We start from the raw sequence: 115111 nt of genomic DNA, 5'->3' as shown, positions 1-115111 counted from the left end.
ACAGGTCCTTCTAAAAAAATTTGCATATTGTGATAAAGTTCATTATTTTCCATAATGTAATGAAAAAAAATTAAACTTCCATATATTAGATTCATTGCACACCAACTGAAATATTTCAGGTCTTTTATTGTTTTAATACTGATGATTTTGGCATACAGCTCATGAAAACCCAAAATTCCTATCTCAAAAAATTTGCATATCATAAAAAGGTTCTCCATACGAGCTATTAACCTAATCATCTGAATCAACTAATTAACTCTAAACACCTGCAAAAGATTCCTGAGGCTTTTAAAAACTCCCAGCCTGGTTCATTACTCAAAACCGCAATCATGGGTAAGACTGCTGTCCAGAAGGCCATCATTGACACCCTCAAGCAAGAGGGTAAGACACAGAAAGAAATTTCTGAACGAATAGGCTGTTCCCAGAGTGCTGTATCAAGGCACCTCAGTGGGAAGTCTGTGGGAAGGAAAAAGTGTGGCAAAAAAAGCTGCACAACGAGAAGAGGTGACCGGACCCTGAGGAAGATTGTGGAGAAGGACCGATTCCAGACCTTGGGGGACCTCCGGAAGCAGTTGACTGAGTCTGGAGTAGAAACATCCAGAGCCACCGTGCACAGGCGTGTGCAGGAAATGGGCTACAGAGAAGCAGCACTGGACTGTTGCTCCATGGTCCAAAGTACTTTTTTCGGATGAAAGCAAATTTTGCATGTCATTCGGAAATCAAGGTGCCAGAGTCTGGAGGAAGACTGGGGAGAAGGAAATGCCAAAATGCCTGAAGTCCAGTGTCAAGTACCCACAGTCAGTAATGGTCTGGGGTGCCATGTCAGCTGCTGGTGTTGGTCCACTGTGTTTTATCAAGGGCAGGGTCAATGCAGCTAGCTATCAGGAGATTTCGGAGCACTTCATGCTTCCATCTGCTGAAAAGCTTTATGGAGATGAAGATTTCATTTTTCAGCACGACCTGGCACCTGCTAACAGTGCCAAAACCACTGGTAAATGGTTTACTGACCATGGTATTACTGTGCTCAATTGGCCTGCCAACTCTCCTGACCTGAACCCCATGACCTGAAGAGAAAGTTGAGAGATGCAAAACCCAACACTCTGGATGAGCTAAAGGCCGCTATCGAAGCATCCTGGGCCTCCATAATACCTCAGCAGTGCCACAGGCTGATTGCCTCCATGCCACGCCGCATTGAAGCAGTCATTTCTGCAAAAGGATTCACGACCAAGTATTGAGTAGATAACTGGTCGGATGAAATGCTAATTTTTTGAGATAGGAATTTTGGGTTTTCATGAGCTGTATGCCAAAATCATTAGTATTAAAACAATAAAAGACCTGAAATATTTCAGTTGGTGTGCAATGAATCTAAAATATATGAAAGTTTAATTTTTATCATTACATTATGGAAAATAATTAACTTTATCACAATATGCTAATTGTTTGAGAAGGACCTGTATGTTGTATGAATTAAAACATAGAAAAGCTTCAAGTGCTTCGAATATTATCTGCAAATTTAAAATAGACAAGTAATCTGCACCATTTTTTTTTTTTTAAACGTTTTCTTTATTTCCTCTGGCTGTTTTTGATAACTTTTTTTGGAATGTATAATTTTCATTATTGGTTCTGTGTACTGATGTCATTTACATTCAATGTTGTATTTCTTTCATTTGAAAGAGAACCCAGTAGTTTGTGCTCTGCCTCTCGCATGTTAAAACATGTTTTCTCACACTGTATACAATACACCAGCACAATTCATTATCGTTGCTGTTTTGAACCTTAGCCGGGGAAAGTTTGTATTCTGCGGGCTATTGAGTTCTTTCTGCTTTATCATCAATAGCATTAAAAAAGCTACTGACACCCATGCTTATAACATTTCTTTGTGGGGCGAGGGCACTGAACTACAAAAAAAGCGCATGGCTGAGGGAGGGGAGATGAAATGGAGGGGTTTGTTCTATCAACTCCGCATTTGGAAGAGATTTCAAACTAAATGTCCATGTAAGAGTTCGGTAACTAATACAAATATCAAATAATACATAATTTTATTTAACAAGGGTTTAAATTTGTTACATGCATTCAATTAATGCTTTATTCGGTCTGCATTTGGCTCATTCTCCGCCTATATAGCTATATTATCAACCTGAAGAACTCTAGCTTTAATCTTTAATGTGTTGCCTCCTGTCATGTAATAATGAATGTATCACATTGAATTTCATGGTTTCACAGTACATATGGTTAAGTACTGAAGGTGCAAACTCTCCCTTTGTGCCTCCTGGCCGAAAGTTTCACATGTAAATGTTTTTTTAACTGCTGCCCTTCCCCATCTGCAGCACTCAATGTGGTTGACTACCTACTGTGTATGTATAATATATAGCCTATAAAGAAAGGTAAACTTACTTATCAGCAACAGGCTTCGCAATAGCCTCAAAAATTTCTTCTTGATTGATTGTTCGGTCGAAAACCTTTTGGAACCTATAGCAAATAAATATAAAATTGGACCTTAGGACAACAAAAACTTTAATCTGATTTACTGCGGTCACAGACCTGAAGAAAACAATGTAGCCCAATTACTTTAAAACCCCTCTTATGCATTTAAACACAATTAGAGCACCAAGATGCAAAAAAATGTAAAAGATAACAAATTAATTTAACCCTGACACGGGAAATGCATTTAAAAAATGAAAATTCTTCCCTGCATTTATTCATTAAAAAGATAACTGGAATACACATCTACCCTAACAGATGAAATGACTGTTTATAAGCTTATTTGCAAAAAAATTTTTTAACTAAACATAGGTGCTGTAATAAGATACTGCAGCATTTTAATAAAAAAAACTATGCAGACCAATTGATTAGTAAATAAATACGGTTTACTTACACAAACAATTACACCTTAAATTTGTAGGGCAAAGTGTTAAATGTGGATAAGGCAGTGGAATAAGATGGGACATGCAAATAACTTTACTATTGCGTTGAATTACAGAAAAGATAGTTTAGTTTAATTAATGAACATATATTTAATGTAGACATTCAGTAGTCAAATATGAACTATTACGCATAAGAGTAAAATGCACATTTCTTCCCATATTTCTATTTTAAAATATTGACTTGGGTCTGGAGATTATAGCTGTCTAGATGGATCCTTGAATAAAAAATGATTGGAACCCTTGGCTTACTGTACGTTATAATTTAGTTGCGACAGGCTTTCCTTTACGTCACCTAAATATGTAGTTTTCCTTCTTGTTGTTGACAAAGCCATCTGCCAAGTCTCTGGGGACTACAAACTCCAAACTGTCGCACTGCTCCTCGCAGTCCACGGAGTACACCTAAAAAGGGGAACATTTGTTATACATTCTAGACATATTAGTGGACATTTGTATTTCATCAATTCATTATTCATATATTCTGCCAGCATGACATGCGCGCTGTTTTAGCAGCAATGATGTAAAAAAAGCACCTGAATTGACTTTACTCATTAAACACCATGCGACGATTCGCACATATAGTCATGGGATAAATATCATGTTTATAATCTACTTGAAGACATCGCGGTACGATGTCTTGTGTAAAGCGATGCACAGGCTAAAAGCACTCACCGTGGGGGGTTTCTTCGTCGGTTTTACGCGGGCGAAGATTTGAATAGTTTGTTTAACCATTGTGTAAAACAAAATACTATTAAATATAATGATTATGGTACTTTTTATAGTTGCCTATTCGAAGCGAATGCTTGGCGTCGCGTTTATTCAAAGACGACAGGAGTGCTCGACTTCTCGCGGCATGTGATATCACACGACCGCGAGAGAGCCATCCGAGGTCATAGGAAGCAGACGGGTCTCGCATTGCTCTCGCGGTGCTTTGATGTCATTGACGTTCGGTCTGAGCAGCGCTGCGAGTCGCATACACGATCCATTTTCATTTCCTGTGTTTGCAGCGGTTACTAGGCAATCAAATGGACAGGGTGGGTGCTTCTCAGTTCTTGTTTTACACCCTCGTCCCTTTCCTCGCGTCTTATCTTCACCCAGTGGCGTAGCGTCATATTGGGGGCCGGCATCCCAGTTTTTTTTCATGGCCGTCTATACTGTAGAAAATAACTAGATGACTGATCTCAGATCTGGCGTCTCATTTATAAAAGATTGCGTAGAACTCGGTTTTATAAAGCACAATTTTTGTTAATATCAGCGTTCTGGCAAACGTTCATCTTTAGACGAAGAAAATAAATTTCATTGACACAGAAACAGAGGTTCTTGTGAGTGAGGTAGACCAAAGAAAAGTTTTTTTGGCATAACTGTACTACAAAAAAAGGCATTGAATAAATAATAAACAACATTAACAATTTACAATTCTCAAAGGCAGACATATTTGCAAATACAATATGTAAGAATTAGTTTTTACACTAAGTGTACAATCGTGAATAGCAAAAAAAATGAAAAATTTAATAAAAAATAGTAAAAACATTTATAGAAGGTAAGTTCTACAAGGATCAGCGAGGAGTTATAGGGCACTTAGCTCACTGAAAAAACAGACAGTTTTCGTATATTTTACATTTGAAAGTGTATCAAGCAAGGCAGCAAAAAGTTCATTAGAAAAATTAGAAAAGGATGGGGGATTTAAAAAAATCTGCATTTATGAATGAAGTGTTTAGCAACTTCAAGAAGGCTATTAACCAACTGATGTTGTGAATAATCTTTCTTAAGCACACCAAACTTAATTTGTTTGTGTTCAATGGGATTTACACATGCAATTGAACATGACATTTTACTGCACAAGTCCAAAACAACTTTGAGTAATCACAGTAAAGAAATATGTTCAGTGGTTTCAATATCAATTACACAGAATTGACAAGACTTTTCTCCAACATCAAATTTTGATTTGATAAATTCGTATTTTAAAGTGAAGTTCTTCCTTTTCAAAACTAGACGACAGGTATCTGTCGGGTGGCCAAGTGGACGAGCCCAGGAGTCGGGCCCTCCCCTTTTTTGAGGATCTCCACACCGAGGTATCTCGGTCATGGCAAAAACTTCATTCCTCTCTCGCAGAACTATGCCGGGCTACAGATTTGTCCCTCCATGCAACCAAGCAGATGGCTCATGCCGTCGGCCGTTCTATGGCTGCTTTAGTGACCACGGAGAGACACCTGTGGCTGAACCTCACGGGCATCAAGGACCGCGACCGTGCGCTACTCCTAGATGCCCCGACCTCGCCTTCCGGATTGTATGGGGTTGCGGTAAACACCGTTTTTACCAGGTTACGGGAGGCGAAACGCCACGAGGAGGCTTTTGTGAGGTATCTCCCCCATCGTGCCCAAGCGTCTGGAGTGTCGGCCACCCACTCCAGACTAGTTCCCCAGTCCCGACCAGACACACAGTCTCGGGTGGATCTGGTCTACCGGAGGCGTGAAGTCATCAAACAGAGTGTGGTGTATCGCGCCCCCGCTATTAAAAGGGCAGGGAAGTGTCCCACCGTGGCCCTCAAGCCACCTCAGGTGTGTCCCCACGGGGAGGGGTGCTTTATATTCCAAGAGAAATTAGAGGCTCCTCTTTGGCACCCTCACAGGGCCGCTATGCTATCTCAGCCGCTACAGGCGTTTCAGAGATTAGCGGTCTCAAAAATGCTAAATGTTCGGTCATCTCCTGCCACGATTCAGGATGCCGAATGTCTGGCATCCCCCCAACAAGACTAGGTGTCAACATTGATACCTCTAGAATTACAAGCTCTGCTGTAAAAAGGGACCATAAAACGTGTTCCCCTATCAGACAGAGTGTCAGGCTACTACAGCCGATACTTTCTAGTTTCCAAGATGTATGGGGCGTTGCGAACAATTCTAGATATTTGTGGATTGAACCGCTACCTAAAGACACACAAATTCAAAATGTTGACAATCAAGATGATTGTGTCTCAAATTCAGTGTCACGAACGATCTCAAAGACGCATCATCTCACATAGAGATCTTGCCACAACACAGGAAATTTCTGAGGTTCGCTTTCGGGGGCGAAGCTTACCAGTATCGGGTTCTTCCATTCGGCCTATCCTTGTCACCCCGCACATACACAAAGTGCATGGATGTAGCTCTGGTTCCTCTGCGATTCCAGGGCATCCACATTTTGAATTACATAGTCGACTGGCTGATTTTAGCTCAGTCTCGGGAGCTAGCACTTCGACATCAGGATGTCTTCCTAGTTCATCTCGAGACTCTCTGGTTAAGACTCAACGTCAAAAAGATTGTTCTTTCCCCTACACAAAATAAAACGTATTTGGGGATTATACAGGAATCGATCGCAATGCAGGCACAACTGTCACCTGCACGTGTCGAATCCATACAGAGCACCATGAGGAGCATCAGGCTAGGCCAGAAAGTGACATATCATCACTTTCAAAGAGTTCTAGGTCTCATGGCAGTGGCTTCTACAGTAATAACTCTGGGCCTCCTGCATATGAGACCGTTTCAGTGTGGCTCAAAGCCAGGGGGTTTCATCCAAGGGCCAACCCCCGGAGGCATACAAGGGTGACGCGCCAGGGGTTTCGCACCCCTCCTATGTGGTTCAGACCTCGGTTTTTTACTTTAGGTCCCACTCTCAGTCCGTTTTGTCGTCGCAAGATGCTAACGACAGACGCATCCCTGGGTAGCGGTCTTAAATGTACGTCCAGCCCAAGGGATCTGGAGAGGTTATCTTCTCGATTGGCACATCAATTGCCTCAGAATGATGGCTGTATTTCTGGCCCTGAAATAGGTCCTCCGGCAGTTACGAGGCTACCATGGCCTAGTGCGGGGGGACAAGACGTCAGTAGTCTCGTACATAAATCCCCTGCGGTCGCGCCACCTCAACAAATTGGCCCAGCAGATCCTACCCTGGGCAGATTCCTGTCCCTCAGAGCGATTCACATCCCGGGCATATGAATTTGGGAGCAGACTTGCTGTCCAGGCAAGCTGTGAAGAACGGGAATGGAAACTCCACCCGAGATAATCAGACAAATCTGGGAAAGATTTTACGAAGCAGAGGTGGCTCTTTGCTACACATGAGACAGCACAATGTCCCCCTTACTTCTCTCTGAGTCATTCAGCTCCCCCGGTTCTGTCAACCTTGCACTGGTTACCTATAAAGCATCGCATTAACTTTAAAATCTTGCTTTACTGGAATCCCCTGGTTAGGCATGGTTTCCCTCTGAGATTTTATTTCTCCTTTTGGGTTCCTCGTCCACCGTTTGCATACTGTTTTGCACTGTTTGCCTGGCGTCCAGGGCTGCGTCCAGGGCTGCTAGAATTTTATAGTCTTATTTAATAAACACTGCATATAGGAATTTATAGTGTCTCTGATATTCGACCTGTGTTTTGACTTGGATAACCTTTTATGTTTTGCTTATAGTCAATGTTTTCTTGTACAGCTGCTTTGTAACAATGAAAATTAAGTAATAAAGCTGACTTGACTTGCTAGGGAAGGCCTGAGTAATAAGTCCAAGAGGCCATTCATTCCTAGGTGCTTGGCTGTTCTTAAGGAGAAAAGCGCTTCCAGGCTGAATGTTTGGCTGAGTGAACTGCCATTTCTTGCGGGCCTGCAGTGTTGGGAGGAATTGTTTCCTCCAGCAGTCCCAGAAGGTGTTGGACAGCTGCTGAACCTACCCCACTGGGACTTGTAGAGGTCTGCAACTCCAAACTCACCAGCAGGCGCAGGCACACTGTTCGTCTTTTGTGTAAGAAGAGCAGCTGGCGTGAGTATGAACAAGTCATCAGGGTCCATGGTCACTGGAACAGGTGGCCGGGCGTTGATGATCGCTGCGACTTCTGCCATGAAAGTCACCAGCACTTCGTGGGTGTGCTTGTCTTTCAGCTGGAGGAATTGCGTCCAGAATCCTCCTTGCCAGCCCTATCATTCACTCCCATGATCCACCCCAATGGGATGCATGTGGGGGATTACAACTCCAATCTGGTTGTTGCCATTACTGTCTGTCACTTTCAGGTAGCACACAGCACCGATAGCTTTGACTGACGCATCACAGAACACACACAGTTCTCTTCTTACCGCTGCTGATGGTGAGGCTTCTGTGTTGCGCCTTGGGATGGAAAGTTCAGCGAGCTCGGACAGAGTGGCTCTCCATGACGTCCAGGCATCTTCCATGGCAGGAGGTAAGGGCGCGTCCCAGTCACCATTCTCCGTTGTGAGCTCTCGCAGGATAGCCTTGCCTTGAACTGTGACGGTGCAACAAATCCAAGTGGGTCATAGAGGCTATTGATTGTGGACAAGACACCCCGCCGTGTGTAAGGCCTGGTCTCACTGGAGACATTAAAAAGGAAACTGTCTGTCTTGAGATTCCAGTCAAGCCAGAGACTTGGTCAAGGTCTTTGAGGTCACTCGCGTGGTCACTGGATTGAAAGGAGTCCATGACCTCTTTGTTGTTCGCTGCAATCTTGTGAAGTCTCAGATTTGACTTGGAGAGCACATCCTGTGTCCTTTTTAACAGGCTAATAGCATCTAGAACTGTGTGCAGGGACTTCGAGCCCATCATCGACATGCAACACAAAGTGCTGCACATTTGAGACGACGTGGAATTGGTTGCTTTGGACAGACTTGTGTAGGCAAGGCAAGGCAAGTTTATTTATATAGCACATTTCATACACAATGGTAATTCAAAGTGCTTTACATAGAAGAAATTAAAAATACCCATTTGATAAAACAGTGAAGAAATAAGATAAATAAAATAGTTTAGAATAGAAAACTAAATAAAATAGAAAATAAATCGAATAGAAAATAAATAAAAAGCACAAGCACAAAGAGTCGGACGGTCAAAGGCACAGTGCACATTAATTAAATGCAAAGTTAAACTAATGTGTTTTGAGTTTGGATTTGAATGTGACTACTGTGGGAGCACATCTGATCTCTTCTGGAAGCTGGTTCCAACTGTGGCTCGCATAATAGCTAAATGCAGACTCTCCTTGCTTAGAGTGAACCTGTCATGATTCTGCCTGCTCTTGTCTTGATTTTCTGGTCTAGGGGCAGAATCATGACAGACCCACGTGTTTTATGTGGAGAGAAACATATTATTGTCAATCAGGACATAATATGCGTTCTCTCCTGTCTCGTCATTTGGCCCCGCCCCTCTCGTTCCTAGTATAGCTTTCCTCCTGTGTCGCATTACCCACTCCTGCCCATCGTTATCTCCTTTGTTAGTCTCCCTATATAATACCCTCTTGTCCATTGTCTTGTGCTGGTTGATTGTACCTGTGTACGTGTTACCTTGGATGTACCTGTATACCTGTATGCTGTTCATGGTCCCTGTTCATGTTTCCGGTAAAGTTTATGGTCTTGTACACTGTTTGTTTAGTTCTTAGTTGTTTCTTTTTGCCCCCCTTGTGGGAAGTCTTTGTTTTTAGTTTTGGATAGTGTTTTCTCCCCATTGTGGGTGTTTGTTTTGTGTTTTATATTAAAGTCTCTGTTTAACCCCTTCATCATCCGTGTCTGCCTGCACTTGGGTTCTCCCCTCACAATTCACGACAGAATCAACCAGCCATTACTGAACCCAGCAGGCAGCAATGGCCACACGGGCCCGGAAGCCTCGTCTTCTCTGCGGCGTCCAACAAGGGAATACTGACTTGGAAAGTTATTTGGGCAGGTTCCTGGATGTCGCAGAGGAGATGGTCCGTGGTGAGGAGGAGCTGGCGGTGCTTTTTAACGCCGGTCTGAGGGACCCTCTTTCGCCAGCGGAGATGAGATCGCTGAAGCCGTTGGAGTTTGAGGATGTGTGGAGGTGCGCCGTCGCACGCTCTGAGCTCAGGATCTCAGGCCAACTTGGCTATTCATCTCCGCTGGCCGCAGTTCCAGAGGGTCGTGCCCTGCAGATCGGGGTTATGGGCATCACCACACCATCTGCTCCACCACCTACAGCCTCCTCACCCGCAGTCAGTTTTGGTGGCAAGCGTGGCAGACGGGAATCCTGGGGGTCCTCGTCCGAGGCCTCCAATCCCGAGCCGCCCGTGCCCTTCTCGTCATTCCTTCAGCCGCCCACCAGGCGGGTGGCTCGGCTGAGGAAGAAGAGGCAACGGAGGGCGGTCTCGAGTCCGGTGGTCCCAAGTCCGGTGGTCCCGTCAAGTCCGGTGGTCCCGTCAAGTCCGGTGGTCCCGTCAAGTCCGGTGGTCCCGCCAAGTCCGGTGGTCCCGTCAAGTCCGGTGGTCCCGTCGAGTCCGGTGGTCCCGTCGAGTCCGGTGGTCCCGTCGAGTCCGGTGGTCCCGTCGAGTCCGGTGGTCCCGTCGAGTCCGGTGGTCCCGTCGAGTCCGGTGGTCCCGAGTCCGGTGGTCCCGAGTCCGGTGGTCCCGAGTCCGGTGGTCCCGAGTCCGGTGGTCCCGAGTCCGGTGGTCCCGAGTCCGGTGGTCCCGAGTCCGGTGGTCCCGAGTCCGGTGGTCCCAAGTCCGGTGGTCCCGCAGGCGCCCAGTCCTGTTCCTCAGCCGGCCTTCCAGCCGGCCTCAAGTCCTGTTCCTCAGCCGGCCTTCCTGCCGGCCTCAAGCCCTGTTCCTCAGCCGGCCTTCCAGCCGGCCTCAAGCCCTGTTCCTCAGCCGGCCTTCCAGCCGGCCTCAAGCCATGTTCCTCAGCCGGGGACTCCTAGAGCCCCTGGGACTTCGCGCTCTCGAGCGCCGCCCCCCAGGGTGTCCCCTAAGTCCCCTGGGACTCCGCGCTTCCGAGCGCCAGGGACAAAAACTGTTCCCCCTTATCCCAACCCCTTTGGACTTCCCCCCATGGACTCATGTGTTCCCCCCATGAACTTTGTTGTTCCCCCTCCCCCCCTCCCTTGTTTGTTATTTTTAGTATGTCACCCTAACCCTTTTATCATGTATTCTTGTATGCCCCTAATTGTGTTTACCATGTTTTGTTGGATGTTGTCTGTTTCCCAGTCGGTCTTGTCTCGTTAGTCTGCTCCCTTGGTGAACGCCAGGGGGCGTTCATTAAGGGGGGGGTTCTGTCATGATTCTGCCTGCTCTTGTCTTGATTTTCTGGTCTAGGGGCAGAATCATGACAGACCCACGTGTTTTATGTGGAGAGAAACATATTATTGTCAATCAGGACATAATATGCGTTCTCTCCTGTCTCGTCATTTGGCCCCGCCCCTCTCGTTCCTAGTATAGCTTTCCTCCTGTGTCGCATTACCCACTCCTGCCCATCGTTATCTCCTTTGTTAGTCTCCCTATATAATACCCTCTTGTCCATTGTCTTGTGCTGGTTGATTGTACCTGTGTACGTGTTACCTTGGATGTACCTGTATACCTGTATGCTGTTCATGGTCCCTGTTCATGTTTCCGGTAAAGTTTATGGTCTTGTACACTGTTTGTTTAGTTCTTAGTTGTTTCTTTTTGCCCCCCTTGTGGGAAGTCTTTGTTTTTAGTTTTGGATAGTGTTTTCTCCCCATTGTGGGTGTTTGTTTTGTGTTTTATATTAAAGTCTCTGTTTAACCCCTTCATCATCCGTGTCTGCCTGCACTTGGGTTCTCCCCTCACAATTCACGACATGAACCCTTGGTATTTCTAGCTGATGCGATCCTAATGACCTGAGTCCTTTGACCTTTTGGGTCTGTATTCAATGAGCATATCTGCAATGTATTGAGGTCCTAGGCCCTTGAACGATTTATATACCAGTAATAAAGCTTTAAAATCTATCCTATATGTAACTGGTAGCCAGTTTAAAGACCTCAGAACTGGTGTGATATGATCATATTTTCTGGTTCTGCTCAGAATCCTTGCCACAGCGTTCTGTATGAGCTGAATCTGTCTTATGGTCTTTTTGGGGAGGCCAGTAAGGAGTCCATTACAATAATCCACCCTGCTGGTGATGAAAGCATGCACAAGTTTCTCTAAGTCTTGACTGGAAACAAAGCATCTAATTCTTGCAATATTTTTCAAATGATAATATGCTGATTTAGTTATTGCTTTGACATGACTACTGAAGCTAAGGTCTGACTCTAGAGACACACTGAGATTCCTGACTTGATTTTTTGTTGTTTGACCTTTAGAGTGAAGGTACGCGTTCACCTTGAGAACCTCATCTTTATTTCCTTTTTATTTCTTTGTTTAACTGAAGAAAGTTTTGACACATCCAACTATTTATTTCATCAATGCATTTGAGCAGGGAGTAAATGGGGATGTAATCATTAGGCGATAGGGCTAAGTATATCTGTGTGTCGTCTGCATGGTTGTGGTAAGCAATTTGGTTATTTCTCATTATTTGGCTCATTGGGAGCATGTACAGGTTGAATAGGAGAGGCGCAAGAATTGAGCCTTGGGGGAGTCCGCATGTCATGGATGTCCACTCAGACTTATGGTCACCTATACTCACATAATAATCTCTCGCTTCTAGGTATGACCTGAACCATTTTAGGACTATCCCAGAAAGCCCCACCCAGTTTTCCAGCTTGTCTATATAGTATGTTGTGATCGACCGTGTCAAATGCAGCACTGAGGTCGAGTAGGACCAGCACTGATAATTTGCCTGAATCAGTACTTAAGCGAATGTCGTTTACTATCTTAATGAGCACTGTCTCTGTGCTGTGATGCGGGCGGAACCCAGATTGAAAATTGTCAAAGTATCCGTTTGAGCTTAAGAATTTGTTCAGCTGGTTGAAGACAACTTTTTCAATGATCTTACCTATGAAGGGAAGATTTGAGATCGGTCTATAGTTGTTTAATATGGTCTTATCCAAATTGCTCTTTTTCAGGAGGGGTTTGACAACAGCAGTTTTCAGGGAGTTTGGGAAACTTCCAGAGAGAAGCGAGGCATTTACCACATCTAGGAGATCTGCTTCTAAACAGTAGACCATGGATATGCAAGTAAATATGGATTACCTCAGGGATCTGTTCTAGGACCCATGCTGTTCTCCATGTACATGCTGCCCCTCGGAAACATTATTAAAAAAAATGGAATTAGCTTCCATTGCTATGCAGATGATACTCAGCTATACATCTCATCAAGACCAGATGATTCCTCCCAGCTATCCAAATTGGCAGAGTGCATTGAAGATATAAAACATTGGATGATCTAAATTCAAAGGCAGTTATTATAACTGAAATGATCACGGACAATAGTTTTGATATACTCTGTCCTACCGAGACCTGGCTTAAACCAAATGATTACTTAGGTCTAAATGGGTGTACCCCACCAAGCTACTGTTATATGCATGAGCCACATCCGGTTGGTCGGGGTGGGGGTGTCGCTACAATACTTAGAAACTTTCTTACTGTAACTCAGAAAACAAAGCATAAGTTTAAATCATTTGAAGTGCTTGCGTTGAATATAATTAATCCTAACAAAAGTAAAAAAACAAGTAAAAAAAGTAAAAAACCATTGCTTTCTTTTACATTGGCTTCTATGGTACAATAGCACCACTTGCGCCCTTAAAAAAGAAACACGTAAACTAGAGCGCAAATGGAAAAAAATCCCAATTAGTGGTATTTCAAATTTCGTGGAAAGAGAGTGCAAACTGTTAAAGAAAGACACCAAAAGCTGCAGGCTGAGCACCCCCGTAACCTGATAGAAACAAACATCAACAATCCAAAGGTTTTTATTTAGCACAGTTACTAAATTAACAAATAAACAGACATCATTTGACCTGGTGTCACGGATGGAACAGGAGTCAGACAGGTGATATGTGAAATGTAACTTTATTTGCAGAAACACGGATTCAGTGAGAGAAATGGTGAGTTTAAGAATAGTAAATAACCAGACTGGAACTGAACTGAACTGAACTGAACTGAACTGAACTGAACTGAACTGAACTGAACTGAACTGAACACAATGTGTCTTGTTTGCAGATGGCAGATGAAGGCTTTTTTTGGATGAAGACTGCCGTGTTCTCAGATAAGCAGCGAGAGTGAGTCTGTGAGTCTTGTATTGACGAGACCAGACATTGAGTAAATGACTGAGTGCTGAATATAAAGGTGGTGGACTAATGAGGTGCAGGTGATGGTGATTAGTATTCATTGGCAGGTGAACGAGTGGGAGGGGTGAGTGATGATGTGGGTGATGATGGTGTAATCCTGACAAATTATTCCACTGCACCTTGGTAGCAATGAATTCATGAAATTCTTTACAGAGAAAATCAAAAACATACGAGACAAAATAGTAAAAACTCAACCTCCAAGTCTGTCCTATGAATTAGTACCAACCATCGCCCCAAAAGAAAGGCTCCAGACCATAACATACTTAAATCTAGATTAAAGACACATCTTTTCAGCCAAGCATTTACTTAAATGCAAAGAATGCTAAATAAACGACCTGAAGACTGCATTTATTAGATATTATTTACTACTGTAATGGAAATGTTCTAGTCTTTCTTCATGACGTGTTGGTCTTTATGTTTTTGAAGTGTTTATCTTTGTTTTAAGGGGCATCACTTCTCGTAAACCAGCTCGGGATTCTTGCTGGAGGGCAAAGGGAGGGGGTGTCACGTTTTAATACTACATAAACTCTGTGTGCAGGAGAGAGGAGGGCCTTTTTTCTGCACCATGCTCATTGCTTATGATGCAGATTAAACAACAATAAAATACTTTGCAAAGTACCTCATGCCTCTCTGTGCATTGAGTTTGTCTGGGCTGACTCAACTAGTTTAAGGAATAAGAAAATTCCACAACAATTTGGCGACGAGGAATGGGATCGAGAGAGTGGCTCTCTGAGACCGGTGTTAAACAGCACCGCCAGCTCCTCCTCCCCGAAGACGCCCTGTCCTGCGATGTCCAGGAACCTCTCCACATAATCATCCACAGTCTCACTTCCCTGGCGAAGGCTGCAGAGGCGGCGGGCCAAGCTAGACCGGCCAGTGTCCATGCTGCTGCTGGGTTCAGTCTTGGCTCGTTGGTTCTGTCACGGGACAGGTAGAGAGAAGAACCCAAGCGCAGGCAGCAATAAGGGGTGCCGCCACAGGTCGTTCGTGGTCCACGACCTCATCGAACTCCTTTGACTCATCTCCGCTGGTTGCGATACCAGAGAGTGGTCCTCTGCAGATCAGGAATGTGGGCATCGCCACGCACCACTCCCCAACCTCTGAAGCCTCTCCACAACCGCCCAGTCTCACTGGCAAGCGAGGGAGACGGGAATCCTGGGGGTCCTCGTTTGAGACCTCCAATCCCGAGCCGCTCATCCCATTCTCTTCATTCCTGCAGCCGGCCTCCAGGCGGGGGGCTCGGCTGAAGAAGAGGCAACGGAGGGCGGCTCGGAGGGCGGCTCGAAGGGTGGTCCCGTCGAGCCCGGTGGTCCCGTCAATCCCGGTGGTCCCGTCAAGTCCGGTGGTCCCGGTGGTCCCGTCAAGTCCGGGGGTCCCGTCAAGTCCGGTGGTCCCGGTGGTCCCGTCAAGTCCGGTGGTCCCGTCAAGTCCGGTGGTCCCGTCAAGTCCGGTGGTCCCGGTGGTCCCGTCAAGTCCGGTGGTCCCGGTGGTCCCGTCAAGTCCGGTGGTCCCGGTGGCCTTTCAGCCGGCGTCTCAGCCTCAGCCGGCCTTCCTGCCGGCCTTCCAGTCGGTGTCACAGCCGGCCTTCCAACCGGCCTTCCAGTCGGTGTCTCAGCCGGCCTTCCATCCGGCCTTCCACCCGGCCTTCCAGCCGGTGTCTCAGCCGGCCTTCCAACCGGCCTTCCAGCCGGCGTCTCAGCCCCAGCCGGCCTTCCAGCCGGCGTCTCAGCCCCAGCCGGCCTTCCAGCCGGCCTTCCAGCCGGCGTCTCAGCCTCAGCCGGCCTTCCAGCCGGCCTTTCAGCCGGTGTCACAGCAGGGGACTCCTAGAGCCTCTATGACTCCCCCTAAGACTGTTCCACCCCATCCATTCCCTTTTGGACTGCCCCCTAGTCACTCTTTGCCTCCACCCCCCCTCCCTTGTTTGTTATTTTTATTGTCTCACCCGAACCCTTTTGTTATTATTTCTTGTATGCCCCTAGTCATGTTTACAATGTTTTGTTGGTTTATGTCTGTTACCCAGTCTGTCTTGTCTTGTTAGTTGCTCCCTTGGTGAACACCAGGAGTCGTTCATTAAGGGGGGGGATTCTGTCATGATTCTGCCTTCTCTTGTCTTGATTTTCTGGTCTAGGGGCAGAGTCATGACAGATCCACGTGTTTTATGTGGAGAGAAACATATTATTGTCAATCAGAACATAATATGCGTTCTCTCCTGTCTCGTCATTTGGCCCCGCCCCTCTCGTTTCTAGTATAGCTTTCCTCCTGTGTCTTATTACCCATACCTGCCCATCGTTATCTCCTTTGTTAGTTTCCCTATATATATACCCATTTGTTTATTGTCTTGTTGCTCGTTGGTTGTATATGTTGCCTGTTCTTGTAAATCTTGTACCTCGTGGAAACTGTTTGCTCTATCCCTACGCTGTGTCCCAGCGGTAGTATCCTGTTCTTGTTACCCTCTGTGAGTTTTCATTCTTGTTTTTTGCTGTCTTTGTTATCCCCTGGATTTTACCCCCTCGTGGGTTTTTGTTTTTTCATTAAAATCCGTGTTACCCCTTATTGCTGCCTGCGCTTGGGTTCTTCTCTCTACCTGTCCCGTGACAGGTGGTGAGTATGATTTCCCCTAGTATATGCAATGAAGAACTGCTTTTTCCTACTGTATGCAATGAAGGTCTGCTTATCTAACATTCCATGATGAATGAAACCGCTTTCCGAACTTTGCCAAAATGCACAATGCTTGTGTGCAATAAACTGCTTGAATTTTTGATAGATTAAGGGGCAACAAATACTGTGATTCACAAGATTTGCCAGAGTCTAAACTTTAAATTTGCCAGAGTCTAAACTAGCTTTGTATTCCCTAAATGCTATTGGCTCTACTTTAAAATAATTTATGTCAAAAGGGTGCAATGCGAGTTGGGTAGTGTCAAATTTCAATACAGGTTTCTCATGTCTGACTGCTGCCCGATTAATTTGCTGGGCAGAGACATAATGTGTATGATGACAGATTGAACATGATACCAACACGACCCGAGTGCAGCGCTCGTACAGCTGTACGATGTAGAGAATGTATTGCCTCACACCAGCCTCACGAAGTTGATTGCAGCGGCGTGGGCAGATGTGGGTGTTTTTGCTGACAAATATGTGCACGCCATAGAATGGGTTCAAAGGGATGACGTGCAATATTCAAATTCGTTGCACGCCCATCGTGAGAGTCATGCCTGTCTGTCAGCAACAAGGGGACCTGAAGTGTTTTCACACACAAAAAGATTAATGATGAGAGTTGACATACCAGAAAATTTGGGAAGGTGCTCGTACAACCGTGGGTAACAGGAAAATATTTAGGAACTGTGAGCCTGTTGTGATAACGCCCAAGGGTAATTTTCGTAATGTCTGCCCATTTTCTGTTTGAACCAGATATGATCTAGGATTTACCTCTTTTAGAACTGTAGCTTTCTTTCTCCATCCAGTAGGCTCCTCAACTCTAACTGTATCTTGTAGTGAAGGAGGTTTCATATGTCGAGCTCCCTTGTCATAATATACTTTCTGCTTCTCTTTAAGATGTTGCATTTCTTTCAATGATAGACTGTTGTTTTCTGTTTTCAAGGATAATTTTGGCAGTGTGTCACACAGTTTTCGGTTCATCAATAACTCACCAGGAGATAATCCACAACTGAGTGGAGAAGAACAGTAACTCAGAAGAGACAGATTTACATCACACCTGCTTGCTGCAGCTTTTTTCAAAAGTCTTTTTACAATTTGTACCCCCTTTCTGCTTTGCCATTTGCCTTTGGATGAAGAGGGCTTGAAGTAGTATGCTTCAACCCATACTGTTCTGCAAACAGCCTGAATTCACGACTATTATACTGAGGACCATTGTCACTTTGCACAATATGAGGAATTCCATGCTTTGCAAAAATGCATTTCATGCGTTGAATCATGTCATTCGATGTTGTATGACGGATCTGTTCAACCTCAGGATAATTGGAATAATAATCGATAACCACCAGATAATCCTTACCATTCAACTGGACACTGGAATGACAATTCAGTTTTTTCTCAACAGCATGCCCTCAACCACAGTCTCTGCCCTTAGTGGATAGTACTGTGTACACTTGCCTTTGATACATCCATGATGAAGAACCCTGTGCAGTTCAGTATCCTTCTAGATCGCTTGAATTATACTGGTATTGAGGGACAGGCACTACAATGGTTCAGATCTTACTTATCAGACAGACATCAATTTGTCCATTTAAACGGGGAATCATCAAATCTTACGCAAGTAAATGGATTGGTTATGGATTACCTCAGGGATCGGTTCAAGGACCCTTGCTATTTTCCATATACATGCTGCCCCTTGGAAAAAAAATGGAATTAGCTCCCACTGCTATGCAGGTGATACTCCAGCTATCCAAATTGGCAGTGCATCAAAGATATAAAACATTGGATGACTTGCAATTTCCTTCTTTTAAGTTATAATAAAACTGAAATATTACTTATCGGACCAAAGACACATAAACCGAATATTTTGGATTATAACCTGCATATTGAAGTACTGTGGACACTTGCCTTTGATCTATCCATGGCAATGAAAATGTGCAATAACCCTCTGCAGTTTAGTATTCTTTGCAGTTTCCTCTGCGATCAGTTTTAACATCTCATCTGAATACACCATACTCACATGTCTCTCAACTTCGTCCATGTTGCCGATCCCCGAAACTACTGGTACTCGAGACAGTGCATCAGCCACAATGATATACTTTCTAGGTGTATACACTAGATTCCGATCATATCTTTGTAATTTCATCATCATGCGTTGAATTTGAGCGGACATATCATTTAAGGTATTTTGAATGATAGATATGGTTTATGATCCGTCTCTACTGTAAAAGTAGGTAATCCATATACATATCCATGAAATTTATCACAGCCAAATACTAAAACCAAGGTCCCTTTTTCTATTTGAGATTAGCGTCTTTCAGTCTCTGTCATAGATCGAGAAGTATAAGCCACAGGTCTCCAGGAATCTTCAAAGGTCTTAAGAAGCACCGCCCTCAATCCTTCCTGAGAGGCGTCTGTAGAGATCTTAGTTGACCATGTGTGATAAAAGAAAACAAGGACAGGTTCAGCAGTAAGAGTCTCCTTTAACTGCTTCCATTCTTGATCATGAATTCCAAACCAACTCTTGATCATTTTGTAACAACTTTCTCATATGGGTAGTTTTGGCTGAAAGATTTGGCCAAAATTTTCCTGAGAAGTTCACCATTCCCAAATTAAAAGATAAAAATGCACCTTGACTTAAAAATTTGTACTGGATCAAGAACTAAATACTATAATTGTTTTTGCCGTGTAGGCGGTGTTATGCGAAGGCGAGACCACATTCGACTTTCATCCAGCTTGTTCTCTGGCACCGGCTTACAGAAACATAATTTAGTGTTAAAAATTAATAGATAATATTAACAGCATATCCATAGCAAGTAATCTATAAAGTAAACTTGTGTGAAAGTAAAGTATAGGCTAAAGTAAATTTAGCGGTTATAAAAGTTTGACAAATAGACTATTGCAGGAGGCGCCTTGATTACCAAATGCTTTAAAGATATTGTATTTTGTATTTGTACTGTAATTACCAAAATGTTGCAACTGTTTATCATAAACAGATGAAATACTGATGCATTATAAATTATAATTTACAGTTTTTCAACATTTAAAAAAAATGTCATGGTAATACTTTATCTGTTTACTTTAAACATTCATAGAAAATGGTGAACTTATTTTTATTTTACTGGCGTACCACTAGCTACTCAACACAATCCATTGGTACTTTAAAATACAGATGAATTTTAAGAATGAAAAATCTACACAATTAATGAGGAATATTATAGAAAACATTTGATTACATATAGATTTATCAAAAGATTGTAGATTTCCTTTTTGCGGACTCCAAAAGATAGATAAGAAAATTATTCTATTCAATTTGCTAACAACTGGATTACCGGTTGTGTAACAGGCACTGAAATATGGATTTGCACCAGTCTGACTCAGGTACGGTCCTTTTCTGTTGAATCATAGCGTAGTAGCTTTCTATTTTGCGTAAATATAAAACTTTTTTGAAATCATGCATGGTGATAAGTCTTAATTGATCTTTGTTCTAAAAGCACACGCATAGATAGTATACTAAGCTAACACTAAATATGCCTCACTATGTTACCGTGTTGAAAACCTGTAATTAGGGGACCACGTAAATAAATGAATATATATTGTTGTTTCAGGGAAGAGCGATTCATCTTTGTTGCACCCCTTAGGTGCCAAGTTGTCAACGGTCTGTCAACAACCAGGAAAGATCTCAAAAGATTGTAAAAGTGATTTTGACCATGATTTTCATCCAAAATAGACCGTGGGAAAGCACTGCACCAGGTCTACATCTCCTCCCGTCATCTTCGGTCTGAAAATGAGCGATGCCTGGTTGTTCCATCCCAGTGAGGCACCAAATCGCTTGCAAAAACCTTTACTCATTCGGTTCCCCTGCGGTGAAATGACCTGCCAGCCTTCACCCAAACTGCAGCATCCTTCACAACTTTCAAAAGACTGCTCAAAAATACCTGCTCCATACCTCGCATGTAACACATTGCCGTAATGCTCAGATTTAAATTGTATAACAGAACAATTGTAATGCAAGCTTGACAAATAAATGTTACAGTCTTGAAAATACGCGATTAAACACTTAAATGTTTTTCCAAATAGTAGTGTTGTTCTATAAAACATCTTTAATTAGCATCATAAACTAGTGATATTTTACTAAATTGGCCCCTAACAGAAAGGTTTGTTATAGAACTCCAATGGTGTAACCGCTTACACAATTTGACACTGACATTTGACAAGCATTAGTTGACACCTATGTTAACACATGGCCTGTATGGGAATATTTTAAATTCAATATTTTAAGTCAATACTCATTTAAGTCAATACAATAATGATTAATTATTAATGTATTTCTGGGGTCATTCCTTTGACATGCATCCCTAAGAATACCTGACCATACCTTTAAAATGTCAAATTTTCTCACTGTAACAAGATCCATAAAAGGGAAGGAAGCAGGCGAGAACCGGTGAATGTTTTACAAACTTTAATCAAAATAAACAAACAATAAACACGGAAGTAAAAGACCGGCAGCCACCTCACAGTAGACTGCCGGCCATAAAACAAACACAAACTTAACACATGTCCGGTCCTCTCTCGTCAACAGTCCAGCCATTCTTTTAAGCTCCGATCTTCTCCGTGCGAAATGCAAGAATCTGACTTCACTCACATGATTCCCCAAATTAGTTGTAATATTCAGAACAATGGTGTTCCATTTACTTTTATTTACAATTAAAAAGGGCTAATGTAAGACTAGCTGACATTGTGTTTTATTGAGAATAAAAAGATGTATTATTGGTATCAAATTTATACGGTTAGACCACATTGAAGTTTCTGCAACCATTCCCCAAATATGCTCTCAAAATGAGAGTCTTATTCATCAGAGAAGAGAATGTATGAAAGTAATGTGCTTTTTTTTTAAATTGTAACCCCTTTAGAATGTAATGAAACAACAGAAACACACAAAGCGTCACGTCATTGACCCTTATAGAAGGACTGAGAAATCAGTTGGTCAGTAAATCTAAATGAACCCAGCTATGCATATACACATTTCTGATCTTATCATAACATTTCTTTTAACCAATTTGTTTTTTATTTTACGTTATTCACTCCATCACTTATTCATTTATGCATGTGGCCCTTCATGCCAGTTAAGTACAAATATTTTTTATAATAATATACCATCATGGCATGTCCATACAATGCAAGTGATGAGGACAAAAAATATTTGAGGGGCGGTTTCCCATACAGGGTTTAGACTAGTCCTAGACTCAAATAAATGTTAGAGCGGTCTAAACTGAAAACAGCTTGCACTGACTGACATGTCTTGTCATTGTTTGTTTCAAATTGCATATCAGTAATGTTTGCACATAAAGGCATGGTTGTAAAAACGGTTTAAAAGTCCTAATTTAACTAAGGCCTAGTATTGGTTTGACCTAACGCTTGTCCGGGAAACCAACCCTGAATGTTTAGGACCTATTGTTTCAGATTCTTTTTTCAAACATTTGGGATTGCAAGTACTTGAGTACTACTATCATTTGTAATGATATTTAAAGCTACAATTTGTAGTCGCAATTAATACAATGCTGAACACAACAATTATGTATCATTTAAGGTCTTTGTTTAAAATACCAAGTATTTTCAGAGAAATCTTAACCAAGGTCATGATAAACCCGTAAGGTAACTGGCGATAGAGGGAAAAATTATGGACTGCAGCTTTAAAGAATGCTGTAGGTAAAGGTTGTTCAATAAAACTTTCTTGCTCTTTAGAATTTTTGAAAGAGACATTAAAAAACAGAATACTCTACTTTATTGTAATACTTTGCGCATAGTTAAACGTATCAAAAAGTACATAGTTAATAAAATGGCGATGTCTCACGTTTCAAAGTTCCTTTAACAACCTGACTAGTAGAGGTTTTCACCCCGTTTATACAATAATAAAATTGTCACTATGAAGTAAGGGACGATCTGAAAAGAGAAAATGCATAACATGCAATGCTGGCATCTTAAAAAAGGGGTAGTTCAAAAGAACTCTGTTTCTCTAACAACCTCCCCAAGTCAGTCTTGCCACGTGATCAGTCTTCTGTTTTGTTGATTTAACAAAACCAAGAAATTCCATCTCAGAAACAGCCTGAATGAAGCAAGCACTGTTTTACAGTTGTTAAGATCTTTAAGCCCTTTTTAAAAGAAAGAAATTGCATGCACAATAATGTCATTTAAAATCTCTAAGTCATAATGTAACCACACAAAGTAATAACTACGTAAAGTTTTACATTATCATTGTACAAAGTTTAAAATGCTCAAATAGAATCTGCATTACAAGCATATTGTCTGGGAAAGGATACTTTTTGAGATTTTCAAGTTTGTCATACTCAGCAGAATTTGCTTCTTTGTCCTCAGCAGCTGAGCTTACGGTTACAAAGGCCTAAAATAACAAGAACAAAAACAAATTGCAGCCAGAATGTTAGTATAGATAAACCACTATCATACTAAAATAGGCTTCTGTATTATGTTCATCAGTTTAATATATAATATTTGCACCTCAAGCCAATCATATAGATTTATAAGTCGTCCACACTCGAGATGAAGCTTGTATATGATGCAGAGGTCAGGAGCAGCACTAGAAACCATGCCAGCATTTGTTTTCAAGGCTTCATTCTGCAGAAAATACAGAACACAGTAACAACACCAACATTTTTTAACACGGAACAAAACTTTTTTTAAAGAATGTCAACAGACAAGATGCAAAATAAACTGCTTTTGGGTACCAAAATGTATTGGTAAAGGGTATTAGAATTAGCAAGAAACGGGTCCACAGGATCCAATACAGAACAAGCTTCAAACTTTTCTATATTGTATTTGATAAAATGCATGCATTTGATTCTGCATTATTTCAGTGTGGCCATTTTTAAGTGTGATTTAGTCCACATCATCTCTAAAGACCCGCCCCGCTAGCCGACAGGGCCTTACCTGCTAATGTCAGGTATATATTTATCATAGACTATATATACCTTTAACTTAACTTATATTTTCCGTCAAACTTACAAAATCAGCAGGGGAACAAATAATTATTTCCACCTGTAAGAATCAGTGGTCAGGTACCTGCAGGTAGTAAAAAGGATGACTGAGAGCAGCTTGAATAGAGGTTCGGGGGGCAGCATTGAGTCGCTGTCGCAGGACCCCAGAGGAGCTGTAGTAACATACTTCACTTAGAGGTTGAAGCTCTGCTGGAGTCAGGTACTCTCTGATGAGAGACACAAATAGCAATACAGTGAGAATATTATAAGAGATTTGGGTAACACTTTACAATAAGGTGCTATTTGTTTACAATAAGTTACTGTATTAGCTAACATGAACTAACAATGAATAATCCTTCTACAGCATTTATTAATATTAATTCATGTTCATTTCAACATTTACTACTACATTATTAAAATCAAATGTTGGGTCTGTTAAAGTGTCAGTATGTCCGTTATGTTGAGTAAAAATTAGCTAAAACCAATTATTGAGCAAGTACATGAAAAAACTGTGTTTAAAACTGTGTCACTACCCTTGCGGGATTCTCCACGGAAAGCTTGTAATAATGGTTTTTAATTTGCCCTGTGGGGTCGTCTTTCCCGGAGATCCTTATTTGGTGTCTATCGTCTTTGCATTATTTCGTCACATTCAGCTGGCCAGTGGATGCTGCGAGTGATTTGTAGCGTGTACTCACAACTGTTGGGTAGGATTTTATGCAACTTTTAGTATTATTTATGGCAGCGTTTTGTACTTTTACTTTTAAACGGCAAGCAGCATTGACATCTGGGGATTCATCAGTTGTGAAAAACAAGAAAGTACGATGACAGTTTACAAAGAAAAAGTGAATGTTATTGGAAAATAAGAATTAATATTGGCAAGGCATTTCAAAGGTAGCGCAAACTCTGTGATCTGAAAGGATTTAAAACTGATGCAGGCATGACTTATTTCTTCTGAACAAGTAAGACACTTCAGTATTTCAATAGATAACACAAAATCCGAGGATCCCTTGTTGTGTACAGATGGGCACATTTCATCGGTTGTTCTTTCTTATAGTCTTATTTTATTAACACTGCATATAGGAATTTATAGTGTGTCTGATATTTGACCTGTGTTTTGACTTGCATAACCTTATATGTTTTGCCTATAGTCAATGTTTTCTTGTACAGCTGCTTTGTAACGATGAAAATTTTAAAAAGCGCTATATAAATAAAGCTGACTTGACTTATGATGTTCATTATGATATTCATTATGATAAAGGTAATTTAAGCCCTATTCGCACGGGATTAGAATTATCGGGACCTCGTATGATTTAGAAATTGCCTCCCCACATCTGTATTTCACGTGGCGCGAATTAGCACTGATAAGAGAAGGACTTCTATGATGGCAAGGCTTTGCATATAGTATATATAGTTGTATGATGTACAATGATTTATGACCGTACTTGTCAGCATTTAAGTGTTCTGGGATCTTCTGTCCGGTTCGCATTATACGAGATGGCCACAAGAGGTCAATCCTACGTAGTGCTGCTTTAACATTAGTTAATGGATCATGAACTAACAGAAATAACTGTAGTGACAGGTACTAACAGTAAAGAGGATTAATAAATGCTGAAAAACTAAAATGTTCATTGTTAGATAATGTTAGGTAATGCATTTTCTAATGTTAACTAATAGCACCTTATTGTAAAGTTTTACATATATTTTTATGAGATTATGGTAATAGTCTTGCCCACTCACCTCACAAGTTCATCAAAATATTGTAGCACCTGATTTCGAAGTATTTCAAATGGGCTCATTCTTCTTGTTTTTCTGGACTCTTTTTCCAGCAGAGCCTGTAAGAGAGAATGCATGTCTACTGTTTTAAAACAATTTTATACATTAAAAATTTTTATGCATATGATATTCAATTATTTAAAGCTTTGACCACACAAGATCAGTGCTACATAAACCACCTAACAAAATTGCACACAGCTAATCAAAATAAGTAAAAAATATCTGGCATTAATGAGATCTGCTTTGGGTCGATTGTTAATTTATTTTATTTGTTAGCAATAAGGTAAGAGGTTGTGCAACGTGAAGCCGGGTGCCTGCAACCCCATCGACCGCGACACAATATAGCACTAGTCTTGAGTTCCCTATTGTTTTTATAAAACAGTTGACACAGTAGAAATATTAAAGCTTAGAAATATGTATCGATGAAATTTTCACTAAGTAAAATCACTTAAAAGCCATGTGCTGGAAAATCATACTCAACCGACTCTGAATAGCAACAGATGAGATCATCATAAGGATTCACTCATAGAAAGCAATATGTATGGCTTGTAAACACAGGATGGGATTGGTCTGTTTTACATTACTTTCACTTACAGATAACGCGATGCGTTTGTCTTGAGTTCCTTCACTTATAGAAAGCATTTTGCATGGTTTATAAATACGCGCCATTTTCTCTTAGACAGACACTTTGCGTTTGTCCTTTTCAGCAATGTTTTTCAAGGGCGCAAACATGACGTTTAGACACGTGATTCTGGTTGGCACTAGGACCACAAAAAGACGATGCTGTTATCTGGATTCTGGTTAGCCGTTGGACCAGTGGTGGAAAGAGTAATAAAAATTTGTACTTATGTACAAGTACTGTTACATTGCTGAAATTGTACTCAATTACAAGTAAAAGTACTGGTGTTAAAAAAGTAACTGAGTAAAAGTAAAAAATTACTCCTCTCAAAAACTACTCAGAGTACTAGTTTATTGTTACTTTTTAGGCAGTATTATTTAATGAATTCAGAATAATTATTAATAATCAAATTTGGAGATTTAAATGGAAAATATACATTTTACATTTACATTTGGCAGACGCTTTTATCCAAAGCGATTTACATTGCATTGTCCTATACATTTTACATAGGTATCTGCATTCCCCTGGGATCTAACCCACAACCTTGCATTGTTAATGCAATGCTCTTACCACTGCGCTACAGGAAAGCTATAGCTATATATAGCTACTATCAAATATAGCTACTTTTAACAAAACACATCTTTACCTGACTGATAAAGCATATAACTGGATAATAACTATTCAATGTCTTGTTCGGTTTGTCTGTCTATCATAAGCTCAGTTTTCCAGTTAAAACCATTTATGCACTTCCAACATGATTCAATCATGTGTACTAGGCCCCACAATGCAGAAATTAATAAATAAGAGTCCCAAATACTATATACACTATAAGACTTAAAATTTTACCAGATTATTTTTAAACTAGACATCATACACTTATAGACTCAGTTTCAGATAGAAACACACTTAACTGATCAAATCTGCACACTGGCACAGACTTTCTGCAATAAGTCCAGACTGAAAATCGGAGCAAAAATCTTGTAGTATGGTTTAGCCTTATATTGCTTTGGATTAGCATTAACTGTAGAGCTGGCTGATCAATAACTCAACCTCAAGCCATTAAAAGATGTATGTGACATTATTTCTTAGGTAGAACTATAAAGATTTTTAGTGAGAGTTGTGTTCCACAGGTTCATGTCTCTAAATTCAAAATACAAATAGAGGCAACATAAAAGTAATCCCTGCAGCTTCTTCCGATGTATTAATGACGTTTTATTTAAGCGAATCGATCAAACTGTTCAAGAATCTGAACATTATTTACAAACTGCTTCGCATGCGTTCCAATCGCATATGTTCCCTACTAACTTATAAGGGCAGAGCACTTTATTAGAGACTTTGGAGAGATATTGACAATTTCTCTCATGATATAGCCGTTTGGATGGAACTAGACGAACGGAGTGATACAGAACTCAAAATTTCTCCATACTTGGTCCCCGGGCACTGCAGTGATAGCTGCCCACTGCTCCAGGTGTACGTGTGTTCATGACTTGCTGTGCGTGTGTTCACTACTCTTTGGATAGGTTAAATGCAGAAGTCACATTTCGGGTCACTATCATTAATAATCTTAAAACAGTTAAAATTTTGTAGTGAAGAAGTGTCAAGTTGCTGCATCCTTCTTTATCCAGCTCTATTATCTCAGCTCTTGTCTGGTCTGGGCATGAACTGCATCCTGCCCGCTGTGATAACCTTGGAACAATGAGAAAAGACTGGCTGAGAGTAGAGTACTGTTCTGCAATATTTGATGCAAGAAGTACATCAGTTGTTATTGGAAGTGTTCCTGGTTCCGGTTGATCTAACTCATGCAGCCTAATCCCTCAGAAGATTTATATTATGGTAGTGTAGTTCAATTCAATTCAATTCAATTTTATTTATATAGCGCTTTTCACAATTTGCATTGTTCCAAAGCAGCTTTACAGGAAAAAAAGGGTAAATCACGCTACATGGTGTTTTATATAATAAATTCAATTATTCTAGTAAATAATATCTAATGTCAGCATCTCCTGGTGGTTTATTTAGCATATTTTGCATAAAGTGAATGCTTGGCTGAAAAGATGCGTCTTTAATCTAGATTTAAATTGGGCGAGTGTGTCTGATCCTCGAATAATATCAGGAAGGCTATTCCAGAGTTTTGGGTTGATAAAATTGGGGTTATGTGATCGTATTTTCTGGACCTGGTAAGAACTCTGGCAGCTGCATTCTGAACTAACTGTAGTTTGTTTATTGATGATGCAGGACAACCACTAAGTAGCGCATTACAGTAGTCAAGTCTTGAGGTCATAAATGCATGAATAAGCTTCTCCGCGTCAGCAACACATAGAATATTTCGTAACTTGGCAACATTTCTTAGGTGGAAAAAGGCTGTTTTTGTGACATTTGAAATGTGATTTCGAAATGACAGGTTGCTGTCTAATATAACACCTAGATCTTTTACTGTATTTGTTGGAGTAACAGTACATCCTTCAACTTGCAGTTTATAATCAGAAATATTCGGTTTGCGTGTCTTTGGTCCGATAAGTAATATTTCTGTTTTATTAGAATTTAAAAGGAAATTACAGGTCATCCAAAGTTTTATATCTTCAATGCACTCTGCCAATTTACATAGCTGGGAGGAATCATCTGGTCTTAATGAGATATATAGCTGAGTATCATCTGCATAGCAATGGAAGCTAATTCCATGTTTTTTAATAATGTTTCCGAGGGGCAGCATGTATATTGAGAACAGCACGGGTCCCAGAGGTAATCCATAATTTACTTGCGTTAGATTTAATGATTCCCCATTTAAATGGACAAATTGATGTCTGTCTGACAAGTAAGATCTGAACCATTGTAGTGCCAGTCCCTCAATACAGGTATAATTGTGTAAGCGAGTAGTGTATGAAAGATTAAAAGATGCAACTTTAGTCTAGATTTAAACTGACAGTGTGTCTGCCTCTCAGACAGTGCATGGTTCCAAGTTTAGGTGCTAGATATGAAATGGATCTAACACTTGAACTAGATTTTGAAATTCTAGGTATTACCAACTGACCGGACCCCACATGAAGGACTATAATACAAGAGAAGCTCACTCAAAGTAGTGAGGAGCTAAACCATGTAAGGCTTTATAAGCACGATTTTAAAGTTAATGCGATGCTTTATAGGAAACCAGTGCAAGGTTGACAGAAATGGGATAATATACTCAAACCTTTTTGTATAAAACGCCAATATTCTTTGCTGACGACAAGGGTTATATGGAACATCCGTCAATAGTTAAGCAGTATTCTTGTTGTTAAGAATGGCAGATTGTATCTCCTAGAGGTAGCATGTATAATGCAAAGAGCATAGGCCCCAAGACTGAGTCCTGTGGTTCACCGTACTGGACTTGCGTGACAACTCATTGTTTATTGCTACATATTGAAAACGGTCGGATGAATAAGATTTAAACCATTTCAAAGCTATTTCTTTAATGCCGACGTCATTTTTGAGTCCATGTAGAAGTGTGCTGTGGTCAATGGTGTCGAATGCAGCACTAAGGTCTAGCAGCACCAATAAGGAGCTGCAACCTCGGTCAGACGCCAAAAGCAGATAATTTGTAACTTTGATCAAAGCAGTCTCTGTACTGTGGTGTGCTCTAAATCCAGACAGGAAATCTTTACTGATGATGTTATTCCTTTGGAGGAAGGAACATAATTGAGTTGAAACTACTTTTTCCAGAACCTTGAAAAGTAGATTCGATATAGGTGGATTCGCCCTTTCTCCTTGGGGGCGCTGTAGTTAGTTGTTTGTTCAGCGGGTTTCACTTCTGGTTGCATAGATATAATTTTATTTCACGAATATCTTATTTTTGGTTAATTTAGCTACGGTGTTAAATAAAAACCCAGGGTTGTGCTGGTTTTCTTCTATTAGTGAAGAAAGGTAGGCGGATCTAGAATTTTTAGGCCTTTCCTGTAGTTTCGAATACTATCCTTCCATGTTGTACGAAATTGTCTAATTTCGTTTTCTTAAAGTTGCGCTCCGATTTTAGTGCTGCTTTCTTTAGAGCCTGAGTGTCTTCATTATACCACGGTGTCGGGCTGCCATATGTAAGCTCAGAGGAGCAACTGTGTCTAGCGTTTCCGAGAAGGTGGAGTTAAAATTTTAAATGGTAATGTCAAGATCTTCAAAGTTATGACTCATGCTAGAGATTTAAGACAATTTGGGCAGACTATAAAGAAGATGATCAAGTTATTGTTCTACCATATTTGTAACAAGGAGTTCGATTTGCAGCCACAGTCGTAACAGTTGATTATCTGTATTTTGTTCATGTTTAATTTGTTTAACGTTAATAAAATTACTTTTAGGAGGTTTGCGCATTATTTAATTTATATGCTAATCCGGGGGACAGACACAGTCTCTTTTTTAAAATGTTTAGGTGAAGGTATTATTACATGTTATGCAGTTTGTGTATTCTTTGACGTGAGGCAGCGAGCAGACAGTTGGTTATGCCATTCTGTCTGCTCTCTGACCTGGGGCCCAGTGAGTCAAGATTTAGCATTAAGCCCAAGAGGGATGGAGACTGTCATTTTTTCAACAGGTTAGGTCTGCCCTCAAAACTTTTCAAGTGATTCAGCCCATTTTCAAGTGAATGTATGCTACTAGGGCCAGGCTTCGGGCCAGTTTTCAAGTCGGTGTCAAAAAGTGGGCAGGGTGTATGGCCTTTTTTACGGTGCCATTGTCCCCACTCCCCTGCTGGACATAACATTACGATCAGGACTGGAGCATGCTTACATTATTATGATGAGACTGATTGAGGTAAACAGTAAGAAAAGCGCACTCTCCTTTAGCACTTCAGAATAATGTTAAGTTTGTGATTTATTATATAGATAATTTATTTGTCCTCAGAGGAAATTCATTTTCACAGGACAGTGCGTATGCAACATTACATACACTCACCTAAAGGATTATTAGGAACACCATATTAATACTGTGTTTGACCCCCTTTGGCCTTCAGAACTGCCTTAATTCTATGTGGCATTGATTCAACAAGGTGCTGAAAGCATTCTTTAGAAATGTTGGCCCATATTGATAGGATAGCATCTTGCAGTTGATGGAGATTTGTGGGATGCACATCCAGGGCACGAAGCTCCCGTTCCACCACATCCCAAAGATGCTCTATTGGGTTGAGATCTGGTGACTGGGGGGGCCATTTTAGTACAGTGAACTCATTGTCATGTTCAAGAAACCAATTTGAAATGATTTGAGCTTTGTGACATGGTGCATTATCCTGCTGGAAGTAGCCATCAGAGGATGGGTACATGGTGGACTCTACCATCTGAATGTCTCATCAGACCAGGCAACATTTTTCCAGTCTTCAACTGTCCAATTTTGGTGAGCTTGTGCAAATTGTAGCCTCTTTTTCCTATTTGTAGTAGAGATGAGTGGTACCCAGTGGGGTCTTCTGCTGTTGTAGCCCATCCGCCTCAAGGTTGTGCGTGTTGTGGCTTCACAAATGATTTGCTGCATACCTCGGTTGTAACGAGTGGATATTTCAGTCAAAGTTGCTCTTCTATCAGCTTGAATCAGTCGGCCCATTCTCCTCTGACCTCTAGCATCAACAAGGCATTTTCGCCCACAGGACTGCCACATACTGGATGTTTTTCCCTTTTAACACCATTCTTTGTAAACCCTAGAAATGGTTGTGCTTGAAAATCCCAGTAACTGAGCAGATTGTGAAATACTCAGACTGGCCCGTCTGGCAACAATAACCATGCCACACTCAAAATTGCTTAAATCACCTTTCTTTCCCATTCTGACATTCAGTTTGGAGTTCAGGAGATTGTCTTGACCAGGACCACACCCCTAAATGCATTGAAGCAACTGCCATGGGATTGGTTGATTAGATAATTGCACTCATGAGAAATTGAACAGGTGTTCCTAATAATCCTTTAGGTGAATGTATGTACATATCACAATATAATACAATCAAAAACACAGATCGAAAAACTTAAAGGCGGGAATGTACCACTAAAGCAAATTAAAATGCATTTAAAGCACGTATAGCTGTTGGGACAAAAGTCTTTCTACATTTAGTTTTCTTACACATACAGTATTTCACAGAAGTGAGTACATCACAGAAGTGAGTACACCCCTCAGATTTTCGTAAATATTATAACATGTCTTCACGTGACAACACTGAAAAAATGACACTTTACTACAATGTTAAGTAGTGAGTGAACAGCTTGTATAACAGTGAACATTTGCTGTCCCCTCAAAATAACTCCACACACAGCTGGGCGCTGGCAACAAAACCGCTGGCAACAAAAGTGATGGGATGGGGTGGTGGGAGTGTCAGGGGCTGCATGATTAGATTAGATTAGATTCAACTTTATTGTCATTACACATATACAAGTACAGTGTAACAATGTAGTTTAGGTCTAACCAGAAGTGCAGTTAGCAAGTGCAGGATATACAGTTAGAATAAATACAGAATACAATAGTGAGAATATAATACAGTGGGCATGGACTATAAAAATATTTTGCAGTAGGTGTGTTCTATGAAAATATGACAGTAGGTATATACTATGAACAATATATACAGATGACTATATACTATGAACATTAATGTACAGGTGGATATGAACAGATAATAATTTAGACTAAAATAGTGCAAGTGACTTAGGTATGCATAAATTATTGACATTGGCTATTAAAGTTGGAGTGCAATAGATGAGTTAATGCAGTTGTTGAAGTTGATGCAGTTATTAAAGTTACGGTGCAGTATATGAGTTAATGCAGTTATTAAAGTTACGGTGCAGTATACGAATTAATGCAGTTAATAGGTTGCAGTCCAGAAGATGAGTTAATGCAGTTAATAAGGTTACAGAGCAGTAGATTAGTTAATGCAGTTACTGAAGTTACAGTGCAATTGATGAGTAGATGCAGTTAATAGAGTTACAGTGCAGTTGATTAGTTAATGCAGTTATTGAAGTTATAGTGCAAATTGATGAGTAGATGCAGTTAATAGAGTTACCGTGCAGTTGGTTAGTTAATGCAGTTATTGAAGTTACAGTGCAGTAGATGACTAGATGCAGTTAATAGAATTACAGTGCAGTAGATAGGTTAATGCAGTTATGGAAGTGGTCCATTAGTGCAAATGAGCATTCAGTTAAATATTCCTGGTGTGAAAGTGAGCAGTATAGAGTTCAAATGATGCTGTGTGTGTGTAAACAGTCCGGTAGAGCAGATACATGAAGTACTGGTGTGTACAGTTCAGTCATGCATGCAGCCCTGTAGTGCAATGTAAACAATGTTGTAGCAGCATTGGAGTTAAGGGTATGAGAGGTAGTGGAATCAGTGGGGGGCAGAGTTCAATAATGAAACAGCTCTGGGAAAAAAGCTGTTTCTTAGTCTGCTGGTTCTTGTCCGGAGGCACCGGAAGCGCCTACCAGAAGGCAGGAGAGTAAACAGTCTATGAGCGGGGTGAGAGGAGTCCTTGAGAATGCTGCGAGCTCAACGCAGACAGCGTTTCTTCTGGATGTCCTCAATGGCAGAAAGTTTAGTCCCTGTGATGCGCTGGGCTGTTTTCACCACCCGCTGCAGTGCCTTGCGCTCAGCAACAGAACAGTTCCCGTACCAGACTGTGACACAGTTGGTCAGGATACTCTCTATCGTGCAGCGATAGAAGTTCACCAGGATAGTTGAAGACAGTTGGTTCTTCTTCAGTGTCCTCTGAAAGAAGAGACGCTGGTGAGCCTTCTTGACCAGGCATGAGGTGTTGGTGGTCCAGGACAGGTCCTCCGAAATGTGAGTCCCCAGGAACTTAAAACTGGAAACACGTTCAACAGCCATTCCATTAATGTGGATGGGGTCGTGTGTGTCTCCTTTCGCCTTCCTGAAGTCCACGATGATCTCCTTTGTCTTGGAGGTGTTAAGGAGCAGGTTGTTGTCTGAGCACCATATGGCCGGACCTCCTCCCTGTATGCAGTCTCATCGTTGTTGCTGATGAGACCAATCACTGTTGTATCGTCTGCAAACTTGATGAAGGAGTTAGATCCGTTCACAGGCCTGCAGTCAAGTGTGAAAAGGGAGTAGAGAAAGGGGCTCAGTACGCAGCCCTGTGGTACACCAGTGTTGAGGGTGGTGGTGGTGGAGCAGATGGGGCCTAACCTAACAAGCTGAAGCCTGTTCGTCAGGAAGTCCATAATCCAATTGCAGGTAGAGTTGTTGATGCCTAGGTTTCCAAGTTTGACGATTAGCTTGGAAGGGATGACGGTATTGAAAGCAGAGCTGAAGTCTACAAACAGCATACGTGCATAAGTGTCCTTATTGTCCAGATGTGTGAGCACGGAGTGCAGCGCCATGGACACTGCATCATCTGTGCTCCTATTGTTTCAATAGGCAAATTGGTATGGGTCCAGTGTGGGTGGTAGAGAGTCCTTAGGTGTGCCAGGACCAGCCGCTTAAAGCACTTCATGACAATTGGTGTGAGTGCTACCGGGCTGTAGTCGTTCAGGCACGTCGGGTTTGAATTTTTTGGAATGGGCACAATGGAGGTGGATTTAAAACATGCTGGAACCACTGCTTGGGCGAGGGACAGGTTGAAGATGTCCGTGAAGACCCCAGCAAGCTGCTCTGAACATGCCCGAAGTACGCGACCAGGGATGCCATCTGGGCCAGCAGCCTTGCGCGCGTTGATCCGACTTAGTGCATTGTGAACATCAGTGAAGTTTAGTGTGATGATTGGGTGGTCAGCAGAGGGTGTGAGCTTGGTAGCTGTTTCCTTGTTGTCTCTCTCAAAGGAAGCATTAAAAGTCATTAAGCTCGTTCAGGAAGACGGCATCTGTGGCTATGGGGGTGGAGTGGTTGGGTTTGTAATCACTGATGGCCTGGATGCCCCGCCAAATGCGTCGAGAATCAGAATTGGAAAAATGCTCCTCTAGCTTCAACTTGTAGCAGTGCTTGGCCTTTTTTCATGCCCCTCTTCAGATTTGCCCTAGAAGTACTATAGGCCTGTGCATCTTCCGATCGGAAGGCAGTGTTACGTGCTTTCAACAGGAGGCGCACTTCCTTGTTCATCCATGGCTTCTGATTAGGGTACGTGGTGATCTGCTTCTGGTTTGTGACACTATCAATGGTGGAATTTATGTAGTCCAATACAGAAGAGGTGTAGTCCTGCGAGTCCTGCGGCACTGGGGAGCTACAGTTCTATGAGGGAACCATGAATGCCAACATGTACGGTGACATACTGAAGCAGAGCATGATCCCCTTCCTCCGGAGACTGGGCCACAGGGCAGTATTCCAACATGATAACGACCCCAAACACACCTCCAAGACGACCACTGCCTTGTTAAATAAGCTGAGGGTAGAGGTGATGGACTGGCCAAGCATGTCTCCAGACCTAAACCCTATTGAGCATCTGTTGGGCATCCTCAAATGGAAGGTGGAGGAGTGCAAGGACTCTAACATCCACCAGCTCTGTGATGTCGTCATGGAGTGGAAGAGGACTCCAGAGGCAACCTGTGAAACTCTGGTTAACTCCATGCCCAAGAGGGTTAAGGCAGTGCTATGGGAATATAACGGTGGCCACACAAAAGAGTAAATTCTGACATTTTCACTTAGGGGTGTACTTACTTCTGTGAGATACTGTAGGTCAGGTGAAAGGGGTATAAAATACTGATAGAGTGGGGGATCTGGGTTATTCAGGACTGTATGTGCTTTCCGAATCACAGCTAAGAAAACAGAGTCTGATAACTTATGAGTAGGCATACTGATAATCTTCCCAGCCAAATAAGTTCTCTTTAGAAGTTTGTTCTTATTAGTGACTGAAAGCATATGGAAAAAACTTTTTTGTTTTTGTGAACGATGTTATTCTAGCCTCCTTGGTTTTATCAGGAAGGCTGTTTTGAAATCCTTTTATTTGTACAAAATGGCAGATAATCACACTTTTGGCGTTCATGGACAAAAATGACCGTCCAAAGGGACAGTAGGTGGTGCGTGTCCTTTTGAAACAGAACGCGTTCATAAAGTGTCTGTTCAAGTCACAACTTTCAAAACAAGACCATTTAAGATATCATCATCCACAATTATCAAATACTTTATACATTATTAGAATATACAGATAAACACTGTAGCAAGATGCTTGCAGTTTGGTCTAATATCAACATCAAAGTAAAAATCTGAATTAAAAGAATTTCATAATGGCAAAAAATATCTTGTATACATTCAATTTGTATACAAGACATCTTGGTATTAGACGGCGCGTGAACATCGCGAGGCTCAGCGGCTCTCCAGTTTTAGCATTTATAGTGTATTTCTTGCTCATCTCGGGTCTGTTCGTCCAGAACAGTTGTGCATTTACATCGTACACCCGGCAGGAGCTTTTGGATATCAGTTTACGCATGTCCGGAAGTTGTACCAGCAACATTCAACTCGTCCCTGAGATCGTCAGAACATCCGATGCTACGCACCCTACATGGCCGGGCGGAAGTGCTTGTCGGCGGAGTCGAGATCGTAAACAAAGGCGGGGGAAGCGCGGAGGGGTAAGAGCTAGGCTAAAGCTAACACCACACCGGCTCTCTTTACCCAGCATTTTCCTTGCTAATGTTCGATCGTTTGTGAACAAAATGGACGAGATTAGACTCCGCATCACAAACAGCAAAAGACTTTTGAACTGCAATGTCATTATCTTCACGGAAACATGGCTACACAGCGGTATACCGGACAACACTATTGAGTTAGCGGGCTACAACACACACCGGGCGGATAGAACGGCAGAGGAATCCGGTAAGACAAGAGGAGGTGGATTGTGCATTTACATCAACAAAACTTGGTGCACAAACTCGGTTATTCTCGGGAGACACTGCTCGGCTAACCTTGAGTTTCTCATGGTAAATGTAGACCGTTTTATCTGCCACAGGAATTCACTTCCACCATTATAACGGCAGCTTATATTCCACCGGATGCTGATGCCAAGCTTGCTATGAAAGAACTTCATGCAGCCATCAGTAAACAACAGACTGCTCACCCGGAGGCTGCATTTATTGTTGCGGGAGATTTTAATGACTCAAACTTAAAGACAGTGCTCCCTAAATCCCACCAGCATGTTTCCTGCCACACAAGAGGAAACAAAACTTTGGATCATGTCTACACAAACATGGCTGAAGCTTACGCCGCGACCCCCCTCCCCCACCTGGGTCAATCTGATCACCTTTCTTTGTTCCTCACCCCAAGTACATTCATCTCATTAATCGTGTGAAGCCATCAGTGAAGACCATCAAGGTGTGGCCTGCGGGGGTTCTACACACAGACTGGAGTCTGTTTGCTTCTCAGGCCACCAGTGGCTCTCACACGGACATCAACAGTTACACCTCCTCTGTATTGGACTACATAAATTCCACCATTGATAGTGTCACAACCCAGAAGCAGATCACCACGTACCCTAATCAGAAGCCATGGATGAACAAGGAAGTGCGCCTCCTGTTGAAAGCACGTAACACTGCCTTCCGATCGGATGATGCACAGGCCTATAGTACTTCTAGGGCAAATCTGAAGAGGGGAATAAAAAAGGCCAAGCACTGCTACAAGCTGAAGCTAGAGGAGCATTTCTCCAATTCTGACCCTCGACGCATGTGGCAGGGCATCCAGGCCATCAGTGACTACAAACCCAAACACTCCACCCCCATAGCCACAGATGCCGTCTTCCTGAACAAGCTTAATGACTTTTATGCTTGCTTTGAGAGAGACAACAAGGAAACAGCTACCAAGCTCACACCCTCTGCTGACCACCCAATCATCACACTTAATGCCACTGATGTTCACAATGCACTAAGTCGGATCAACGTGCGCAAGGCTGCTGGCCCAGATGGCATCCCTGGTCGCGTACTCCGGGCATGTTCAGAGTAGCTCGCTGGGGTCTTCACGGACATCTTGAACCTGTCCCTCGCCCAAGCAGTGGTTCCAGCATGTTTTAAATCCACCTCCATTGTGCCCATTCCAAAAGATTCTAACCCGACGTGCATGAACGACTACCGCCCTCACACCCATTGTCATGAAGTGCTTTGAGCGGCTGGTCCTGGCACACCTAAAGGACTCTCTACCACCCACACTGGAACCGTACCAATTTGCCTATCGCAACAATAGGAGCACAGATGATGCAGTGTCCATGGCACTGCATTCCGTGCTCACACATCTGGACAATAAGGACACTTATGCACTTATGCTGTTCGTAGATTTCAGTTCTGCTTTCAATCCCGTCATCCCTTCCAAGCTAATCGTCAAACTTGGAAACCTAGGCATCAACAACCCTACCTGCAACTGGATTATGGACTTCCTGACAAACAGGCCTCAGCTTGTTAGGTTAGGCCCCATCTGCTCCACCACCACCACCCTCAACACTGGTATACCACAGGGCTGCGTACTGAGCCCCTTTCTTTACTCCCTTTTCACACTCGACTGCAGGACTGTGAACAGATCTAACTGCTTCATCAAGTTTGCAGACGATACAACAGTGATTGGTCTCATCAGCAACAACGATAAGACTGCATACAGGGAGGAGGTCCGGCACCTGGCCACATGGTGCTCAGACAACAACCTGCTACTTAACACCTCCAAGACAAAGGAGATCATCGTGGACTTCAGGAAGGCGAAAGGAGGCACACATGACCCCATCCACATTAATGGGATGGCTGTTGAACGTGTTTCCAGTTTTAAGTTTCTGGAGGACCTGTCCTGGACCACCAACACCTCATGCCTGGTCAAGAAGGCTCACCAGCGTCTCTTCTTTCTGAGGACACTGAAGAAGAACCAACTGTCTTCAACTATCCTAGTGAACTTCTATCGCTGCACGATAGAGAGCATCCTGACCAACTGTGTCACAGTCTGGTACGGGAACTGTTCTGTTGCTGAGCGCAAGGCACTGCAGCGGGTGGTGAAAACAGCCCAGCGCATCACAGGGACTACACTTTCTGCCATTGAGGACATCCAGAAGAAACGCTGTCTGCGTCGAGCTCGCAGCATTCTCAAGGACTCCTCTCACCCCGCTCATAGACTGTTTACTCTCCTGCCTTCCGGTAGGCGCTTCCGGTGCCTCCGGACAAGAACCAGCAGACTAAGAAACAGCTTTTTTCCCCAGAGCTGTTTCATTATTGAACTCTGCCCCCCACTGATTCCACTACCTCTCATATCTTTAACTCCAATGCTGCTACAGCATTGTTTACATTGCACTACAGGGCTGCATGCATGACTGAACTGTACACACCAGTACTTCATGTTATCTGCTCTACCGGACTGTTTACACACAGCATCATTTGAACTCTATACTGCTCACTTGCACACATGGAATATTTAACTGAATGCTCATTTGCACTAATGGACCACTTCCATAACTGCACTAACCTATCTACTGCACGGTAACTCTATTAACTGCATCTACTCATCTATTGCACTGTAACTTCAATAACTGCATTAACTAATCTACTGCTCTGTAACCTATAAACTGCATTAACTCATATACTCCACCGTAACTTCAATAACTGCATTAACTCATCCACTGCACTGTAACTTCAACAACTGCATTAACTCACCTATTGCACTCCAACTTTAATAGCCAATGTCAATAATTGATGCATACCTAAGTCACTTGCACTATTTTAGTCTAAATTATTATCTGTTCATATCCATCTGTACATTAATGTTCATAGTATATAGCCATCTGTATATATAGTTCATAGTATATACCCACTGTCATATTTTCAGAGGACATTCCGACTGCAAAATATTTTTATAGTCCATGCCCACTGTATTATATTCAAAATATTGTATTCTGTATTTATTCCAACTGTATATCCTGCACTTGCAAACTGCACTTCTGGTTAGACCTAAACTACATTTCGTTACACTGTACTTGTATATGTGTAATGACAATAAAGTTTAATCTAATCTAATCTAATCTAATTTGTAAAGATTTTTGGTTATTAATATGTATGTTTGGTTGCGGGACCAAAGCTCTGTAATAGTCTTCCGCAGGAACTTCGAGCATCTTAAAGTTTTTTGGTTCCACCTTAAAAGCTTTATTCTTGTCTTTAACCATTGAGAGGGTGGGTTATTTTTTTTGTTGTTCGTAGGATGTGTGTTTCAGCTGTGTGTTGTTTTAATATATGAATTGTTTTCAAATGTTTTAATGAAGTGTTTCTTGATTGTAAAGCACTTTGGTCTGCAGGTGCAGTTGGAAAGTGCTTTATAAATAAAAGTGAATGAATGAATTTAAGCATTTTTATTTAATTTTTTGTCAATTTACAGCACCTTATATCCACAGAATAACTGATCAGTGAGTCTGCATTAAAGTCTGTGTTTGGCCTGTGCTTGCAACCATTTAACGTCACAGAAAAAGTAAATGGCAGCTTCCTGAGGTAAAAATGACCATTACATTTATGTTTTTATTTAAAGGAATTAAAATATTTTGTGTTTCTAACAACAAATGCTAGCAGTGTAAGGATATTGCAACATTCACACTCGCTTTCAATGTCCAGTTATTTTTGCCGCATTTTAACACAAACTTTCTCATTTAAGTATGAAACACTCTGAATTTTCTTTTGTGAAAAACTGTGTATTTTTAAAGATTTTATTTAGTATTTGCAAAAGTATACACAAACAAAGCTCTTTTAACCCAAAACTACAGCGCACAAGCTCAGATTCATCAGGCTTATGTTAAATCAGTAAAAAACCTCTAGTCATTCGAAATAATTGTGAAGGTTGTCTGTGATTTTAATCCCGCGAGAATCAGTAATAGTAATTTGTAACGTAAAAATTCCCCCGCAAATTACCTACCATATTTTTCCAAACACCGAGGTCCTGAGATATTATTTTAGTCATCTCTGTGATTTGGTGGGGTCTTGTTTCCTTTTCAGAGTTTCATCCACCGTTCGCGAACAATGGAGGCTGCGTTTAAGTGTTTTGATATTATTATGGGTGCTGGGTCATATCCATACCTGCCAACACTGGCGTTTTGGCCGGGAGTCTTCAGTTTTGATAATTCCCTTCTGAAACTCCCATACAGAGGGAGATCACAAAATGTAGGTAGTTAAGATAAACACTTTACCTTCTGAAGGTAATGAAGATCTGTTCTTTTTTGAAAATCCTTTCCTGAAAAGGTGACATCATCCCCAGGAAGATCTTCGGTGGGGAAATCTGGAAAGTAAAGCAATGTATTAGCAGGGATAGGCATCGTCAATCAATCATTCAATTAATCAGGTTCTTCATTGTCATCGTTACAAATACCACAGAGACAACAACAGACCAACCTACAGTGTAAAAGTCCAAAAGTGCTTATGGTGCAATCTAGTGTAACCTACAAATTTGGCAAATACTATTGTAAAAATGCAACAGGATCAATGAAGTGCAGTAGTACTTTTTTGGTAGCGGAGTAATTTAAAGCGTTATCATTTCTACCAGTAACTTGATTACTTTTATATGGAATCATCAGTAATTTAATAACATTTCCAGAGTAACTTGCCCAACACTGGTTGAGATACAGTATCTCGTTACAATGGGTTGTGCACCACCTGGTGGATATTGTGTGAACCACAACAAATGTATTTACATTCTTAAAATCAAGTCCCCAGGAATCTCTGATATCGCAATAAGATTACCACCAACATCACGGGAAACATAAGACATTGTGAAGACCTACAGGGAAATGATCCAGGCAAAATTCACATGAAAGGGATCATTATAGAAAGAATTACTGAAGCAAAAACATTTAATAGTTCATTTTTTCATACCATTAGTTTGTATTAATTACATGTTAATGTTACAGGATTCTGGAGAAAAAAAAGAGTTGTAATACTCATATTAAGGAAATCAGAATTATTAGTATAAATTCAGAGCCATGTTTGCTATATAATGGCAAGTATACATCCATGTGTCTACCCCTTCATAGTCAACCACGTCACCTCAGTTGTACTTAATGATGGACAGATGAAGGGTTTTAAAGTGTGGAAATTACTTCGTCATATGCCATTTTTGTATATAAATGTTAAATTGATTGTTCCTTTTTTGTTCCTTTAAACACTGATAGACCAGAACTATAATCTATAGACATTAACATTTATCTTTTACAGGTAAAAAAATCTGAAAGCTATGTTAGATTTTTCTGAAATTCGTTTACTTATTAAAACTTATTATAAACTAGGGCTGTGCAAAATTATCGATACAGCTAACTATTGCGAATTGTTTTTTACGAAAGTGTATCGATAGTACAACCTATAGTATCGATACCTTAAATAAGTTACGATTTGAACGGAATTAAAATGACGTTTCATCACATAACCATTTTTTCCGTTCCTGTTGATGTCGCTGTGATTCACTGTCATACGGCCAATGTCTCAAAAGTAAGCGGGTGCGAGAAAGCAAATGGCTTAAAGTAGATTTATTCATATACCACCAACAAGCTTCCGTATATCTTAACTCGTGCAAAGAAAATAACAGAGTCGGTGGTATATTTTATTTGTAAGGATTTGCGACAGTGTGGTTGAAAACCCCGGCTTCGGGCATATGGTGACCACAATGGAGCAGTGTTATGTGATTCCGACTCGCAGGCACATAACGGACGTAGAAGTACCCAGAATTTACGAAGAGGTAAAAACACGGGTCAAAAAATCCCTTAGCTCGGCAGAGCGAGTGGCCCTGACTTGCAATGCATGGACCTCTCGAGTTACAGAGTCGTATGTTAGGATTACATCACAACCACAGACACGCGCAATGCATGAGAGCCATACTGGCATAAACATTGCGGAGTTACTGAAAACTGCACTGATGGAGTTGGACATAAAGAGAGGCATACTGACAATTTCAGTTTTATAAATGAATTTTAATGTACTTTGCTTTTATTAACATCATACTGAAAAAAATTTGTGTTTTGTGGCATTTGCATTTAAGTGTTTACAGACTAAATATGCAATTTAAACATTTCAGTATATGTTCGCTGTTCAGTAACACTGTGTAAGCAAGATGACAAATACCTCTTAGCTTTGTTAATAAAATTGAATGGAATCTTTTGTGTCTGCAGAGTTATCACTATGTGATGAACATACCAGAATACCATAGATTGTACACACCAACATGTATTTTTAGCTCACTCTTAATTTTTATTTATTTAAAACAAATTATTGCAATATATCGAACGTTTGTATCGTATCGAATGTATTGTGATATATTGTATCGGGACCCATCTATCGTGATATGTATCGTATCGTGAGGCCCTTGCCAATACACAGCCCTATTATAAACCCATTCAAAATCCAAGCAATAACTACTTTGAATCTTACTCGGCCCTATGAAAACCCAGCTAGTCATTTTCACAAAATCATTCTACATAATGTCAAGATTCATTGAAAATATAACCTTGCTATATTTAATATGGGGGCATTTTCAAGACTGAAATTATGGTAAAAATAATTATTGAAATCTGCTCCTAATCCTTATCTATGAGACTTTCTATATTTGTGACCCTGTCTATTCAGCTACTTTAAATGACATTAATCCATAGGCCGTATAAAAGATTAACAAAGCATTTCCATTCACTTTCGTTATAGAAAGATAAAGCAAAAATTTCCAAGATAACCATTGACAATGCGTCAATGATGTCATTTGAAGCCAGAATCTGTGCTCTACAGAGCACACATGAAGGCAAGGTATCAAGACCCCACCCAATATTCCCTGATGATAAATGAAGAAACCATGTTACCAAGCTCTTTTTAATAACATCTTAAAACCAACATACAAACATACATTAGTGTGAAAGAGCCTTCAAAAATGACAGAAAACATCTTTAGCAAAAATATATTACAAATATAAAGTACGATTGAACTAAGTTTGGTGTGATTCCCGATCGTTTACATGGAAAGGGTTGGTGGGGCTTATGACCTATACTGCAGCCAGCCACCAGGGACAAAGACAAATCTTTGGCTTCACTTTCCAGCATGTGCACAGCACACTTGCATTAATCTGATATGAACTTCACTTGATAGTTTTTTAGGAATATTAGCATTTCTGAATTCTCTGCTGTTAGTCTGTTCCTTCCATCTACAACACACACAACAAAAGCTCCCTAATATTCACAGTGTCCAGCAGTTTTGCTCCAACCATAAAAGACAGAGTCTAGCAAGAGTCCATAAAAACAGAGTTACGACACTTGCATAGACGTCTGCTGAAAGAATGGAACACTATCGGAGAGACCAATAGTGCCAAACATTGCACTGAAGTCCTTTCATTTCGGTGTCTCCCAAATGCATTTGCTGTACAGTTGGTGAAACGGCATGTTTAAACATTTGTTGGTGGACATATCTTATATTCATAGATCTTGTATTCATGCTTTTAAGCATTTGTCAGACGCTTTTATCCAAACACAACTTATATTTCATCACACTATGCATTTCTTTCTCTAAGTATGTGCAATCCCTGGGATCGAACCTATGACCTTGGAGTTGCTAGCGCCATGCTCTAACCCCTGAGCCAGTCATGTACGGAAATATGTGACCTTGGATCACATATCTTAAGTAGCATGGGAACATTTTTAGTAAAAGCCTAAATTACATTGTATGGGTAAAAATACATAGCCTGACTACGTCAGACTTTGTACTTCCGCTCAATTTCATTTTGCTTCTGTACTTAGTCTGATATAGCAAACCAACTCCCAGATTATCTCCGGCTCCACACCAGCCGTCCAACCAACGAACAGATGGTGGGTTTAGAGCCGTGACATAAAACGACAGCGGTCATGGAGACACATGATGCTATTCTGTCAAGCTCGAACCGACACCCGTTTGATAGGTCAGTGGCTCCTTTCTTTTCCAGTCCTTGAATATTGCTATGTGATGCTGTAATCTTGCAATTAAATTAAAGCATTTCTAACAGACTTGAAATGAACGAAGAGCTGTGTTTAACAAAACTAATCCTGAGTTTGACAGTTGGCTGCAAATATTTTCTTGTTTGTCTCTACTTACAAATATTAGTTTTGATGCACTAATTTTCCCGTGGACGTGTAGATTTTAGGGATCCACCGAAATGAAAATTCTTGGCCGAAACCGAAAAAGAGGAAACCAAGGCCGAAAACCGAAACACAGAAATAAATTATGCCAATTATTAGTACCATGGAATTTATGGCTATGACCTTGTACTTACTTTAATATTAATTTATGCAAATGCAATGCCTTGATTTTAGTAAAGTTCCAAAGAATAAATCAATTACAAATTATGCAAATATATATTTAGCATATTGCAACAATGCACAATATAAAATAAAATTCAAACTTAAATGTTTAAATTTGACCCTACTCATTATGTACAGCACTTCTGGGGATGGGGACTTCAGATTTCAGAATCAGACGCTCTGATCTCCTTCTGCGCTTTTCCGTCTGCACGCAGATGGTTCTCCGCATATGGGCCACGATGACCTACTTGATTGACGCGAATCGAGCGTTCACGTGATTCGCTTGTTGAAAAATCTGAACTTTGGCAAAACTGCGCCGCATTAACCAATCAGGAGCTTGCTCTAGAAGGGCCTTGAGCGAGCAGCAGAAGCCCCTCCCATGACGTAAAATCGCATCTGTCATGAAGCGAACATTCTATAAGAGTATATACGAGATTTACTAAAATACGTCCACACCGCAGACTTATCGCTTCAGACAAGCAAAAGCAGGTCGCGGTTTCTGTTTGCGTCACCACAACATTTCGGCCGAAAATTTCCGGTGGCCGAATATTCGGTGCATCCCTAGAAGATTTACTTCACATAATTTGCAAAAGTCGTTCACAGCCATCTTCACTCTGGTATTTCGCTCAATGGTTTTGTTTGACTCAAGTGATGATTAATGTATTTTTCATGTACATACTGGTGGTGGTGTCTCGTTTTCTCATTTATTACTCTTTGATCACCTTCTATTACTCAGTAGTTTTTGTATGTGGGTATCGCGTTACCATCTCTATGCTGTGGGCTTCGTTTACTATCGGGGCATTGTCTCCGCGTTGTGGCCTTTCACAGTCATAATCCCCAAGGGATATTCAGAATAGTCCCCCACTAGTAACCAACCAACCAACCAACCTTTATGGCTCTTCGCGCCCTTACAACCTACCACTTCCACAATGTTTCCACAGAATGAAGGTTCACTAGAGTATGACTATAATACAAGCTTTACTCACGGTTCGCTGGATGTTACATTGGATATCTTACTAAAAATTTATTCTTATCTCATTATTCAGGAACCTCAAGAAACTTCATCGGGTAGTTAGACATTTTTTCATTCAATTCATTTGTCTTTCTGAAAGAACTGTTGGCTTTTGGTTTGAGAGTGGTGTTGCTAGAAGCTCACTAGTATTTTTTGATGCACAATTGTGTAATTATTGATAATATAAATAATATACATACTCAAAAAAATCCCATATTACCACGAACCCTTTAAAAGTAGTCCATTTCATGAATGTAAACAGTTGTGAAACAAAACAGACACGTCACAGAATTGGATCCATCCATAGACATAATAGACTTGATTAGATCCGTATATATCCGTATACTCACTCTTAAAAGGGTAGCAGCATAAAACACTCACTCAAATTAAAGCAATTGTGTTTACCTAATAAGATTTGTAAAGATAAAGAAAAATGTGGCAAACAATCATTCAGTTGTAAAAGATGTGCTTTAAACACACTTTGAATGCAGTAAACTTAATACTTCGTGTTGAATGAGTGTTGAAAGAAGTTGAATAGATTTATTAATGTTTGGATGTATTGTTAGTGTGTCTTTTTTCTCGCCTCACCCCACGACTCTGACGCTAGCAAAATAAGGGCTGGTATCACCACTCAGAAATGTTAGTTAAGACCCCTGTGGTGGTTTTTTTAAATATAGGTTATGTAAGGGATAATACAGAGCTTCCAGTGCGTTTAAAGGGTTTTAATGTACAACGTGGAGGCCAAGAACCACCCGACGTGAAGTGGATCCGGCAGTTCACTTGAATGTAATCAAACTGACCGGAGCTACCCGTGCGTTAAAGGGTTTTAATGCATACCCTCCAGCCAATTAGAATATAGTATTCAAACAGACCATGGTATAAGTGTATAGAGAAGCAGATCATGTGTGTTCGGAATGGGTTCATCTGCCTTCATGTGTTCTCGGAACATTTGCTCATCTTAATCACAATGGCAAAAAAATCATGAGGGTTCACTATGAATTTGTATAATTATTCCCTTGATATTGTAATTGCGATTATTGTTAAATATTAGATTTTGCAAGCGTGTTTAAAAATGATGTATAACTATATGTAAAGGAATTAAATGCCATATTTTAAATAAACCTCCTGAAATTAAGCAATTAGGCCAAATCACTTACTTTCCAACTCTTCCAATCTGACAACGAACTCATCCACTTTTTTGAGCACATTCTGCATTTTCTTGGTGTTGGCCGATTTAAGAATTCCAGCACATTCCCGTAAAACTGCAACAAGCTCATCTTTTGCAAGAATCCTGCCAAGAAATTAAACAAATAATTAGTGAAACCTAAAAAAAACTAAAATATGGTCAAATAAAGCAATAAGCTCTGCAAAGCACTGGGTTACAATGCATCTTGTAACAGCAAGGGGCATTAGTATTGCTTTGCGGGGCTTAGAGTTGTGCTAAAATGTATTCATACCCTAGTTAAACATTATCAAGAAAGCCTTTGAATCTTCTCTGGAAAAATGTTACTCATTGGGAATAAGAATTTTAAATAGGGGGATGTCATTATGAAATAAATGTGATGTTCTTTGTAATGTAATGTTCTTTGACATTCCTTATAAATACTCATACCCTTTTACCACCTCTTATTTTTGCCAAGATAACAGCTCTGCGTCTTTACCTATGTCTAATATGTTTGAAGAACACCTGACAAGAGATAAATTACAGATAATGTTCAAGACCCTCCATGTTGGAACTGCTCCACTTCAGTTCTCTTCCCGCATTTTCTATAGGGTTCAGGTCTGGAAAGTGGGATGGCCAATGCCAATGCAATGCAAAAACCTGTTTGCTTTCAGGTCATTGGCCTTTTGAAAGATTCAACCTTGGCCCATTTTATGACTTCTGGCAGAGACCGTCATGTTTAGATTTTCTACCTGCCGTTATACCATGGCTTAGCGTCGGGTTGTTCTTGGCCTCCACGTCGTGCTTAAAATCCTTAAACGCTAGGCTATCTGTGGATTATCCCTTACATATATGCTAGAATCAACAATGCACTCTATCTGAACAAGACATTCAGGATCTCCAGGAGAAAATTTGGTTGAAACCATTAAAGGTAAAGCAGTAGATTTAATTTTACACATGGTGTACTTTTTTAAAAGCTTCATTTTTTAATTCATCGAACCAAAGAACCCATCCCGCTTTAAGTTCCAGTAGTTCAATTTAATTTGATTTATATAGCCCTTTTCACAATGTGCATTGTTCCAATGCAGCAAAACGAAAAACACAAAAAAAGGTCAAACATAGTACATTATATATCAGGTTAAATTATTCTAGTAAATAATAGTAGTGTCCGTTACTTTTCAAACACTGTTGTCAAGTTTAAAATTAATCTGATCATAGAGAGGTAATGCAGTCTTAATCCGAGTATAACGGCTTAGAAGGTGGCTCAACAAATCAGAATTAGAAACCAGAACTCACCGTTTTTAGTGTTATAGTCTTATTTTATTAACACTGCATATAGGAATTTATAGTGTGTCTGACATTTGACCTGTGTTTTGACTTGCAAAACCTTTTATGTTTTGCGTATAGTCAATGTTTTCTTGTACAGCTGCTTTGTAACAATGAAAATTTTAAAAAGCGCTATATAAATAAAGCGGACTTAAATTGACTTTGCATGGTTTTCACATTAAAAAACATAACAATCCGCTTTTTTTTCCAAGGTCTTTGTATTTGTATTTCAACTTTTTCTATACAATAGAGCTATATTTGTCCACATGATTTATATAGTGTTATTTAATATAGAAAACAGCAGTAAAATTCCTAGATACTATAGTGGTTTTGAACCATACTATAGTATACTACAGTGTTTTAGTGCAGTTCATCAATTTACGACAAGGGTACTACAATTTCCTTTAGCAAATACTACAGTATTTTTTTGTCTGAGTGTTCAGGTTAACAGGACTCTTATTTTGGCGGTCGTTGGAAGATCCTTGAGTGTGTGTACGACGATAGCTTTACTCAAACAGTAAAATGATCGTAATTAAAATAAACTCTCAGAGCAACTCTGGAGATTATGTTCATGTGTTTTATATCCTCATACAGTGCAGACACAGACAAATCCTTGTCCCTCATTCGTGCCATTGATTATTCTCCCACACAAACAAGCACAACCATGACAATTCATCAATATTCATTGTATTTTAACACAACTGAATGTTATTTTTAACATATTATCTGTTCTGTTGTCAGACATTAACCAAGAATCCTATAATTCGAAGGCGACGATTAATTTTATAGAACAGATGAACAGAGATCGTGTCACTATCTTTTACATTATAGCGACTTCGCGTGTTCCCTGGGAATTGAACCAATAAACCTTTGCGCTGTTAATGTGATGTTAAGATCAGGAATAATAAATAACGTAATAAATACCTGTTACTTACATTTTTTACTAATACAGATTTAGAGAAATGGTTACCTCAGAAGCTGCATTGCTGAATGATACTCTTCTGTTTCCCAAACATTCTTCTCATTGCAGGTTACATGGAGCTCTCTTATCTAGAAGCATGAAATGTATATAATGCACGAGCCAAGTACCAGAACAACCTTATCTAAATTAAAAACAACTTTCATATCTACTCACATGTTTTCCCAGGGGACACTTGGGTAGCAATGATGTCAAAGAGTACAGACAGTGGAGGATGGGAAAGTAATTCTTGTGGTATTTATGAAGGTTTTTCAGCAATTTCTGACACTCATCCTGAAAAGATACAAAATGCATTGTTTTTAAAGTGTTTTGGGAATTGATTAAAAATTGTTAAATATTAAATATATAGTTGACCCAAGAACAAAACAAAATGTAATAGTTGAATTACACTTATGTAACTGAAAAGCTGCTTATGAATTTCTCTTCTGTGATACCAGGGAATACATTATGAAATATCTTGTCCATAACTTAGAAGTCAATGGGGGTTAGAGTTGTTTTGTTATCAACGTTCTTCAAAATATCTATTGTGTTCCCATAGAGTCAAACAGGTTTGAAATGACTATATTCAAGTTGTTTTTAAAAACATACTTTACAAAAAAGACATTACTGTGTACATCTTGAGACAATTGCACTGATATATTTTAAGATATAAATTCAAGACACCTCTAACACTGTAAATAGGATTATTCTTAAACCCTGTCTGGAAACTGTCTTTTACTAATAGAGTATTCTACAGATCTCTCCATCGATTAATCGGGTATTCGGATAAATACTTTATCTTTATTAAAGAGCAATACTAAATATACAAGACAAAATAATACTGGTCTCTTAAAATCAGTAAAAACAACTTAATTGTTTCCTTTTTTAAGTTTAAATTTTTTTTTTAAATTTAATTTTATTGCTGACGTTGCATAAATTTATAGGTGAAAAGAAAACCCATTTAGTACATGCCATTACCATATTTAATTCAAAATGCAATATAATACAAATATATAAATAAGAAACATGAATAAAAATAGAAACAATCATTTCAAAGGTAAACAATTAACTTTAGCTTATGCATGACGCATTTAGTTGAAATAAATTAGTTTTATTTTATTTATTTTTTACTATCAAATAGTAATACATAAAAATACTGTACTTAAACAGACTTTTATTGTGGCAGGTTGTCGGAAGACACTTATTATTTAGTGTATCTGTTTCTTCACTCAAACAATAACATGTTCGTGAAATAAACTCTCAGAGCAACCCTGGAGATGAAGTTCATGTGTTCGTGTCCTCATACAGCGCAGACAAATTCATGAGCATCACACGTTTATCACGTTAAACTGTGCAATTTATTCACTCAGACACGCAGAACAGCCAGATGATATGTTTAAATAACAGGATTAGTCATCCGCATCTAGTTTTATGGACTCAATAGAGCCGCAAAACATGTTTCACCAGCAAAATATACTGAAACTAAGTTATATTGCAGTTCACCATTTCGAGAAGCAATCTCTTATTTATCAGCATGAGACATACGTGTGAGTGTGAACAGACTAAAATGCACATATCTCACGGTGAATGCGTGAGACTTGAGTCCTGTAACATGTAAAGAGTTTATCGGGCTGTGCATTAGTAAAAATGGCTACGTATGTACTGTAGTTAAACAAAGCTTCGAGGCAACAAAAATTACAAATGTATTACAAAACAAAACTTTGAAAAAAACCTTACTGATTAGAAATGAATAATGTGAAAATGTTTTACCTTGACATGTTCATCACTGGTAAGTAGCAAAACCTGATCTTGTGGCTCCTGAGTCTCCACATATCTACAAAGTATCGAGTGTAAAATAAATAAAATGCTGAAGCCATCCACTGACCAGTGAATATTTCTGTGCATACCGCATGAATGAGGGAAGATGACGGATTCTTTCCACATTTTTCTGGCTCAGCGTCTTGGCACGAAGCAAGGCCTCCTGCTTCTTGCAGCAAAGGACACTGAGAGGTTGGCTATTAAAGTGCTCTAACATGGAGAGCTCCAAAACAAAATATTAAATATCATAAGTTATCATCACAAAAGAAATGCATGACTTATAAAAGTTTAAAAGCAAGTTCAAACAAGACAGACACGCATTTTAAATAATTTGCAAAAGATTTAAGAAATATTTCATTGTAAATATTAAACTGCATTAATTGTAAAACTATATAATACATATTAAAGTTATTCAAGTATTCAACCACCACAAAGTTTTTTCAGATATTTGCAAATGCCACTGACAATTATTTAAGTTGACAGAACATGTTACAGACAAATAAACAGCATAAACATCATGGTTACAAGCATGGCACTGTCTTTGACTCACCTGGAGGCCCTTAACAAAACTTTGAACTGAAAAGTCATGGTAGAGGAAGATGCCAACTAGAACCTGTATCACCCTACTGCTGAGCTTGAATGGGAACTGAGAAGTCAGAATCAGCTATGGAAGAGAGATAAACATTAAACAATAATATTATTATTCTACAGAAATGCCTAAAGTTTAATACAACTTAAGTCTAATTTACTGCAACAACCTTAAAATACACAAACAATTAATAATACATTTGTTTTTCTTATTTTATTAAAGTAAAGACTCCAGATGGACCTAGGCGCTTTTACCCGGCTGGCTGAAAACGACAAGTGGGGCGCTTGAACAGCGTTTTTGAAAAGCAGAGACACGTTAGCAACGATACTCGGAGCATGAAAAAACGCTGAATGACAGCGCTTGAGCCTGGAGAAAAGAACTGCAGCAAAAGAAAGTGTTGTTTCCATTTAAAACTAAAGAAAAAGCTGTCCGTATGCCGGCAGACATACTTGGTGGACACAGTCCCTTATAGCAGGGGCCCTCTCTAACGCCATGAGAGAGAAAGGGTTTCTACACACAGAAGAGAAATGCATTAATGCAAACAACGGACAAATCTCAGAATTATTTTATACGTAAAACGGACAGAAACTATCACATATTGATTTTATAATTGTTCGAGAAATATGCATTCAGAACTACAACTGTGTAACGCAATTTTACACATATAAAATATGAATGAATCCATTATACGAATGCTCTCTGTCCACACTAGTGTTTTCCAAAATCTGATCATGCACACCAAAACATCTGAAAACGCCTATATCCATGTAGTGCTCACATGTTAAAAACAAGCCGCTTCAACATGTGTCAGTTCTGTCAGGAGTTTACATTCCGCTTCTCTAACTAAAATGTTTCTGAATCAATTCATCAACACTGCCTTTAAAGGCGGGGTGTCCGATGTCCGAATTATTTTTGTTTAGACAAAGTCAGGTCAAGTACCAAAACAACCTTGAAGCCAATCAGCAATAAGCTGCACAGTGCACAGGACGGACATTAGTCGAGCCGAGCGCTGACGAAAGCAAAGATGGGGTATGGGTGTGTTTGTTTAGTTGATTTGAACATCAACAACGGCTAAGAGAAGTCGGACATCACGCCATTAATCTAGTAAAAGGTCTCCTCGGACCCGTTTCAGAAAGCAGGGTAAGTGCAAACTCCGTGTTAGTTAACCCCAGAAAACGGGATACACTGGGTTTTCAGTTTCAGAACGCGAGGTAAATCAAACCCGTGACCACAGGGTAAGTCAAGCCCGTTTCAGAAATCAAAGTATCTTAAACTTAGACTGAGTAACCATAGTAACCTACTCTGTGAACCTAACCTGGTCGGGAGCAGGTTTTATTCCACTAACCCGAGGTTTGTTACAATCTCCGTCCCTTTTAGAAATGCGAGCGGTGTTGAAATTGCCTTCGCCGTTAGTTTTTTCATTCGTTTTCCTTTATCGCGCACAACCAGTTCGTAACACATTAAAATGGCATGTCCGTTTATTCATGAACCCGTAGATGAGGAAGCTGCATTCATTCAGAGAGAGTTACATTTACATCGAGATAGAATATATGGTGAAGCCCCGTTTGGATGTTTTATCAAATCCGGAGGATGTTTTATTTGAGCGATACTATTTTTCTTTACAGTCCGTTACATATATCCACACTCCGCTTCATCCTTACATCACAAACCTCACTCATCGGGGCCGCGCTCTTACATCTGAGCAGATTCTTTGTATGGCTTTACGTTTCTTTGCTAATGGAAGATTTCTATAGAACACCGGGGATGCAGAACACGTTAGCAAGGCAACTGTATGCAGAGCAGTAAGAAAAGTGTGCATCGCTCTCAAGCACTTTTTATACATTTTTGTTAAGATTTTTATTAAAGTTTATTAAATATATCAAACATTTCCCAGTCAGGCATCCTACTACCATGAGCATTTAAACTCACCGGACTTTTATTACAGAAGGATTGCACCTACATGACAAAAATCGAAGATACACATACATACATATATATATATATATATATATATAGTGCCTCCAATTCTACTGGCGAGAAATAACCGGAGCGCTTTTTGTCACATGCCGTTGCCATGGTGAATCTTGTTATCTTCGCTCAATTGATGGTGGCTTTTTAAAGCCGCGGTGATCGGGCGTAACCTCGGGTGAACTTACTCAGAGTGGATTGAACTCATTGAAACCAGCTGTTCTGAAACAGAAAACTCAGAGTAGCGATTATCTGAGTAAATCAACTCAAGTGTTCATATTTTAACTCAGTGTTGCTTGAACCTCCTTTTTGAAACGGGTCCCTCATATCCTGATAGCAATCACTATATTAAGTGGTGTAAATGTTTTATATAAATATTTATTGTCTGTGGAAGGCATAGGACTAAATCATTGAATTCATTAAGACACATCGTGTTGCCATTGAGTTCATAAAAATCTGCAAACAGCACCAGAATATGGTTGTCAGTCCTGTATTTGAGTTGTGTTTACATGTAGTTCGGTTATTTACAATGTGACAAATGCATTATATAATTACAAGACACCTGTAAATTTCAAGTTGATAGTTGACTCGCAATCGCATTTATGAAGAAAACATGCGTCTCGTACCAGACAACTAATAGTCTATCACATCACCTATCATTCTCTGTCACTGTGTTAAGGAACAGTGCACAAAGATGTCTGCAAACCGTGCCTCAAAATGTTATGCACATTAAATCTTCCAACATTAAGCAGCAGTGCTATAATACGATAGTATGCTAGCGTTCATAGATGCCACACTGCAACGGTAACCCCCTTATGTAAACACTCTGCACGGAAATTAAATGAGTATTGCATTTGGTATAGACTGTATATTACGTACAGAATTGTGTGTAGGGCAAGAAGTCAATATGTAATATTGAACTGCAAAAATATAAAACCTAAAGTGATATTGAACGTTTAATAAAGTGTTAAGTGCATCATAAAACGCATAATAAGGTTAAGTGTATGATAAATGTGTAAGAGAATTGCGGCAGTTGTTTAAATTTAATTATCCACCAGTAGATGGAGGCAGCGCCTCGCAGATGTTGAATCGTTACTCCTCTGGCTATGCCTCGTCACTCCACCCCTATGGCTCTGTCAGGCTTCTCCTTCCCTCTGGCTCCACTTTTGTCCTTGATGGCTCTGGTTCCGCCACAGTCTTCCTGATCCCCACCTCTGTCTCGGTCGCCTGAGCCGCCAGTTTCGCCTTGGCCCTCCGGATCATTGGCATCACACTGGTTCTCGGTCGGCTCCTCCTCCACTGGCTTCCTCACCATCAGCCGGCCCCCTGGTGTCGCCAACACTTCTTTCACCATGGCTCCTCCCTCCGGTCATTCCACCGTGGGCCGCCATCCTGGCTGGTCTCTGGCCTTCCATTGGGCTCCTCCCACCATCCATGCGGCCCTGGCTCCATGGACCTTTCCAATACATGTTACATGCCTCTTGCTTGCACCTCCTGGGCACCCACCCTACCTCCCTCCTCCCGTTGGACTATACGGCGTGTGGATTTATTCTGTTCTGTCTGGTTTTACTTCATTTTCCCAGTTGTTTTATGTTATTCTGTTCACCTATGTCTTGTTAATAATCTTGTTTGCTCCTTTGTTCTCCTATGTATATATACGGTATGCTCTTAAATTCTGTCTGTTCATTGTCCGGTATTGTTCTTGTTTTAATGTTGTGTGTGTAGCGCTTACTTCTGGATTCTTTATTAAAAATGTTTGGATTATACTACTTTGACACACATGAAATTGCAATATCGTGTTGCATATATCCGAAAAACTTAGTTTAGTCATACCATGTGTTCCATTCCGAAAATGTGCTTGAGAACCACTGGTGTAGGGACCAAACAACTGTTTCCTGAAGTTCATCCTATGCCCATAAGGAGTAACCACGCAAAGAATCACGGGAGCTCAAAGTGTCCATATATTGTACCCTTCGGAATCCTTCATTACGAATGGCCCTTTGAAGTGGCCAGTTATGAGCACTTCAGATTGGAACGACCCCTTAATATGGCGGTCATGATTTTTTTCACTCCGAAGTACCATTCGGAGGGTGATATATGCCGTTTGGAAGCATGCAACAATGTGCATAAGCTAATAAAACACAAACAATTCCGATAGACTTCTTTTTGAAGACCGCCGAATGATAGAATAAGTAAACTAATCACAGTAATTTGCTGAAACACATGGAACACTGAAACATGGATGTTTGCTAGGCATTTCATACCAGACTCAGGTAAGTTGTTTTTGTTGAACCATACCATAATAGCGTCACCAATCCTTTCTGCACCTTTTTGTTTATATGAATTTCTTTTAACATTCTAAGCAGATGTAGTTCATACAAGTTTAGAGATTAACGTTTTGTCAACACTGTAAACATTTAGAAGAGCAATGTAAACCTTCTAAGATTCGGTTTATTAAAAGACACATTTTGCTAGAGTAGAAACTTTTAAACCTTATTTAAGGGTTCGCTTCGTGTATTTCCCCATGCATACAATTCTGCGCAATAGTTCAGTGGTTCCTATTTAATTTAAAGACACATCCATTTCATTTCTGTGTTGTACAACACATTTGAGAGCAGAGAAATCCAGGAAGGGTTTATTTGGGTCCTAGTGTGTTTGTTTGGTTATTGATTTCAACAGTTTTCAGAAATTGCTAACGGCACCCTTAAATTAAATGTTCTGAATCTTTTGCATAGAGTTCATGTTTACAGGCATGTGTCACAGGGAGGTTTTGAGGTGACAAATACCTTTGTATTTAAGTGATGCATTGTGTGTACATTTGACAGGTAATTAATGATGTGCGTTTCATATCCTTTAATTTGGCTTCTTATAAAATTTTCACGGTGTAATATAAGACTTCTGTAAACCCTGTACAGACTTTTTTTAGCGTAGCGCAAGCATTTGATGCAGAGCGAGAACAGTTTGAATATTCATGATCATCTTAACTTTCTATAACCGTGAATGCCCAGCGAAGAGAATGAACACAAAAAGTCTCAGGCAAGCACACCCGAATATAGAGACACAGATAGAACACATCATACTCGCGGTCAGTGTGGCTGATGTTAGCAACAAACGGTGAGTACTGCCCTCAATTTTTTGCACCTCTACCACACACCTTCCGCTAGTTTATTTTTCATTTCCTCCAAAAAGTGTTTGGGGCACATTTGACTTTGGTAAAAAGTGGTAGGGAACATGTTCTAAATATCTGTGAATAGACTGCCTCTCAGCGGTAAGCAATAGCGAATACTACTTGGTTTAAAAAAAAGAACCACTATTCAATGGCATTCCAAGATGCAAGTTTCAGAATAACTCCGTATTTGGCTCAAGAAAGTCAGTCATTTACATCTAGAATGGTATGAGGGTGAATAAATACTAGATACAAATTTATTTTGGGGTAAAATATTCCATAAAGAAACATACAAAAAATATAATGTTAAAAGTTATTAGGGAAAGCAGAGAATTATATTCTTTACTGAAACATTCCTTTAATTTATAATTCATAAGGGTTATTTACCTTGTCGAAGACACAGGCTAAGTGCTGAGTACATGAGAGGGAATGAAAGACCTCAATGCAGAGCAAAGATGAAACAGAGTGAGGCAGCCTGTGCTGGATCGTGATCGGAGATGTTGCAATGCCAAAGATAAAGATGAGTGGAAGCTCCTGGGTGTACTGACTGTAAATACAGAATTTGATTAAGGATTGTTAAAGAACACAAAATAAAGAACACAAAAAGACACCAAAATATGATGTCTCACATAATTGACTCACCCTCATGCCAACCTACGTGTATATCACTTCCTGTCTTCATCCAAAAACAATCTGTTATTGTAAATGATATACTATCTCTTCCTCACTTTGTAAAGCAACAGACTACTCTTTGTACCTCCAAACACAGGAAGCAAGCTCCTAAAGTGCATCTATTCATCATAAAAGTAATACAAGACAACTTAAAGATATGACTACGGTAATAGATATGGCTAAAAAAGTCAATACACCTAGGATGCCACAAGGGTGAGTAAATCTAAGAACAAGTTTCATATCTATGTAAACTATTTCTCTATGTCAAGAACTTCAGAGAAAACCCTGGTTAGAGAATATTGTTAGTGCTTTTAGTTCTTGGAGTTACCGGACAAAATTTATGATTCATACCAGGTTATAACTTTTATGGCAGTGTAAACAAGTAACTAAGATTTTACTCTGTATTAGCCCTTGAAGTCAGCTTGATTTTGGAAAAGGGTAAAGCTTGTAGCCTAAAATCTTGGAATCTCTTTAGATTCCTTCAGTTAAAGGTTGCCCAATGTTGTTCCAAACGTTGTCCCTCAGTCGGTCATCAACATTAAAAAAAATGATATCATTGTGCAGTACTTTACAAACACACTTGTATTTTGTTATAAAAATTAATATGGTTCTAAAGCATCATGCCCTGAAGGTATTTTCAAGGTTTGGGGCCGAACTTATCTATTTTGATTCCATGGGTCAGACAGAGCACAAAGGCTATAGTCCAATGAGATTAAGCTAAACATAAGATATTTACATATGAAAACAAATAAAAGCTAATTGTTCAGGCTTGTTTGGTGCAAATTTACACAGCCTTAATGAAAAAAAGAACAGAATGATGCGAAGTAAAATTTAGCAAGTATTTTTGCAACATAACTGCAATACAAAAGGCAGGGTATGACAATTTTCAGTAATATGATGTACGAAAATGTGAGTTTAAAAATAAGTTTATAGTTTTTTTTAAACAAAGTTTGAGAAAGGTTTTTTAGCATTTCGATTTTGTAACCATTTCTGGAATAAGCCCACGCTGAATGAATGAAAAACCTGTTAATAAAACCATGTTTAGATTGTTTACAATGTTTTTCTTGAGGAAAAACAAGCACATAAATGTTCGGGTGAAAGTTTGGAAATAGTGTATTAACAGTGTCTGCACAGACACTCGTGGCCTTCTCCGCCGTGCAGCACGAGCACTGCAGACGCATACCTTAGTGTTTTAAAGGTTGGTAAGCTTATTGAAGCGCCGTGTATTTTCGTGTGACTAGTTTTGATGAAAGTCATTTCAAGTTTAAACTGCGTTTAGAAGCAGACAACGCTATTCTCGCATCTGATGCTAAGTTTGGTGATTAGGAATCTTGCATTCATACATGATTAAGCTAAAGACGAATAGCATATTTTTTAGTTTCCGATTTACTAGCGAACAAAAATTACTTGTTTAACTATATTTGTTTTCATAGCCAAATTATTTACGATTTATTCTAGATTTTTTGTCATCACTACACAGCTTTTACGGTATTGTTTCTGCCTTTCGTTCACACAAGGCGCTTTCCGGGACAGTCCTGTTAATGTTACTAGGTCCCCTTTCCGGAATCCCTTTTCGGATCAATCCGGGATGTGTTGGTGTGAAAACATTTTCTACCATTCCTCTCCTTAGATCCTCTCAACCTCTGCCAGGTTAGATGGGAACCATCATTAGAACCACATTTTCAGGTTTCTACAGAGATAATCAATTGGGTTCAAACCCAAGCACTGGCTGAGCCATTCAAGGACACTGACAAGAGTTGTCCATAAGCCACTCATGCATTGTTTTAGCTCTGTGCTTAGACCTCTACCCAGTCCGAGGTTCTGAATGCTCTGCACTAGGCAAGTAGTCACAAATGTGTTTTTTGTCTTCTCATTAGTGCGTATGGAGTACCTTATAATTGATTTCGAGAACTGATATTATTTGTAATGTGCATCAATCCAACAACAACTTGGTTGGACTTCCCATAGCGTTCTAAATTAAAACATTTAAATAATAATGATTATGTTAACAGATTAATTCACACATATGGATGACACTTCATACAATAGAACACCATATTATAAACACAAAATTTGATAAGACAAATTCCACCTGCAGATAAGGATAAAATCCTGTAAAGCTTGCAAGTTGAAAGCCTCAAAGTCTTTGAAGAGCACGACAATTGGCAAACTCCAGTAGAGGCCATTATTTTTCAGGTCAGGCTTCTGCAAAAGAGCAGTTGATAACAGCAATTCATAACACAGCTCAAGCATATCAGAGTACATCAGGTCGACGTTACATATCAAAACTCCCTTTAACATTTGGTCAGTTTGTCCAAGGCTGACACCCATTTGCCAGGACAATGTAATGTCATATCATATCAATATCATTTGATGGTATTAACATGACGACATGTTACTAAATCTGTCACAGAGAAACAACTGGGCACCAGCAAATAAATTAATGTACATTTGCAAAATGGCAATGCATTATTTTCCATATGAAACAAATAAGAATAACCATATTCCCTAATACATTAAAGTCCAAGTAAAGCAATATTACATTTGTTCTGAGTTTGTCACACCATAGACAAATGTGACCCTGGATCACAAAACCAGTCTTAAGTAGCACAGGAAAAGTTTAGAAATAACCATAAATACATTGTATGGTCCATAATTATCGATTTTTCTTTTATGCCAAAAATCATCATGTTTCGTGAAGATATTTTGTAAGATTCCTATCATAAATATATAAAAAAATTTTTTTTTGAGTGGACAGCCTAGTCATGCAGTGACTCTAAATAACAACTTCATTGGCATCTGATGGTGCAAAAAAATCTAAATATTGACACAATTGCCTGTTTTAAACCGTTTTATCTCCGCCAGGGGTGTATTCCAGAAAGATGGGTTAATTTACCATCAGATTAACCCTGAACTGTGGGTTGATTAACCCAAAACCTGCTTACTCTGGGTATGTCGGTTCCAAAACACCTGTGTCGAGTTAGTTTAATCAACCTACTGCTAATAACCTTGAGTTAATGCGCGCGCACGGAGAACATATCGAGGCATTTTCAATGGAACGCCGAATTTAGGAGTCAGCATGGAAACTAAGGGTGAAAAGTTACGTGCCGCGTACTTCTCCGAAGCGGAGTTAGAAGTTTTAATGTTTGCTTATGAGGAGTTCAAGCTAGGGATGCTCCGATCCGATATTTGTATCGGGTATCGGCGTCGATACGTAATAAAATTCTAGATCGGGTATCGGTGCAATTTGTCACCGATACCCGATCTGACATAAAATTTGTGCTAGACGATGTAAAAGTTCATGGAGACACCGGCGCTTAAACTCTCTCGTGGGCGGCTGTGCTTTGCGCAACGTGTGACATCATACGCTAGCAACGTGTGACATCATACGCTAGCAACGTGCTCTGTACGTAGTGCACGTGAACATATAGCAGCGAACAGCATGGAGCGAGCCAAAATATCTGTCATTTGGAGTTATTTTACAACAGCTACGCCAATAAGTTCCACCGCTTTCATCGTTATGGAAGGGCAACCGCTGTCCGTCGTTGCGAAAAATGGCTTCAGACTACTTATAAACCACCTGGAGCCGCAGTATGACACGCCGAAGCGTAAATATTTATCTGATATTTATCTCTACCTGAACTGTACCGAAAAGTCTGCAAACACATATCAGAAAAAATTAAAGATGTCAATGCGGTGAGTTTTACAACAGATATCTGGAGCTCCGACGTGTCCCCTGTGTCGCTTTTAAGTTTAACCGCACACTGGTTGGATGAGAATTTTGTGCCACAAAATGCCACGTTAAATGCAACAAACATGTGCAGTTTTACTAAGCTAGGGAAGCTAGCGTTTTATTCATCTGTTTCTGTGTTGGATGTTAAATTTTATTTTCACTAAACTTTAGTTTAGTTAAGTGGACTTTGCTTTAGTGACTAAAGCATTAAAAAGATCTGATTCATGTTATTTTGAATATCTAAAGCAGTAAAGCTATTACTTTTTTGCTAAATTTCAGCAGCTTTTTTGCGAATTGATTTTTTAATTATTTTTGCACTTTCTTAAAAATTATTAAGAGATTTTGTTTCCATTTATTTATACCCGTTTATCAAGCTAGTGAAGCTGTTGTTATATTCAGCTGCTTAATTTGCACTTTAATTTTGAATGTCTTGTCCAAAGATAGTGAACACTTTTGTGTTATTTTTCATTTGTTTTGCTGGTTTAATAAACTATTTACTAAATTTGTGAATCATTAGTTTGTTATTTTGTTTTACGGGGTCAGGAAATTTATGTTAAGTCGAGCCTGATGTCTTGCACAGCAATGCACATAGTTTATTAAGTAATTGTGCACTTTAACATTTTTACCTTAGTATCGGATCGGTACTCGGTATCGGCCGATACTGAATCTCAGGTATCGGAATCGGTATCGGAAGCAAAAAAGGTGGATCGGAGCATCCCTAGTTCAAGCCCATTATAATGAAAAAAAGTAATACAGCTGCATATGTGAGGGAGAGACAATTGGCTTGGCAAAAAATAACTGACAGAGTCAATGCGTAAGATTGTTTTTATAACATTGTAAATATGCTTGCATTTTGTTAATTTGCAAAGTTGAACAATAGTCTTTTTGAGCATGTGGCATGACTCGACAAGCATTTACTACATCAGTTTTTGTAAGAATACAGTGCAATGTATATTGACAAGAAATATGTAGGCCTCTTGTTTTATAAAGTGTAATCCTTCTGGAGCCAAAAGAACTCTTTCCCAAGTCAAAATGAAACACATAAACATTCTCCAAAAAGGTAATATTTTATTTTAACTGTTGTAAGATCAATGTCTTAAGTTACTTTTACAGTATTCTTCCTATATAGCTAATAGAAAGAAGGCTGAGGCCCGTCTAACTGGCGGGGGTCCACCTCCACTCACCCCATCTGAGGAGTTGGCTCTTTCGATTAATAAAGGTCGCCCTGTGGTCGATGGGATTCCAGAGGGCACTTCGTCAGACTTTGCTACCTCCCACAACAACTCAAGTTGCGTTTGGGAACCCTGATATTAAGATTAAGTTTTAAGTTTAAAAAGTCTGTGTAGCCTTTACGTGTATGTGTGTGCAGTCAAAATAAACTTATTAAGAAATGTCATTTAATTGAAGTAGATGACAGAATTTCTGAGAGCAAACCTGCCACCCAGTGGAATTCTTCTTTAATAAAGCGCACAGGTTTATGGCCAGGGAACTGTACAAAAGTGTGTGGAAACCGTTTCAGTGCCATGCATACTGTACGAACTGCTCTGTTGCCTTTCCCACATGCTCTGCATCGCCCACATTGTAGAGAAAACTCCCCATAGCAAAAAAGCGCAGAGCAATACAAAGAATTTGTTCGGCGCCAAGTGCTGACTCACGTTTGAGATGTGTGGTTTTAGTAGGTTTGTTAAATAAATTAACGACTGCCTAGAAAAACGATAGCGCTCCTGCAAATATTCGTTAGGATAAGAAAAGACATCGATACGTGGTCTTATCTCCCTCTCATGGCAAAAAAACCCCCGTATAATCTGTTCCTCTACGTCCACAGGATCCTCATCGAAAGGGCACGCCATGCTCGGAAACCTCTCTGAAACAAACTAACCCTGTAACATAACCTGCTCCGGAGCAGGTTATCCTCAGAGAGTCAGTTGCTATGGTTACTTACATAACCCGAAAGTTACCTCCGTTTTTGGAACCGAAAGCAGAGGTTATCCGCTTACTTACTCCTAAACTTACCCGGGTAAGTCACATAACCTGCTTTCTGGAATACACCCCTGATAAAATCCTATCCTAACAAACCATACATCAATAGAAAGCTTTTTAAGACTGGTTTTCTTGTCCAGGATCACAAATGTGTGATTGACCCAACCAAATTTGAATAAGATATACCTGCCATATCAAAGAGTTTCACAGGAGGATATGAATTCAAACACACACAATCTGCATGAATAGAGAATCACCTAAGCGCGTCCCGAACACACACAGTGATCTCCATTTGTCTGTTTACTGTTTATGTTCTTTACTCGAACTTTAAGACCTGATTTCACACATAAGCGAGGACTATGCCTTCATTAAATTATGTTTTTAAATGCCTTGAAATAAAATTTGAGACATTACTGGTGTGAGACAAAACGATGGCTCTGACATTTTAAGTGATATTTTAGGGCAAGTTATTTTCAGTTAAACCAGCCTTAAGCAATCCCTGCAAGATTTTGCGATTGCAGAATTTAACGCAAATTACAGATTTTCAGCATAACTTGGCCAAAGACGAAATGAGTCTTTCGTCACAAATTTTTTAATTTCCTGTTGTCCTGTTTAGATCAGCAATTTTTGTGTGTTTGGCGATGCAGGAGGAAAAATATGTAATTATACTTCCAATTAAATCAATTCTCAGAGTTAGATCTATTTTCTCTTGTTCATTTTATCTAACGGTGAAATTTTGTGAAGTTAATTGATAAAAAATCAGATCTGATTAATCACACATTTTTTCTGTGATTAAACACGATTAATCGCACATAACATTAATGTTTTTAAAAATTATTTTAAATTCTAATCATTTCACATTTAATCTCCAAATTAATGTAGAAAAGATTTTTTGGCTTTCATTGAAAAATTACGCTGATCCAGAATATACCTGTGCTATCTGAGAACATGCCAGGTTCCAAAACACTCACTCAAAATGAGCCAGATGTGAGCGCATTCTTAGTGTACCTGATGCTACAAGCCATTAGTTCTTCATGTTACAAGAAAAAGTTTGTTTTCTTTAAACTTCTCGTACCTTAACTGAGTTGTACCACTGGCAAAGATCACTAATACTACATTGGCTATTCAGATGCAGAGCTGAATCATCCTCTTGTTCTTTGTCCAGAGCCAATCCTCTTCCTATCAGCTGCTCTAGAACTCTCTGAATTAAAAACTTAACAGCTAGAAAAAAAACATTTAGACTTTAATTCAGGTTATTTCAATATGATTCGAGTACAAAGTTTTATACACACCTGCACAGTCTTTGGCATGAAGCGACACAACAAACGGCGTCACAGATTCTTGAAGGAGATTACACAGACTCCGAAACGTCATAGTGTGATCTGGAACATTTACCCCTGGTAATAAAAAAGGCCATTAGTTATGATTTTCTGTAAACTCGCAAACCCTTGTATTTATATATTTTATAAAAGCCATATTGAGGCATACCGGGGAAATGGCAGAGCCAGATCTTTACCTTGTTTTATCTAACTGTAATCCTGTTTTAATCCTGTTTTTGTCCACTCTTATACACATACTAAAGAGAAATTTCTAACACGTGTGACTTATAATAAAATAAAACACCGAAGCATTCATAGGAATATGTTAATGGTACACATACATGATAACATGAATGATATGAGATGATCAATAATCACACACTGCACTTACAAATGATTTACTGCATACGATTTGACAAATCGATTTATCAACGTTTTGATGACACAATATGTTTCAATGAGTATATTCACTTAATGAGGATTTACACAGATGCACTTCTAATGTTTTAGGGCGGTTTCACACTAGCACTTTTGGTGCGCACCCGGATTTGATAAACGTCAGAGTTCGGTTCTTTTGGATGATGTGAACACTGTCTTCCAGACCCGGGTGCGCACCTGCGAACTGTACCCGAGTCCGCATAAAAAGGGAGGTCTGGGGTGCAGTTCATGTAAACGCCAGTACGCTGCTCTGCTGATATGAATGCAATCGTACCAAATCGCGGAAGGGAACCGCTATTAATGAGGTAAAAATGTGTGTGTCAAGGGTAAACAGCTGTATCAAAATGAATGGAAAACTGTTTCACTGGCTTAAGGCTTTCATTGCAGCTGCGAATATATTATTTTGTTTATTTATTTAACCAACACTTTGTAAACGGTTGCAATTTTGTGTTTTGGAATGTTTGCTCAAACTATATTTGAATCAGGCATTTCACTTTGTCTTTGTTAACTAGTGGTGTGACGAGATCTTGTGGTACCGTTCCGATCTTGTAAGAACACAATTTCCTCACGCAATTTGCACGATGGAGTGCTGGGTTTGAAATTGCAACCATTTTAGGTCGCTTATACTCCCTATATTTACATTAACATTTATGCATTTGGCAAACGCTTTTAACCAAAGCAATTTACATAGCATTGTACTATACATTTGTTTATGAATATGTGCAATCCCCTGGGATGGAACCCACGACCTTGGCGTTTTTAGCGCCATGCTCCAAGCACTGAGCCTCATATTTGGGTGCATTTGTTTGTGTGCACATTTTGTTTTGGTGCGACCTGTTTTCATTACTCTACAGAACACACTAAAAACTGCACAAAGATTGTGTGTGCTGTGTGCAACAGTGACCTGCTGTTTCATAAAGGCAAACCTCTTCAAAAACGGATCATCGGTATCTTCCATACGTCCAATGTTAGAAAAAAACATGATGTGTTTATTTAGTTTTAACGGTTTCTCTTAAGAGTATGAGGTTTAGTCAGTGGAGGGGGATTGACAGTGTGATATGATCGACACCTCTGCCAACACAAGCACTTTGCAAAAGCATATAGAGAAAACAACCACAGGTCTTTACTTAAAGCTGCACCTTTTAAGAAAACAAAGCAAATATTTTGTCAGATTTGCAGTGTTTACATATTGTTTACTACTGCAAAATATAATTAATTAAAATAGATGTTTAATTTGTTTAATAAAAAGTTGATTCTATAATGCCTAGATTTTTTGCATTATGTGTTTTTAAGGTGAATAAGAGACAGTTTTCCCCTATAGATTTCATCATTGAGGATTTCTCTTAAAAACAAAATGCGACCATTTAGTCGCAGTCTGGAGCGCTGCCTAAGAAATGGGACACCACTACAACACATCATACGTCATTGCTAGCTCCCACGTCAAAGGAGATGCAGTTAAGTTTATCACCAACTTGATGTCGTCATCAGCTTGTAATCTTATCAATTTCGTAGATTAGAGCCTAAAAAGAGACCCTGAAATTTTATCAAGAGCAGTGCACCACACCTCTGGCGATCGTTCCGAAACCCCCCCCCCCACAGAGTGAGAGACCCACAGGACATGTTAACAAACTGTTCACGATTGCATTCCGGAGACAGCCCTTCAACAATTACTTTGTTGCAGTTGAATGTTGCGGTTCTTTCGTGCAATCAGTACGTTAGCAAAATGTAGCGACTTTTTGTAAACCTTTCAAGTATTCAAGACAAGAAACTGAAAATAAACATTAAATTGCTTATAAAATGATCATTTGTTGTTTAAAGCCGCCATGTTGCATTTTTTTCCAGATTTCAACAAATCAGACATTTCAAATATGAAAAAAAAATACTGATTAAAAAAATCCTCAATGAGACATTTTTGCCACAATAAATTATAAATTGCGCTATTATAATAGAACACTTAAATCACCTAAAATGCTTTTTTGAAAGAAATAGTTTTAAAAGCACATGTGTGGTATTAAAATTATTTAAGATGAAATGTGTTTTCATTTATCACTATAAACTTGTATCCAAGTATTGTGTTTGAAAAACAATACACATACTGCAATAACAGAGAAAATTGTGGTAAACCTTTGCTTATTAACTGATATAATTTTGAAGTTGTCCTTGGATTATTGGTATTTATCGTTTCATTCTTATTGCCTTTCCAGCATCTAAGGCTATATTCATAGCGAGAACTAGTCAATCTATACACAAGTCTGTTCTATACACAAGTTTGTTAACAGTGCCAACCACAAAGCCACTGTGAGTGTCCTTGGAAAATTGTCTCACCATTAAGGGATCTCTGGCATCAAAAAGTTTGAGAACCCCTGCACTAAACAACCAATTAAAAAACAGGGTTCCATAACATATTTTTACAATTATACAAATATTATACAAAGTCATATAAACCTCTGTTCCGTAAACGGTTAGTAATATGCTAAACTTAAAGAGTAAAGAACATACCCAGCATTAAAGCAGCTGTGGGGATTTCTCTTGCTCCCTGTCTCCAGACATCAGGTGAGTAGCAGAGTTCATGCTTTTTAATGAACTGTACAAGATTGTCAAGGACCTTTTTATTCAACTGATCTTGTAATACCTGTAAAAATAAATATTAAATCATAAGATAATAGAAACTCACAAATGCATATGATAACTTGGGTCCGCGTACCTTTCTCAGAAGGAAATAACCAATAAATAAATAACTGGCTGTTTAATTTTGGAGATAGCAATATACAAATTGTGTTCCAAATGACACACTTAAGCTGTGCACTATGCACTCAACCATCTAGTGTATGAAATTAAGAAGGGCAGTATCATACCGAATGGAATACTTAAGTTTCATACTAACTGCGTGTTCACACCAAGTGCGAATGAAGCGTTAAGCACGAGTGATTTACATGTTAAGTCAATGCAAAGACGCACTTGCGGCGCAAATTGAGCGTTATTCGCGTGAGTTGAAAAATCTGAACTTTGGCGAAAATTCGCGCCACGTTAACCAATCAGGAGCTTGCTCAAGTAGTGACGTGATTATGACATAGCGAGCGGAGGCATAAATCTGAAACAACAATGAAGGACTGCGCCTCTGAAGGATCTGATGGACCCAGACACGGTGCCGAACCAGTCTATATGTCTATCTTCAGCCTTCCATAGCACATAATGCGCAGCTACCCTCTCAACAAAATCCATGTCCGCCATTAGAGGGGAGCCGCCTGGCAGAAGACACTCCCATCGCACGAATGAAGCGAATTTCACGCACGAATGAAGCGAATAAAATCCAAATGTTCAAGCGTCCAACTACTCGCGAATAGCGCGTTTTATTTGCGCAAGTCGCGCTTGGTGTGAACACACAGTAACCGGAAGTATATGCGGTTTCCCAGATGATGCCAGATGACATCAATCACACAACACAATTGGTGCCAATAAAGTGTATTTTATACTTAATGTAATTTACATCCGTTTTGCCCAGCATGACTTAAACCATCAGATTCAAGGGTAATCACTCTGCAGGAGAACTTTGTCTGGAAGCCCCGCCTCCCTTCAGCTACGCAAGCAAAACTGTGATCATAAAGGGCGTACTCACAATTCGTCTGGTTGCTCTCAAAGGCGCCCGAGCGAGACGAAAGCACTACTACTATTTATACTACTAAATGGTGTTGAATAGTGCATAAGTGCGCAATTTAGGACACACTAAGATTATTTTGGTAATTTTTCAATATGCGGTCCATTTTTTCAGTCCAGAAAAATCACAAGGAGTGGCGGGCCTGTCCACCACTATAGGCTATACCCTGATTAATCCTCAATTTTACCCATGTTTGTTGCGGTGAGGGGGACGGATCGGGGCACTTTGAATATGAGGGGTTCATTTCCCCCCGTCCCTAGTGCCATCTGTGCGACTGGTCTTGGCTAAAAGGATTTAAATCCGATCAGTTATACCCGCGAAAAATGCAAACATTTATTAGTTATTCATATTTCACATTCGTATTTTTACATCACGTCCAAAAGTAAGCAGGGAAACCACGGGTCTGACCGTTTTCTCATCTTTTACAAAGAGCACAGGAGGCTGCCGATGCCAAACATTCATGAGATAAGTTAATTGATTATGAGCACAGAAATTCCCTTCAGTAGCTTTGCTGAGCTTCATTTTGCTGCAGTGTAAACATGCCGGAAAGACAGAGAATGTCACAGCATGTTGTGAGCGCGACTGTCGCGAGTCTACATTTAAAACAATGAACTTTAGCTTGAGCAACGCTGCCCGTGATGCACTCCGTTTGGAGGAGTGAAGCCCTGACAAATGTGGGCTCAACAATCAGATGAATTACATTTGTCAAGTGGTTTGCTTGATCAGATTTTAATCTTTCTTGAAAACGTTTCGTTTTTTCAGTGTTTATATTGCGTGAGGAAGGTGCTTCTATGCAGATAGTGACAAGCAGGACGGCAGCGCAATAGATAACACGCAGCAAATTACTGAGGTAGATAAAAGGTGATTTGTGAACGCCAGGACATGAAGGCTGAAGAAAAGGCATGAGAGGCAGTTTCATCGGCCACTGGAATGGAAGGTGAGTTACTACATAACTTCCTGTAAGCATCAAGTGTTTTGAAGTACCATCGTAACATCAAAACTACACATAAAATATAATTTAGAGAGTACGTTCATTTCAGCTATTGTGTTTAGTCCTGAAAAGGTTTATAATTGTATTTCTGTGTTGTCCTACACTTTGAAGTTTATATGTAATGTTTTTACAAACACTCCTTATAATAAAGCATTACTGGTGTGCATCTTGAGACAAAACTTGACATAGTTTAAGTAATGACAAATGTTTAAAGTAAAATTATTTTAGTTCATTTGTCCAAATTTTCTTATTGTTTCTATTTCATTCCCCTTATAGCATGTTGCATATTAAGCATGCTAAATTCAAATACAAATGTGTATACACACTTTGAACATTAGAATACGGTTCTAATTTAGTATTCATATTCCCAACAATAAAGAAATCCAATAGCTTTTTATCGGCGCAAAAGTACACGGACCCGTTTGTAATATGCATGAATATATATTAAAATGCATACTAAGTCATAGGTACCTCTGTGTGCTTTTGAACCGTTTCCCGTAAGTTCTGACAGATCCTAAAGCGGTCTCGGCCATCATCATCACTGCCATCCACCATATATCCATCTACATAACATGAACGACAATGCTGTTATGTATCCGATTGTTTAGGGTCTGAAGACAATGATCATAACTTACCAACTCCTTGTCGTCTCCTTTTTCTAGATGCTGACTTAAAAACAAAACATCCCTAAAACAGATAGTCGGTCTGCGTTATGAACATCCACTCAAAACAAACACATTCTTATCAATATTCGGGTGGTTAATGCATAGCTGAGCAATATTACCTTTGACACAGAGGAAGTTTGGCTCATGGCTACTTGTTGCTCATAAGCTTTGCACAGAACACCATGCGTCAATGCTGTCGTTCTTTCTACTTATTATTGGCAGTTGCGAACCCGCCTTTTGGTATGTTACCGCCACCAGTTGTAGCGGAGTGTTTATAGCAGCGACGGCAGGGCGAGTGCAAAATTATACATCTGCAGGCTCGCAACGCCACACGTTCCAGGACACACGATTCAGACCACCAATCTCAGGCCGGAAATGAAAGCGAACCATATATGGTAAACCAACTTTTGTAGCGTGTGTTCTCATTTTCGCATAGATTTCGGTGACTTTTAATATCAAAAACGCTAGAAAATGCATAGGCCTACCCTACATTTGTATGTAGTTTGCATAGTGTTTTCTATTTGACTAGATATCATATTTCCTTAATGTTCATAATCTACATAATCAATATCTGTTTATTTTGAAACAAACACTTAAGCACATAGTATAGACTTTCAATGTATAGGCCTACTATAGGCTACTTGATTTTTCAGAATTAATTGACTGGATGTTCATAATTTATATTTATACATAATCAATATCTTTTTATTTTGAATCAAACACTTAGGGACAAAGTTAAGACGTTTAATGGTAAACAGAATGCTCTGTGTAGGGGGTTGACGATTGGCGGGTTGTTTGAGTAATGTATAGTCCTTATATAGGGCTATACATTGTGGGTGTTTTGGGTAAAGTTTAGCTTGTGAAGACACAAAATTTTCCTCCGCAATACATCTGGCAGATGCCGTTTGCTCATCTGCACTACATCCCTGAGACGTCTGCTGTCAGATGTCATGTAGACCTCAAGAAGACGTCTATAAGATGTGAAGGATTTAGAATGGATGTACAATAGATGTACATTAAGCAGATGTTTTAACACAGCAGATGTTTTCCAGATCTCCAGATCTTTAGCAGACGTCTTACAAATGAACCTGTGCTATGTGGGGAGGATCGTCCAGTTTATTAGCGACTGCATGGAGAATGCGCTGTCGCTCACTACGCGTTCTGTTCTCCTCGTAGTTTGCCAGGATTCTTTGCCTCACCGTGTACTTTGAGGAGGAGGCCATTTTAAGTGTTTTTCGCCGTATTTTTTATTCAATGTGTGAATAAACTTTGCATTTTTACACGAAACCCGTGTTTTCTGTCTACATTTAACAATGAGAAGCGAACCTATGTGTCCTAATAACAAACTTTGAGGGTTATTTCTATATCCTGGTGGAAACCTTCAGGTAGTCGGATGTTGTAGTCGGATTTTCTACAAGTAGATGAACTTGTCTTTTGAGTGTTAGCCTGTACCGTTCTCCCTCGCCACACGTTGGCATGGTGTCGTTCGTTTCGTACGAAAAGGCCGCTTGGCCACACTTGCTAAATAAAATATATTTAGTAATAAGGTAGATTATAGGTATAAGATTATCATTAATAACAAAAAAAATGTATTCATTTGGCAGACGCTTTTATCCAAAGCAACTTGCATTGCATTATACTATACAATCTAACAGCAGTCAATTTTGTAGTGGATGCTTTTCAAGTCATGTCATCACAGTGTATCAAATATTTTTTTCGTGTTCTAAGCGCTGCTCATCACAACCAATCATGCACAGCGCATGAACGTATTGACCAATCAGAAGTTTAGATGAGTCACCGGCGTGGAAGAGTTTTGTTGCGGCTCGCTCGAAGGTACGATTCGTTAGACTTATTTATTACAATGGGAGTTTCAAGTAGTCCCCTTCATCCTTAATGACTCTTTAATTGATTGGCCATTAATACTTTTTTCCTTCGCTTTCTGTTTATTTCCTGTTTAAATGTTTCTTTTTTATGCTGCTAAGAGACAATGCGAAGATTTATGAATGCAAAAACTGCAATATAATCCCTCATAAACAGTTTGCCTGACTAACCTATTAGAATATGACATACAAAAATCATAATCATATTTACAATACAAAAGCAAAAAAAAAGAAACCTTGCATGCCTGTTTTTATATCTATGACATGTGATCATGCTCCTCTGACTCAAAGGCATCAGCGTCAGCCTTTAAAGGATAGTTCACCGAATAATGAAAATTCTGTAATTTAATCAACCTCAGATTGTTCCAAACCTGTTTAAACTGACTTGTTCTGCTAACTCAAAGGAAGATATTTGGAAGAATGTCAGACACCAAACAGATCTCATCCCCCATTTACTGCCATAGTATGGAAAATAAATGGGAGCCATTTATTTTTTATCAGATTGGTAGGCTATAACGTTTATTCGTACTAGTCAATTATATCAATGGTCAAATTGAACTGCTAAACAAACCTTGAGGGATTTGGGTGGGGCTGAGTGGCCGCTGCTGAAACTTTGAATGGCTCCTCTCCTAACAGATGTGATCTCACTCCAAAACTTTTGATAAAAGTATTATGCAATAAAACAAATTTTTATTGCATAATAATTGTATTAAATAAACGATTTGTTTAATTTAATTTGTATGTTAATGTGAATAGGCCCTGCATTTTTGTCACATTTAAAGAAACAGTTTGGGACATTGACATCTAGCGGTTGAGTCGGTATCGCAGTCTAAATATAAGATATTTGAGAGGCAAGTTTCTAGGTTTCTTTGCAGAAATAATCTTTTCTCAAAATGCATTCTTCAGCAGTCTTGTGTCCTTGTGTTCTCGCTCCACGTCATCAATTACCGTCAAAGTCCGTTCCAAAACTCAAGAACACAGAGAACCCATGAATTCCCTGAATGGGTTCTCGATATCAAGGATGCATCGAATGCAGTCTTGTGCAAGCATGGAGCCCGCTTAAAGTACCAGTAGTCAATTCGGCGGGTCCATCCAAGTTGGTTCTTCATAGGCTGGCTCGCCAAGGCCGGTGTTCTGTTGATTTATACTACCCATCGAATTTTGCTGCCCTCGTGTTGCGATTGGGTTAGGGGAGGGGTAACTCCGTTCTTTGTGTTCTTGAATGCAGACTTCCGAAAATTGTAAGAAACAGAAAAAACGTTGTGCATGCGCACCTGCATTGACTGATTATGGTTATATTGCCTGTTAATGGTTATGTTTTGTCTGGCTTGTCAAAGAATCACAGTGTTGGTAATTTATATTTAGATATTTAAAGTTAAATAGTATCACGTTTTCAGTTTGTATGGTGCTTGTTAAAGATTTTAGCCAATGCGAGCTGCCAGTCCTCCTGCTGCTATCTTAGTCACGTTGTTCTTTTAACCTTTGTGTTTTCCGTTTTTGTTCTCCACTATTTTTCTTTCTTCTGACATTTTGCCACTATGCCATCTAGCTATAGCAGTGACGTAAATGATAATGATTGACACGATTTTACTTGCAGCTGATTGAACAGATGTGACGCAAATGTCCCAAAAGATATTGTGTTTTTGATGCATTTGATGCAGCCCCATCTTCCAACGCTATCATCTCTTACATGTGTTTTATTAAAGTAAATACATTGCAATCGGCTTAAGCGCATGCGGTACCCTGGTGCGCACCTGAATTAGCATGATCTATATAAGCCATTTTTCATGCAAACCGTGCTCCATTCTGAACTAAACTGCAGGCGTGAAAGACCCCTGAAAGGTGGGGCCTCACACAAAGAGCTGCCAAGGGGCCCCTGAGCACCGTATTCCGCCCCTGGTTTTAGAGTAAGTATTTTACCACTGTAGAGTGTCTTTTACTTGCGATATTTGAATGTTGTCCTTTTATTTTTATCTTCCAACTTTAAACCTGTATTTCTCCAAATTCCGTTCCTGAAAATCATTGCGCTCAGCCGACTTCGGATTACACCACTCATGCGCAGACTTTCAGGAAATGCAGTATGGAAGTCATATCATGAACTCATATCACCCCGTAACATTTAGACTCAAGAACATGTCTTGTATTTATTGAAGAACTTTGCATTGTAAACATGTTAATGGTAATGTGCTAGCCGAAATAATGCACTTTATAACTTGTTTCTTGACAATTACAACAGATTACTATACCAAGTCAAGAAGACGTAACTTTTAAATGTCCTTTTTAATGAGAGGATGACAACAAATCCAAAAAATATATCATGCAAATACTGCAGAATGGTAACAATTCCTGTCAGTTTTTTTTAGTTTGCATTGCTCTTGTCTAGGAGGCGATCAGGCTGACATTGCAGATGCTGAAACATCTCTGCCCCCATGTGCACACAATTTCGCAAATTATATATTTTTTTCATCTTTTTATGTGGGTATTTTGTGGCTTTTGTCAGAAGAAGCAGACGGAGAGGCAGGCTGGAGAGCAGTGGCTGATGTGACAAAAGCTGATGAGGATGGCTGTGGGTAGAATATTGACTATTGGTAGCAATGGGTGCTGTTTATGGCTGTGTGTGGGTTGGGGATTCTGTGGCCATAGGTGGAGGTTGATCTGGCATGTAAAAGGATGGCACTGGTTAGATTAATTTGGTGGGGTGACCAAAGCAGATGACACTTAAACCAGTGGAGTAATGCTGGGCCTCGCCGCAATAGTAGAATGCATGTATATGAATAAAATGAAACCACGTCTGGTGCAGGCACTGGGTTTCTATTGCACAAGGTAAGGTCCCCAACCAGAAGACTTGTTTGCATGTCAGCCAAGATCCTCAACAACTTCTACAGCTGTGTTGTTGAGAGCATCCTGACCAGCTGCATTACCGTGTGGTATGGCAACACCACAGTGAAGGACCGCAATCGTCTGCTGAGAGTGGTGAAGACTGCCGAACTCCACGGACCTCTCGGCAGGCCATTTACCATCGCAGAGTCAGACAGGAGACCTGCCTCCAATCTTAAGGAACCCACCCACAGCCAACATGGACTGTTCACACGCAAACCCTCAGGACAGAGGTATGGAAGTGTGAAATGGGGCGGGGCTCCATTAGGGCCCCTCCCCTAATCGCATGTTATCTCACTCCAAGCTTTGATTAAACTTGAGAACCCTGGGTATTTATTCATTCATTATTTCGTATGTTTGTTTATTGTTTACTTACATTTGTTCATTTAGTGACGCATCAGTTAAATAGTTTATTATTGCAGCGGAGCGTCACTAAACTCCGCCTACTCGTGGTGAGTTCTGGGCAATATCAGCCGTCGGAGTGTGCATCGAATCTCTTCCGCAAGTAGTACACTATCCGGGACTATTTGGAATACTATTTTCAACATGCTGCGATTTAGGACGTATTTATTCTACTTTCGAATACTAGGACGGATAGTATGCGGGGCTTGTTGTTATGGGTAGAAATCAGTGGCGGCTGGTAGATAGAGGTCGCAGCGGCACCGAATTATCCACAGAAGACTGTTAAACATAAGTTCAACATATATAAGCAGATTTATTCACACTCATTGAAGTTGTGCCAGCATTCATTTAAAGTATTGAAAATTATGTTTGGGTCATTTAAGTGACAAAAGCCTACATATTTTCACGTAGGTAGACAAACTTTTGGCAGGCAGGTGATTCCGACTCCGCTTGAGGGCAGCATGTCTATAAAAGCATCCACTAGAGGGCGTAAATGCATTTTGAGATTTTTTTTATTTAATATTATGAAGGAACATTTAAAAAAATGACCCATGCGGACAACATAAACATTTCAATGTTCCATAAAAATTTGTATACCATGTACTATTTTTTTTCATAGCGAGTTTGAAATTTGTTCTTTGAATTATTAGAATCGTCTTATTTAAACTGTATAACGCAGTAGAAAAATAAAGGCAAAATATGCCGTAACGAAAACACGAATATGCAGAGTTTATAATAAACAACAATGCGAGCCTGCGTATATTTTTAACCGACTACAGATGTAAATCGGGTATACGGCTAGTCTATTGTTCATTTTCCCAACCCACTGAATCTTGAGTCAATTCTGTTCCTGGAGCGGTTTCCGATTCGGTCTGTTTGTCTGTTCACGTTGTCAGCCATATTAGCGCCCTCCTCCATCTCGATCACCGTTAACTAGAAGACATGCATGCATCTGGTCGGCTGTAAGGACAAAGTGGATAAGCGTTCGCGTCTCTCTTGAAGAACAATCTCGAAACGACAAAAATGGAGGCAGTTAAGGCGTTTAACGGCGAGGTTTGTTTGCCATTTATGTGTTCGCAGACACGCCTGACTCGAGCGTAGGCCACGTTGTGGTCAAGCCGGGTTCGTGGTGCATATATGAGACTATTTCACTTTTAAGAGTGCATCGTGTGATTGCTCGCTTTTCAAGATCGAAAAGTAAATCCTGTATCATGTTAATAAAGTTTTCCGGGCCTTTCGTTTTTTCAACCGAAAAAGAAACAGGTTGACAACGCTAAACGCTAGTTAGCCATTACATAAACATTTCATATTGCGCGGTAATCATTGCACATCTATGACTCAATGTTGTATTGTGAAATCGTGGTCAAACTAAATGTTTTAAGTCACGTCTAACAAGGTAACTTATTTCAGATCTGGTGAATTTCCCACGTAAACACCGTTTTAGAGCAGGCCCGCGTTAGCAGCGTTTCGGCAACAAAAGCTGAAAATACCTGGCAACGCGCATATAATTCCCAAAATACTGTAACTTATTGGTTACCCCGTAGATGTATTTTACGGCTGGCTTGCTAACAGTCAAACGAGAAACCGACAAAAGAGTAGCCGAGCTAGAGATTGTTTTTACCCCAGATTGAGGTTTTTGTAGACCTCATTTGTTAACTAGTTAATTCCGACCCCGTGCTGCATCATCTCATCTGATTGACAGCCTCCCGAATGTGTTCTTTCATTCTGCTTGACATTTGAAATATACTTACATTTGAGTTACAGTGTCAGTTCTTATTGTCTCCATATGGTCTCCATATGATATCAAATGTATTTTTCACAACATTGCTACAGTAAAACATGTAATGTCTAATTTATAATAAAGACTGAAGCTTGAATACAGAGCCACAAGAGTAGATGAATAGGAATATCTTTAAATTAACTCTAAATGTCGCATCATCGCACACAATGGTAAACTACAATATTCTCCCACCTTCTTTTTCAGTTGTACTCATTGAACGAATATAAGCCACCGATCTCCAAAGCAAAGATGACCCAGATAACAAAGTCAGGAATTAAAGCGATTAAGGTAAGTTGGAAAACAAGGTAACATTAGGGACAAGATTTGGCTATTTAAACAAACCATTTCAAATATTTGCTGGTTTCAGCACAAAATGAAGATTCTCTTACAGACTATTTAGCAAGATGCAACAACACTGGTCCAGAAGAACTTCCTGTTTGCTTCTACAGTTATTTTTTATTTGACATACATAATTAAAGCTTGAAGATATTTCTTTTACATTTTGATTCAGTTCTCCACCCAAAAATAAAACATTTCTCATAATTGAATCACCTCAGTGTGTTCCAAACCGGTATACATTTATATTTCTTGAACACAAAGAAAGATATTTAGAAAAATGATAGCAACTGACATTTCTGGGGCATCATCGACTAACTTATTGTATTCTTTTTTTGATCTGTTGAACACGAACACATTTTGAAGAAGTTTGGAAAGCACCCAGTTCTGGCTAAACTTTGACTACCATTTCATTTTTTATTGCTGTGGTAGTCAGTGATGAATTTTGTTTCCAGATATCTTTCTTTTTTGTGTTCAACTGAAAAAAATGTATACAGTTTTGGAACAACTTAGTGTTGGTGTTATAATTCATGACAGAATATTTGGCTGGGGTATCCTTTACCATCTCTTTGTGTTGTTTGCAACTTAAAAAAATGACTCAATGACACCATCCTAAGCACTTTTCGAACAAGACTACTTTATTGAATGACGTTTGAGTTACAACTCTTATTCCACATCGTCTGTGATTTAAAAAACAATATATATATGCACCTATTTGCATGGGACTAGATCTCTAGTTTTTATACAGAGGTGTTAAACACTGCGTCACAATTCGCATACTATCCGTCTTAAATAGGATTATTACATCCCAAATCAAAATATGCTGAAATTAGTATTAGGGCTGGGTGGTATATCGGGATTTGGCAATATATCGGTATGTTTCCCAAAGTGATGCAGGATTTGCCCATATAGTTTAAATCGATATGCTTTGATGTCACCAAAGCTGACCTCTTGCATGAGAATGTTTGTCGGACGCAGCTGCGAATATGACAAATCCATCTGGTCGCACGTCTTCACCATGATACGAATTTGCAGGACAGAATTCACCAAAACTGAAAAAGCAAAACTTTTCATGCAAAAGCGCGTTTCCGGTCTGGCACATTCGCATGCGTATGAATGGAAGTCAATAAAAAGAAAATCCTAAGATGCGCCTTTACTCACGCTCTGCGCATGAACTGGCCCCGGACCCTTCCATCACAAGTTCGCCTGCAAATGTAGCAAAACACAGTCCACGCTGCAGAAGACTGGTTCATGTTGATGTGCTTTGAGCATAAACATTGGTGTTTGAATTCATGAACACTCAAACGGCTGATATTACCCACAATAAACCGTGATATGGCAGAGTATAGTGACGCCCATTGCATTAATAAAATTAAATAAGAGCTGCTTCCTTGAAATAACAAATGAAGATGCAAAACCCTCTAAAAAGCCACCTGATCATGTTTAGTGAATGCTGTCCACGCATAGTATGTGTTACTGGAATAAGTTTGCTTCAAAACCTGCTAAATACCCCACTCTGAAATATCTGGTAGTGAAAATGTAGAAGCCTGATAAAAAAAAGTTTTTTGTCTGACGAAAATGTAAGAGTTTTGCAGCTGAACTTTTCAAATGTTAGTATACAGTAAGCCTTACATTAGAAATTAGAAATGCAAAGAAGAGCTGTATTTTGGTGTTTGTGATAGTTAACAGTCACAGTGTCGTCTAGGCAACAATGGCTTCTTCCGTTTTGCGTTAGTATGTCCCTGTGCATGCCTACTGTTTTGCCACTCGCTGAAATGTATATACTTTTCCATGACAAAAACAGTACATACTTTTAGTGCATTGTACGGGCTTTGTACGTTTGGCCGTTGCAAAAGATCACATACATATATGAAGTACAATATACGAGGATAAGTAAGGACGTTTCGCAATCACAGACATTCGCATTCGGACAAGATTCAATTTCTCAGTTGCTTATATGAAGTACAAACTTTTATTTACAAACATTCTCTTGTGCCATCGTCCTGTCAGTAGCTGCGCTGTTTCACTGTCGTTATTGAAAAGCGCTGCAAACAAATATTAACAATGCTGTATAAAGTAGATGCATGTTATTTTATGACTGCAAAGCTTGCGCTGTATAAAGCTTGCGTACCTAAATTGATATATGCGCAGCTGGCGCAGCATAAGAATAAGCGGCTGACTTTACAACTGTACAGCTCATTGTTCTTTTCTCATTCTTGACCATTAGTTGCACTGCCTGTTGTAGAACAATGGTTCTGAAATATCACTAAAATAACACGCGCGAGTATCACACCGGGAACATGTGGTTGCCTGCAGTAGTATTTAATGGTTTGAAGGGATATCATAATAATATCAAACATGGGATTATCATACCGTGAACCGTGAACATTTGCTTTTGGTAGTATTCAATAAATAACAAAACAGACTGAGAATCTCTACTGCACATAAACAGCATCTTTTCGCTTACTTGGATTCTTGTCTTGCAGCACTCACACACTGCCATATATATATATATATATAGTAATGCTGTATGATTTCCATCACACTCAAGTGGCTTTCACACTTGTAGTTTAGTTCAAATCCAAACTTACCTGAAGCAGGTGGTCTGAGTGAGGTTGCACTCGAAGGGCAGTAAAAGTGTATATGAAAGCAACACAGACCCAGGTGGGCTATTGCCCACTCCAGAAGTAAAGTAATCTGCGCATGCGCTTTAGCCGATTACGATGTACATACTTCAATTAAACCTGTATGAGATGATAGCGTTGATGATTTACCTTTGATTCGAGCCAGAGTGAGTCTGTGTTGCATTTGCGCAATTAGAGCATCAAATTAATTGTAATACACTGTTTCATGAAATGTTTGAAAATGTTGAAACATTTTCAAATATACGTGACATAAAATTCACCTGAAACTTATAAATGTATAGTTGCTCTTCAGTTTATGCAAGTTGAGATAACTTCTCGTTCACAGAAAAAAACATCAACGAGGAATTGGCAGAATGCAACAAAAGTTTCACCTTCCATAGTTTTCTTGATCCGAAATACAGGACCAAAAAACAAGCTCAGATACTATGAAGAATAAAAACCATAACCATTTATTGAAGTAATCACAATAAAAAATATCTTTCTTTTCCTTCCACCAATGTCTGTTTATGGTGATACACTGGGAAGCACGATGCAATGGATTCTCACAATGCATTTTTTTCATGATTTTTTAAACAAATAAGTTGAGACAATTTAGAAATTAATAAGTGCCCTTTTATTATTTCTCAAATGCTGCACATTTCTTTGTAAATCTTTTTTTTTGTCAAATAAAAAAACGAAATTGCCATTGTAAAACTAATTACAAATCAAATAAAAAATGAATAGTACAAACATATCTTTAATATAAACGAACTAAGACTTTGTCTGATCTTTTCCTAACTTGGATGTTTTCAACTTTAAGAAATCAGCATATCCATGTTTTCCTCATGTGTAGTAAACACAGTGGTCCCTGCTTTTCAAAACATGTATCGCAATTAGGGATGTGCGCTACAACTAATATAACAGTCAATTAAACGGAGGTTTTGTAACCGTCTAGTCAACTAGTCTAAAACAAAGAATGGCCCAGAAGGCGGTCTGAAAACTTTGTAAATGTAATATCCTACATTTGAAAGACTTGATGTATCTATCCAACTGTCAATCCAATATTTAATGTAGCTAAAACAGGCATGTGTGTTCCACTTTCCTTACCTTACGATCATTTAACATTTCTGTATTTGCTGATGTTCCAACCCTGACGAGATCGTTTTATCGGCTGCAAGAAAAGTATTTGTTTGGTTTGTTTGGTCTGTGCCTGTGCTTGTGATACGTGCCTTTACGACCTTATGTAATCCATTTTATTTTCTCCTAAACTCTGGCTTATGCGCTCGTGCAGAGCGAACGGAAAAAGCCACCAATAAAGCAGACTGTCCATATTAATTTATAAAACATACATAAACACTCCAGTCCACATGAGATTGTTATATTAATATTATTTTACATGTTCTTGTTGAGGAAATGCAAGCGTTATGCTCTGATGAATGTCTGCTCAGTGTTTGTGAACAATAAGTCCGTCTGAGGAATCTGTACGAACTCTGCAAGGGCACACAGATAACAGTGCTAAGCGATCACGTTTATTCAAGCATTTTTTGTGATAAACATTATAATCAAAGCAATTTAAAAGTTCTGTAGGCCTGAATCTAGAAGCTGAGACATTCTAATCTTAGTGTGTGCTCAAGATGCATTCACTGCATTTCCTAAAATAACGTCAATCTGTCTTTCATCGCCTAGCAGACATTTGATGTCAGATCGAGCCAATTGTCACCGATACCCGATCTAGAATTGTATTCAGCATCAACACCGATACCCAATACAGATATATCGGATGGGAGGATCCCTAGTTGTTATCGAAAATATATAGAACTCCCACTGTTTAGAAAATTCTGCCTACTTTGCTTTTGACCCAGCGGCCAGCACAGTCAACATCCTGTGTGAAAGGCTAATTTTACTATCTACAGTGTGATTTCACACTGCCTGTCATGCATTTGTATGTATGATGGCCAGCATATGAGTGATCCAGGGCTGCACTGTGCTGCGAAAAAAAAACATATTTTTGCGTTTGTTCTTGTTTTTGTGTGATTTTATAAGACCATTCTGTACATTTTTGGAGGATTTATTGACAGAAATACAATATAATATACAAAAGTGTGTGTTCAGAGTGTTTATAAGGTACAAAACCTTACATAATGAATCTTTGTTTTTTAACCTTGGAATTAGATATTTTCATCTTCATACTGTGTGGTTGCAATTCTCAACCTCACCACTAGATTCTGCTAAAAAACACACAGAGCACCTTTAATCAATGGCGCGCCGCTGAGTGAATGAGTTGCACGATTTGACATACGATATGAGTGGCAGTTGTGGATTTATGTGGGTCTACCTCTATGGGGACAAAGTTGTGTGGAGTGTTTTTACTAGGATTTAACTGTGTGAATCTATGGTCAAACAAACACTAAAACGTCTTTGCAATAAGTCAGTTTAACTTGAAAACCATGTCAAAATACTATAGCGTATATATACAAAATATGAGTAGAACAGTCTTGTTTTTCAGAAACTGAACTGAAATGCCATAATTTAAAAATGTGTTTCAAAGCATGGGTGTTGCCAGAAATAAGCTCTGGGGCACAGGCATCCCATTACTCGTGGCTTTTTTTTCTTGAAAGTATCCTTTTGACATATCCATCTAAATTAATAATCTTCATTTATTAACGTCCACTGCACTTCGTGTATGAATGTATTTCTAGTTCTTTTTGGTCAAACCTGATACAACATTTGCTGCACTGCAGACTATCCAGTTAGTATCCTATTAAGCCTTTGAACAAAATCCTTACTTAATCACAGTTATATTGAAAAACAGGATGAAATTGCTCGGTGGGGTGGATGTGGCCTGTAGACCATAGTGTGCCCACCTCTTTTTTTGCGGTTTCTCTAAATTGCCTTAAATGACTGCGCCTGCTACGGTTTTTGTTAGGAGAAATTGTGATAAATCGGCAAATGTGACTGAAAGCATTTTCCAGTTCGGCCAAGAAATGTACTGTTGGTGTGTCACGAGAATCAATCACAAAGAATATTCTAACTGTTTTATTCTGTGTTTGATCAGGGCTGTTTGTGGGATATTACCTTTGTTGCATACTTGGTATATTGAACTCCTTATATTTGGTGGTTTTTCTGTGAATAACATCTCTTTCCCCTTCCCTCAGCAGCTCTCCCAGCTCCCCCAAAGCACTGAATGTCAAGCAGGAGGATGGGGCGAGAGAGTTTCAAAGAGATAAGGGAACCCCTAACCAGCTTAGGTAGGAGATGGGCTGTTTCAAAAGAGGATGGAAGAAGCCAAATGAGAAATGTCTCAAAACGCTCTTTCATATAGGCAGCAGTTTAGGGGGGCCTGTAAGGTTCCCAAGCATCACTCCTTCAATGTCATCACACCTGTGCTAATGCATTGCAGGTGCAGTGTGATGATAGTTGAAGAGTAAAATGTTTGGAGTAGAAATGCTTGGGTTTATGTCTGCAGGCTTTTTTGTCTCTTCTTGGTAATTCATGCCAGCTTTTGTATAAAAGTTTATCTAAAACGTTATATTTTATCTTGACAGCGGCTAGAATATATATTATAGTTTTTGGTTACAAGTTTGTTGTCATTTTATGAAGTGACAAGCCAAGTAACATACTTGAACATGTCACGTTTCTGAGAAACATCTGTTTGTGGTAACCAGATTTAAAGGTGAATGCTACTCAGATTTGTTATAAGGATGAAAGTATGCTTTTGCCGTCCAGGTGCTAAAGAATGCCCAAATTTATTATTTCTTTACTTTAGATTTTTTTAGTTGTCTCAAGATGTTAAATTCTTGATCAAATCTTTGAGGTGTTATTTTTTTTACTATAGTTGCAAATCCTGTGTTGGGCAAAATATTTGTATTGGCACATCTCTAAATAAGACCACAATGTTGCGATTAGTTAACTAAGCCAGGACATATTCTGTTTGGAAAACTAAGGTGGAACTTAAGAATTGTTTTTCAGAGATTTAATTTCTAATATGATTTAATTTGGGTTCAGAGCTGGGTGGCAGCTAATTTTGCTGTTAAGTTTAAGACTTTGAAGAAGCATCACACTTTAGATATGATCTTTCTACAGGTTTTCTTGTATGTATACATTATTGTGTAGCTTTGTTTCTTTCTGAATGTTGCTTTTCCATTGTTGGACTAAACTGTTCTCCTTGCTTAACTCTTCCATTTCTTGCCATTCTGGCCTCTCCAGAGGTTTCATTTTTGCAATGTAACACCATGCTAGAGATTACAGACGCTGCAATATGGAAATGTGAGCGTTATGAAGGATGATCAGATATTTCTGTTTTCAGGAATAGTTTTTTAACCAACACTTTTATTTTATTTTTACTTTTTAGGTAACCATGCTCAGAATTCTGGCCCAGGAACTTTTTGTTATCATGTTGTATGGCTGTGTCCACCGACGTTGCTAAAAACGGCAGGTGCTTGGCTGAAACGCTTCAGGCACATGCGAGCTGAGCATTATACCCCAACTCTGGGTGCCTGGTTGAACATCGGCGCTGAGCGTGATATAAACGTTTATGCATGTCAGCTGATTGTGTATTTAGAAACGTGGCACTTCCGGTGTTAACAATGAAAAAACATGCTGAAACGCCTCGTTGGACACAGTCCCTACTGTTCTTTACAGTCTTCATGGTAGAGGTCTTCACGGGTCCACTTAGATCCGAAAACCCGCGGTTCGGCCCGAGACCCGAGCGGGTTCGGGTCTAAAAGATTCACGGGAGCTTCGGACACGGGTCGGGTATATTATTAGTGTCTTCGGGTCTCGGGTAATATAAAGTAAAAAATTGTTTTGCTTAATTGACCCGAGGAAGACCCGAACTATCCTGTACAATAACAGCACGTCGCTTGTGTGTGTGCGTGTTACAAACTCTCCTCCAACCCTCAGCCGATCGGTTGAAAGCCACACAAATCTTCCGAAAGTCGCGGTGATCTGAAATCACCTTAGAATTGAAATCCCGAAGTTTCCAATGCTGCAGGGGTTTGCACTCGATGTAGTTACCATCGTATTCAGGAAAAACATACTTCCACCAGGCGACCAGAAGTAGATATTAAAAGACGCGCACATTTCAGTACTACGCATTTTTTGGAACACATTGTTGAGACAGAATGTTCGCGCGAGTAGTTGCCATGTCGTCACTTATTTAGATTTGATTCAGCTAAAACTGGCACAACCCATTTAGCCTCAGTTTGCGCAATTTGCCAGAGCAAAACAAGAGGATCAACATGTTCATTTCCATATCAATTTCATTAATAAACGTCGGTTTACATTCAGGTCTAGTCGGGTTTTGAAAAAAAATATACGATGGGTCAGACTCGGGTCTAACATTATCGGGTCTGTCTCGGGTCGGGGCTTTAAAATAAAAACGTTATCGGGTCTGTCTCGGGTTCAGGTAAAAAGTGATTCGGGTCATTTCAGGTCGGGTAAAGATCTTTGGACCCGAGAAGACCTCTACTTAATGGTATAAAGCAGTTTATGATGGTAGTGCAAGCACTTTGCAGATCTTTCTGCTTTTGTACCTGCACTGGATTGTCAACAGATTCATGCAGGCATAAACTAGAGTTAGAGTTGATACCCCATAATTAACCATGGACAAGTTGGAGAAGAGAAAAAGAGAAAACATCATATCAGATATACTAGAATTTAGGAATATAGTATGTCATGGCAAAGGAGATTACCTTTTAATACACAGAATTTTATTTTTATAGACGTAATGTTTCAAATTGTCCAGCTGCAGAAAAGCTTTTGCTACCCAGTTTTACTGTGTGAACAAAGAATATTACTATTACAGTTATTTGAAAATCTGGAATCTACAAAAAAAATCTACATTCACAGAACCTTGAAATGACTTATGTTCATCACGAAAAAGTGATTGAATAAACATGATCGCTTGGCACTGTTATCTGTGTGCCCTTGCAGAGTTTGCGCAGGGTCCTTAGACGGTGTTATTGTTCACAAACATTGAGCTTGCATGTAGAACATGTAAAATAATATTAACATCATAATCACATGCGGACGGGAGTGTTTAGCACATGCATGTTTTATAAATGAGCTAATATGGGCAGTATGCTTTATTAGTGGCTTTTTCATTAGCTCTGTGCGAGATCAAATTGATTCTGTAGCTTGTTCTGTACATTTTGTCCATTGTTTATTATTTGCTTTTTTGTTTACACGCATTGTTTTGGTTCATAAATAATAAAAACATGATATAATGTAGTTTATTATTATAGTTTTTGTTGATATAGGCCTATCCTAGTTATAACTTGTAGGCTACTTAAATGGTGACATAATTAAATAAGCGATGTTTTTTTCAATCAATATCATTCAAATAAACTAATAATTAAATATTAGTTTTTAAACTTCAATTAATTGTTCTTAAATATTTTAAGTTTCATGATTTCAGTGTAATAGCCACACTTTCACTAAAATTGTATTTAATATCATTACTAAAATTTAATTAAACTTTTAGAGTCCAAAAAAACAGACTTAAAGGAGAAAATAAAATGTTTTTTTGTATAGGCTACATGTTTTAAGCCCAGGCACAATGGAACACATATGCCTGTTTTAGCTACATTAAATATTGGATATGAACAGTTTGATTAATGGCCTACATTCTTTAGTCTTTAAGACAAATCGACAAACGGACAATGGTCAATTTTTAATTACATTTCTCATATGGCTGATTTAGAGCAAAATAAACTTTTGCCAAAATTGCCATTCATAACTACGTCAGATTTTGTTAAATTAAAATAAAATTTTATAAATTAAATAACATTAACGTCTTTGCATTACTGAATTAAATTAAAACACAGTACAGGTAAATTAAACAAATTGAACATGAATACGGATGTACACATTTTTAGGAAAATAATACCAACAAACGGACATTTAAGCAGATTGTAACATATACTTGTATGAACTCATTTGAAAAATAAACTGGATATAAATGTGCGGTTCACTCTGTAAAACTTTAACCTCTATAATCTTTGTTGTTACTTTAAATGGTTGTTACTCAACCAACTGGTTGAATCCTCTTTCTAAAAAATGATATTTAGTACTTTATTTAGAACGTTTAGAAAACTTTAGTTTAGTTTAGCAAGTTCTGCACAGTACCTCTCTCTGCTCAGTGTCTGATATCTTGAAACCAATATATCGCCAAATAACAGATAGGATTTTTTTCTGGGCACTAGTTCAGGGTCGGTCTACTCTGCATCCATTTCTCCCGTCTCCACAGTGCGCAAGTCACGTGACCAAGCACACTCACCACCACCACACAAGACGACCCTTTCTCGCATAGAAAATGGCCATATATCTCTTAGAATGGAAGTCTTGTTACGTCCATGAATGCACTCGTTTCTTTAATAAATTAATGCAACATTTTGCCGTCATGTTATCGCATAGAATGACATCGGGATTGCGATATGATTAATCGTGCAGCACTAGTTTTGATGCACTATTTGTACCGTGAATGCGTAGATTTACTTCACATAATCTGCAAAAGTCATTCACAGCCATCTTCACTCCGGTATTGAGCCGGTGCATAACATACGTCATAACCAAAAGTTGTGAGATTGGCCTACGTGTACACCAATGATTTTAAGTGCTCCCCACCCCACTAGAATGTAAATGCCTCACAATTATGCCCTTACAGACTCTGTCTAAGAAAGCAAAGCGAAGTTGCAGAGTTTGGTATTACCAGGCCAATTCATAACTACTTATCAGTTAAACTGGCTTTCGTCTTAATTTGCATGCTTCCTTATTGCTTTTTGCCTACTATATAGTAAGCGAACGAATGGTATGTCCGAATCGTTAGTTCACAAAACAGTAGGCATTTCTTGGTAAATTTAGACGTATGTATACTAACGCTGCGTCCTAATACAAATACTTGCCTACAATGTAGTTTAGGTACTTGAACAGAGTAGGATGTCCGAATCTTCAGTATTCATGAGAGTAGGTGAGAAATTCCCGGATGGTTTACTGGTTATTCCCAGATTTGAACCACTCAGCGATGGATACTTAAGATGCTCTATATCCCATGAGCCCACGGGACAGAATGCAACGCACAGCCCACAAAACAGTCTCAGCCGACTTTCATGTACAATTAAACTTTTGTTGATTATTGTAAAGCTAAAGTAACATTAACATCGACACAGCTTTGTTCTTAAATTGACCGTGCTTTATAATATTCATAGTTTTACTAACAGTTTATTAACGTTTGGGTTTTATATGTATATTTGCCCTTTACAATATTATATTTTGCTAAAAGGTACTTTTAAGTCACAGATATAACAAATACATTATAATAAAAGGGATTATTCACAAGATCATTTAAATCAGGTGGTTTTAACGGATACACTTTAGAAAATTGAATTGCGCCAACCACCTTTTATAAACTAATTACTACAAAACCCAACTAAATCCTAATCCAAATAATTACTTAAATGAAATTACATGTACATTTTGGGGTAGTTTTATGGACAAGGAGAGAAAAGAAGTGAGGAGAAAATGAAAGTAAAACGAGAGCGTGGTCGGATCACATTTGTATAACGTCCATGTTAAAACGTACTTAGCGCATTAATAAACGCCACAGAAGAGATTTTCTCAGGTTGTTTTGTATATTAGAGAAACATGGGTGTATCTACGTGAGAGACGTCAACCGAAGATACCATTGGCATAATCATTCTTCACAATGGGAACCTGTTATCGCTGAAATTTAACTGAGAAATCACATCACAAAGCTGCTCATCACAAATTCCTTGTTAAATGTTTGATTTTATCAAAGGTATATAGACTACAAGATACAAATAAAAAGCTCTGAATGTGCTGTACATGAATAAAATTGAGGGCGTTGTTTACTTGTACAAAACCCATTGCAGTAAGGTTATTAATGCAACCTGTCTCATAAATTAAGTTGTTGCGCTTGTCATAACATCACATGGCTTATCTCTGGCCCACTCTACAGTAGGTGGTGGATATGCACCTCAAATGTAAGTTGTCACCCTCCATTGAAAATGAAAAGAAGAATTACATCACATGCTCACGTAAATATGGCATACGACGGCTGAATCGCATTCATACTACACTCATTCAGGCAAAACAATACGTACCCATTTAGCCCCTGTAAGTAGGTACTTACTGAAATTAAGTACCTATTCATTGAGTGCGCCATTTCGGATTCAGCCTCTGACAAAATCAATGCATTAAGTAGTTCTTACTGAGTATAAAATTGCAAAAGATCAAGTTCTTATACTTTGTTTCTAAACAGTTTATATGGAGTTTTCTAGGCTCCATCATATGCACTAAGCCCAGATGAGTTGTTTACTTAAAAAAAAGGAAACTTGTTTCCCTAAAAACATAACGTAATGATTATTTAACAACTTGAGTGAAGTTTACTTACATTTAATGCATTTATCCAAAGCGACTTACATTGCATTGCATTATAGATTTGTTTCTGATTATGTGCAATCCCCTTGGATCGAACCCATGACCTTGGCGTTGCTAGTGGCATGATCTAACCATGAGCCACAGGATAGCTTACTTAAACATATCAGCTATCTAATAGCCATGCGTGTCTAATTCGAAGGGTTAAACAAGACAGTGTCAGTCGCAAGCCAGTGACATAAGTTAACTAACGAACTGACGTCTGAAAAGACAACGATCTGTTTAAAGTATGTTTTCTACGCTCGCATACAACCTCTCAAAGAAACAGCTAGAAAATATACACAGACGAGAAACACTCGTCTCACAGGAGTTCAAGCTTTGCCCCGTATCCACGTCGAGGTGTTAAACGAGAAGTTTTACTCGCCAAAGTGCGTAAAAATGATTGCAGGTCAAAATACCACAACCTGTCTGACTTATCTTTTCAGTGCTCGGAAAACAGCTCCTGATCAAAAACAGAGCAGTAAACCGAGCAAAAAAAGGCCATGGAAACACCACACAAAGCGTGATCGAGTCAACAGCACGATAGTTAATTTTAAACTTGTAAAATGACAAGCGAAATACCCTAAATTGTTATAAAATAAATAATTTTTATTACTCAAAATCACCACTTGGATAAGAGGAAAGTGGAGAATACAGACAGTCATGACTATGCCACTGTCATTTCAGGTGATCCCCAGAACCGCACACGAGTATAAAGTTTTTAAACACTCATAACTGCCTCTCTGTGGAGAATAGACACAAAAATTGTATTACTTACCAACAACTCAGCTTAGCTGGAACCACAAGAAAAAGGCGTCGTCTAAACCTTCACAACTGCTGACCAGCAAGGGGTTGGGTGGGGTTGGGACATGGTCAGTCGAATAACTTTTTTTATTGAACCCATTACACTAAGTTTTCCCCATGTTCGACTATGTCTGCAGAAGTAGTAGAATATACTTACATTTTTACGCTACTGCACTAAATCTTAAATCATTAAAGTATGTTGCAATTAAACTGTTTAATTAAAAGTTACATCTGGGCTAACAGTATGTATGCATGTGTTTTACAAATAGACAATATGTATAATGAATGCATATGAATATATGCATAACATGCAGTCAGAGTACATTGATTTAATTAAAAAAGGAAATGTGTTCAATTGAGATAGATGACGATTTCTAGATGTAAGATTTCTAGATATAACAAATTACATTACATGATTTTAGCCCAACTTTGGGCGTCGAGAAGTAAGATTCAATCGTGTCGTCTCGTATAGTTCGCCATAGAATAGGACAACAAAAACTGCTCCTGCGAGATCACATGACAGAAAGACTAGCATATTTAATTTTTATCCTGATCGTTCACGACGGCTGTTATGTGACGTTGACCAATATAAGCACAGCTGTCCCCGTCTTGCAATCCAGGAACGTGTCCACTGTCGGGATTTGTTTTTCTTTTTTTGCGCTCTCTGATGCCAAAACAGCCAGTACAAAACACGCTGCTTTAATTCCCATATCTATGGTTTATTTTTATACTGCAGCTTCTTCTATCGAAAGTCAGTCAGTCACTATAGTAACGCCTACTCATTGACATGACATATGCAGTCAACGTCACCCACGTCGTGGAAGAAGAAAACCCGTTCTCGTTGTAAGGACACACATAGTCTGCCATTGTTTCTTGTGAACGACATGTCAAGATTTGCCAAGTAAAAATCACAAAATCTGACACTGTGACATCATAACAGATGAAAAAAAAATTAATCTGGAGAGCCCATTTACACCACTAATAATTGTTACACAATATTGTTTGCATATATATATATATATATATATATATACATATATACACGCACACGCATACGCATACAGATACGTATACGTATATGTATATATTGAACACTGCCCTAAAAATGTTGCCTAAAAACAGCCAACTTAAAAACTTGGATAATTAGCTTGCCTTGCAGATTTTAATAACGTACTTTTGTGCTCAATGCTTTTGCATGTATGAATTTTGCTTGTTTTTTATTATTATCCTTATTTTGCATACAGGACAGTAGAGGGTAGAATGGTAAAGAGTGGGTAAGAGAGGGGGTGCGAGAATCAATGTGATTCAAAGTGAAAGTAAATTAATGAGAGAGTGACTTTTTGGGGGGGTCTTTTTGTGTTGGTACCATAAGCCATTGCTCACTTGCAGACCACAGCAAGGTTTGGGGTGGGATGTAAATGCATAAGAGAGTGAAGGTGTAGAACCAGTGCCGGTCATATATGGTAACAGAAGCAAAATAGGGATTGGTTGTCACGCCAGCACAGACAAGCAAAGGGGGGGGGGGGGCTATCAAACTTTAAATATTTAAAGTGACAGTTCACCCAAAAATGAAAATTCTGTCATAGTTTACCCACCTTCAGATTGTTCCAAACTTGTATAAATGTATTTGTATAAAATTGTGCTAAACACAAAGGAAAATATTTGAAAGAATGTCAGTAACCAAGCAGATTCCCCCCATTGACTCCCATAGTATTTATATACTATGGCAGTAAATGGAGGGCAAGATCTGCTTGATAACTGACATTCTTCCAAATCTTTCTTTGTGTTTAGCAGAACATAGAAATGTATACAGGTTTGGAATAATCTGTTGGTGAGTAAATGAAGACAGAATTTTCATTTTTGGGTAAACTAACCCCTGGGGTTTCAGAAAGGAGGCTTCGTGAAAACTCTTGAGTATATTAACCCTGAAATGAGGGAAACTCTGGGTTCTCCTTTTTTTTTTGAATGTGAGGTATGTTAAACCCGAGAAAGTGGGGCAACTTTAGCCCTTTTATAAAAGAGAGGTAACTTGTACTCTGTCAGTAACCATAGTAACTTACTCTGTGAACCTAACCTGGTCAGGAGCACGTTTTCTTTGGCATACCCAGAGTTTTTTTCGATCTCCTCCCCATTTTTAAAGCATTAATTCATTAATTTAATAGAGTCATTCATTGCACACATTTTGATCACACAGAGACCATCTCAGTGACTAAAGTGTTATATGTGCTTTTAAATAGGATTCTGTATGTGAAGAGGCTGCATTAATTCATTGTGATGTACTTTGATTTCAGTAGAGCAATTTAGGAGCCGAGCGGGATTTTGTAGTTTCTCTGTGCATTTTTATGTAAAGTTTTATCTTTACAGTGAAATAGATATATCAAAACACATCATCCATAACTTTAATAATATAAGAAAGTTAAATATTAAATAGAAAAGCTCTCACTGCAGTGATAACTTCAGTCAGTCACATATTAAACCTTACAGTCCATAACAATTAAATTTGAAACCAACAGTTTAAACTTACCTTGGCTTGCCTGTTCGGATGGCCAAGGAACGGAACTTTGCCTACTCGTTGATGGGAAACTAACATGTTGACATTGTCCAGATTAAGATGTGTACAGCTGCACTAAATGAACATTCAGAAGAGTAATTAATAGATGTCTCTCCGCAACCGCGGCAACCTGCACATGTTCCGACACTAAGCAAGCGGGTCCCAGCCGGTTATTATTTTATGTAACTATTCATTTCACAACAAGATCCATTGCAGAACCTGCAGAATAACATGTGTTTGGCTGCGCAGCCCCGGCTTCGAATGCACCATCTTTTAAATAAAACCATCCACGTCTGAAAGGCTACAAATTCCAATCTTTATCGCAACTAACATTGTTATTACACTTCTATTGGTCACAGTGACATGCAATACCGCCGGTGGCCATTCACTACCGTCATGGCACCACCGCAGTGGTGCGGTTGTCACGGCCACAGTCACAGCCCTAGCGCTAACACAGAATAAATAACCAAACCACAAGCATCTTATTATTGTGTTATATATTCTCATAATGTATAAATTATACGATTATGGTGGATGCTGATGTCTTTTATAGTCTTAAATGTCGTTGTTTAAAATTATGATTTTATGCACGTTTACCTTGAACAGATGTTTACTGAACGTATTCCTCTTTTATGGCTGGCAGGCTGGCCATATCGCCACCTACTGTCCCTGTGTATTTTATACATCTGATCTTATGTTTGATGTATAATATTTTACTCTTATATATCTGTGCTACGCTGTAGTGAAAGAGAACAGGTTTAGATTGCAACCATTTGACATCACGGATTTTGATGCAAAAAAATGAGCGAGTAAAATTTTTGTTTATGAAGTTAATGAATACTGTGACATTTACATGGTTTTTAAATTTAACATTTATAAAGTCAATGCCATTGTTAATATATTTCAGGCCCAGTCAGTTATATCTAGCGGCAAGGTTGAGAATTGCAACCAACTGCTACATTACATGCAAGGGCACCCGTGGTGTATGTAGATAGAAATAGCTTATTCTAAGGTTATAAACGCATAGAGCTTTATTTTGTAAACTCTTTACACACCTCTGAAGACATAGCTATGTCTATTATATTGCATTTCTATCAATAGATCATCCCAAAAATAACTCACTGGACCCTTAATAGTGTTTTCACACCAAACACGAATGAAGCGTTAAGCGCGAGTGATTTACATTTTAAGTCAATGCAAAGACGCAACCTACTTGCTGTGCGATTCGCACAAATTTAAAAATCTGAACTTTGGCGAAAATTCGCGCCGCGTTAACCAATCAGGAGCTTGCTCTATTAAGGCCCTGAGCGAGCGGCAGAAGCCCCTCCCATGACGCGAATTCGCGTTTATAATGAAGCGAATTTCACGCGCGAATGATGCAGGTAAACTCCAAATGTTCAAGCGTCCAACTACATGCGTGTAGCGCGATTTACCGCATTAGGTGTGACCACCCTATAAGCCATACATCTCTTTATACCCAAGGCCTTTTAATAAAGTGCATACATACACTAAAAAAATACAGAAATGAAGTGATTAAGGTAATAAACAAGTAATTTAGACGTGCAGCCATTCCTACTCAAAGCTGGATTCGAGGGTTCGAACTTATCTGTCTGACTTTGACATGTGAGTCTGACACCTTACAAGTGTCCAATACACCATGACGTCTCGCACTCATCACTAGAGCACTAAGGGGGGGGGGTGAGAACATAAGATTTGTTTTTAATATCTATTTTATTTATGTCGTTTCGTTCATGTATTCATTCATTTACTGAATCATTTATAGTTTTTTGGTAGATTTATATATTTATTAATTTAAACTTGTGCCTCGCTCTCAATCGCTTTCTTGCTTTTTCCACAAGTTGCTTTTTCTTCGGTTAATCGTAATATCATAGCTCCATTGATCATGGCTTGTCGTAGGTGTGGTGCAAGCACTTCACTCGAGGTAAGCCTAACCAGAGTTGATAGAACTAACTCAGATCAGCTGTTCTGAAACCAAGAACTCTGTGTCAGTGTAAATCAATCACAATTTAACTCTGTGTTGGTTGAACCTCCTTGTTTAAACGGGTCCCTGGTTAATAGAGTCCTTGGTTACTGCTTTGTGTTTGCACATACTCCGGCATGAAGTGTGACGTATGTGACATAATTTCTTTCCAGTGGTGACGTATCTGAGTAGCTGCTTCTGGAATGAGACAAATGGGCTTGATTTCTTTCTTTGGGATTTGATTGGACGGACCGTTAATGAATCAGACGGCTAACGTCTGATTCATAAGGCACAGTTTTCTGAAAACACTTCAGCATGTTCGTAGTCTTCATCTGATTGGTTGAATTCACTGGATTTCTGGGAGACGTGTGTGTCGCGTTCTTTAACGGTCCGCCTGGAATCAACACCGAGCCGTATGATCGAAGAAGTAGGCTGTTGTGTTTACAACGGTTGCTATAAGATTTCATCACGATCGACTAAACTCTTATTAATAATAATCATTTTGTTGCCGTTAACTTTTGACACGTTCGTGAATGTACACCGGTCTGTTACTGCAGGGACATTTGCAGGCCACTTAACACGAAGCGGGACAGAAAAACGTGATTGTTTGCTTTACCTGTCAGTCTTATTGCTTTCCTGTGGCTCAGTGGTTAGAGCATGGTGCAGGGGATTGCGCATAGTCAGACACTAATGTATAGTACAAAGCAATAGAAGTAGTTTTGGATAAAAGCGTCTGCCAAATGCATTAATGTAAATATTAACTCTTGGGCCGGCCTTGGCCAAAGAAAGTGGCGATAAGTTCCCACGAGACTAGGCTGGGTCAATATAGTCCGTACATACATTATGCAGAGGAGAGATGTCGTTTTGAGGGGGGGATAATGAAAGCACATCAATTAATATATAAATCCATAACAAACAGTAATAATAATATTGTCAGTTCTGCCTTATCGAGGCCAGGAAGCATGTTGTTGTTCATGTGATCTGTTTGTTGTAGTTGTTAAAATGTGATTTCTCTTTTGAGAGAATGTCCTTTTGTGCTGAAAACGTAAAAACACACATTGAAAACAGGCATGGGCTTCTCCAGTCCTGGTGGACCACTGCCCTGCAGAGTTTAGCTTCAACCCCAGACAAGCACACCTTCATGTCATTTTTAAGTAAGGACGTGTGGGCGCTTTAGTGGACTGCATTGGTGAACGTAGTTAATACCGGCTGTGAGATTTTAGTAGTTCAGCAGAGTCACCCTACCGACCTCTATAATCTTTCAGGTAGTAAGGAAAGCTAAATCTATGCTGATGGATACTTCCCATCCTCTCTATTCTGAGTTTCAGTTGTTGCCCTCAGGATCTCGGTTAAGATTTCCCTCTTTTAGGGGGAACCCGGTACAAACATTCATTTATTTCTACTTCTGTCTCTTTGATAAACTAAACTCTGGCAAGTGGAGAGATTGTGGAGGTAGATAGTTTATTTGGATCCACTGTTGTCTTTTATTATTTTTATTTTTTTAAATGTTGGATTGTTTAATGTATTGTATTTGTCTTTTTTGGATATTACATGTACTGAAGGAATACCCCTTTCAGTCAATTGAATCAAAATGAGGTTGAATGAACTGGTACATGTCATTCATGGGGTGCTTCTCGATACGCTTCCTTGTTTCCTCCCCCTGCAGAGTGTCACATCTGAGTGACGTTTCCTTCAATTGCAACTTCAATTGTCTTTGCGCCAAAATTTTATGGCTGTGCTCCTGACTTTTTACATTAAAAGAATTGTTACCACAGAGCCCTGACCAAATTCCAGGTACTGGTACCGGTTAAAATGTGAACGGTACACCACCCTATCGCCCAGCGCTAGTGTGAAAAGCATAAGCTTTGATTTTCTTGCAGACCCTGATGTTTTTTGAAAAGTTTATGTAATTAAATAAACAATAAACACGGAAGTAACCGGCAGCCACCTCACGGTAGACTGCCGGCCATAAAACATACACAAACTAAACATATGTCCGGGCCCGGTCCTCTCTCGTCAACAGTCCTGCCGATCGTCCTTTTAAGCTCCCAATCTCCTCCGTGATAAGATGCGGGACCGGTGCGCGCACAGCTGCTTCCACTTATCACTCACGCCACCGGCCCCGCGTCACGGCTCTCGTCCCGCCTTCCTCACCACAGTTTGTTTGCATTTTATTTTGGGAATACAGACCTTCTGATCTTAACATGAATGTTTAATCTTTTTTTTTTGTTGCTTTTGGTCTTTTTCAGTTCTACAAACATGTTGTCCAGAGTGTGGAAAAATTTGTTCAAAAGGTAAGCCCTGCTTTTTATTCCTTATATTAAACCTAAAAATAAAAATAACGATAAAGCCATTTAAGTGTTATGTTAAATAAACCTTTAAAGGTACAGTTTGTAACAGTTTTGCGGTAAAATATCCCAAAACCACTATGCCAGTGTTATATGTTTTGTACAGCTGAGTACTTATAATATCTCAAATGTTTCCAACTTCTAGTAAATCGTGAGAACATCGCCATTCTAAACAAGTGACACAGGGCTGTGCAGTCGGCTGCCAATTGCGTCCTATCCGCGTTACCCTTTGTTACCGCCTTAACTGATGTAGAAATGACAACAGTGTCGTGGACAAATGCGGAAATAGTGTCTAGGATAGAGATGTGTTCCGATTCCGATATCTGAGCTCAGGGTATCGGCCGATACGGAGTACTGATCCGATACCTAGGGGTGCACTGTACATACTACTAGCCCTGTGTGAATCGATAGAATTATTTTATGGTGTGCTTCAGACTTATCCCTTAATAAAACATGAACAAATACATACAGTACACTGCAGTATTTATATTATTTGACAGACATTTGACAGTAATATTATATATTTTTCTTAGGTCACAGTTTTACTGGCTGGTTGGTCCACTCTGAGATACTCCCAAACAGCGCACATACTGCTAGCACGTTTTCATTTTCGTTGCTCTAAACACTGCTTTGTGACGAAACAGCACAACTTCTTATGTTTGCATTCTGAGCAGCGAAGAAGAATAGATTTCTCATTAGCAGCTTTAAGCAAAGCTGGCCGGCATAACTAGGTCCCGTTTAAGAAAATAGTATTGGATCGGTACATAGATACAAGTATCGGTAAAACCCTAGTCTAGCGTCTAGCAAGCCCCTAGCTTGTTTCGAGCAGTCAATTATTTATGGACCACAATTATACGCATTTACTTTACCTCGATCGCTAACATGATTTCTCGTTCCCGTCTGATTGATGGCGATCCGAGCTGAAGTTAAAGATCCCATTATTCCACGCTCCTTCACAGCGTCATCATCAAGCTACGCCATTGTTGTTGTTTTGGTCGTGTTGTTCTTTTTACAAACTGTAGCTTTAAATCTAAAAAAACAATACATTTGATCTATGGCTGACCATTTTCTAATTTCTGAATTTTCTCCCTCTTTTGTGTGTGTAGTGCAAGCCTGAGTACAAGGTCCCTGGTCTGTATGTCATTGATTCGATTGTGCGACAGTCTCGTCACCAGTTCGGTCAAGAAAAAGATGTTTTTGCACCACGGTTTAGTAAGAACATCATTAGCACATTCCAGAATCTCTACCGCTGCCCCACTGATGACAAGGTATGTTTGTCAAGTCCCCATGATGACGATTAACAAAGATTTCTACACAGAGTATTTGAAAAATTCATTGTTTGCATTGCAGAGCAAAATTGTCAGAGTGCTAAATCTTTGGCAGAAGAACAGTGTCTTCAAAAGTGACATCATTCAGCCGTTGCTGGATATGGCAGCAGGACTCCCTCCCCCTAGTGTAACGCCCGTCTCTGCCAGCAGTGCTCTACCCATCAATAGCACTACCCCTGGTAATGTCCACACACATTATCCACCTTTGCACATAACACGTTTTGGGATTTATTTTCTTGTATCAACCACAGAATGTATCAGCTCACAATTCAACGTTTACACAAGGTAATACTGACACCTTGAGGCATATATATATATATATGGCAGCCATCTTTTAAAGCCAGCGATACCTATAATTAAATTTTAAATCACATTTCTCAAATGACAACAATCACTGTGACTATAATTGTTTGCAAAATACCGAATTTAATAATTTTAACCACTATACTGCATGATGAAAATGTGACAAAGTTTGTATTGACTAAAACGAGACAAAACTGCATAGACATTTAGTCGACTAAACTGGACTAACCAAAATCGTGAGGAACAGGATAGAACCGCAGAAGCTAAGAGGCTACCAGTCAGTAGAAAACAGTTGGGAGCAGTGATTGGTTGATCAACCTGAGCAACAAATCAACAATTCCTTATGTTTCATTTTAAGGAATCAAAAATCTGGGGGGCGCACATGTAAATGAGTAGGCCTAGGTCACGTTTCACTTTGGATGTACAGATGGTATCCAACCAGAATAATTATTTCGCTATCCCCGCCCTCACGGCAGGATTTCTTTAATGTGTTTTTGCAATTGTTTACCCCCGTGTGGCAGTCTATTCATAGATCTTCACTTAGCGCGAGTTAGGGACAGTACTGCTCTTTCAGTTTTTGCTGGGTTGCATACAGAGCTTAACGTTTGTATTTGCTCTGTGTTTTGTGCAAATTGAGAAATACAGCGAGTGAGATTAGTAAAGAGTGCTTGTGCCATGTTTGCTCATTCAATTCAATTCAATTTTATTTATATAGCGCTTTTCACAATTTGCATTGTTCCAAAGCAGCTTTACAGGGGAAAAACGAAAAACCCAAGAAAGGGTAAAACACACTACATGGTGTGTTATATAATAAATCCAATTATTCTAGTAAATAATATCTAATGTCAGCATCTCCTGGTGGTTTATTAAGCATATTTGCATTAAGTGAATGCTTGGCTGAAAAGATGCGTTTTTAATCTAGATTTAAATTGGGCGAGTGTGTCTGATCCTCGAATAATATCAGGAAGGCTATTCCAGAGTTTAGGTGCTACGTATGAGAAAGCTCGGCCCCCTTTGGTGGATTTAGATATTCTAGGTATTATCAAAAGTCCTGCATATTGAGATCTTAGAGAGCGTGATGGGTTGTAGTGTGATAGAAGCTCTGTTAGGTAGGTAGGGGCTAAACCCTTTAAGGCTTTATAAGTGATTAAAAGAACTTTAAAGTCAATACGATACTTAATGGGTAGCCAGTGAAGGGTTGATAAAATTGGGGTTATGTGATCGTATTTTCTGGACCTGGTAAGAACTCTGGCAGCTGCATTCTGAACTAAGTGTAGTTTGTTTATTGATGATGAAGGACAACCACTAAGTAGAGCATTACAGTAGTCAAGTCTTGAGGTCATAAATGCATGAATAAGCTTCTCCGCGTCAGCAACACACAGAATATTTCGTAACTTGGCAACATTTCTTAGGTGGAAAAAGGCTGTTTTTGTGACATTTGAGATGTGATTTCGAAATGACAGGTTGCTGTCTAATATAACGCCTAGATCTTTTACTGTATTTGTTGGAGTAACGGTACATCCTTCAACTTGCAGTTTATAATCAGAAATATTCGGTTTGCGTGTCTTTGGTCCGATAAGTAATATTTCTGTTTTATTAGAATTTAAAAGAAGGAAATTACAGGTCATCCAATGTTGTATATCTTTAATGCACTCTGCCAATTTGGATAGCTGGGAGGAATCATCTGGTTTTGATGAGATATATAGCTGAGTATCATCTGCATAGCAATGGAAGCTGACTCCATGTTTTTTAATAATGTTTCCGAGGGGTGTATCATGTGTATTGTGCTTTGCGTCACGCCTAAAAGATGGCGAACCCGCGACGAATTTAGCGTCATTTTCTTTTAATGTGCTTTATTATCATTGGATAATTAGCATCCATCCCCCATATACAACAGACACGACTGCACACACAGCACTGTGTTTCTCGGCTGTCAACCCAAGATTGACATCGTTCTAAACCTTCACGTACAGTGTTTCCAGTAAGATTTTGTGGAACTGTGGCACTGGATGACATCACACGCTAAGTAACATATCTGTGACATTCTGCTCTCTGAACATTCTGTATTTTAATTAGTGCCGTCGATCGATTAAAACACACAACACATAACAGCGACATCTGCTGACGGACTCAATGCTGGGTTGTTGCTGAAGATAATGAGGAAATTGCGTCGCCCCCTTTAGCCGAGCACATGTCCAACAACGTCTACATAATGGCACGCACATGACCTGCTCGCTTCAAAGTCTAAACTCAGAGGGCTCTGCATTTCGAAGGGAGTAGGGCATAGGAATGATCACTTCTATGTGTAATTTGCCTATATGCATACACGTACACCCCTCATCGCTAGCCAGTGTTTTCCATTTAAATTTGGAGTGTAAATGTCACGTTTATTTGAATCGTTTGTTCTTTCATTTTCTCCAAAGGAACTCCTGCTACTCCCGCCACCCCAGCCAACATAGTGCCGAGTCTCCCAGACTGGGCATCTCAAATCTCCAACACAGACACAGTGGCTGCCGTTGCCCAAATCTTACAGAGTCCTCAGGGCCAGCAGGTCTGATTTCTCGTGTTTTAACAGCGTTGTGTGTGCTCTGCATTGCTCTGTGGTCTAACTTGTAGTGACTCTTGTGTGTCTTGCAGTTGCAGCAGCTAGTGCAGAGCTTGCAGATGCAGCAGCAGAAGCCTCAACCCTCTCTGCTGCAGGCACTGGATGCAGGTCTCGTGGTGCAGCTGCAGGCCCTAACAGCACAGCTTACTGCTGCTGCTGCTGCAGCCAACACACTCAACCCACTGGATCAAAGGGTCTCCTCTTTTAACAAGGTGAGACACAGACACTCTGTAAAGGAAATGTCTTTTTCACATTCTCATTTCAGTCCAGAAGTAGGATTTTAGCTTAATCCTCACATAACTTTTTTTCAGTCTGTTGTAAAACTTTCTTTGCCCTTACATCTTACCCTGTGTTTTTGCAGAAGATTTTGGGTCAGTTCGATTTTGGCAGTGAGTCAGAACGGAGCGAGGATTCGAAAAAGGATGCTGCGTCTCAATTGTATGTACTTTTGCTTAATATTTCCAGGATGTATATGTTTATGTTTGGATGATTGCAACATCCACTCAAATATGCTCGTCTCATATCCTTTCCACCTTTTCAGGTGCATCTTAAAGGAATAGTTCACAAAAATACGAAACTTCTCTAATATTGTATAAATACAAGTCTTAAGTTGAACACAAACACATTTTTTGGGAGCCAACATAGCAGAGCTCCAAAAAAGCACAGTAATTCAAATGAATCCAGTAGGGTAATGTATGTCTTCTGAATATGTTTGTGGGAGCCTTTTTGGAAGTAGTGAAGCAAGTTTTCCATTGGTTATCATGGGCACAGTCTCTGAACTTTGGATCACCCCATGTAAAAGTTTAGCTCAAATGCATTCATACCCCAGGGCAAATATGATCAAAGAAGGCTGTAGAAATAAATCTGCATCATTAAGCCTTTGGATCTTTTATTTATAAGAAGTTTTGTCAAACCATAGAACATTTGAAAAGTAACGAAAACTACTGGAACTTCAAACAGGATGTGTTCTTTGGTCAGATGAAACTCATGAAATGTGATGCGATCTGGGAAGGATCGGAGGCACGTAATGGGCCAAGTTTGGATCTTTCATAAGGGCAATGGTCTAAAAACAAACATCAAAATCAAAACATAATGTGTCATTGAGCTCAAGACAAAGCTCGGACATCTCACCAAAAGCATTGGGTTCAAATTTAGATACAATCCTGGTTTATTTAATCATTTTGTTGCACCAAACCTTGTTTAAAAATAATCAGGTTTATATTTAAGATATTATTTGATCCAGGTTAAAATTTTAGGGTAAAACTAGATTAACTTTAATCCTGTTGCTCCATTATTTTATACTCTTGCTTTTTCTCTCAGTAATGAGTTAACTTTAAACATGCTATTGAGGAGGTTTAAAAAAAAACATATCTATAATAAAACGTTTGGGAAAATGATATTGATGATGTTGAGACTTACTTGTGTCAGGCTGTCATGAGAGTGCATTATGAGAGATATTTTTTATTTTATGGTGCATTGTTACTTGACAGGACAATTTCTGCTATGTACTAAATCTAGTAACAGCCGCTATGTTTCTTGTTCTTCGATTTGAGTCTCCGTGCTTTTTGTTTACATTGTAGACCTGCGGTTTCTGAATCGATCAACAACTCAATATTCCATCAACTGGCTGAACAGCTTCAGCAGCAGAATCTTGAGCAATTCCAGAAGCAACTGCTGGAGCACCAGCAGCATCAACAAAAGGTACATCTGCAGCATGAAAATATTCAGGGTTATTGGTTCATACACGTTTAATTATTTATCTACGGACGATTTTATATCCGACAGTCCGTGAACATGGAGAGTCAGGACACCATCTTCGGGTCAGAAAACTCTGCCCCTCCGGGCCAGAGCAGCGCCCCTTCTCAGCTCCAAGAACAAGAAGCAAAATTGGATGATTCTATTGATAACCAACAACAGGCAAGTTCAGATGTCAATAATTGGTCGAGAATTTTTATTTATTTAATGAATGTTCTCTAGTTTACAGTTTATACATTTTGCAGGATATGGATATTGATGAAGGACAGGATACTGTAGAAGAGGAACTTTTTGAGTCTGAGGAGAAAAAAACCAACAGCACTCGTTCAAGAACACGCTCAAGATCTCGCTCCAGGTTTTCTTTTAATCTCACATGTATTGTCAGAGCTCAGTTGTTTGTCTTTCTATCCTTGAAACATAAAGAAAATATGGGTGCAGTCAGAGCTGTCATATAAATCTCTTTACCCCAGATCTCCTAAAAGAAGGAGGTCAAGATCACGCTCTGGCTCGAGGAAGCGCAAACACAGGAAGCGCTCACGGTCTCGGTCAAGAGATAGAAAAAGAAAGTCTTCCCGTTCTTATTCCAGTGAGCGGCGAGCACGGGAAAGAGAAAAGGAACGTCAGAAAAAAGGGCTTCCTCTTATCCGCTCAAAGTTTCTAAGTGGTAAGAATTCAAATCCTTGTTTGGAATTTTTCATTCAAATTGCATAAATTGATTTGAAACAATATCTAATATTATAGACAAAGGAGTAGTCCCCAAATCACAAGTTGTCTTATTCATTTTTTAATGAAGCACAAAATAAGATCTTAGGCAGTCTGAGCTTCTGTTTAAAATACAATGAAAGTGAACTCTGTGCAAAGTTTTAAAGCTCTATGCAAGTAGTTCACACTGTGCTACGTCCACGTTTTTCTAAAGCTAGTCAATAGATCTGAAACAAATTATAAAAATAGTTTTAAGCAAGTATTTACTGCTAATCCAAGGTCTGTGCTTGTGCAAAAAATGACACTTTTGGATCTGTTGCATTTGTGTGTATGACACGTGACCAACCACAATACAATAGAAGTTAAACCACAAATAAAATTTAAGAGCAGCAGTCACATAGCCCTATTTGGGGCTATGTGAAAACAGACCATTGGACATTATGTCTAAGATCTATTGTCATGTTTTGCAAAAAACGGTTAAAGTGGGAACGAGCGGTATGATCATATAGGGATATGGCGTTGTATTGTCGTCCTTCTCCGTGCGATACGAGAACCGATTTGCTGCGCCAAATATCAATATTTTAATTCATTAATAAAACAAGATGGTCTTAATATATATTTCCAAGCGTTCTTACATCATGACTCCACTGGGTGGCGCTTAACCCAAAAATGAGGGAAACGTGAACAAACCAGTCTGAGAAAGTGTTAATAATAATAATAATAATAAAATATGCTCCATGCATATTTGTGAATGAACGTTAATGTGCTTGGATTTAATGAAAGTTGCCGCACTGAAATGTTTTTTAGGATGTTCACAGGTTTCAAAAGGTAAAAAATGTAATGTATTAAATGTGTCAGTTTACAAAGATACGCTTTTAATTTAAGCATAAAATGTCTTATTTACTTCATAACATGTCACTCATGTTGGTAATATTTTATTAATTTAACTACTGAATAAAGTATTGTGGACTTGAGTAAAGAGACAAATGTTGCACTTGTCCTTTTCATGCACATTTTGTTTTCATAGTTGAGCAGATATCCTGGTGTATCGTTGCAGAATTGATAGACAGTATATAGATTATTGTAGTATCGCCACATCGTGATATTATTGGTATTGTGAGGTACCCTATGATTCCAAACCCCTATTGGGAACTAAAGGGGCTATGTATAAGGAAATTAACAAAATATTATTGAGTGTTTGTAAAAGATGTAAAACAGAACTCCACTAGTCACTTCATGCTTTTTTCTTCAAGTTTGCAGTACTACTCTCTGGGTGGGCCAAGTGGACAAGAAGGCCACCCAACAAGATCTTACCAACCTTTTTGAAGAATTCGGACAGATTGAATCTATCAATGTAAGTGGAACATTATAAGCATGTGTACTTAGAAACGTATAAACGTATTATCATAATTTGAAATGCGGTAAATTATTTTGATCATTGATCATTTCGTCTTTTTAGCACTTGAAACTCTTTTAGCATCAGAATAGCATATGCCATTTCTTCATGACCTCAAAATAGCTTGAATGTAACTCTATATCCCCTTTTATAGTATACGCTATTTTATTATGTGATAAAAGTCCTGTCGACTAGTCCTGTCGACTTCATTTGAAACATTTGTCCGTTGGTTTTTTTCTGCTAGATGATTCCTCCCAGAGGCTGTGCTTACATCTGTATGGTGCATCGACAGGATTCATACCGTGCCTTACAAAAACTGAGCACTGGTTCTTACAAAATTGGTTCAAAGGTCATTAAAGTAGGTGTACAGTTTTTTTATTGCTCTTGCATAGCTTTTTTTCTTTGATCCACAATGTATTATCTGTGTCTGACGAATACACTTTTTTCCAGATCGCCTGGGCACTAAATAAAGGTGTGAAACAGGAGTATAAACAGTTTTGGGATGCTGACCTTGGAGTCAGTTATATCCCATGGGAGAAGGTCAAACTAGATGATCTGGATGACTTTGCAGAGGGAGGCATGATTGACCAGGAAACGGTCAACAGTGGTGAGAACCGTATTTCTCTTATAAAAGCTGAAACTTAAGAAACTGATGTGAATAAATGTGCCAGTGCTGTTTACAGAGCTTTAATATATCATTCTTAAATGTGATTTTATTCCTATGCAGAATGGGAGGCTCAGAAGAATGCTGAGGCAGCCAAAGAGAGTCAAAGTCAATCCGTCACGGCTGAAGCCAGCGCAACCACCAGTGCACCCAGTGAGGCCTTTACCCAGCCTGTTACCATGATGCCTCTGCCGGTATGATTTTAGATCACTGTCCACAGGTTGTGTTCAATTTTCTTTTTATTTTGGGCTACGATATACATCTTAGAAAAGATATAAAGAAAAAAGTTTTAAGTTTTGTATCGAGAGAACACTATAATTATTCAAATGTATTTATTGAATAAACCCCTTGAGAGGAACCATCTCGTTTCCAAGGGGTCCTGGTACATAGGTATATCAAAGTAATAATATTATTATTGTACTATAGCACTATAATAATGGTGTTCTATAAACACTCTCTTAAAAATCAAAGTGTTACTATAAGTACTGATCTTTGTGTCGGTAAGTAAGGTATACAATAACGTCCAGCCAAAAGTTTTGACCATTTCTATAATCAAATTTCAACCAGATATGACTTCCTTTGTTTTTAATAGCTACTGTCTGTTTTGTATGCAAAAAAAACACAAAATAACTGTTCGCCCACAGTTAGCAAAGATTGTTTTAACAATTCTAAATGTTTTATAATGTTGTTTAAATAGATTCCAGTGGCACAGACAGTCCCTGCTGTTGGCCTTGTGCCTCCATCTTTCCCTGTAACTATGGCAATGCCCCCACCAGGCTTTGGTCACCCTCCCCCCTTTCTAAGGGCAGGATTTAATGCATCACAGCCTCCCCCAGGTATGTGAATCTTTAATACACTTTACGTTCTTAATTATGCAAGTTTTATCGATAAACTATACACTTTGATTTTTTTAAGGTTACATGGCCACACCAGGAGTTGCACCATCAGCTGTTGGGACCAGTCTTGCCTCTTCCCAGACATGTATGACTAAAAGCCTCTTGAGTTCCCAGTTATATTTTTTAGTAATGTTTCTAGTAAAAGCTAATTTTATTTTTTTTAACTCCTTAACAAGCATTTTGCCTTTCACAGCTTTAGTGCAGCCTTCAATAGCAGCCACTCAAGAGAGCAGCAAGGATTCTCCATTTGGATCCATGATTCCTCCCACAAGCACCATTCCTGGGAGTTTTATTCCACCAGCAATGCCTGGGGCAGGAGTGTTTAACCCCACAGGAATGCAGTCACAGCAGAGCAGCTCTGACAATACACCTCAAACAGCTGAAGAGACGACTTCTGAACTAACACTACAGGGTAAATGTCTATATACGTCTAAAATATGTTAATCTTCAGTACTCACAGAATTGTATTGTGATCACATTAATAAAAGACAGATACAGCTGTATGATTTTCAGAAAACATACAACCTGTTTGCGGGGGGGGGGGATGGAGAGGTGGAACTAAAGCATGTTCAAACCAATAGCCAACAAAACACAGACATATGACTTACTTTCACTCACCGCGTGCCGTTCATGTCCTGCATCTTTTAGCGCTAGGGCCGCGCTAAAAGTTTTCTATCAGTTTCAAATGATCTCCAAATACAGCGTAATATCCACCGTTCATATAACATCCATCACTAAAATGCAGTGAACAAACAAACAGACCTCAACTACTCTCACTATTGTAAGAGTAACGGGCTGCAGGCCAACAGCGCAGCTAATCTTGATGGTAAACGGGTCTTCCTATCACTCGCCGGTTGACACGTGGACAGGCTGTTTCTTTCACCTGGCCTTGTTTTGACGGGAGAATTGCCCAATAAGGGACTAAGAAAAGTTGTTACGAAACAGATTTTCATGTTCAAAGAAACTTTCAGAAACCAATACGAACGCTGGGAGTGTATCGAACACAGAAATACTATGTGATATCCACGTGATATAGTTTCTTGAGAAGTTGACCATGTCAAGCATGTGCACGTTTAACATTGTAAATAAGTCAGAATGCATGAAACACTGTTGCATCCCCCCTTTAATATATGGGCATAAAATGTAGTATATACATTTTTTTTCCTGAACAGGAATGCAGAATGCAGTGCGCAGTGGAATGGGCTTGCTGGGCATGCACCCCTCTGCATCTTTAACTCATCCTCTCTCTGGCCAACGCATGGCAGGTCTGATTCCTCTGGACCTTCGGCCCACTATGCTTCAGGGAGCTGGAGGGCGCTTTCCAGTCCTGCTGCAGCAGGGTTTAGCACATCAGGCAAACAATATCCTGGATGTATCACTTCACGCCCAGAACCGTGCCCGTGCTCCCTTCTCCCAAATGGAGCAGTTTAGCCGTGCAGAGCCTAGTTTTGCAAGAGCACCTAACCCTTTATCCACTGGATCTGAAAGTCTGCCCAAAGTCAATAATGAGACCCAGCCCAGGTCAGATGTAGGTGGCCAACAAGAAGGAGATCAGGATTATCGCTTTCCACCACCAGAGAAGCAGAGCACAGGGTTACTAAAGACTCCACCTTTGGAGATGCGTACCGATCCCATCCCTGCCAGACCACCTCTACTTGAGAGACCTCCACGAGTAATTTTGCAAGCAGAGGGCCGAGAGAATAGAAGAGAAATGTCTGGGGGATTTAGAGCAGAAAGTCGCTGGGGTCCACCCAGGGGTGACTTTGATGAGCGAGACGTAAGAGGGATGTCTGGGGCTCTGAAAGGTTTCCAAGACGAACGCTCCAACCCTAACTTTCAGAGTCGTTTTGACAGCCGCAGTGGTTCATCAGGACCTAATTGGAATCGTGGCGCTGGAGCTTCTTTTAATGCCAACATGCACCAGGACTATGATGATCGTCGCAGACCTTGGGAAAGACAGAAGGATCGTGATGACAGGGACATGGACTTTAGAGGTGATATGAACAGTAATCGTCAAAGTCGGGAGCGAGAACGTGAACGCGAGAGAGACAGGAACCAGGTTCGTGAACATGCCCGAGAGCGAAATCGTGAAAGAGAGCGAGAAAGGGACCGTGAGAGGGAAAGTGAAAAAGACAAAGAGCGGGAGAGGGACCGTTGGACGACTTCACAATCTCACAGTCAACCTCTACTACCCCACCCTCAGCTTCCTAAGTCCCAACAGCTACTCCCCACCCCAGTGCTTAACCAGCCTAAAGCCCAAGGACAAGCGCGAGCCAGCTCACCATCTCTGCCAACGTCGCAACACCAGCCTCAGCCAGGACAGCAACCAACAGAACCAGAAGTTGTACTTCAATCAGAGGTAAAGGCAGAGACACATCCCAGATCTCCTGGTTGTCCTGTAGAGACAACAAGCAACCAGGAACAAGAAGATGCCTCCTGCATCTATGGACCGGAGACGGACTCAAAGCCCCACTTAAACATGGAACCTATGTCGCAGACTACAAGAGAGCTCTCCCGTAGCCCCTCACCTTCCCTTACCTCAACAACCCCCTGCCATCCAAATGAGCCTCAAAAAGAAGAGATGATCCCAGAATTATCTGTTTCCTCTACTGTGGTTGCAGACGTGGAACAGGCTGGGCCAAAGGTGGACGCTGAGACTGAACCTGAGCTAGAGAAAACTGACACTGAAGAAACATAATCAACACTCAGTAGGTAAAGATCATTTTGTATAGTTGTAATTATTTCGAACGCTTCCTCAAGGCCCACGCAGTTCATTAGATTTTTCAGGCATCCTAACAAAAGATTTTTACCTCTCAAGTTACAAATGTGTGCGCGGTAAAGGTGGCTCACACTAGAGGATCTCAATGGTAGGTGATGTTTTAATGCTTTATTTTATTATAATTCCATGTTTTTAGTTTTTAATGCAAGCCCATTGTTTTAAACTAGTTTTTTCTCGACAAAATATAATGCAGCCTAATTGGACATGCAGGGGTAAAAGAGGTTTGACCTTCCTATGGAAGAGTTTAAGGATCCAGGCTGTCTCCTTTTGATTGCAGAATACTTGAAAAATGCACTGGCTTGTTTTGTCCTGTTTTTCAAAATAGCAGCCGCACAGTTTAAAATGAATGCCTTTGTGGTGTCCAATGCTTCTTGTCTTTCAAGCAGAATACATGCAGTAAGAACAGTTCTGCGTTTTAGTTGCATTGAAAAGGAACTTAAAAAAATTAAACTTATGTATTATCTCAATATTAAATGTCTGTGAATTTTCTTCATTATGCTACCATGGATCTACAAGAGCGCAAGACAGAGAAGGCTATAACAGAAAAAAATGGATGTTGGGTGCAATCTGTTGTAGTTTCAAATAAAACATGCTTTGTTTGATAAAATTGTTTAGGACTGTGTTTTCTGTGAAGAGAAACAACCTGAACACCAACCATTAAAGGCATCAGCCAAATGATAATGGCATCCGAGTCATCGATAAGAGAAGGTGGTTTAGGTTGTGAATTTGGGTCTCCAAATGTTAGACTTTGGGGTCCATATTAAGAGTTTCCTAATGAACTCTTTCCAAGCAGTGCAGTTTTGCATGTTACATTAACATATCAACATGTAGACATCTATTGCTTCCTCTTACCTTAGATGAATGACTGACAACACATCTTTATATCTGCTGGAACACTAACGCCGTGTCTACACCGGACGCGACCGAGTTGATTTTGCGTATTGTCCCATAAAGTTAAACACAGAAGTGCATTACTGAAAATAATTTTTCACATATAGATTTCATCTTTAAGTGGATTCTTATACATATATTATAACTTAGTTTTACTTAAATGAATTTTCAGTTCATAACCTTTCCTTTGCTCCTGTTCCCCTCTCTTTCACACTGCATTTTCCTCTCTACGCATAGAAATAAAGCAGTAAAAAGCCATGGCAAACATGCAGGTGAAATGTGTACTTGAATTCAGTTTTAAAGCAGTAAGAATACGTTTAGCATAAAATTGTGCTATTTTAGATTTTTTCTTAATATATATGTGGTACATAAAAAATACAATTATATGTAATAATATAGAATATTATGTAATACAGATATTCTACACACTTTTAGTACATTTTGGAAGTGTACATATTTAGTGTATGGTAGTCCAGTTTTTTCACTTGGCGTGAGGGTGGACACAGTGGCTTGGTGGTTATCACTGTTGCCTCACAGCAAGAAGGTCCCTGGCTGGGATGGGAGGCCTTTCTCTGTGGGGTTCGCACGTTCTCCCTGTGTAAGCGTGGGTTTACTCCAAATATTACGGTTTCCTCCCACAGCCCAAAGACATGCAGGATAGATTTATTGAAGATTCCAAATTGTCCCACCCCTGACTTGTGTATGGGTCGACTTGTGTATAGAACAGACTTGTGTATTGACTACTAGTTCACGCCATGAATATTGGCTTAGATGCTGGAATGGTGAAAAGAATGATACAATAAATTCACCTGGAGTGCTAAACATCATTTTGTAGTTGTCAATTTTCTATGTTCATTTATTTGATCCCATTCATATAAAATAATCACAAAGATATACAATTGAATGCTTTTAAAACTCTTTAGAACCCATTTTTCAGCCCCTTTAGTTTGACCTATTATTTGTTGGTTTAAAACAAGAATTTACATTGTCGTACCACCTGGTGAATATCAGTTGTGCTACCCGAAAACATTAATAACAAGAAGGAATACAGTATGCTGAATACTGGGTTTTTATATTTGAATAAGAATGATCATCTTATGAAATATATAATTACCATAAAATCTTGGCTAAATGTATTAGTAAGCAATATATATTATCATATAGGGATATTTATTGCAGTTGCACAACTTTACTTTGGCAAATAATTTCACATTGAGCAGCCTTCTGTTTGGATGTCTTTATTAGCTTTTGCCTTTTCTAGCATTAATACATATTTTTAAATACAATAAAATGTTAATGGCGTTTCACTAGTTTGGTGTTGTTTTACCACCTGTCATTAAGTGTACCAGGATTCTCACTATACTCGATCATTCCAGAAACCCAGACTTTATTCACTCACAGCAATTTTGGTGATGCAACATCGTTTTTAGTGTTGTACCTATTTATTTCTCAATTTCGTACCACCCTGATTTGAGAACATCCAAAATGGCAAACAAACAAAGTTTTTTGATAATCTCAACAGATACGTGTGAAATGTGTTTAAAAGAAGGGTTTCAAACAAAATAATGCCTTTGTGTTGAATTATGAAACTGTTTAAATAGACAGTTGCGCCGCCTGCCATTTTAGGGGTTTGAGATACACAATAAATACTTTTGCTAGTTAAAATGTGTTTTTACTAAATTGTTTTATAGAACAAAGTGAGACATGCCATGAATTTAGTTATTTCAAAAGGAAATAATGCCCCTACAATATGAATGTCATGTCGTTGACCCTTAAATATGTTTTACGGCTCTGTATACATTGAATTAACAGAGCCTTGTCACAAAATAAATGAATGGTAAAGGTATTCTCCGAAACCAAGTTATGACATATCGACATATGGAGTAAAACTGAAAAGTTGTTTGACATTATGACTACTCACTACCACGTCTGTCAACCTATTAAAATAACTGAATGCAGAGCTATAAAGAAATACATGCTTGATGCAGAGCTGTAAATAAAACTCTGAAAAAAACTTTATTTGAAATGGAATAAACACAAAGCCCTTTATGTTTCACATTCAACACCTATCATGTATTCTGGTCTTGAATATACCTTACATTGTGTGCCACTCCAACTTTTAGCATTAATGAAAAGTAGTTTTCGTTAATATCATTTGTGTTCATAATCGCTTATATAATCCATCTGACCACGTATGTTAGGAAACTTGCTTTATTAGTTAGCAGTGTGTGCATGCTTCTCAGCCATATGCTCTGCCTATACTTATATTTAAGAATCGTCTGAAAACTCATCTCTTCCGTCAGCACCTGACCGATCAGTTCTGACTTCTATCACTTTTCTACTCTTTCTTAGCTTTGTATGCCGTGGTAGGCTATATGAGACCTGTTCTATTGCACTTATGCTATTTCTTGTCCTTATGTTGTTCCAATTGCTTCCGTTGTTTACCTCGCTTGTAAGTCTTTTTGGATAAAACGTCTACTTAATGTATACAGTAGGTGCTGGATGGTGGGGCACAGTCATGTTTACTTTTGACAGAAAATGAGGCTAAAGGCTAAAATTCGTTGTTTTGTTAAAGGCACAGTCTGTAGGATTTTCAAAGTGATGACAAAGATGTAGCTTAATGAAGTTTTGGAGGTTGGAAGGTTGGGAGTTATTGTTTTATACCTCAACTGGCGATGAAGATCAATAGGGCTGCCCCCTGACAGTCGACTATTTGTCACAGGTTATAATTTCAAAGGCGTATATGTACCACTTTTGTTGCTTTACATAGCCGTTCGCTCTAACACTACGGTTAACTTTGATAAAGAGATGCTATTATAAGTATATTTAAATGTTTACTTGTCCAAGGGTTTAGAGTAACATGATGGCTCCATCATATACGTGCCATCCCTTCCATGTCTCCGCCATCAGTGTGTTTCTTTCTGAAGACAGCTGCATCGGCTTCATTGTGTGCCAGAGACAGAACTCAGTTTTCCTGACAATGCAGACAAACTTGGGTACCTGCTAGATTCCGAAATGCAAAATGTGGCTTAATCCATTATAACCAAGTTCATACAGGATGGGTATCATTTCCATTTGTTCATTTATTGGATTGTTGGACGCCTTCGAAAGTCAATAGTCATGAGTCATTCGAAACTGCCTCTGCAACTGAGGGTTGAGTTTCTGATTATGAAGATTATACATGGATACACAAAAAATAACCCATACAAATAAAGCGTTAATAATAAGCCTTCTGAAGGCAGCCGTATTGGCTTCAATTGTGTGCGAGACGGCTCAGTTTTCCTGAAATTGCAGCCAAACTTGGAATCCTGCGACATTCTAAAATTTTAAGTGTGGCTTAATCCATTAAGACCAAATGAAGTATACACACTAATAAAGCATATTATGTAAAAAAAACTGACCGAGCCTACAATAAAGCGCATCAATAAAGGATCACAGAACAAAGTGTAAGCTTTGGATTCATGTTCTGGGTTTTGCTTTTCTTTACAAAGAACCTGAGCTTTGTACACTGTGGTAGGCTATATGAGACCAACTGCTCTTATGCTTTTTGGTGTCCTTATATTGTCCCAATTGCTTCCATTGTTTACCTCATTTGTAAGTCGCTTTGGATAAAAGTGTCTGCTAAATATAAAAACATAATACGTTTGTTATATGGAGTATACTGAACATTTAGTGTTTTGCAATGTCGCAGGAACACGAGTTTGTCCGCGTTGTTGGGAAAACTGAGCTCTGTGTCCTCCATTAAACCAGTGCTGCCGTCTTCAGGAAGAAGCTCACTGATGGCCGGAAATCGATGGAAAAAGTGAGGCAAGTTAACATAGTGGCCAATATTTTTGTTTAGTTACAACTTTATATTTAATGATTTTGCTTGTATAATGTATTGAATATTGCATTATGCATGCGCTTGAGCACTTAATGTATATTTGAAAGGCTCATTATAATGTTGCAATAAGAGATAAGCTAGACGCCTTTGCATTTTCCATGTTTGGCTATGGGGTGTGGGCGACTGCATCCAGTGCTGCACAGCTCGACCAGGGTCTGACAAAATATTGCGACAGCAAATCCACAGTCCTGCATTTCAATTTCTCACAATTACCGTTTCTGCAGTCAAAGCGGAAACAGGAGAATAATCAAGGTGATGCTGTTGACAAGCAATAGCACAATGCGTTAAGGACTTCTTGTGTGACATATATCTGAGTGTAACGGCTTCTGGTTTGAG

At 39.4% G+C, this 115111-nt stretch overlaps 2 protein-coding genes across 4 annotated transcripts; one reads left to right on the top strand and one right to left on the bottom strand.

Annotated features, from left to right (window-relative positions):
• Positions 1–21007: 21007 nt before the first annotated feature.
• orc3 (origin recognition complex, subunit 3) lies at positions 21008–70919 on the bottom strand. The gene is made up of 20 exons (XM_079457892.1): positions 70675–70919; positions 70526–70577; positions 70362–70453; positions 67744–67876; positions 64780–64884; positions 64563–64708; positions 59867–59979; positions 57490–57649; positions 51930–52043; positions 51469–51602; positions 51332–51395; positions 49739–49855; positions 49574–49653; positions 47273–47406; positions 40994–41082; positions 25290–25384; positions 23638–23779; positions 23077–23193; positions 22881–22960; positions 21008–22682 (listed from the first exon to the last, which is right to left on the bottom strand). The coding sequence occupies exons 1-20, from the start codon at positions 70699–70701 to the stop codon at positions 22577–22579; spliced, it is 2100 nt and encodes a 699-aa protein (XP_079314018.1). The 5' UTR covers positions 70702–70919; the 3' UTR covers positions 21008–22576.
• Positions 70920–76384: 5465 nt separating this feature from the next.
• scaf8 (SR-related CTD-associated factor 8) lies at positions 76385–110680 on the top strand. 3 transcript variants are annotated; one of them, XM_079458408.1, is made up of 21 exons: positions 76579–76767; positions 77699–77782; positions 83610–83702; positions 97475–97519; positions 98680–98841; positions 98924–99080; positions 101628–101755; positions 101842–102021; positions 102171–102247; positions 103390–103510; positions 103595–103726; positions 103810–103919; positions 104035–104228; positions 105520–105620; positions 105907–106020; positions 106113–106269; positions 106390–106520; positions 107024–107162; positions 107242–107307; positions 107416–107634; positions 108395–110674. In XM_079458408.1, the coding sequence occupies exons 6-21, from the start codon at positions 99002–99004 to the stop codon at positions 109918–109920; spliced, it is 3474 nt and encodes a 1157-aa protein (XP_079314534.1). In that variant the 5' UTR covers positions 76579–76767; positions 77699–77782; positions 83610–83702; positions 97475–97519; positions 98680–98841; positions 98924–99001; the 3' UTR covers positions 109921–110674. The 3 variants fall into 3 exon arrangements, with proteins under 3 accessions (XP_079314533.1, XP_079314534.1, XP_079314535.1); XM_079458407.1 differs by lacking the exon at positions 83610–83702 and having other exon boundaries at positions 76385–76767; positions 108395–110680; XM_079458409.1 differs by lacking the exon at positions 76579–76767 and having other exon boundaries at positions 77737–77782; positions 83613–83702.
• Positions 110681–115111: the final 4431 nt, after the last annotated feature.

This window comes from Barbatula barbatula (genome assembly GCF_947034865.1).
Source record: "Barbatula barbatula genome assembly, chromosome: 6".
Taxonomy (NCBI): domain Eukaryota; kingdom Metazoa; phylum Chordata; class Actinopteri; order Cypriniformes; family Nemacheilidae; genus Barbatula; species Barbatula barbatula.
The sequence above is the reverse complement of the archived record's forward strand: the minus strand, read 5'-3'. Positions and strand labels throughout refer to the sequence as shown.

What these genes read in the sequence shown, in the direction of transcription:
- orc3 (XM_079457892.1), bottom strand. Translation starts at nt 70,701, where the DNA reads ATGAGCCAAACTTCCTCTGTGTCAAAG. An exon ending in TCATGCCAAAGACTGTGCAG is followed by an intron (nt 64,709 to 64,779) that starts GTGTGTATAAAA and finishes TTTTTTTTCTAG; the next exon opens with CTGTTAAGTTTTTAATTCAG. An exon ending in AGTGTCCCCTGGGAAAACAT is followed by an intron (nt 49,654 to 49,738) that starts GTGAGTAGATAT and finishes TCATGCTTCTAG; the next exon opens with ATAAGAGAGCTCCATGTAAC.
- scaf8 (XM_079458407.1), top strand. Translation starts at nt 76,738, where the DNA reads ATGGAGGCAGTTAAGGCGTTTAACGGCGAG. An exon ending in CTATTGATAACCAACAACAG is followed by an intron (nt 103,727 to 103,809) that starts GCAAGTTCAGAT and finishes TACATTTTGCAG; the next exon opens with GATATGGATATTGATGAAGG. An exon ending in CGCTCAAGATCTCGCTCCAG is followed by an intron (nt 103,920 to 104,034) that starts GTTTTCTTTTAA and finishes TCTTTACCCCAG; the next exon opens with ATCTCCTAAAAGAAGGAGGT.